Below are 112,959 nucleotides of genomic sequence, written 5' to 3' on the forward strand. Positions count from 1 at the left end.
ATTAATAAAGTAAATATCTATCTATCTATCTAGACTGATTACAGATCTTTCCTGCAATGCTGAGTTTTCTTAACCCTCGGATGCTCCTTCAATTTGTACCATATCCATGACCCCTGGACAAAATTTAGACATCAGTTAGGCCAACTCCCAAAATATGTGTGATACATATCGGGCTGGGTCTTGACTAAACATGACAATCACTTTTGACATGAGTTTCAAAATATTTAACCCCTTCCTGGCCAGTTGTTTTTGCTGCAAAAACACATGATGTCTATGGGGCTCTATGGGGTTTATGGCTGGTGGTGACAGTATTTTAGTGATAAAAAAGAGATATCCAAAATCCCCTCGGTGAAAACTTCTGACTCTAATATGTCAACAAAATAAAACAAGAATTTTGAACGGGGCTTTATCCATTGTTCAGATTTCGGTTCTGGAAATTAGCATTAGCATATTTCATTAGATATTGCCTCATTTACATATTTAAACATAAAATTTGACAAAACTTGTAATACGAAAAATATTTGTCTTAATGTGAGTGATAAACTTAGGAAGTTTCATGATGATATCTGTTAGTTAAAATTTTTACTTTAAAATACATTAAAAAACCCATAGGCGGAGGTGGACATTTTTGAAGGGTCATGGGTGTGGTTAAAAATGCATTACGCGTCCAAAATTTGGACTTTCATTCTGAAATTTGGGACATCCAGAGTTTACCCAAAGATACACCTCCTCACCAAAAACCAGGCCCCAGTGACCTTTCATTTGACCTGGGGAGTTGGGAAAGTGTGAGAAGTGGACAAAAAGGGTAAAACCTTTGATGCACAATGGCGAGGTCGAATAAAAGGGGAAATATCACCGGCATGAGGAAGCTTTAGCCACCTCCCCCCTCGCTAACTTCCACCAGCGTTGGTCTGAGTGAAGTCGGGGAAGAGGACGTACAGTACGAGTCACACACACAGGACCACTGACAGTCTTCGGCCACAACCTCAAACTGAAGCTGAATTAGTTATTTGTTCCATAGTGTGAACTCCCTTCCTCCCTCTCTCCGTCCTCAGACAGTGACTGTATCTTTATGTTCACGGCACCGTCGTCGAGCCCCCGTCGGCCTGTTGCCATGCCACTCTTTCCTAGATATCACTTCTTTTTTTCTTGTCTTTCCTGACTTGTCTGTCCTATCCACACTGCAAAAACTCAAAATCTGTCCAAGAATATTTGTCTTATTTCTTGTCCAAATGTCTCATTTCTAGTCAAAACTAAACTCTTTTCACTTAAAATAAGACTCATCACGTTAAAAATTTACTTGTTTTTAGATAATTTTCACTTGTTTCAAACAAATTTTCACTTGAAATAAGTAGAAAAATCTGCCAGTGAAAGTGAAAGATTTTTGTGCTTGTAATAAGAAAAACTTGCTCCACTATCAGATTTTTCTACTTATTTCAAGTTAAAATCTGCTTGAAATAAGTAAAAAGTGTCTAAAAACAAGCTGCTTTTTAATGTGATGAGTCTTATTTTAAGTAGAATGAGACATTTTGACGAGAAATAAGACAAATATTCTTGATTAGATTTTGAGTTTTTGCAGTGTAGTGTGAACTCCCCACCCTACCCTCCTCCTCCTTCTCTCCGTCCTCAGACAGTGACTGTATCTTTATGTTCACGGCACCGTCGGCCTGTTGCCTCTTCTGCTGCCGTGCCACTCTTTCCTATATCACTTCTTTTTTTCTTGTCTTTCCTGACTTGTCTGTCCTCTCCACCCTCTTTCTCTCTTTCTCTCTCTCTCTCTCTCGGTCAGATCAGACTGTCCTGCATTCCTCACATTCCTGCTGCATTTGTTAGAAATTCCATCCGGCTGCTGTGGGCTCGCATGCATGGTCTCTCTCTTCCACTCCTTCTTTTCCATCCCTCTATCCTTCACCCATCCCCTCTTCTCTCTCCTTCTCTCCTTCTCTCTACGTACTCATCTACATCTGGTCTGCACCACCAGACGAGGCGGACGTGGCTCCACCGGCCACCACCACCGTCCGTCAGGTTCACCCACACCACACCTCTGCACCCTATGCTATGCCTTTTTATTAAAGGGATAGTTCACCCAAAATTTAAATTTCATTGCACTGATTATCTACTCTCTACCCTCATGTGGACTAAGGGCTGGGAGAAGTTTCAGAGTCCTCCGTGGCTTCTCTGAGTTACAGGGGGTCTCGGCGTAGCAGTGCATGTCCATATAACGGTTGCAAATGGATACCAACTGTCTTCGTAACAAACAGACACACCAAAAAACATCCAAATACCTCCATGCTGCTCGTATGTAATGTCCGAACCGGGAAGAGGAGCTTCGAGAAGCTTCTGCTACAAAACAAGCTTGAAATACAGACTTATTTCATTTTTTTCGGGACAATTTCGCATTTCGGGGCTTCAATACAAGACATACATTACATACGAGCAGCATGGAGGTATTTGGATGTTTTTTGGTGTGTCTTTTTGTTACGAAGACAGTTGGTATCCATTTGCAACCGTCATATAGACATGCACTGCTACGCCGAGACCCCCTGTAACTCAGAGAAGCCACGGAGGACTCTGAAACTTCTCCCAGCCCTTAGTCCACATGAGAGGGAGTAGATAATTTCAATTTTGGGTGAACTATCCCTTTAACCTTTTTTTCATTGAGGCCACATGGCAGCCCAGTGTCCACGGCCTTGAGACAGCCTTTTTTTTTTCTCCCTTCATTTCATTTTTTGAGAAAGAGATAACACACAACACAAGTCTAATACACAAAAGGCCGCCGAGCTTATCTGGCGCTGTGTGGACGGACGTGCACTCTCTGCCATGGCAAAGGGGGATAAGAAAGAGTGAACAGGCAACGCCGGAGTTGAGCAGGCAGGATGTGCGTGTCAGGGAGCAATAGGAATGACGGTGTGCAAACAGGAGGGTGTGAATGAAACCGTGCACAAAGCAAAGAGGAATTACTGACATTTTAACTCTTTAGCAGGTTAGGTTAGCTTAGCTTATCACACTGCAAAAACGCAAATATCTTACCAAGAATATTTGTCTTATTTCTAGTCAAAATGTCATTTCTATAGTAGAAACTAATCTCATTATACTTAAAATAAGACTCATCACATGAAAAGTAGCTTGTTTTTAGACACTTTTCAATTCTTTCAAGCAGATTTTCACTTGAAATAAGTAGAAAAATCTGATAGTGGAGCAAGTTTTTCTTTCTTATTACAAGCACAAAAAAAATGTTCTACTTATTTCAAGTGAAAATTTGTTTCAAACAAGTGACAATGATCTAAAAACAAGTTAATTTTTTAGGTGATGAGTCTTATTTCAAGTGGAAAGAGATGAGTTTGGACTAGAAATGAGACATTTTGACAAGAAATAAGACAAATAGCATATTCTTGGAAATATTTTGAGTTTTTGCAGTGCATCAGGGGGCTTGAGTTCATTCATTCATTCATTCATGCATCCATCCAGGGAATTTGAAATCGTGTCCCAGGTTTAAAAAAAAAAAAGCAGCACATTTCTGAAAAGGGTGGAGAACTAGAGCAAAAAAGGGTCAGATACTGTAGCTTCATCGAGACATGCAGGCCTCATTTTGCTCATCAATTCATTCAGGTAAGCTACATTACATTACATTCCTCCGCTGTGGGTGGGTGGGTGGGTGTGGCCCAGTTGGAGAGTCAGTTAAAGTGTTTACTGCCCCAGATTGTCTACTCTGTAATATAGAGAGATCATTTTAGACTGGGAATAGGGACAAAGACGGTGAAAGGGCGGTGGCTTTGGCAACACTCTGATGTCTGTGTTGCAGGAGGGAGTCTCCTCTTATGTGCTGCTGCTGCTGCTGCTGCTGCTGCTGCTGCTGCTGCATGGCCGACTCAGTCTAAAGGCCAAACCACTTTAACCCCTGACTTCACCTCCGATAAGTTGCGTATTAAAGATATATTTCATTTGCAGAGAGAGGAATGAGAATAGCTGAATGCCGTTGTGAATCCATGACATGCTGCAGGGGGAGGGTAGATAGATGTGCTGCACGTTGTCGAGGCCTCGGGCACTCTCAGTCTCTGCCATTTTGTTTCAAAAAAAAAAAAAAAAAAGTAAAAAAAAAATTGGATTGTCTTTTTTTTTTCTCTCTCTCTCTCCTTTCCCTAAATGAACGTACATAACACCATAACACATCCCTTCTTGCCCCATCCTCCCCTTGACAAGGCACGCAATAGGAATGAAGGGTGTAACCCAAGTTGAGCAAGATGGCTTCACTTCTGCAAAAGCAAAAAGGCAATAAAACAGTTTTATTGTTGTTTTTGCTAAGGATAAACGCACTTTTAGTGGATGAGCTGAGTTTCTTCTCCCAGCTGACACCCTGCTCTGCTATTTGCATGTGATCCTCATCGACATGGTGGCTTATGTCACACTCCTGGGTCGCAATGGCAGAAATGCAGCTCGTGACACACACGCCTATTGCGCATTCCTACCAGCACGCTGAACTCTGGCTGTAGCTACAATTATGTAAGACAGAGATGCATTATATACTACAGTGGGTGAACTCCCCTCCACCTCATCCTCTAAACCATTTATCCCACAGATAGGCTACTTCTACTTCTACATCATTGCACTTTGCTTTTTTTTTAAAGATGTTTTATAAAAGTTTTCTAAGAGGCGTATGAGTTGAGGAGACCCGAGAGGCCGGAGCAGCAGAGAGAGACAGAGAGAGAGAGAGAGGCCTAAATTCTTTTGTTACGTCACCTCTGTTAATAATGTTGTTACTGAATCTCACAAACACGGTGTTTACAAACTTGTCTTTCCCTGGAAGAAGGAGGAGAAGGAGAAGAAGGAGGAGAAGAAGCCACATGCCTTCTGCTGCTGCTGCTGGTGGTGTCACCGACTGCGCAGCATTTTTCCGAGGAATGACTCGGGCCTTGCAGGCAGTTATCTTCCTGGTTTTCACCTATCCCCTACTTCAGCTCAGGCTTATTCCTTGGCCTGTAATGAACTCAGCAAAATTTTTAAGAGGCTTTTTGAACGCTGACACTTTTTGACAGGTTTTGGGTTACATAAACACGTACGGACCTCAACTTGCAACTGCACGCAACATCTTTCCTGTATGGTCGACTCTACAGTATAATAAATCCAACATTAGACAGTCAACTGCTCACAAACTGGTGCTGTGTGGCAGCCATGACACATTACATAGAATATAATGCAGAAAGAAACCTGTAAATCTTTTAAAAACACGCTGCTGCCTGACTGTGCATCTCTCCCGGCTCTTCTGTATTTATTTAGACGTAATCCTTTAGACATTTTTAGCCAGTACATTAGTACATTCATCAGCTCCTCTGCTTGATTTCAGCCCCTTGCATGTGCATGCATGTGCAAATATAGGCTAGGTACTTCCATGCAAATTTTCCTCCACCGGCGTGCAGCACTTTAAAACAAAAGCCTGTGTTGCCCACAATCCCACTGTGTCAATCATCTAAAATGGTGATTAAACTCCTGCAGAGGCTGAAAAAAGGTTGAGGTGAGGTGGGGTAGTGGCCAGATGTCAGATTTCTGCCCATAAATCCCCCACTCACCCACCCCACCTACCCCCACCTCTGTGTGAGTCTGTGTCAGTGTGGTGTGGTGTGGGCCTGCCTGGCTGCCTGCACGATATGATCTGTGACACTCAGACTCACACACACACACACACACACACACACACACACACACACACACACACAGGCCTTCAGCCAGAACTCAGACTCCTACTATCACATCCAACCTCTAGAATAAAATCACCTCGAATAGAATTAGACGACGACGACAAACTGAACTGTGCACACAAACCGCGTCACTTTCACACTATGGGAGCAGATAGATAGATAGATAGATAGATAGATAAATAGATAGATAGATAGATAGGCTATCAAACCTGGAGAGGTGAATCTAGCCTATCTGACTTTTCTTTTTTTATTATTTCTTTTTCTTTTTTCTCTTTTTTTAACCCCAGCTGCCGTTTTTCTCTACGCAAACTGGGTCATGAAGCCGCCACAGGCTAAAAAATGAGGCGGACAGGAGCGAGAGAGCATTTATTTAGCCGGCAGAAACACACACAGACACACACACACATACAGAGAAACACACACAGTCACACACACATAAAGCAGCAGCAGCAGCAGCAGCAGAAGACAAGACAGTCAAGTCATTTGCGCCCCACCTTGACCACCGATCGTCCTGTTCTGGGGAGTTGAGGCCTGGAGCTTCCAGCTGGGTGTGTCGGTGTGTCGCTGTCTCGTTGGGTTGATCCACGGGAGGAAATCAGTGTGGCAGTGGAATCAGCAGCGTCTCTCTGTGTCTCTCTGTCTCTCTGTGTCTCTCTGTCTTTCTCTCTGGTGAGTCGAGACTTTTCAGCGCAGCGGCGGAAGCATCGCAGGACTTCAGCCCCTTTTACACAACTCCTCTCTCTCTCTCTCTCTCTCTCTCTCTCTCTCTCCCTCTCTCTTTTTCTCTCTCTCTCTCTCTCACACACACACACACACACACACACACACACACACACACACACACACACACCCAAGTCAGAGAGACACACTCCCGGCTTCCCACTCCACCAGTCCGATCAGCTGGCAGCGTGATGACGTAGGCGGCCACGAGAGCCGCGCGTCAGAGCGATAGAGTCGGGTATGGATTTGACGTGCGCACGCAGAGTATGAGGATGAGTATGAGGCAGCAGATTGACCCGTTTATTATAATAATTATAATATTTAATAATAATGAATAGCAGCTGTGAGATTTTCCTACTAAGTTTTGAAATCGTTTTTTTTAAATTATATATTATTATTCTGGGAAACAGAAACATGTGTGTTGGAGTAGTAGTCTATATATAACAAACATAGGCTATTTAACATCTTATATTTTACTATTTTAGTTTATATTCTTATTATACTATATTATACACTATCTATCTATCTATCTATCTATCTATCTATCTATCTATCTATCTATCTATCTATCTATCTATCTATCTATCTATCTATCTATCTATCCATCCATCCATCCATCCATCCATCCATCCATCCATCCATCCATCCATCCATCCATCTATCCATCTATCTGTCTATCTATCTATCTATCTATCTATCTATCTATCTATCTATTTCATAAAAATATAAAATGTTCTGTAGCTACATTTTCTTTCTTTCCTCTCCATCAGATAAAAAGGTAAAACAAAGGTCAGGCAGACTAATGATAACAACAGCAACAACAATTATGAATACAACAATTATGAAAAATATATATACTGTAACAAACATATTTCATAAAAATATAAAATTTGTAGCTACATTTTCTTTCTTTCCTCTCAATCAGATAAAAAGGTAAAACAAAGAACAAGCAGACTAATGCAGCAACAACAATAATGATTATAAAATAAATAAAATGTAGTAGCCTAAATTCAAAAATGTAATATAGGCCTATGAGTAATAATCTGCTTTGCTTCAAAACAGGTTAATTACAGAAAATAGCTCGGTAGCTTGAAACTGTTAGTAGAAAATCTTATAGTTTATGTCATTTATAGGCTATCAAGACACATGTGGTGCACATTAATCACAATTTCAACCAGCCTAATGGTGATATAATCCAGCGAGGGGACGTTTTATAATGGGAATAATGAAAAAACAAAATATGTATTTACTAGACTAGTTGTGTGACATCTGACTTTTCAAAAGCTACAGTAGCTATAGGCCTCGAAACTCTGTGTGAAGGTCACTGAACCCTGTCTGGCAGCCATCTCAAAAGGTGCAACACAAGTCTCTGATAATAATGCACAACTTTACATCCGCTTTTCATCCGTTTGACCATAACCACCGTCTGTCTGTCTGTCTGACACTTACACTCAGCAGTGGTGGTTAACACTTTAAGCCTAGTCGTCGTCGCTCAGTCGTAGCTTGCAGCTTCTGCGACTGTTAAAGGGCGGCGATGATGGTTGTAGCTAAATGTGGGTTTTAAGCATTTCTTTGAATAAAAAGATGAGTTAAATGAGCAGCAGCAGCAGCACAAGGTCCATGAACCCTGCAGCGGCCTAGTAAAACTGGTATCTACAGTAAACGGTTAGCGATCAGCTGACATCCACTGACACAGTCTAGAGGCGACTGAGATAACTTATAAGACAAGATAACACAGACTAAATTTATAACCAATAAAACACGCTGTTGTCCTTTAGGTGTTGCAGCCTTACTCGTCCAGGTTTGACTGTAGCTTATTCTGGCTTTAAAGGGATAGTAGCATTTTTTTTAAAGTGGGGTTGTATGATCTACAAATAGCCCCTAAGTACTTTAATTGCAGTAGAAGACTCTCTGCACTCCTCCCGTTAGCAACGCCAGCCCATAATAGCCCTGCCCAGAGATTTACAACAGTGTTGTGAACAGACCCAAAGAAACGGCCTATTTTCACGGCCTAAAAGAGGTTTTACCTGAAGAAAATCACACAGTTCCATTGTTCACTATAATATAATTTTTTTCAGCCCCTCAAAGTTCAGGAAAAACACAGTTTTTATTTGGACCGAACCAACTGCTGATCGGCGGGCGCTAACCCTGGGCGGAGGGATACGTGAGTTGGTTAGGTCCAAATAAAAACTGGGTTTTTCCTGCACTTTGAAGGGCTGGAAAAAATTATATTATATTATATTTTTCAGGTAAAACCTCTTTTAGGCTGCGAAAATAGGCCGTTTCTTTGGGTCTGTTCACAACACTGTATGTTGTAAATCTCTGGGCAGGGCTATTATGGGCTGGCGTTGCTAACGGGAGGAGTGCAGAGAGTCTTCTACTGCAATTAAAGTACTTAGGGGCTATTTGGAGATCATACAACCCCACTTTTAAAAAAAATGCTACTATCCCTTTAATGTTCCTTATTTTAACATGTCACAATTAACATTTCTGCTCTATTATTGAAAAGTTTACAACCCAACATGCTAATATAACAGGAATAATGTTAGAAAACTCACTGAGAAACAGCAGTAACAGTCACACCAGACCAAGCAACAGACAGAGGCTCTTATTGTGCTTTTATAACACATGCTACAGCTCATGTGTTATTTCTTAGCCTCACTTTAGGGTGTGCTGCGTTTCATTATCTCTGTTCTCCCTTGTTCTACATTCATAAATTCATATGTAGGCTGTAATTATTTTTGGATTGATCATCTAACCACGGTCAGAAATGAAATCTGAGTGTCACAGACAGATGCAGCACATGTGTGCAGCCTCAACGCAACACAACACAACGCTGACTAACTGACTGACGGCTGTTGAAAGTCTCAGGGAGAAAAAAGGGAAAAAAATCACAAACTGTCAGCATTTACAGTGAAATGTTCAGGATGAGCGTGCATGCTGACGAAGCAGCTCTCAAGGTTTCAGTTTTAAACCTGCATCTAATTGCACAAAAGTTTAGCCGCTGCATGTGTTAAAGGCAAGAAGACACAAGACACAAGACTCTGCAAATGGCCGCCAGAGACACCGGCAGCAGCAGCAGCAGCAGGTCGAAATGAATGTGTTATTACATCGACACTGACACACACACACAGACAGACACACACTCACTCACGCAGCAAAGACTGTGAGGCCTATGTCTGTGTCTCTCTCTGGGCTTGTCACTCTGCAGCTTTAAGGTTGCTGCAGTTAGAGAAGCTGCGTCCTCGCTGTCACCTGACACAGCGAGCACAGCACACACAGCAAATCCACACGAGACCAAATCCGCTGTCTCATCCCCGTGTCTTCTCTTCTCCGCCTTCCTCTCTCTGTTTTAAAACCACCAACCCCCACCTACAGTAGCTACACCCAACCAATAGAAACACTACAGTAAAGCTATAGATTCCCTGTGTGACCTCTCAGATTTTGAATAAGAATTAGTTAAAAATCACATTATTATAGTCTGTTTTTGACCTTGGTTGCGAGTTACTTCTTGCTCTTTTTTTCCTCCCATGCAGGGCCGTTGTATAGGGGAGAAAGGTGATGATAATTCTAGGGGCCCAGCGCCCAGTGGGGCCCATAAAAAACCCCAGTAGTCTAATCTTTGTATGACTGATTTATTCTGCGTAAGACCCTGACTAATACTCATACTACACTGCAAAAACTCAAAATCTTTCCAAGTATATTTGTCTTATTTCTTGTCCAAATGTCTCATTTCTAGTCAAAACTAATCTCTTTCCACTTAAAATAAGACTCATAACCTAAAAATTAACTTGTTTTTAGATCATTTTCACTTGTTTCAAACTAATTTTCACTTGAAATAAGTAGAAAAATCTGCCAGTGAAAACATGTTTTTTGTGCTTGTAGCTAATAAGGAAGAAAAACTTGTTCCACTATCAGATTTTTTCTACTTATTTCAAGTGAAAATATGCTTGGATGGAGTAAAAAGTGTCTAAAAACAAGCTACTTTTAATATGATGTGTCTTATTTTAAGTATAATGCTATTTGTTTTGACTAGAAATTACATTTTGACTAGAAATAAGATAAATATTCTTGGTCAGATACTTGAGTTTTTGCAGTGTAATGCTGCATTAGCATCAAAACAAAGTAGGCTAGGTTCAATAAAAAATGATAATACATACGTAGTCTAAGAAAACAAAATGGAAAAGTTGGGGGGAGGGGCCCACTTTAGTATTCTTTAAGGGGGCCCAGAATTCCTAGCAACGGCCCTGCTCCCATGAGGCGTTTGTTAGTTAGTGACCTCCGACCGACCACACGGATACGATGCTGCGTCTGTGGAAATGCTAATCAGTCCAAAGTTGCTCATTGTTACAGGTGGCTCATTGCCTCACAGTCATGTGGCCTTCCTCTCCAAGGCTGCTGCTGTGTACATGTTTGGGAATCCTTTGTCAGGAGCGCACCACTCTTTAATAGTTATAGTGGCTGTGTTCAGTAAAGTTAACTGTCTGTGGTGCAAAGTTAACGGTCATACATCGACTATTAGATCATCGCCCACACTGCAAAAACTCACAATCTTAGCAAGAATATTTGTCTTATTTCTAGTCAAAATGTCATTTCTAGTCAAAACAAATCTCATTATACTTCAAATAAGACTCATCACATAAAAAGCAGCTTGTTTTTAGACACTTTTTACTTCTTTCAAGCATATTTTCATTTGAAATAAGTAGAAAAATCTGACAGTGGAGCAAGTTTTCCTTCCTTATTGCAAGCACAAAAAACTTGCTTTAACTGGCAGATTTTTCTACTTATTTCAAGTGAAAATTAGTTTGAAACAGGTGAAAATGATCTAAAAACAAGTCAATTTTTAGGTGATGAGTCTTATTTTAAGTGAAAAGAGATTAGTTTTGACTAGAAATTAGACATTTTGACAAGAAATAAGACAAATATTCTTGGAAAGATTTTGAGTTTTTGCAGTGCACATTGTAATTATGAACAAACACCGTCTATTCTAACTGTATCACAGGAATATTATTGTTTTACATCTGTATTGGGGGAAAAAAAACAACAAAATAAACATTCACAGAGTAAAAAGTATGAATCCTTCAGCTAATAACCTCAATAAAAGCTGACCGGGGTCAGGAGTTATCAAAACCCGATTAGGTTGGAGCTATAAAACACAAATATTTTGATTTTGTTGTTGGCTCTGCTGATGTGAAGCATGACTTGCAAGAAAGAGATCTTGTTACTGTTGATGTGCATCAAGCTGAAATGTTTGCAGAGTCTTAAAAGGGAGAGAGGGAGAGAGTTTAGATATTCATCATCGGTTCTCTTAATGTGTATAAATGGAGATGATTTAGTTCTAGTTTAGAGTGGAGCTTGGCGTCCTGCAATCGACGCCAAGGAGGAAGTTACATTGTCAATTAATTTGATCAATATTTTATTTGAAACATTGGATAAATCATGTCTAAGAATTTTTTGGGATGTTATTTTTCAACAAATGTGTGTCCCTGTCCCTATATATCTATCTTGTTCCCTCAGCTTGGCCCCTGACGGCGAAGCAGCAGCAGGACAATGACCCCGAACTTCAAAGTAAATCTACTACAGAATGACTTCAAACAAAGAAAATCCACCATTTGCAGTGGCTCAGCCTGAGCTCAGACTATAATCTGTAGGAAGAGGTGGTCAGAAAAATACTCCCTGAACCCCCAAGAAGCTCTGGTTGGAAGGTTATAGTAGTTGCCAAATGAGGTTTAACCTGTTATAAAATCCAGAGGTTCAGATGCAGTTATAGACTCTTTAAACCAGCACTGCATGTGAAAGTTTATGGCTGTGTTACACAAAAGATAAGTTACACTGCAAAAACTCAAAATCTTGCTAAGAATATTTGTCTTATTTCTAGTCAAAAATGTCATTTCTAGTCAAAACAAGTCTCATTCTACTTAAATTAAGACTCATCACGTGAAAACTAGCTTGTTTTTAGACACTTTTAACTTCTTTCAAGCATATTTTCGCTTGAAATAAGTAGAAAAATCTGCTAGTTTTTCTTTTTTTATTACAAGCACAAAAAACCTGCTTTCACTGGCAGATTTTTCTACTTATTTCAAGTGAAAATTAGTTTGAAACAAGTGAAAATGATCTAAAAACAAGTTGATTTTTAGGTGATGAGTCCTATTTTAAGTGGAAAGAGGTTAATTTTGACCAGAAATAAGACATTTTGACAAGAAATAAGACAAATATTCTTGGACAGATTTTGAGTTTTTGCAGTGTAGAGACACTTTTTGTCAACATTTGTAACTTACATTTTACATTTTTGTAACTCCTCCTTCTAATTCCTAGAAGTTCGACATGTCTACCATCAAATAACCTACTGTAATGTAATATAGTGCAGCTGCTCTGTGTGCAGTGCACGACTAACTGTTGTCAATGGTAAATAAGTGTGGTGTGAATTTCCTGTTGGGCTCTCATGTACAAGTCCCTGTCAAACAATATGTAATTTATGCATGTACGCAAAAGCTGTTGCACTTATTGCACCTGGAGATCTGCTTGTAACGAAGTCTGTGCGCCAGATGGAGAAGTGCAGTGTGCACGCCACATCTCTCTCCTCCTCCTCCTCCTCTTCCTCCTCTCACCGTTCGTGACTCGCATTAAGCTCATCAGAACAAAATGTGAGATGATTCATGAAAATGCAACCACCAGTCACATGACCAAAGCAAATTCTATAGGTTAAGGTTGTGAAATAAGTGTTGTTTTTTGTGCTTTGTAGGTCTATAGCCTGAACTATGAGTTTAAAGTGCATGGATTATGTTATTGTGGTATCCTGACTGTAAGAAGAGGCCTTTAAACAAACCACCTGTATCAGGTCTGCATCTCACTCTGACCTTTGTCACTCCTGCGTGGAGAAATGTGACGTGTCTTCTCTGACTCAGCATCGTGACTTAGCCTCCTTTTTTTTCTTCCCCTCTGTAGTTCCTGGACTGGAGGAGCTCAGATAGCCTGTGAGAGGGGGGAGAGGGGAGGAAATGCAGAAGCAAGACAGACTTGTTTGAGCTCAGAGACTATTCTTAGCTCTGATTTAACAGCAGACGCAACGTAGCATCCAGGATTCCAGTTTAGTTAAACAGTATTAGAACGATTTCAATGTGTGTAATGCAACGTCAGTGCTTCAAAGAGCTGTACTTTAAAAAAAATCTGTTGTGTATGTGTGTGTGTGTGTGTGTGTGTGTGTGTGTGTGTATAGGCCTATATGTAATGTGTTTACGACTGAGGAACCCGTGGGGGGCTGGATTCTGTGAGACAGGAATAGGAAACTCCCAGGGAAATACCACACTGTGTGTTGCTGTGGATGTTGTCAGAGGCAACATAAAAAGAAAAAAAAATCCCCATAATAATAAGACACATGTCTGATTTTTCACATCACTTACATGAATATGTAGCTGTCTTTTTCCTCTAAATAAAAATAGCCTATAGTCGACAACCGTATAAGATTAAGTAGCCTAACAATATTGTTTTAAATGCATTGAAACAATATATGCTGTATCCAAGATCATACTGTATGTTGTTGTATGTGTAGCCTAATAAAGATTATGTTTTTATTTTTCTCAGGAACCATTTTGTCAGCTTTTTTTTCAATAGGCCTACAGTTGATTTGCAGTATTATAATGTTACTAGTAACTGTTCTTCTAGTCCCACTACAAAGTAAATCAGGAAGGAGGAAATTAGCTGAAGAAAACAGAACTGTTTATTTGTATCAGGCTGTAAACTGTGTGTTTATTTCTGCTGATTGTCTCCAAAAATAATCTGTATCTAAACAAACTGTATAAAGTCATGTCCAGGGCAGGTTAGTTTACATTTTCAAAGATTGTCAACTCCCACCCCAAATGTTTGTTGTTGCTTTGTTTTATTTTGTTATTTTATATTATATTATATTTATATAGCTACTGAACCCGCTCAAGCGATTCCCAGACAAATTTCAGATTCTGTAGCCTAAATCTTCTTTTAGTTTCTCTAAAAATCAATAAAGTTGTAACCTTAAGAAAAATACCAGTTCTTTTAATTGCAGCTGTTTTTAATGATGATTGTAGGATGTTGTAGCCTACTTGTATGTGTCTTCCAACTCTGCTCTGTGTTCTGCTTTTCTTTCTTTTTTCTAACCCTTCTCTTGACATAATTTGACATAGGCATAAAGGTTTACTATCAATAGCTTTTTAAATAAAGGTTAAATGAAAATGAAAAATGAAAAAATATATATATTTGGCCTACTCGTCCTCTGGCTTATTCAGTGATTATTAGGAGGGTTTATTAGATAGATAGATAGATAGATAGATAGATAGATAGATAGATAGATAGATAGATAGATAGATAGATAGATAGATAGATAGCTCATATAAAAAACACTAAGAAACAAATAAACATTGAAAACAAAAATGTTGTGCAATCATTAAGCAAATTTGTTAGATAAAGAGAAATAAAACAAAATGAAAATCTTATTTCTGCTGTAAAGTTTAAACACTTTCACATTTTGTAACATGGGAGTCAGTCTAGTCCAGGCGGATTGATTTGATTTGTTTTGCTTTTGGAGCCGAGCCCGCCTCTAGCGGCCATTTTGAATAACTGCAGCACTTCCGTGTTGCCCTTCTTCTAGCAACGAGGCGTGGCGTCGAGTCCTGCTGCCATGGAGACGCGTCTCTGGGCAACGCGGCGAAGCGAGTGAGGAAGTAACTGTTAGGTTGTTATCAAAAGGAGCCAAGTAGCAGCATCCAGTGACTTTCTGCTTCATCTTTCTGCTGTTTTGTGGTTTGTACAAACATTTTTCCTAAACGAACTAGTCGATCTCTGTCGTACGTTTCTCTTTCTTTTCTTTTCTTTTCTTTTCTTTCTTTCTCCCTTCCAGTTTTTGTTGCGAGCTGTTGTTGTAACGTTAAATCCTTCCGGTTAACTAACAGTTAGTGTTGTTTTTTAATCCTGCAGCTTCATCTGCACCGTGTGTCAGCCAGAGGACTAAACTAAACTACATCATCATCATGCCAGAAAACAACAACAAGGCTTGTCCTCTGCTGCAGCCGCTCAGGACAAACGATAAGAAGAAGAAAAAGAAGACAAGAAAGAAAAACACCGCTTCTGCAACACCTTCAGAAAATACACGTAAGTAGCTACTGCACTTTTCACTTTTACTAAAACATGTCGCAGAACCACGTTGTAAAGAGGTTGTAAAATTATGATGTTTCTGTTCTGTTGTATTTGGGTGGAGTGTTATTCAGTTTAATAGGTAACAGAGATGTTCAATTTGATAGTTTCATAACTCATACCATTAAATAAGTGAAGTATAAAACATAATGATTGCACCTGGAGCAGAAATTGTGCCTGAAAATGATTCTTAACTAAGATAAATCCAGTTTTTATCGCACAGTATAGATTAATATTTTACTAAACGTAGGCTACAGTATGTGGAATTGTGAAAATGGCTACTGAAATTAATGGAAAACTATACAACTTTAAGCTGATGTTTCATTGAGCAAACACAGTCAAAGTGGTTAAAGTTTACTCTTTAAATTATGAAAATAAAAAATAATAATTTGAATTTGAATCCATGTTATTTCGATACAGTAGTTAACCAACTTTTATTATTATCCTGCAGAGGTATAAACACATACAGCAACAGTTTGATCAAGTCATCACACAATGTGTTGTGGACATATAGTTCATTAGATTGTTTAGTTTCCAGTATTTTTTGTCTTGACTTGAAAGACAAAATGACAATATAGGGCACCCCTGGATTTAAAATGAGTGCATTGGTCTTCAAATACACAGAATAGCTGCTGGAAAGCTCAAATTTTATTTATTAGGCCCTATATTATTATTAAATTGATCACATATCAAGCCTTCACAGGCCTTGAAAGACAAAACCCATCTTGGATCTTTTAAAAACTAATTTCTCATGCAGTCAATCACCCCACAGAAATAGAGGACTGAAAAATAGACTACTTTGGGATTTGTTACAGTATGGGAAATGAACTTATTGCACTTTTATTTTATCTTTTTGATAGTAGATCCTCCAGAAGCAGACAATAATGACATGCAAATTGTTGACGTTTCTTCATTGTCCCTTAACAACAAATTAAACATACACAGCATGATGTAATAAATGTTGCCAAGGAATACTGAAAGTATGGAGTTGCAGCACAGAGTGAACAAAGGAATATGAACTCACCCTATTGTTTTTTATTATTTTTTATTATCACATCTGTAGTTTAAATGCAGATGAGTGTAAATGTACATGATTGTAAACAGTAGTTCATGTAGCTCATGTGATGTTGGTGGAAGCAGATTCTATGCAGAGTTGAATAGGATAATAGAGATAACAGGTCTGCATGGTGTTGTTCCCCTCACCGGCCTTTTACAGCTCATTACTGCAAACCAAGCCATTAGCCCTTCAGCTCCACAGGGAGTCATTAGTAATCTATACCCTCCGTTTGGTCTGCTGTTGTGCGATGTGCATGCACCTACTGTACATGTTTATGTTTCCTTCCTATAACAGAGAAACCTCAGATCGTTGCTGTATCTCTGCATCCTGAGAACATTCAAGTGTCATTCCTAGGGGTTCGACACGTCTAACACCAAATAACCTGCTGTAATGTAATATAGTGCAGCTGCTCTGTGTGCAGTGCACGACTAAAACTGTTGTGAATTTCCTATGTACAAGTCCCTGTCAAACAATATGTAATTTATGCATGTACGCAAAAGCTGTTGCACTTATTGCACCTGGAGATCTGCTTGTAACCAAGTCTGTGCGTCAGATGGAGAAGTGTGTGCACGCCACATCTCTCTCCTTCTCCTCCTCCTCCTCTTCCTCTTCTTCCTCCTCTCACCGTTCGTGACTCGCAAGCTCATCAGAACAAAATGTGAGATGATTCATGAAAATGCAACCACCAGTCACATGACCAAAGCAAATTCTATAGGTTAAGGTTGTGAAATAAGTGTAGTTTTTTTGTGCTTTGTAGGTCTATAGCCTGAACTATGAGTTTAAAGTGCATGGATTTTGTTCACTCCAAAAACTCAAAATCTTACCAAGAATATTTGTCTTATTTCTAGTCAAAATGTCATTTCTAGTCAAAACAAATCTCATTATACTTAAAATAAGACTCATCAATTAAAAAGTAGCTTGTTTTTAAGACAGTTTCTTTTATTTCTTTCAAGTCTATTTTCATTTGAAATAAGTAGAAAAATCTGACAGTGGAGCAAATTTTTCTTCCTTACTACAAGCACAATAAACCTGCTTTCACTGGCAAGATTTTTCTACTTATTTCAAGTGAAAATTTGTTTGAAACAAGTGAAAATGATCTAAAAACAAGTTAATTTTTAGGTGATGAGTCTTATTTTAAGTGGAAAGAGATTAGTTTTGACTAAAATTTAGACATTTTGACAAGAAATAAGACAAATATTCTTGGAAAGATTTTGAGTTTTTGCAGTGTTATTGTGGTATCCTGACACACTGTAAGAAGAGGCCTTTAAACAAACCACCTGTATCAGGTCTGCAGCATCTCACTGTGACTCCTGCGTGGAGAAATGTGACGTCTCTTCTCTTCTCTGACTCTTTTTCTTTTTTCTTCCTATACAGAGAAACCTCAGACTGTTGCTGTATCTTTGCATCCTGAGAACATCCAAGTGTCGCCTCATCATCAGAGTCCTGCTGGTGGTGGTCAAGGTCAACCCGAGGGTCATCATCATCAGCTGCTGCAGCTTCCCCGGCTCAGGACAGCTGCTGGGAAGAAGAGCGGAGAACGCCTCGCTGTCGGCAGCAGCAGCAGCAGCAGCCGGAGGAGGAGGAGGAGGAAAAATAAACAGCCAAAGGATTCACAAACCCGACTGACAACAGCAGCAGCAGCAGCAGCAGGAAACAACACCCCCGGCAGCGGCTGTGGAGCTGAGTCGCAGCCCAGCAGAGAGAGTCTGAGGTGGGACGGAGCGCTGGACGACCCCGAGGCCGAGGAGAAGAGGCTGCAGCTGTACCGAGCCGACCGGCGGCGGCGCTACATCGCACACAGAGACGCTCTGCTGAAAGAAACATCGAGACAGAGTCAGACTGAACCGGACCGAGAGGAGAACACGTCGTCGCCAGTGGTGGACAGTAACAGTTGCTTGATGCCAGTATTTTGATTTCTGAAACGGATTAACATCTTCTCCACGACCACAGGAAGTGTCTTCTGACATGGTTGTTTAATAAGAAATGAGACGGCATCGGTTAGGGTTAAATAAGTTGTTACCAGCTGAAACATCATCATCTATTCTATGCAGTAATGATCCAATGGGAGGCTCTGACCGATTAGCTTAGTTAAATCCAAGTGGGACGGGCAGCGTATATAGACTAATGGCTTTAATTCAGACACAATCATTCCTATGTGTCTGAATTAAAGCCATTAGTCAACCATGCTAACAGTGCAGTGTCAATGCAACAAGTTCTTGATGCATCAAAACACATAAAAAGGGTTAAAAAGTGCATCTCCACACAGGTACGCAAAAAGTGGTGTATTAGATTTCTTTGGTACTTATTACTCTGACTTGAATACATTTCCAAGACACATTTTTTTTTACTTTTACTCGAGTTAATTTCTAGGAAGGCTGAAAAGTACTTGTTACTTTCAGGTCTGCTCTTTTTTTTCCTTTTTTTTCTAAAATCCTATTGGACACAAGCTGTGTTTGTCAAAGAAGGAAACCCTAACCCCTAAAAGCAGCACATCAGTGCAGCTGCTTTCAAAGAGTTCATTCTCACAAACAAGAGTTAAAAGCTCCTTAAATTCATTTAGAAAAAATTATAGTCATTCATTGATGTGAAAAATAAGAAATTTACTCTTACTCTTATTTTTACTTAAAGTAAATTTAAAAGCATGTACTTTTGGATACTTAACTACCTTTAGAAGCAAGTACTTCTTTATTCTTACAGGGTACCCCCAGAATTTTGCAACTCAAATTTAAGACTTTTTAAGACCTTTTTAAGACCACATCTAATGAAATTTAAGACCAACCTCGCAACAGTCATTTTACAACGCAGCATTCCATGATTTTTTGCAAGTAGATACAGTTATGTTGTTGCAATGTATCATGCAGATATTAAAAAATAAGACCTTTGAGAATGAAATTTAACCATCACTGTCACTGTCACTGTACCTGAGCACAGACTTGAATTTAATAAGCAAATGAGATCTGTACAGTATGCTGTTAGTCATCATCATCACAGGCTTTATTTGTTCACAGTTTAAAATAGATTTATTTAGTCACCAGGAGCGGAGCGGAGCGAAGGTCCTTGGGCGCCGTTAAGACACTGGACTGATATGAAGAAGACACACGGAGCTCGATCGATCGTTGCCAATACAGAAATCCTTTTAAAGCAGCAGACAGACAGAGATGCTTTTTTTTTTTTCTCTGGCAGGTATAAACTGCAGCGCTATGATGAGTCGACTATCCGACCGTGGATGAGGAGGACAGGACATGCTCATGCTGATAATAAGCCTGTTAAAAACTTAATAGAGGATTTGCAGGAGTTTTATCTTGTGCTTCTGAATTATGTAACAACTCCAGAGAAGACCCAAAGTACTGAAACCCAATCAGGATAATACCACCACCACCACGTCCTTTAAATCTGCCTGTCCACAAGTGGTGACAAAGAGGAATGGAGATCATATGAATTGTATTGTATCTCCTTTTGTCTTATTTACAAAAACTTCAAAAAAAATAAAAAATAAAAAATACACACAACCAGAGTGGAAGTGGCACAAAATATGGGTTTAAAAGCTCAAATTGTTGTATATTACCTGACTTATTTCCTGTATATTGAGGCAATTAAAAGAGCTTCAGAAAGCCAGGATGCATTCGGAACTAATTGAATGGCGGATGGCAGTGATATTATTAATAATATTTTCATTATAAAGTTTCAAAATTTCAGTGCTGCAATGGTATTACTATAGAATTAACCTCCTGCAAGTTTAGTAACATATAAAAAGTGTTTCTGTTCTTCAGAGAGAGACAGTAATTCGTGGCAGAAAAGTCTTCTTGTGTTCCCTGAGTGAATCAGAGGCTCCGACACAACAACAACGGATGCAAAAGAGACGGTTTAGTGTTGTGACTTGAGATGTTTGTTTTATGCTTGAACAAAGTCGAACACATGCAGGACAAAAAAAAAAAAAAAAAAAGTTGAAATGACAAGTTACATCCCTGTTTGTTCTCAAAACTGATGGTTCCCTATGCGTAGGAATTCATAATAGTACGCTCAGTTGCTCGCTGTAACAGTGTGTCTGGGTGCAGATAAAAGTTTAGATAAATAAGATATACAGTATGTATATAAATTAAAATAAGATGTTACTTGACATCATGATGCTGTATAATTCATCCTCAAACAGTTGTGAGGTTGCAGGATTAGCACCGTTGCTTTCTACCAGTAAAATGAGCAGAAACGTGAAAATTAATTTTCCAATTTGCTTTAAGAGTGAAAGACAAAATCGTTAGCCTAATAGCATAATTGCCTAAGTCATATTTGAACATTTTCGGGAAAAAAAGAAAAAACACAATTTCTAGCAAGCAAAGTCAAAAAGATGACTTACGCAGATAGTGATTTTGGACTCTAAAAAGTGTTCTGATTGGTTGAGGACATAGCCAATAAGGCAAGGTGATGCAGCAGTGGTAGAAGAGGAAAGTTAAGGCAGATATCTCAATTTGGCCAAAAAATGACATAGGCAATTATGCTATGAGGCTAACGAAATGTGTAGTTTCAAAAATGTTTCAAAAATCCTTAATGATCTGTAATTTGAACCCTGATGCCAAGTATTTAATATTTTCTTTTAGCCAAATACATGTTTTTTTTTTGTTTTTTTTCCTCTTAATTGACCAATAATCCTAAAAAATATATTGTTTATCACAAGCTACATACTGTTAAACCCGGCCTGTGCATAGAAAGATTATGAAAAAAAAAGAGAGAAAAGTTCAACATCTTTTACATAAAACATCACAGAGTATGATGATGAGCCATGAGTGTTACAACACTGCAAAAACTCAAAATCTTACCAAGAATATTCGTCTTATTTCTAGTCAAAATGTCATTTCTATAGTCAAAACAAATCTCATTATACTTGAAATAAGACTCATCACATAAAAAGTAGCTTGTTTTTAGACACTTTTTACTTCTTTCAAGCAGATTTTCATTTGAAATAAGTAGAAAAATCTGATAGTGGAACAAGTTTTTCTTCCTTATTACAAGCACAAAAAACTTGCTTTCACTGGCAGATTTTTCTACTTATTTCAAGTGAAAATGAGTTTGAAACAAGTGAAAATGATCTAAAAACAAGTTCATTTTTAGGTGATGAGTCTTATTTTAAGTGAAAAGAGATTAGTTTTGACTAGAAATGAGACATTTTGACAAGAAACAAGACAAATATTCTTGGAAAGATTTCGAGTTTTTGCAGTGAACCTGTCGCGGCCGGCTGGTGATAGTCGACACGGTGAACGACGTGAGGCCGAGAGAGCGTGAAGCTAAAAGTAAAAAGTTGAGGTGTGAAGTAAAGACAGTGACGAACCAGCAGAGAGATAGAGAGATAGAGACAGAGAGAGGGGGGGAAAGAGAGAAAAACACAGCACTTCTTTTGTCACGCTGCCTTTTGTGCGCTGTTTGGGCCAAAGGCTCATTGTGCCTATTGGTTTGTGTTTTTGTTACCGTTGCCTGTTTCAGCATCTCTGCTTCAAAGAGATGAACACCCCACTCCTCTGTTTTCCTAATCCCCCTCTCCCCCCACCACCACCACCACCACCACCACCACCACCTCTCCGACTCACCGACCAGAGACCAGTAACTGTACGACTACGTACATGTGGGGGCTGCAGTGGCCATCAAGGTCACTTTTGGTGTTTTTCCATCAGCCCCGTCTAAAAAAAGTAAAAATGGGCGCTAACAAACTAACTGCCTTTGTGATATGAACAGCAGAGAACATACTGAGGCATCTTAAAAGGATATAGTTCACCCAAAATTGAAATTTCACTCATTACACTGCAAAAACTCAAAATCTGTCCAAGAATATTTGTCTTATTTCTTGTCAAAATGGTTAATTTCTAGTCAAAACTAATCTCTTTTCACTTAAAATAAGACTCTTTCAAACACATTTTCAATTGAAATAAGTAGAAAAATCTGCCAGTGAAAGCAAGTTTTTTGAGCTTGTAATAAGAAAGAAAAACTTGCTCCACTATCAGATTTTTCTACTTATTTCAAGTGGAAATCAGCTTGAAAGAAGTAAAAAGTGTCTAAAAACAAGCTACTTTTTATGTAGAATGAGATTTGTTTTGACTAGAAATAAGACACTTTGACTAGAAATAAGACAAATATTCTTGATTAGATTTTGAGTTTTTGCAGTGTATCTCCTCCCCCTCATGTGGACTAAGGGCTGGGAGAAGTTTCAGAGTCCTCCGTGGCTTCTCTGAGTTACAGGGGGTCTCGGCGTAGCAGTGCATGTCCATATAACGGTTGCAAATGGATACCAACTGTCTTCGTAACAAAAAGACACACCAAAAAACATCCAAATACCTCCATGCTGCTCGTCTGTAATGTCCCTCTTGTATTGAAACCCCAACATGAGAAATTGTTCCGAAAAAAATTAAATAAGTCTATATTTCAAGCTTGTTTTGTTGCGGAAGCTTCTCAAAGCTCCTCTTCCCGGTTCGTCCAAATTGGATGAACCAGGAAGAGAAGCTTCCGCTACAAACAAGCTTAAAATATAGACTTATTTAATTTTTTTCGGAACAATTTCTCATGTTGGGGTTTCAATACAAGACGGACATTACATACGAGCAGCATGGAGGTATTTGGATGTTTTTTGGTGGGTCTTTTTGTTACGAAGACAGTTGGTATCCATTTGCAACCGTTATATGGACATGCACTGCTACGCCGAGACCCCCTGTAACTCAGAGAAGCCACGGAGGACTCTGAAATTTCTCCCAGCCCTTAGTCCACATGAGGGGGAGGAGATAATGAGTTAAATTTGAATTTTGGGTGAACTATCCCTTTAATGTGACATCTCTGGACTGTTACTGAATGAAATACTGAAATACCTCTGGAGACACGAAGATGAATGAAATAATACAAAATATTTAAAAAGAAAAAAAAAGAAGAAGTTGTTCCAAAAGCTGCATCCGTCTGAGGTATTTGTTGTTTGTATGGTGGAGCCCCCCCCTGCCTCCCTTTACGTCATATACAGCTTAAAGGGATAGTTCAACATTTTGGCAAATTGGCCCATTGCCATAATCCCTATAGTTTTAGAAGTAGGTTTGTTACCTTAAGGCTATTTTTTGAGGTAAATACAGAGACTGCTTGCCGGAAAACCAGCAGCGGTTTTGCATGAATTTCCCTCTAAAACAACTCTGTGTGGTAACGTTGTGTTATTATCTCATAGCGTGGTGAATGTGCAGGTCGCAACTTGTCCACCAGAGCGTTGTGGAGTTGTTGGATTGTGTATTTGATGAGTTTTAATGAGGGAAACCAAGAAATCCCATCATGAGCCTCCGTAGCGTAGCTCTTAGCAGCTCGCGGCTCTGCTCCGCCGTTCTAAAAATAGCTTGCACTGACAATTAAAGGTAACGAACCTACTGCTATGACTATAGGGATTATGGCAATGGGCCAATTTGCCAAAAATGTTGAACTATCCCTTTAAATCCACACATCCTGCTTCGAAACACTTCAGAACTGTGAATATAAACTTCAACGTGGCTGCTGCTTCTCTTTCTGTCTCTGAACGGATCGTTTTCCTCGGCGTCTTCGGACCCGTTTGTCCTCGGTGAGAGAGCGTTGTCGTCGACGAGGAGGAGGAGGAGGAGAGACGTTGACGCCACACAGCCGACGTGTTGAGCAGATGAGTGGAGAGGAAAAGCGTCGATCAGGACAACTGCAGCCAGTTGATATCATCTGACCTGTCAGAGGGGGGAAGAGAGCGATTTTATCATTTCATATCTTGAGTTTTGCAGTGTTTTAAAAACGCAGGAAGTCATTTTTGAATTAAACATCTGATCCTGTTGGCCACTTGGGGTCAGTGAAAACTACTTAACTTGTTAGCGAACCATCAGCAGTCGACTTAGGACCAGTATTTTAACTCCTTTTAGCTCAGGTTTTGGTCTCTACCGACTCCTGGAGGGTAAATATCTGCTAAATATCTGTTAGCTAATTGCTAACTACGATGTATATTTACTGTCCGGTGTTTTTTTTTTTACAGTCTCTTCTCAAAGAATTGACCTGTATTTTTCTATTTCCCAACACCTTGTACTGTAGTGTGTCATCTCTTGTTTATAAAACAGAAAGGTGAAATCCAGCGATCTGATTGGTTGTTAACCGTGGTATAATGAGCATATACTGTATCACGGCTACTATTCTAAAACCTTATCACAGCGTAGGCTATCACTCCGCCTCAGGCACGTAGTATGACTGGTATGAATGGAAGTTGTTGTCATGTATCCATGACAACGGACTGTTGCAGTCGGTAGCAAATGACAGTCGATGTTTTTACGATGTTAAAAAATGGACTAAAGTAGTTGAATTGACATGTTTAAGGTGAACTTTCACCTCCAGAGGGTTAACAATGGTAGAGGGGACTGAGCAGTGACAGAGGAAAAGACGAGATGCAGAGCTACTTGGAGCTAACATCTGGAGAGGTGGGACTAGTTTTTCACAGTGAGGCTGTTTTATTGGATAATATGTATTTCTGGTTGAATAAAACTACATGAAATTGATTGCGTATTCCTCTTTCATATTGTCATGATTGGTAACTGCTTCGCGTCGGGCCGAAAAACGCCCCTTAGCCGTGGTATAATGAGCATATACCATGGCCTGTCGTGATATATTGCTTACGTATACAGCAGTTCCCATACAGCAAACAGAAAGAAAGAAAGAAAGAAAGAAAGAAAAACTGAATGTTCATACTGAGCCTCTGTCTTCGTGATGACTTTTCCTGCTGCAAATCTCTCAGCTACTGCAGACGCAGCTGGGTCGTAGTTCAGGCTCGCTGCCGCTATGACTTCATCGTTCCTATGCAAAACAGGTAGATAAATTAAAATAAAATAAAAAACACACATATTTGCATTTGTATTTCAAATTAAAAGGCGTTTAGCGGTTAGTTTTTTTCCTCTTGCTTACTTGATGTACAGTGCCAGGAACTTCCTGTCTTCAAACTTTCCTTTCATCACAATCTCAGTGTATCCCTCCCCGTAGCCTGCACACAACCATGAAATATGTTTAATATAGTTAAACATATTTAGTAGAGAGTAGTTTAGAGAGTTTAGAGTTAGACATTAGGTCCATATCATTCATTCCTACATTTTATTCTCTGTACCTGCACATTAGAGGTAGTTGTTTGTGTCCAATCATGCTGCAACAACCTCAGTCATGTGACTATAAAAGCCTCTAACTGGGGCTGCACTCAGCATTATGGGTTTTGTGTCATATTGAACAATTGCAATGATATGCACAAACGTGTGTGTGTGTGTGTGTGTGTGTGTGTGTGTGTGTGTGTGTGTGTGTGTGTGTGTGTGTGTGTGTGCCCACCTGCATATCGGATGGTTTTACCCACTAGGACGGTCCAATAGAAAGGAACTGTGTTGAGTTCAGTCGGTTTATTCAGCATGTTTAGAGCTGCTATCCTGCCTGAAAAAAAGAAAACAAGATGTTGTCGAGACAGATATGAAACAAATTAACAAATGAAATATAATAATTACACATAACAGGTGGGGTTTAGCATTGTATTTGTCAGTAATCTGTATCTACAGCTGCTAGAGCTAAACATGTAACATGGCTGCTTTGTTTTTATATTAAATATGAATATTTTTTTAATTAAATGAAACTGTATAAGGGTTTGTATCTTTCTACCTGATAAACATATACAGTACAGCTCTGGAAAAAAATGAAGAGACCACTTCAAAATGATCAGTTCCTCTGGTTTTACTATTCATAGCTATGTGTTTGGGAGAAATTTTGTCAGTACAAAAGTGTTCATTTTACTCAAATTGGAAATAAAAATATTGTCATTTAGAGCATTTATTTATTTGCAGAAAATGGCAACATCTTGTGTTTTCAGACCTTGTATAATGCAAAGAAAACAAGTTCATATTCATTTTAAAACAACACAACACTACTTTTTAAACTTAGGAAGAGTTTAGAAATCAAAGTTGGTGGAATAAACTGTTATTTCTTTTATTTATTTATAATCTTTCTTCCTCATTAAATATGATTTGGTTCAGGTGATCAGCTAAGTAGAGTGAGGTGCTTGTGTTGGAGTTCAATAGACACTGGAATCGATGGCTGCCACACATGTAGAGATAAGACTGATTTATTAAAGGGATAGTTCACCCAAAATTCAAATTTCACTCATTATCTCCTCCCCCTCATGTGGACTAAGGGCTGGGAGAAGTTTCAGAGTCCTCCGTGGCTTCTCTGAGTTACAGCGGGGCTCCATGCAGCACTGCATGTCCATAAAATGGTTGTGAATGGTGCTCACTTTGCTTCGTCCAAAAAGACACACCAAAAAACATCCAAATACCTCCATAGTGCTCGTCCGTAATGTCCCTCTTGTATTGAAGCCCCGACATGAGAAATTGTTCCGAAAAAAATTAAATAAGTCTATATTTTAAGCTTGTTTGTAGCGGAAGCTTCCAGTGTCTCAGTTCACTGCTCTGCCTGTGTCAGTGCAAATCCCGGCCGAACGATTTCTCATGTCGGGGCTTCAATACAAGAGGGACATTACAGACGAGCAGCATGGAGGTATTTGGATATTTTTTGGTGTGTCTTTTTGTTACGAAGAAAAGTGAGCACCATTCACAACCATTATATGGACAAATACTGTTACGCCGAGACCCCCTGTAACTCAGAGAAGCCACGGAGGACTCTGAAACTTCTCCCAGCCCCTAGTCCACATGAGGGTGAGTAGATGATGAGAATTTGAATTTTGGGTGAACTATCCCTTTAAGAACATTTTGGAGTGGTCTCTTTATTTTTTCCAGAGCTATATATATTATATCATAATAAATCAGGTGGGTTTGTGTATCTCAGTGCAGCATCCAGCAGCTGTGTGGTCACATTTACATTGTTACTACATTACATTACATTACGTTACCATGTGCTTGTGCCATCTGCCAGTGGCCGATGTTGACCAGCCGGTCGTTGGCCATGGCCAGGGGGAAGGTGGCCAGGTCGCCGCCGCAGAACACATCAGGGACGTTGGTGCGCATGAACTGCAGGAGGGAAACACACACACACACAGACACACACACACACACACACACAGACACAGAACTGACAGTCAAACCAAAACCCTAACCCCCTGAAACACGAGCCACACCGCAGTCTCACATAACATACAGTACAGTCTGTATTGGATTCTTCGTCCATATTTACATAATGTGATGTTATTTTAAGATTTTGTTACCAGTAATAAATATGCTGCAAAAAATAAATAATAAAGGAAGAATGTGAGACAATATTTAATTAATATTATTATTATTACATAGAGGAGAGCAAATGTGAGGGTTAAAGGGATAGTTCACCCAAAATGATCTACTCACCCTCATGTGGACTAAGGGCTGTGAGAAGTTTCAGAGTCCTCCGTGGCTTCTCTGAGTTACAGGGGGTCTCGGCGTAGCAGTGCATGTCCATATAACGGTTGCAAATGGATACAAACTGTCTTCGTAACAAAAAGACACACCAAAAAACATCCAAATACCTCCATGCTGCTCGTATGTAATGTCCGTCTTGTATTGAAGCCCCGAAATGTGAAATTGTCCTGGAAAAAATTAAATAAGTCTATTTTTCAAGCTTGTTTGTCGCAGAAACTCCTCTTCCCGGTTCATCCAAATTTGACGAACCGGGAAGAGGAGCTTCGAGAAGCTTTCGCTACAAAACAAGCTTGAAATATAGACTTATTTAATTTTTTTCAGGACAATTTCTCATTTCGGGGCTTCAATACAAGACGGACATTGCATACGAGCAGCATGGAGGTATTTGGATGTTTTTTGGTGTGTCTTTTTGTTACGAAGACAGTTGGTATCCATTTGCAACCGTTATATGGACATGCACTGCTACGCCGAGACCCCCTGTAACTCAGAGAAGCCACGGAGGACTCTGAAATTTCAATTTTGGGTGAACTATCCCTTTAAGACTGAAGACAGAGAACGAGCTCAAGAGAAGAGCAGGTTATTGGCTGACCTTGTCGACGAGCACAAAGTTTTTTTTATCCATCTTTATCTTCGTGTCCTTCAGGAACTCTGAGTTTGGCATGATCCCTGGAGGACAGAGACAGAGGACAAACATGACTGAGTAGTTTGACTGCATCTCATTAATAATAAACAGAATACAGTGGGGGAAAAAAAGGTTTAAAGCAAAAATCTGGGGGAATAGTATACATCTTCATCTTCAAAATGTCTGCATTGCACTTACCAATACCAACGATCAAGACGTCAGCTGGGATGACTTTTCCACTTTTCAGCACAACCTCCTTAACCTTTATTGAATAAGAGGACAGAATTCATTACCAATTCATTACCAATCCACCTTAGAAACTGCACAAGCATAAATTCATTTAAGAAACAAATAATTCACTTTCTATTGGCCCAATTGAGCAATGCATAATCCACATTTTGTTTTTACATCACCTTAGATTTTCTCTCTCTCTTTACTAATTGTTTTATGTTGTTCTTCACATTACTGTAAATTAAATTTATGTTGAATGTTTGTCTTTAGGAGGACCACTTGACAAGCCCTTAGGTGTTTTGGTTTCTCCTGCACATTTGCCTTATCTACTGTATACTTTGTATGTTTTTTGTTGTGGTTGTTCCACTTTTTAATATGCTGTTTTATATATATTTTATGTGCTAATAAAATACAATACAAGACAATACAATTTGGGCTGTGAGTGACGAAAACAAACCGAAGGCCATCTTTTTCCCACCGTACCTTTCCTTCCACACCTTTGACCTCGGTCACGTTGTCGTTCATGTAGAATCGGATGTTTTGCTCCTTCAGTATCTGCAGCGACAGCAGAGTTTCAAATATATAATCAGCTGAACATGTAGAGAAGTCATGTGAGGACTCTCTCTTTTCTTTTTCTTTTTCTTTCTGTTTCTCTGTTTTGTTTTTACCGTCATGGTGAGTTTGCCGATTTCAGGGCCCAGCGTGTTCTGGTACGGCAGCTCACTGCTGCCAATCACTGTGATACTGGAGGCTTTGTCTATCAAATAAGATGCAACTTCCATACCTGAAAAAACACAATAACATGATATTCAAGTAAAAAATTAAACAAGTATGGAGTCCCAAAGGTGACAAAAAAAGTCTACACATCAATAACTAATACAATTCTTTAGTTCATTACACAGAATTATAGTTTTCATCCAATGACTGCCCTGGATGAACAATTTAATGGATGTCTATTCCACTATCCCACCACTATTTACAATGAAAATGGGAAATGTTGCATGAAAAATAAATAAATAAATGTTTATAATACACTATATTTGATTGATTTCTCTAAGAGTGTTATGTATTGATGCAGTTTGGTTGAATTTTCATATTATTTATTTGATTATCCATCACTACGTTTATTTGGTTTAGGCCTGGGGTGTAACCAATAACCGGCCCATCAGAGGGTCCAATCCAGCCCTTGGGATGAATTTGCCAAGTGTGAAAATTACAAAGAAGACAGGAGAGGCATAATATTGTTGAAATTTCAGGTTGTTCGTAATGTTTTGTGAAGGGATTATTCATTAAATGTAAACATCTTAATAATGTACTTGTACTTCTTTGCACTAAAACAAAGGGAAAAGTTTAGAGTTCTCGTTATCTAAAGGTCATTATGCTGTTATGTTATTGGCCCAGCCAACTCAAATTGTGCTGTGTGTATCAAACCATCACGTTATATCTGATGTTATGTCGTTTCGGCGTCACATTACCAACAAACGAGGTTCCCACGAGGACGACGTTGCAGCCCAGACAGGCTGCGTGGATTTGCCGGGCGTCTTCTGGCGTCTCCAGCATCTTCACGTTGTCCAGCTTCATGCCCTGCATGTCCAGACCCTTCGCTCTGAAGGACAGGCAATGACTCTGTTCATCAGCAACGTAATGCAACAGTGAACACTTAACCTACTTACTGTTTACGGTTTTACAAATTCCCAGTATCAGGACAGAATTGGGGAAGACTGCCTTTCAGTTTTATGCCCCCAAAAGTGGAATAACCTACAAAACTGTCTGAAACTGGATCATCTTATTTCCTTAGATAGTTTTAAAAACGTATTGTCAAATGTTTTACAACCTGTATGTAATTGTGGATCATGACCTTGATGAATTTGTATATTGTATAATTGTGTTTTTGTAATCAGGGCGTCATTGAAAAAGAGAGCTTGCTCTCAATTGACCTTCCCTGAATAAATAAAGGAGAAATGAAATGAAAATGGAAAAAAAAAAAAAAAACATAGGACACAGTAAAGACACCTGCTGCTGCTGTTGGTCACAGTCCAAAAGTATTACAATGAATGAGTTTATACTTTAAAAGCAGTGTTCATGATGAAATCTAAGTTTACACTTGATGAACTCATATAGTTTTGGTTCTTTCTGCAGGTTTTTTTGAGGTTCTCAAGTGCAGAGGGTTGGTTCATCTACCATCATTTCTTTAACATTTAGAAAATGGATTTTACAGTTAGTGTTGGGGAAACAACTATGAAACAGGGCTCTAATGAGAAATCGATAAGTACAACAGAGTTGTCCTGAGCTGTTTGGAGCCTCCAGACAAACTGAATGCATTTCCTGATTTCCCTGAGGACATAACATATTTTTTGGAGAACATGACCATTTTTGTACTTCTTCTTTTTTTACTTTAATGTCACTTTGCCAAACAAGTATTTTTCCATAAGTGTTTTTGGTTATTTATTTTTGATTTGTCCTGAATCCCATTTCACTGTCAGTTTCAGATACAAAACAATATAAATGAGGACTAACCAGTAAAAAAAAACCCAGAACAGCTTTTGTCCAAAAGCAACCACTGCACTGAATAATGTGATGCAATTAGGCAGTTTTCTTTTTTCAGCAGGGAGATGTGCAAGAGGTAGAATCAAATTTTATTATTTTATCTTATTTATCTGTCTTTATATCTTTTCTCTGTCTTTATATCTGCTTTTATTTTTCTGCACTCGCTGCAGAGGATGCACCTCAATTTCATTGTTGTGGAAATGGCAATGACAATGAAGTATGGAAAAAAATATATATATTGATGTGCACATTTGTCCTGCAAGCGCACACACAAACACACACAGAGTATCAGTGTGTGTTTTTTTCTGTTTTAGCGATGTCACAATAATAGATTTTTTTGGTACGATTATTGTCAGAGAAATAATCACGATATTACGATTATCATGATTATTATGCATTAATTAATTTCACAACACTATTAATGTGTAAAATCAAATATAGTTAAATGTTTACTTTAATTTTAATCTTTTTTTTTTAATTACAAATCACACTCTAGCATTTAAATTCCTACCAATTCAATGCTACGTTACTGTAGGTAAATGGACCAGTATCTGTGCATTTACCTTTACTTTGGCGTCACATCTGCCGACACGGTTCATACATAATCTCTTTTTGGAAAGTGACGGTATTTAGGAATCCTTGCGATCAATTAATTGTGGCGTTTAATACCACGATTAATTGTGAAAACAAGTAATTGTGACATGACATCCCTAAGTCTGTATACCTGCAGCCTGTTGAGATGAGCAGCTGGTCGTAGCTCTGCACCGATCCATCATCGAAGGTGACGGTCTTCTTGTCCGTGTCCACCGACAGCGCCTGGAGGCAGAGCCACAGAAACACACAGAGTTTCACTTCACATTGTCCACATTGTGACCGAGACAGAGATTCAATTTAAATACAATCACAAGGATCAAGTCTTTTTTTTTTTTCTTTTTTTTTTATGGGAACAGGCATATACAATGTATAAACCGACAATAAACTGACCAATAAACAAACAGACAGAAGACAAAAGACAGAGCAGACTCAACAACATAACAAAGACATGACCAAAACAGGACAGAACAATAAAAAAAAAAAAAAAATACACGCACAAGAAAATAAAACTAAACTAAACTAAAAAACAAAACTACAACAAAAAAAAGGATGTGAAACTACTAAAATTAAATTAACAGTAACTACTTAGTATACCTTCACTCAAAAGTAAGTTTTTCCCATTTTTTATTATGCATTTCTATCTCGTCTTGATTGGATGCGATCATTTTTTCCAAAATAAATTGGCGTCGCACTTTATTTCTAAAAAAAACCAAATTCAAAAGTGTTTTTGTTTGGGTTTTAAAAATAAATATTTTCCCCAAAAGGATGATCGTGTTCACAATCTGTGAGCAGTTTATCTCCAGTACTCCCAACAAAATATTTAATGGTGTAAATTCGAAGTGAATATTTTTGGGTCTTTGGGCCACTTTTGAATGTCTAACCAAAATCTGACTACATGTGTACAATAAAAGAATAAATGTAACTGATCCTCCACTTCTTCATTGCAACATTTACATAATGGAGAGTGGTTAATGTTAAAAAATATTTAATTGTTTATTTGTGGTGGTAATTCTATAGAAAATCTTAATTTGAAAAATTCTAGAATATGAATCAATTGTTCTTGTATAAATGGACCTAAAATAATCTTTCAATCAAGGATCAAGGATCGAGTCTTGGTTGTGTCACACAGCAGCAGAGTGGGAAGGAAACAAACTCACCTCTTTCCTGAGCCACACCTCGATGTCGGCTCTATGGAAGAACTCCATCCTCCTCAGCACGATGCTGTCGCTCTCCACATTCATCACCTGCAACATGATGCATGTGTGTGTGCATGTGTTTGAGTAACGGTTACCAAAATCTACCACACATTCACCATTACAATTCCGGGCAAATTCAACTCGGGGCTGTATTTTCCTGAAGATTTTCAGTTTTTTTTTTGTTTTTTTTGATTGATTGATTTATTCAGATCCCCATTAGCTATGGCAGTGCCAAAGCTATTCTTCCTGGGGTCCATACAACATCTTTACAATGTATCAATGCAATTTATGTCTCACACAATATAATCCATGTTCAAATAAAACATCAAACACAAAAAATAAAGTAAAATAAAATAAAAAATACAAACAGATACACCACACAACAGTACACAGACAATACAAGACAGCTCCCTAGGTCAGTAGTGGTACGCAGAATTTACTTACATATCATAATGTCAGTACATGTCTACATATATTATATTTATATTATATATAGTTTAATTGCTGCTGCTTAGGCTGTTTCCATCCCTCAAAGCCACAGACAGCGTCAGGTGGCGACTCAAACATGCAGCCAGAAGTTTATTTACTTGAAGCAAAGTCAAGAGTTGATATTCCTGTGTTTATGACACCAACGGGAGCTTCCCATTGCACCTGAACACACCGCGCGTCAACTTGGGTCTCGACTCCGCCAGACTTTGAATTAGATCTAGTTTTACAAACATGTCGGCTTGTTGAAGTAAATAAACTTCTGGCTGCATGTTTGAGTCTCCATCTGACGCTGTCTGTGGCTTTGAGGGATGGAAACAGCCTAAACAGCAGAACTTCAATCCGCTCCCATTCATCGCTGCTCAGATTCCTTCTTTTAGACCTAAAATGTTAGGAAAATACAGCCCCGAGTTGAATTTGCACGGAATTATCCTTTAAGTTAAGTTAAGTTTATTGTTGTCATTGCATAAAAAACATACACAACGAAATCCTATAGCAGCAAAGAGCTAAGTGTCAATAAATAATTAAGTGTTAGCACACATATAAAGTGCAAAGTGCCAGTGTGTGTATGTGTGTGTGTGTGTGTGTGTGTGTGTGTGTGTGTGTGTGTGTGTGTGTGTGTGTGTGTGTGTGTGTGTGTGTGTGTGTGTGTTGTGTTGTGTCTGTGTGTGTGTGTGTGTTGTGTTGTGTTGTGTTGTGTTGTGTTGTGTTGTGTACCCTGCAGCACCTTGCTGAGTCGGGTTTTGTCGTAAGGTAAAAGCTCGTCTCTGGACACCATGATGATTCTGCCTCCAAAGTTTTCCTGCCGAAGAGTCTCGGCGCAGATCAGTGACGCTGCTCCTGCGCTTACACACACACGCACACGCACACACACGCACACATACACACATGAGGAAACATATTAGGACAAACACCTGACATACGGTCTATAACAGTCATTACTATCCATGATTTACCTACGATCTATTTGACCTGCCATCACTATGATATTGCAACTGTAGCTGTTGATTATACTGTATACTTGCACATACATTAAGTTTATAAGCAAACACACACACACACACACACACACACACACACACACACACACACACACACACTGGTCCACACTCACCTCCTCCCAGCAGCAGAACAGTGTGAGTAACTCCTGGTACTGCAGCTCCCATACTCTTTAATCTTTTTTCCTGCCTGAGAGTCTGAATCACAAGTAAAACATGACGTCACATGAGGATTAAAATAAATATTGACTAATAATAATGGTCGAGAATTAAAAGAAAAAGAAGGGAAGACATGATAGAAACACTGTTACTCAAACAACCATACTGTATAACATTCAGCTGTTTTAGATGCTAAACTACCTCTACTGCAAAGTGTGTAGCTCATTAATTGAATAATGTACAAGTATTGTTCACAAAGATCAATAGGAGTCATTGTATTAGTTTAAAAAAATGATAATGATATCCGACAGTTGTTGGAGATCATTGAAAATTACGAATTGAGTAACAAAAAACCCATAATTTTTGTTGGTGATTTAGAAAAAGGCTTTGATTTAAAAAAAAAAAAAAAAAGATGAATTGGGATTTTATTTTGAAAAGCTTAGAAAGCTTTAATTTTGGAAATCCTTCATTAAATTTTCATATGGACCGAAAGGAGAAGAGTTAACGGTTACTCAAACAAGCAGTGTGACCTTATTTTCCACATTGACCAAAGCAAAGCGACTGAAAATGAAAATGAATTGATTTACTGACCTTTTTGTTTATGGACACGTACACTTTGCTGTTTTGAATTTTGACCTTGAAAAGAGGATAAAGACAAATTAAAATGACAGAAAACCTCCTCCTGAGGTAAACATCTCTCTGGTCTGTACCTTGTGGCAGGGCAGACAGTCAATGCCAGGGTATTCCTCCAGATCTCCTGTGAGGACGTTGAAGCAGGAACCGTGCCACGGGCAGCGCACGCGGTTCCCTGAAATAAAACCTGCAGATAAAGAAAGTAAAATGTAGGAGTATCATTTCCATAAACCAGACATACTGTATTGCTTTTAATACTTAAATGTTGTCTGTTTTATTCATGCCCCTAATGTTTTAATGCTTTTCTGTGCTTCTTGTGTAATTTTTAGTTTTTTTTATTCCCTGTACAGTGTCTTTGAGTTCTTGAAAAGCGCTTTATAGATAAAATGTATTATTATGATTATTATTATTATATTAGGGGCCCAAGAAGCCATGGGGCTCCTGGGCTAGAGCTTGTCTCACAATATTTTTTTGTTCAAGACATCAATACAGTTTCATTGCAGTAATGCAAAGAATTATAAAATGACAACAAAGAAACACAAAATAAGCGAAAGGAAAGACAAGCAAAAGAAAACAAAGAGTCCAAAAACAAACCTTAAAGCGGAACAAAATGACAAAAAAGACGCACACACAGCAAAAAAAAAAAAGAGTGCTTTGACATGTTTGCACCCAGGGCGCAATTATCTCATTGTGCACTGCAAAAACTCAAAATCTTACCAAGAATATTTGTCTTATTTCTAGTCAAAATGTCACTTCTAGTCAAAACAAATCAAATTATACTCAAAATAAGACTCATCACGTAAAAAGCAGCTTGTTTTTAGACACTTTTTACTTCTTTCAAGCAGATTTTCACTTGAAATAAGTAGAAAAATCTGACAGTGGATCGAGTTTTTCTTTCTTATTACAAGCACAAAAAACTTGCTTTCACTGGCAGATTTTTCTACTTATTCCAAGTGAAAATTTGTCTGAAACAAGTGAAAATGATCTAAATACAAGTTAATTTTTAGGTGATGAGTCTTATTTTAAGTGGAAAGAGATTAGTTTTGACTAGAAATTAGACATTTTGACAAGAAATAAGACAAATATTCTTGGAAAGATTTTGACTTTTTGCAGTGTGAGTTCATGATCATTTGAAGACAAACTATTATAAATGAAAATGGACGACCAAGGTAGAATAATTAAATATGCAATGTACGTATATTGATGAAACGTATCAATATACCTGATAAACTACCGGTATGTATATGTCACAACCTCCTGCTGTGTCCTTACCTTTGCTGAGAGGAGCCCCGTAGTGTGTACACTGGTTGCCAAGGGCGCTGTATTTGCCATCGCTGCGTGTTAACAAGACACTGTGATGTTCCACTTCAACCTCCATCATCCTGAGATAACACACACACACACACACACACGGATGATGTAATAACTTACATATCAGTACACAGACACTCAATATATCACTTTCCTTCACTAAACTTTATAAGTCACTGTAATGTAGTTGGTTATAAGTTTAAGTTATAAGTCTGTGTGATAGTACAATACATTATACTTATAAAGCATGCATTAAATTAAATGTTATTCAAAAGGTGAACTCGTAACACTTTACAATAAGTACACAGCTTTAGTTAAGCCTTAATAAGAGTTAATTTGCAAAAGCAGATAACTTAGTTAAAAAAAATTCTATAATCTCCATTTTTTATTTTTTATTTACATAAGGTGATATCAGTCAAACCAATGTTGAGTGACTTTGAGATGTAACAAAACAGACATATCTCAAAAAAAAAAGTTTTATTGAAAACAACACTATGCAAAGAATAATTACAAAGCCTCAGCTCATTTTTTTTCAAAATGTCACTTATCTGCTTTTGCAAATGAACTCTTCAAATACTGGATTCTTCATTTATAATGCATGAGTTTGCAGTTTATAAACACAGTGCTCATCAAGGATGAGTAAAACATGTTTAACTGTGTTTATAAACTACATACTAATGAGTATTCATGTGTTATAAATGATGAATTCAGTATTTAATGCTTGAACTTGAAAGATTTTATACAAGTGTGATCTCTACTTTGTAAACCTGAAGGATCAATTAGCTTTATACTTGATACTAACTCTGTTGAAAGTTTGTCTCTATAGGAATGGACATATCTGTCGGTCGCTCCACCAATGAACTGTTTCAATAACTATCTGACAGATTAGCATGAAGCTTTTGTGCAGACATTCATGTTGAGGCCTCCATGAGGTTCACCTTTATGCGTTTAAATCAGATATCTTGACTTAATATAATTGCAATAAAATCTCTTTTAGTCATTTAGTGCCACCATCAGCTCAGAGTTTCAGTTTCTGCACCTGCTTTAACATACTATACGGTACTCAAAATCATTGTCATTCCAGTTGCGCTTCATATTTAGCACTTGTCAGCAAATGACAGCATGCTACAGTACATGTAATATGCTAAACTAGTTGCTGGCTATTATTTTTGATAAACAGCTGTTGAAAACCAGCATGCTAACTCAAGTCTAGGTGCAGCAATGAGCCTGACTGCAGACTTGTTTGTTCAATACTTCATAGGTCTATTAAAATCAATGGTTTATGGATAGAAATAGTTTTAAGGCCATGTGACACTGTGAATCATGGCTTCCTATACAGTGACAATCTGATTAATGCTGCCTTTAGAGGCTATACAGTGTATGTCTATTACTTTAGAGCCAGTACTATGAGTAAAAAAAAAAGTCCTAATTTGTGAATAAAGAAAAAGCAAAAATCTTCGCACATCTATTTCTCAGGCAGGTGCGTCGGAGGGCGACAAGCAAGTCCAAATTAGAAACAGAAGAGTTCCCGCACACATGGCCAACTTGCAGAATTTATTATGCAACGTTTCGGTACTAGACCTTTTTCAAGCAAAGGATGAATAATAATAATAAAAGCAGTTTTAGCCAGTTGCCAGATTGTGAACATCCCCCCTTCTCTCCTCCTTACTGTCCGTCCTGCAGGTCTGACTCCAGACACACCATGGCTGTCAGCTCCTCTGATGTGTCATCTGGGTCCGAGTCTGGAAACTCTTCTTGGCCTGAACACACACACACAAACACACACACACATACATACACGTTTCAAATGAAGCATACTTTTCTTAAACTTGTGGTGTTAAATAAGTGTATAAATGAACCAGAGTGTGTGACAGTGAACTCACGTGGCTTGGTCCCGGACATTTCTCTGGTTCAGTCGTTAACACCACACAGATGCACAAACCTCCTCACGACACATGAAAAAAGTCCGTCGGGAGAAGTTTTCTCTTGAACAGCCGTCTGTCCGCGCTCGCAGTTTGTCTCCTGCTCATCAGCTGAATGATGGGATAAGAGTCAGTTTCCACGGCAACCGGTCCATCCCCAACCCTCATCCCTTGTTCCCCCTGACAGGCCGTGAAAAAAGTGGACGATTTGGCTTTGGTGGTGGAAGAAAAAAAAACAAAAAAAAAAACGAAACAAAAAACACAAAAACACAAAAAAAAAACTACAAGCAAAATCAACCAAAAAGTGTTTTTTTTTGTTGTTTTTCTCCGGACTCGGGTGAATGAGGAGTCTCAGTGATGTCCCTGGTCATGTTCAGCCCTGTTATTTGTCCCAGAGAAAAGCCACCGCGGCCTTTTGTGTTTCACAAACGGCAGCATAGAGCAAAATGCTGACGAGGCAGCAGCCGCTGACACTGAAAGGACACAACTCAACTTCACCTCACAGCCGGAGGTGAAGCCTACATCATACATGCATCGTTTCAGGTTTCAAGATCCATCAGGGAAAAGCGTCAAGAGTTTAAAAAAAAAAAAACCCGCTATTTGTATTATGGCGTTATAATGTTGCAGCACTTAACACACAGTTTTAGATTAAAACTCATGATCATGTGGAGAAAAAAAGAAGCAGTCTACTTGGTAGGGCCCCATGTCACATGTTTAACTTCTGGTGTGGTTTCATTACAACTAATTATTCAACACAGAGAAAAATCACAGATGAGAGATTCATTCATTCAAAGCCTGAAGACAAACTTTGTGTCTCAGAAATGTGTTTTTTCCACTGATGAATGATGATAAAATGGACATTTACTTCAGTGTCGCTGATGACTACTCTGTTTTCACAGCATCGTATTGAATGGACACCCACAGATTTTTTTTTGTACTTATTACTCTTACTTGAATACATTTCCAAGACAAATATTTTTACTTTTACTCGATTATTTCTAGGAAGGCTGAAAAGTACTGGTTACTTTCAGGTCTGCTCTTTTTATTTTTTATTTTTTTCTAAAATCCTATTGGACACAAGCTGTGTTTGTCAAAGAAGGAAACCCTAACCCCTAAAAGCAGCACATCAGTGCAGCTGCTTTCAAAGAGTTCATTCTCACTAACAAGAGTTAAAATGTCCTTAAATTCATTTAGAAAAAATTATAGTAATTCATTGATGTGAAAAATAAGAAATTTACTCTTACTTTTACTTAAAAAAAGCATGTTCTTTTGGATACTTACGTAGGCTACCTTTAGAAGCAAGTACTTCTTTACTCTTCCTCGAGTAACATGTCGACTGAGCTACTTTTACTTGTAACGGAGTAAATTTTGACCAGTAGTATTTGTACTCTTACTCAAGTACTGGGGTTGAGTACTCTGTCCATCTCTGCATTCAGTTAAAGAGAGAAAAACTCACAACTGTCACTGAAATAACTTGAAACTGACAAAATCAGACATTGCTTTTGAATTGTGGTTCAACGGAATTATTTTTTAAAACAAACTAATGAAACTGGCCTGGATAAACTAAAATGATGGTACCTTTAACTTTGACCTTTTTGAGGTAATAATCGCTGCAGTCAGGTGGTTTCTGTAACTCTCAATGAAGCTTCTGCACCTGTCCTTCTCCAGACTGCATGTGCCAGCTCCTTCCACAGATGTTCAATAGGATTTATGGTCGGGGGGGTTACAGGGTCGGGGTGTTTGTTAGCTGTGTGTGACCTGTTGGAGGACCCCTGACCTACGACTTAGTCAGCCCAGGCTTTCTGACACTGGGCAGCACATTTCACACCAGAATGCCTTGTATTGATAGTCTTGAGGTTTCATTGAACCGTGCACAGATTGAAGATGCCCTGAGCCTGATCCATGTTTCACAGTAGGTACAGTGCTGTTTTCTACATTTTTTGCATCCGTTAACAATGAGCTGATGTGACTTGAAGCCAAAAAGATTCAGTTTTTTGTCTCATCTGTCCACAAAGCTTCTGGGAGAACATCCTTATGGTCCTTTACTGTTGTCAGATTCAAGTTATTTCAGTGACAATTGTGGGTTTTTCTGTCTTTAACAGAAGGGTACCAACCAAATGTGCCCACATCTGTATTTCTTGTACGAGTAAATGAATAAAAATGCTAAATTTCTCACTTGTAGAGGTCAGTCTTCAGTAAGATTTCAGGGGGAACCAAATGACTCCTTCCTGTAACTGTATCTCCTTATATTAGGCTACAAATTACAGAAGATGCCTGAAAAAGCACTAAATTGCTGCTCTGTAAACTGTTTTGTATTGTTGCCCAGGTCATATTTGTTTGAAACTTGTTTTAATGCAGTGGCCAAATCGCTCCTCCTCCATAGCAACCCAGGTTATCTATTAGGCTAATGTTAAGGCGGTGGTATTAACCTTTGCTTTAAAAAAAAAAATCATTAAAATTATTCACAATCAGTGAGATGACCTACAGTAGGTATCCGATAGGTTAACAGGGAAATTACCGTCCTTGTTGCTGCTCTGTCTGGTAGAGTCGTTGATGTTTTACCCTCCATCTGCGCTGGTCACGGAACTGAAAACTATGAATTATCTTTCTGACTTCTTCTGTCTGATATCTCCGAATTTTTTTTTCCAGAAATGTGCTGATATTTCCTTTGAAACCGATGCTAATATTGCTGAAAACTGCACATTTCTTATATGCTAGCAGCATGATGGCTGGGGCCGGGAGCGAAAGCTAGCTTAACGTCGTGACATAGCAACAGTAACCAAGGGGGCAGTGGCTGGCTTGGTTACTGTTGCTATGCCCAGTCCAGTGTTGGACCCAGATAGTTACTCTCGCCAAAAAGTGACTGAGTTACTACACTATAAAGTAATTGATTACAAGGAAAGTAACTATTGTATTACTCTTTTAATAAAAATGCTCAAATATTCCCTCCCTAACCCCGTTTATCTACTGTAACTACTGCACTACTGACCAACTCACGCAGTATCCGCGTATCACTCCGCCAATCAGCTGTGTAGATCAGCGGCGTGTGGTAGAGGCGGATTGATACAGCGGTTAAAACAAACAAAAAAAGTTTATTATCGTCTATGATTATCGTCCTACGTAGAGAGTCTAGTGAAAAAACAGTCTAGTGTTTTATTTACTGATGGGATTTCTTGAGCCAGGTAACGAACGACGTATTTTACTGTCAGTAAGTAACGGTAGAAGCATTGTAAGGGGGGAAACAGTAGCTAACTTTTTTGATTACTCCACTGAAAAAAGTAGCGCCGTTAGTAACGCCTTTATCACTGGCTCTGCACTGGCTATGTCACACACACACACACACACACACACACACACACACACACACACACACACACACACACACACACACACACACACACACACACACACACACACACACACACACACACACACACACACACACACACACAGGCTACACACTTTTAAATGGGTATTCAATATTTTGTATTGGCAATATTGCTTGGATATTTATTAAGTGAGGCTTCAAATAAGCCCTTTAGGTTTTTGGCTTCTCCTTGAACTGATTATTGCTTGTCATTTTTGTCATATTTCTGTATATTTTTAAACTATGAACTAATTAACTAAACTAAACTAAAGCTGTGTGAAATTGACTATTTTTCAGGCCATCATCATCATACAACCAGGACCCTTCACCTGTTATCACCACTGATCAGTTTATCGCTCCACGTGAGTGAGTAATGGGTGTGTCTTAGAGGTCAGAGGTCACTTATAATATAGGTTGTGCTTTACAGACTGTTAAGCAATGTGTTTTTCTTTCTCCCTCTCCTCAGGGGACACTCTCCCACCTGAGATGTGCACAGAGACCAGTGGTGAACTCAGGGCACTGGGCTCTGGGGCTTATAGCTGTAGCCTGTAGAGGTATAGCTGTAGCCTATAGTTATGGATCTGAGGTCAGCGCTCCTGGTCGTTGGAGGATCCGCCTGCTCCTTCAAACTGCTGAACACGATTGTCTTCAGACTTCTGCCAACGCCCGAGCCAGCGCGCCAGAAATCCTGGAGGTGGAGGAACATCAGCACTTCTCTGGCTCACAGCTCGCTGACAGGAGCATGGGCGGTGTGGTGGTAGGTGAAGACCAATCATCAGTCCCATCACGTTTATTCACTTCTCAGGTGATGATCCTCACTTCCCCTCCTGTGCTCTGTCTCTTTCTTTCTCTCTCTTGTTCTACAGTTTCTACCGTCATCCTCAGATGCTGAAGGACCTGATCTCGTCTCACAGCGTGCTCTCCCACAGTCTTGTAGCCGTGTCCACAGGTGACACTCAGAAGAACTGCATCAGATTATCAATAAGTGATCCAAATTGATATCGATCCACCCTCCTCAGCAGCATTCGCGATCATTTCTATAAAGTCTGGATCTATTTACGTCTATTTGCAACTTCCTAAATGTTAAATGTGAATTCTACAAGATTGAATATTGGTGGGAATTACTAACAAAAAGCTCTTGAGTTTTGATCACTGTAAAAACTCAAAATCTTTCCAAGAATATTTGTCTTATTTCTGGTCAAAATGTCTCAATTCTAGTCAAAACTAATCCCTTTCCACTTAAAATATAAGATAAAAGACTCATCACCTAAAAATGAACTTGTTTTTAGATCATTTTCACTTGTTTCAAACAAATTTTCACTTGAAATAAGTAGAAAAATCTGCCAGTGAAAGCAAGTTTTTTGTGCTTGTAATAAGGAAGAAAAACTTGCTCCACTATCAGATTTTTCTACTTATTTCAAGTGAAAATATGCTTGAAAGAAGTAAAAAGTGTCTAAAAACAAGCTACTTTTTATGTGATGAGTCTTATTTTTGGTATTAGATTTATTTTTGACTAGAAATGACATTTTAACTAGAAATAAGACAAACATTCTTGGTAAGGTTTTGAGTTTTTGCAGTGATATTATACATTTCCAGGTGTTCTGTGCACACACATGTGTACATTTTATATTTTATGCATAATTTTCATACAAACCAAACATGCTCTTTCTTCTGTCTCTAGGTTATTTTATCCATGACTTCTTGGACCTGGCCTTGAACCAGTCATTCAAACAGTCCTGGGAGCTTCTCCTCCATCACTCTGTGGTAATAAACTTTAACACCCTACGGCGTGTGTGAAGAGAAAACTCACACACACACACACTGCACCTTAAGAAAACACACATAATACATGCACTTGTCACTTTTACGATACCACAATTAAGATTATCTTCTAGGGTTGTCCATTGATTAAAATAGCTACTTATTTGTTTGTTATGTGTTCAAAATGCACCTTAAAGGGATGTTTTTCAAGTTTTTAATAATGCACAAATATGCTTAGTTTATGCAAATTAAGATTTATTATACATGAACCCAAAAACAACGACAAATATTTTCCAGAAACACTCAAAGATGCTCAAATAACAACATGATGTCGTAACTGTTCACTTGAGTTCGGCTAAAGGCCAATGCAACAGAATGTGTGTTAATTGTGCATCGAAAAAAAACAAACTGTGGCACTAAAAGGAATTTGCATTAACACATAATTATCTCATTAACTTTGATGACAGCCCTAATTAAAGGGACAACGAGGAGTTTCTATTCGGTTATAAAAAAGTCTCACGTTAATGTGGATGAATCTCCGCTACCCACACTTGTTAATGGGCCCATTTTCGATAAATATATCGTTCTGTCTCTATCGTTATTTTGTTATTATTAGTGGTGGCGGAAGTGCTGGTCGAGCCGACCAGCGTTTCCTTCGTTGCGAATCATGAGAATAACGCAGCCGCATCGTCGTTTATGGTCGGAACTACGGTGGTATGTGAACCTCTTTGAACCTCTGACTTTAATTATTGATGAATGAAAACATGAGTCCGTCTTGCGCCCGGTCAAAGAAATGTACGGTGCGCGCGGAGGCTCATAAATGTAGCGTGAAAACGCTTCGCTTTTCCAAAACTCCTCGTTGTCCCTTTAATACTATAACACCTGCAGTGGGCCAACACATCACTGCCTCAGTGTGTGTGTGTGTGTGTGTGTTTGCTTAAAGCTGAACTGATGCTTAGTTAGTTGCTCATTTAACAGAGGAGGTTGTAAAATCTTTATCTTTACGTTTAACCTTGAACACAACCGTTTGATCATAGTCCAAAGTCTGCTGTATGTTTAGAGTGCAGTATGGGGAGTTTTACAATGTATTAGCAGGCCTACGACAACTTTCTAATAATGCATTTTTAATTTGGGTTGGCGTTATAATAATTTTGGGTTGCCAGGTTGTTAATGATGACACATTACAGCAACACTCCCCCTGAATTAAAGATATGCAACAAGTTGATTAGTTATTTTAACATTAATTAATCAAATAGTCCCTCGTATAGAAAGTGGTGCCTCATACAGAAGATGTGTCCCTATGTTGCCATGTTTGTCACTTATATTATCATCACATATAAACATCCACTGCATATACTATGATGACATATTTAAAGATAAACATACAATACAATAAAATGTGCACATTTACTGTACATACTTTTGAAAATGCGTATATGTTGTGATTTTCTTGGCGTCAGATGATTTATTTGCTTATTTATGTTTCCTCTCATTGATTTTAAACGTATCTATTTGTTATTTTATTCTGACAACGTGGTCTCAGACTTTTAGATTCCACTTTATCGACTACAATATATTGACAGGATTAGGGATGAACACACATCAATATATGACACTGTTTCAATTAGGGATGTCACGATTACTTGTTTTCACAATTTATCGCGGTATTAAACTCCACAGTTAATTAATCGTAAAGATTCCTAAATACCGTTACTTTCCCAAAAAGATTATGTTGGAACCATATCGGCAGATGTGCAGCAAAAATAAAGGTAAATGCCGAGATACTGGTTCATTTAACTAACGTAACATTGAATTGGTAGGAATTTAAATGTTAGCGTGTCATTTTTAATAAAAAAAAAAAAGCAAAATAAAACAAAAAACGATTAAAATAAACACAAACATTTGGTATAGATGACAATTTATGACCTGAATATTTCAAACATTTCCCCTGGGGGTTAAGAATTGGTCATATATTAATAGATACTTGAAATATTTTGACTATATTTGATTTTACACATTCATAGTGTTGTGAAATTAATTAATGCATAATAATCTTGATAATCGTAGTACCGTGATTATTTCTCTGACAATAATCTTACCAAGAAAATGTGTAATCGTGACATCCCTAGTTTCAATTTCATTTGTTATTTTTACTTTAATTATATGCCTTCGTCTTGGAAAGTCTTGACATTTTGCTGCATGTTTCCGTGTGTGTTTGTGTGTTTAAATCTTTGACTGGTTTTGACTCGGACTCTTTTTCTTTCCTTTAGGTGGTCTCCTGCTTTAGTTTGGCTGTAACAAGCCGTCTCTACCTGGGCTTCGCTGTGGTGTCGCTGCTGGTTGAGATCAATTCGATTTTCCTGCATGTGAGACAGCTCCTCCTCCTGTCGGGACGGAGGAACAGGCCCGGGACCGAGTCTGCAGCCCCTCGGCCCTCTGCGACCTACAGAGCGACCAGCTGGCTCAATATGGGAACGTACGTAGGTGCCTCAGCGATTCGACTGCTGGAGCTTTTTACAGTACATGTGAAAAAGATTGTTTTCACATATGAAGATGTGAAAGTTCCTACAATAGGCATGTTTTATGTTCATCCAAGGAGTTAAATGGCTTGACCTGCCTCAATATGCTGCAAGCTCATCCATACAAAGTGCATCATAATGTTTTTTTTAGGAAATACACCTTAAGGTTTAATTTCCGGATGATTTGGTGACACCTGTGGTTGCCGCAAGCTTGAAAAAGCTCTTTGGATCACAGCACTATGCTGTGTAGGCCTATATTCACTGCAAAAACTCAAAATCTTTCCTTCCTTTCCTTATTCCTTGTCAAAATGTCTCATTTCTGGTCAAAACTAATCTCTTTCCACTTAAAATAAGACTCATCGCCTAAAAAATTAGCTTGTTTTTAGATAATTTCACTTGTTTCAGACTAATTTTCACTTAAAATAAGTAGAAAAATCTGCCGGTGAAGTTTTTTGTGCTTGTATAAGAAAGAAAAACTTGCCCCACTATCAGATTTTTCTACTTATTTTAAGTAAAAGTATGCTTGAAAGAATTAAAAAAGTGTCTAAAAACAAGCTACCTTTAATGTGATGAGTCTTATTTTAAGTAGAATGAGATTTGTTTTGACTAGAAATGACATTTTGACTAGAAATAAGACAAATACTGTAGTCTTGGTAAGATTTTGAGTTTTTGCAGTGTAGTGATGCACCTGATGCATTCACTGTCCTATTTTCCTCAGGATTTCTGATGTTCACACAGGCTCCTTCCTCACTGATATATAAATATATATTTTTGTGTCATTGTGTCGTGCAGGTTTCTGGTGTTTCGTGTGTGCACTCTGGGCTGGATGAGCCGCTGGCTGGCCGGTCACAGCGAGCTCGTACCTCGCTACGTCCTGTTGACGGGGGCGACGGGCCTGAGCCTCGTCTCCGTCATGAACGTTGTGTTGTTTTACCGACTGCTCAGAGCGGACTTCCTCCTCACCGACACACAAAGCACCGGCAAGAGCCACTAGAGGGAGACAGCGCCGTGTTTCTCCTTGTCACAACTCACTGACCCAGCAGTTTTCTACCTCTAATATGTGATTAAATGAACTTATAGCGTTTTAACTTGTAATGTTTGCCTTTATAATAAAAAGAAAAGAGTAGGTTAAAAAGCCGTTGCTGTTTATTCGTAGCATGAGGTTAAAACATCACACAAACGCAGCTTTCAAACACTCATCACTAGTTATTACTAGTTTTTTTCTAACCCTGTTATTTGGATCATTTCCCTATAGATACAATTATTATTACTGTGTAATTGACTTGAATTTGACTGATTTTTCCATGTTTTATTTAACATAAGCTGTTTGTTGAAACGACAATGTAACATATTATGACATTATTAAATTATTTTTGCTGTGCATTGCACCAGACCAGTGTTGTTTGAGATTTGTTCTTAATTTTAAAAACTATAGTATACAAAACTGTGACAGGTTTTTATTTGCCTTCACATAAAGCTGGAATGATTACCATTAGACTAGATACATCTACATACATCTAAATCTACTTGTCATTATCACAGTAGAAAATTCTGAAAACAATTTGCAGTTAGTTACTCGATTGATTGATAAGTTGAATACTATAATAATTTAAAGGGATATGCCAACATTTTTTTTTCGTGTCTTGCCTCACTCCCGAGTCCATGACCAGCAGATAGACACCATCCTTTCCACTGTGCGTGCAGTAACAAGGGAGATAGAGCCGTATCGCCCGTAATTAGCTTAGCTCAAACACTGGAAGTGTATGGGTAGTGTTAGCCTGCCTCCTACCCGAGCCGAAATCAGCAGTCAGAAGCTGGTTTCATTTTAGCTCTAAACTCTGTAAATATATCACTTTATCCACATTTCAAACATTTTTAGGTGAGAAAGTAGCCGTTTAGATCAGCAGTGTGTTGTTCATTTGTCTAAATACCAGCTGTTTACAATTTTGTTCGGACGAATTCGACGCTACTCAAGCTAGCCGTTGTGACCAACGCATTTCCGGTTACTTTCACAAAATAAAACACCCGTTGCCCTTTACATACAGAAAACCATGACGATAGAATTTGTGCTTTTACTTTGAAATAGGAAGCTAACCTACCCTCGATGTAGCTAGCTTGAACCAAAATAAACCGTCTTTGCTTGAACCCTCCGTTTTGACCGATCTCGTCCTGTTACCAGCATTTGACCGCTCAAGATGCCTTACCGGAGAGTTTTGTCAGCTCTGAGACGAAGATCGGCCCGCCGGTTTCCGTTTAGAGTTGCTGAAGAGTTTCTCTGATGACTTTAGGTGGAGGCAGGCTAACACTACCTATACACTTCCAGCGTTTGAGCTAAGCTAATTAGCGACTTTAGGCGGAGGCAGGCTAACACTACCTATACACTTCCAGTGTTTGAGCTAAGCTAATTAGCGACTTTAGGTGGAGGCAGGCTAACACTACCCATACACTTCCAGTGTTTGAGCTAAGCTAATTACGGGCGATACGGCTCTATCTCCCTTGTTATTGCACGCACAGTCGAAAGGATGGTGTCTATCTGCTGGTCATGGACTCGGGAGTGAGGCAAGACACGAAAAAAAAAGGGAAAGAGAAGAAGAGGACCATGCATTAGACACATTAGAGCATCACATTCACACACGTCGTTGCTCTCTACATCATGATCCTCTGCTTCTGGAACAAACTGACCAGAGTGGGTCCTTTGCAGCTGCTGCTGCTGCTGCTGGTTTGAACCTGTTTCTGGATGCGCGGCAGCTGAATCTTCTCCGACCGGGACTCCCTCTCGTAGTGCGGACAAACCTTCAGGTGCTCCGAGATCGACGGCGCGTCTCGGAAACACCAGGAGTCCACGGGAGAGAACAAGGTGCTGAACTCCCAAACCTGAAGTCACATGGAGACAGAGGATGTTGTCTGTACTGGATATACACAAACAGGCCTCTACACTGCAAAAACTCAAAATCTTACCAAGAATATTTGTCTTATTTCTAGTCAAAACAAATCTAATTCTACTTAGAATAAGACTCATCACATTTAAAAGTAGCTTGTTTTTAGACACGTTTTACTTCTTTCAAGCATATTTACACTTGAAATAAGTAGAAAAATCTGATAGTGGAGTAAGTTTCTTATTACAAGCACAAAAAACTTGCTTTCACTGGCAGAAATTAAACTTAATTTAGATGCCTTCATTTGATTTTATTCAATTTTGTTGTGTTTAATTTAACTTTTTAGATGTCTTAGTTAGATTTTATTTCTATTTATTTTTGCGTATGTGGAGCCAGTGGCGATGAAATTTCATTCCACTACCTGTGGGGTATAATGTGAAATGACAATAAAGAATCTTGCACTTGAAACCCATAGTTCTTTAGGATGAAGCCTACGTGCTCTAACTGAGTCAATTAATTGCTAATTTCATTAATGTAACTCCGTTGGATTACACTGAGTCACTGTAAGGTCATTATTGGCCGGTGGCTTACCCTGTGTTTCACCCCCCACTTGGCTCCTCCGTGTGAGTACGTCTTCCTCTCCCAGCGCAGCGTGACCATCCCTCGGTCCTGCAGCAGCGAGGAGCTCACCTGCCTCAGGTAGTGGGACACTAGAGCTAACTGAGACAGGGACAGACTGTCCAGGAAGCTGGCCATGTGGCAGAGCACCTCGTAGGGCAGCGAGCTCAGAGAGTCCTCCCCTCCTCCTCCTCCTCCTCCTCCTCCTCCTCCTCTCCTCCTCCGAGCCGTGGACGAGTCCGCCGAGCTGCCGGCCGCCGGCTGCTGCTGGCCGTCGCCCAGAGAGACAGGAAGTGACGGGTGCAGACTGAAGCAGCCCAGATCCTCACTGGAAGAGACGTTCAAGCTGCTTCAAAGGTGCATTTAATGTCTATGCATTTATTATGGAGGTAAATTTGTGTCTTTATTATTCAATCAAAAGAAAAATTGATTTAAACTATATTTGAGACCGAAAAAATTGCATTTGAACCCTTTTTTCTTTGATTGAAAAGGTTTTTTTTTGATTGAAGTGAGTTATTATTTGATTGAAAATATCTTTTTTGTTTAATCAACTTTTTTTGATTGAATAATAAAGACACAAATGTACCTCCATATGCATTCATATAGACCAGGCCTATTCAAATGGTGCACTTTGAGGTGCAAGTTAATGCCAATAATGGACACTTTTTGTTATTTTTTCATGCACTTTGTGCCTGGGTTTAGATATGATCAAGATGTTTTGTATTTTCTTCAAAAGTGGAGTTTCTTTATTTTATACACTTTTTGATGAGCCTGTGTCAAATGTGACCAATATTTAAAGGGACAACGAGGAATTTTGGAAAGCAAAGTGTTTTCACACTACATTTCCCATGAGCCTTTGGACCCATTAACAAGTATGGGTAACGTAGATTCATCCACATTAATATGAGACTTTTTTATAACCAAATACAAATTCCTCATTGTCGCTTTAAAGGGAAACAATGATTAAACATTACTTGTATTTCTGATATACATAATTAGTGTTAGTTTAAACCCAAACGCTGCTGAAAATGTCTGATCCAGATAAATATCTTTGTTTGAAAATCTGGCGCAACTGAATTTGTAATTGAATAGCCTTGACATAGATTGTACAGGCCTCACAATACTATGAATATAGCAACCAGAGATATCTTTGTTTTGTTTTTTTGACATCTTTTTCCATTTCAGCTTGGTGCCTACATTACCCACAGTGCAACTCAACCACTGATGTTTCAGTCTCCAGTGTGCTTTGCTAATGTCATAACCCTACGTTTCATTCGTATTTTCTTCACATAGAATTTTAAGAGACAGTATGATAAAAACAAAGTATTAGCTTCATCTCACTTGAAGGCGACGCTGGCCTCGTGGGTCGAGGGCCGAAACCTCCTCTGGCTGAAGGTGCAGCCCAGGTAGGCCAGGGGGCATCTCTGCTCAAACCAACCGTTCACACTCATCTGGATGTCGCTGTGGATGTTCCTGCATAAAAATGTAATAAAACAAACAAAAATGTATATTAAACCAGTTTTTTTTCCTTTTTCCTTAAAGGGATAGTTCAACATTTTGGCAAATTGGCCCATTGCCATAATCCCTATAGTTTTAGGAGTAGGTTTGTTACCTTTAATTGTCGGTGCAAGCTATTTTTAGAACGGTGGAGCAGAGCCGCGAGCTGCTCATGGGATTTCTTGGTTTCCCTCATCAAACTCATCAAATACACAATCCAACAACTCCACAACGCTCTGGTGGACAAGTTGTGAGCTGCACATTCACCACGCTATGAGTTAATAACACAACGTTACCAGACAGAGTTGTTTTAGAGGTAAATACAGAGACTGCTTGATGAAAAACTGTCCCTGAAGGCAACGTGCATCAGCGGTTTTGCATGAATTTCCCTCTAAACCCAAAATGACTTGCTGCTATTGTGCTTTTTATTTTTTGTAAATGTTTTTATTGCCTTAATGTGTTTTTATTGAGTGTATGTAAAGTGATGAGCCCTGTCAAAGACAAATTTCTGCTACCCTTTGGGGCAGACAATAAATCTATCTATCTATCTATCTATCTATCTATCTATCTATCTATCTATCTATCTATCTATCTATCTATCTATCTATCTATCTATCTATCTATCTATCTATCTATCAATCTATCTATCTATCTAAAACAACTCTGTGTGGTAACGTTGTGTTATTATCTCATAGCGTGGTGAATGTGCAGGTCACAACTTGTCCACCAGAGCGTTGTGGAGTTGTTGGATTGTGTATTTGATGAGTTTGATGAGTTTGAAACCAAGAAATCCCATGAGCCTCCGTAGCGTAGCTCTGAGCAGCTCACGGCTCTGCTCCGCCGTTCTAAAAATAGCTTGCACCGACAATTAAAGGTAACAAACCTACTGCTATGACTATAGGGATTATGGCAATGGGCCAATTTGCCAAAATGTTGAACTATCTATCCCTTTAGATTTTTATTTTTTTATAAAAGAACAAAAATAAATACTTGTAATGTTTGCCGTATTCTCTGCGGTGGAAGCTGTGGCCACAGAGGAAGGTGAAGGCGGAGCTGGCCTTGTGGTGTCGGCTGGTGACGCTCTCCACCTGCAGCTGGAGGTGAAGCTCCAGCGGCTTTGCGGCCGTCAGATCGGACAGCGACATGTCGCTGCGGAACGGCGCGGACAGGAAGCTGTAGGTCTGCGTGCCCTCGTCCTGCAGCAGGCCGTCGTTGCACACGCTCTCAGCGATCAGGTGACCCCGCTGCTCCTTCTCCAGGGAGCAGAGCAGAGAGGCCTGACGGGCAGAGGGAGGAGAAGACAGAGTTACAACAGCCATGATGGCAGCGAAGAACATTTTGATTAGAAATAAGACAAATATTCTTGGTAAGATTTTGAGTTTTTGCAGTGCAGGGAGGATTTATACTGCAAAAACTCAAAATCTTACCAAGAATATTTGTCTTATTTCTAGTCAAAATGTCATTTCTAGTCAAAACAAATCTCATTATACTTAAAATAGGACTCATCATATAAAAAGTAGCTTGTTTTTAGACACTTTTTACTTCTTTCAAACTAATTTTCACTTGAAATAAGTAGAAAAATCTGACAGTGGAGCAAGTTTTTCTTCCTTATTACAAGCACAAAAAACATGTTTTCACTGGCAGATTTTTCTACTTATTTCAAGTGAAAATTAGTTTGTTACAAGTGAAAATTATCTAAAAACAAGTAAATTTTTAGGTAATGAGTCTTATTTTAAGTGGAAAATAGATTCGTTTTGACTAGAAATGAGACATTTGGACAAAAAATAGACAAATATTCTTGGAAAGATGTTGAGTTTTTACAGTGTATTAGACAGGGTCTTACACAGAATAAATCAGTCATACAAAGATTAGACTACTGGGTTTTTTATGGGCCCCACTGGGCGCTGGGCCCCTAGAATTATCATCACCTTTCTCCCCTATACAACGGCCCTGACTGTTTGTACGGATTTGCTGGGGTATTTATCTATTTATTAATTTATGTGTCTCATTTCTTGTCTTGTCTTGTATTTTTTTGTCTTGTAGCCTATACATGGTTGCCCATAAAGTTTGGATAATTTTGTTTTCAGACACATTACACTTTTTATTCCTGTTATAAAGGTTAATTGTGGTTTAATTCTCACAGTGATATGTTTGGAAGAGAGTTTTGAGAAATATATACACCTTATCTATCACATTGTCACAAACATTTCATGAGGAGTCACAAAATTAGAAATTGATTGCAATATATAAGCTGCGTGTTAGGCTTGTTTGTAGTAAATACATTCAATAAAGCACAATGAAGTGTCGCAGGAGCATTTGCGGTAGCGACGAGGGCTCTACTATAACATTTTTCCCAAGGAGCGCGCCTAAAGTGAACTATTTGGGGGCACAAAAAGAAACTGGGGAGCGAAATTAAAAATGTTTATGGAACATATTATTTATTTAATCCACTGGCAACCACCAGGCAGATGGCTTTAAGCCTTGAATAATGTTAAGGGTCAAACGTGACCAGTAAAAACACCAACACTTCACCTTTGGCCTGAAATGTGATGACTAACTAACTAATGTGACCCAGAATAGACAAACATGGAAACATTTCACCTTCTTTAATCAACAGACACGAGCCACAACCTGTTCTGTATTATGACCAACACAATATTTGACACATGAAGTAAATAAATTGGCCTTTGGTCACCCCTATATATTATGGTATTAAACTACATCTTTTTATTTAACTAGGCTAGTTAAATCACAGTAGTATATACTGATTTGTTGAACTTACAGGCTTGGAAAGTCGGAAACTCAGCTGTTCTCTCCACCGCGACGTGCGCCTGGCGATTTCTTTTTTCTTTTTCTTTTTTCCATATCAAGCTCCGGTAGCGACCCAGGTAAAATACGGGAGGACACCGCGCTGAGGCACCGGCCGGTCTGAGCTGCGTTCATGTTCCTACTTTAAAACGCTCCAGTCAGTGACCTGGTGGCGGCTGTTTTGGACGTCGGCATTTCAGCCACGCAGCGACCGTCCACGGCTTAGTGGTGTTTTATTCTAGGGGTCGGTGGTGTTTTATTCTAGGGGTCGGTGGTGGCTGTGAGACAGCAGCGGCTCCACGGTGAGGGGGTGAGGGGGGGCAGCTTCTGCTCACCTGACTCTGTGCAGCTTCTTCATTAAATCCAAACAGTCCGACACAGCGACGCACTGCTCCTCTTTGACTCTAAAGTCTCTGTAGCTCATCAGCCGTCGTGGACCAGAAGCGACGGCGGCGTTTGGCCTCAGAGTCTCGGACTTCCAGAGCAGCTACAGCAGCGTTGTGACCTCAACCATGGTGGATGAGAGCAGAAATGTTGTTGTAGTGGGGGCGGTGCGTGGCGCGGCGCAGTGGTTAAGGCGGCTGCCCCATGTAGAGGCTACAGTCCTCAGGCGTCCCCGGTTCGAATCCCGTGTCAGGCAGACCTTTCCTGCATGTCACTCCCCCTCTCTCTGCCTCCCCCTTTCCTGTCTATCTCACTATGTGCTGTCAAGTAGGCTAAAGGCAAAAACGCCAAAAATATACTTAAAAAAAAAAAAAAAAAAAAATGTTGTTGTAGTGACACGGGCTCGTGAATTTTTTCGACACGAGTCAGAACGAGCGATAAATCGCATTTCTCTCGTATCTCGCGTTTGGTCGCGCGTAAAAACTCGAGCGAAAAAAAAGCGTTCCTCGTGTTTGGATGAAACAGTCGAAGACGCGAAGGTCCCGTCGCCATAAAAGAATCGCGTGTATTGCGTCGCAAAAAAAAAAAGTCGCGTATACCGCGTCTCGCGCCTAATCGCGTCTCGCGCCTAATCGCGTCTTTGCGTCACGGCCTTTTACACCGCGTAACGACGTAACGAATAAACGGTTACGTGTGAACGAACAACATAGAACAGGACCAGACGTGGCGTTGTTTCCTCTTGCACCGACAGCTCCACTCTCCCTTACTTACACAACTACTGTTATTGTTGAGGCCAGAGCATTGTGGGATTTGTAGTTTTTTTGACCAATCGCAGGTTGTGCTCTTTCTTTTTTGTGATTTTCCTCCCACACATGTCTTTTTTTTTAGGGGCAAATGCGAGTGAAATGCTCGCCCATGGTGGGCATAAGAAAATGTAAGACCTGTCTAAAATTATTTAAGACTTGAACACAATAATTCAACAAATTTAAGACATTTTAAGGCCTAAAATTTTCAAATTTTAGACTTTTTAAGACCCCGCGGATACCCTCTCTCTCTCTCTCTCTCTCTCTCTCTCTCTCTCTCTCTCTCTCTCTCTCTCTCACACACACACACACACACTGACACACACACACACCCCTAGTTCCTACGTCTATGCCTGAATATGTTGAGTTTGACCTGAATTTGAGGAAATTGTGCCTGGAAATTCCTGGAAAAGTCTTTGATAGATGGGAGCCCTGAATACGATGTTTTACTAGGCCTATAAGAAAGTGACAATTAAGTTGATATAGGCTGGTTGATAGTAAGTGGAATTTTTGTGTTAATATAAGTCTTAAATAGTTATATCTTCCGACAGCAATCACTTATACAGACAGTGTTTGGTCTGAAACACGGGTCTGTCAGTCACTCTGCTCTGCTGTAAGCTGTTAACAGATGAATTGTGTGTAAGAGCTGCTTGTCTGTGAAAACTGACTGGACACAATTATAAAAAGTGTTTTCCAGTATCTTCTGTAGATCTTCAAGGCAACTGTTTGCTACCATATTTCTAACCCTAATAATATGTCTGTGTTTGTTTACATCTTGTTACTGCTGTTAAAGTGCAAAGGGTCAAAGGGACCACACACTGCAAAAACTCAAAATATTTCCAAGAATTGTTGTCGTATTTCTTGTCAAAATGTCTAATTTCTAGTCAAAACTAATCTCTTTCCACTTAAAATAAGACTCATCACCTTTTTCAGATACTTTTCACTTGTTTCAAACAAATTTTCAATTGAAATAAGTAGAAAAATCTGGCAGTGAAAGAAAGAAACTTGCTCCACTATCAGATTTTTCTACTTATTTCAAGTGAAAATATGCTTGAACGGAGTAAAACGTGTCTGAAAAACAAGCTACTTCTTAATGTGATGAGTCTTATTCTAAGTACAGGGTTCCTACGCAAGTATGGAAAAGTATGGAATTTGATTTTATACATTTCCAGGTCTGGAAAAGTATGGAAAATGGAAACTATTGTATGGAAATATATAATACTTATCTGGGTTTGGTCTCATCTGAAGTTATTTGGGTTAATTATTTTGTATGCGCTATTGTACCTAGCTACAATCTCCAGGAAATTATTTGGTTACATAATGGCATACACATTCATAATAATGAAAACAAATCATAAATTGCATGCTTTTTAAAAAAATATATTATGCACATCTATTTACTCAAATATCACAAATAATTAGATTTTTTTTTTTTATCGAGGAGTCTGGAAATTAGGGTCTGGAAAAAGTATGGAATTTGGAAATTTCAAATGTGTAGGAACCCTGTAAGTAGAATTAGATTAGTTATTAGACTAGAAATAAGACACATATTCTTGGTAAGATTTTGAGTTTTTGCAGTGCAGGGATCCCTGAACTGCAAAAACTCAAATTCTTGCTAAGAATATGTGTCTTATTTCTAGTCAAAACAAATCTCATTATACTTAAAATAAGACTCATCACATTAAAAAGTAGCTTGTTTTAAGACACTTTTTACTTCTTTCAAGTAGAAAAATCTGATGGTTTTTCTTTCTTATTACAATCACAAAAAAACTTGCTTTCACTGGAAGATTTTTCTACTTATTAGGGCCCGAGCGGCGACTGCAAGTCGCCCAGCGAAAGCCCTATTGTAATTAGGGCCCGAGCCAGTGACAACGTCACAGGGAGGACCCTATTGTAATTCGACATGCACATTAGTCAACGTGCCAGCCGACGAGTAACAACAAGTAAGCAAGCAAGTAACCAAGTACTGCATAGACCTGGCGCAAAATATCCCAGATATTGTAATGTTTATTATTATTAGGGCCCGAGCGGCGACTGCAAGTCGCCTGGCGAAAGCCCTATTGAAATTCGTTCATGCCCCAACGTGCAAGTGACCCCAAAGTGCAAGTGACCCCAAGTAATCATGTGGTATGGAAGACCCCCGGGGAAAAATGCTATATTGAAACTGTAAAGTTTATTATTATTATTATTAGGGCCCGAGCGGCGACTGCAAGTCGCAGAGCGAAAGCCCTATTGTAATTCGTTCATGCCCCAACGTGCAAGTGACAACGTGCAAGTGACCCCAAAGTAATCAAGTAGTGAAGTAATCATGTGGTATGGAAGACCCCCGGGGAAAAATGCTATATTGAAATTGTAATGTTTATTAGGCCCGAGCGGCGAGTAGCACTCGCCCGGCGAAGGCCTATTGAAATCGCGCTGTTTTTTATTCTTATTATTCCGTCACCTAAATGCCCCAATTTGGCCCCTTTCCCGACTTCGAAAATGCGTGAACTTTTGCCCGGACGTCCGGCCTGATCCGAAATTCGATATATGTGGTGGTCGCACATGTCCGACGCGACATGGCGAAATAGCGCCCCCTACAAATTTTAAAAAGTCCCATAGACAATTTTGCTTACTTTGGCGTAGACCAACAAAATTCGGTACACATATGTACCATACCCAGATATACAAAAAAGCCTCTTAATGTCATGGTGAAATGTCAACAGGAAGTCGGCCATTTTGGTTTTGATTTTTCCCGCCTAAAACGAACTCCTCCCACAGCGTTCGCCCGATCAAGTTGAAATTAGGTACACAACATCGTCAGACCTAGCTGAGCTTATCTTGTGCTCCGTGAGTCCGTAGGTCAAAGGGCGTGGCTGCCAACGCTCAATTAACTTTGGCGTGCTCGCCATGTAATACGATTGGCTCTCACGCCCACATACTTCATCCAATCAACTTCAAACTTGCTGGACATGATGATGGCTCCGCCCTGAACGTCCCGATATATTAACTTCCCACGTAACTCATAGCGCCCCCCGGTGGTAACAGGAAGTGAACTAAAATTCATTAAAAATACATAGTTGACCCCATCAACTTCATTCCACTTCTAAAACATGCAGAACCAGTTGGTGAAGCTACATTATGAAGACTGTGAAGCTACGAGTAATGGCGTCCCTGTGGGGGCGTGGCTACCATCAATTCCTCGCCATGAAAATACGTTTGGCTTTTTGATGGCTTTAATGAACTCGTATCATCATGAAAATTGATACACAGGTCCAGGATGGAGACCTCTTCCATCTGATAGGGGTGTCGCTCATGTGGCCCCCTAGTGGAAACCGGAAGTGCCATTTTTTGCATCAACATTGTCCGATTTCCACGAAACTTCACATGTGTGATGAGGGGCTGACCCTGAACACACCTGCACGCATCCCATTACTGCCCCCTAGTGGACGGACCTTTAACTGCTCATAACTCCCTCATGCTTTGTCCGATTTCCAAGAAACTTCACATGTGTGATGAGGGGCTGACCCTGAACACACCTGCACGCATCCCATTACTGCCCCCTAGTGGACGAACCTTTAACTGCTCATAACTCCCTCATGCTTTGTCCGATTTCCAAGAAACTTCACATGTGTGATGAGGGGCTGACCCTGAACACACCTGCATGCATCCCATTACTGCCCCCTAGTGGACGAACCGCACGTTGCGTTTTTCCGCTCCCGCAGCGCTTTTTCGCCATTCTCGCTTCGCGCCACGACCCCCGCACGCCTCAGGCCCCCGCGGTCGCATGGGTCGAGCGAGGGCCGATCATCGCCGCTTGCGGCTTTAATTAGGGCCCGAGCCTGTGACAACGTCCCAGGGAGGACCCTATTGTAATTCGACATGCACATTAGTCAACGTGCCAGCCGACGAGTAACAACAAGTAAGCAAGCAAGTAACCAAGTACTGCATAGACCTGGCAGCGAAAACCCCAGATATTGTAGTGTTTCTTTTTATTATTATTATTAGGGCCCGAGCCTGTGACAACGTCCCAGGGAGGACCCTATTGTAATTCGACATGCACATAAATCAACGTGCCAGCCGACGAGTAACAACAAGTAAGCAAGCAAGTAACCAAGTACTGCATAGACCTGGCGCAAAATATCCCAGATATTGTAATGTTTATTATTATTCTTATTATTCTCCCGAACATATAATCGCCAATTTGACCCCCTTAACATGCGCGAAAACTCACCAAACTATGTAGCCTCGTGGGGCTTCGCGAAAAATTTGATAATTTGCCAGCGTTGTATTTGGCCGGGGCCAAATGGCTAAATAGCGCCCCCTACAATTTTGCCAAAAACCCATAGGGAAAAAAATGACGTTAATGAAAGCGGACCAAAATCGCCACACTTATTTATCAATGGAATATGAACAAAAAATCCTCCTATAGCGAAGCCCAAAACCCAACAGGAAGTCGGCCATTTTGCTTCAAAGTTTGTTTACGCAAAACGAACTCCTCCGAGGGGTTACGCCCGATCGGCTCCAAATTGGGTAGAGAACATCGTTAGACCTAGCTGACCTTAACTTGTGCTCCCCAGGTCTGTAGCTCAAAGCGCTTGGCCTCTGGCGTACCCCGAAGTTTGGCGACTGTTTCGGTGCTCGCCATGTAAATACGATTGGCTCTCATGCCCTCATACTTGATCGTAGACGCTTCAAACTTGGTGCAAAAATCTATGGCGAGACCCTGAACGATCCGACATATTATTTGCCTACATCGCTCATAGCGCCCCCCGGTGGTAACAGGAAACGTACAAAAATTCGTTAAAAATCCATAGTTGACCAAATCGACTTCGTTCCACTTCTAATACATGCAAACCCGGATGGTGAAGCTACATCATGAACGCTTTGACCCTACGAGCAACGGCGTCCGTGTGCCGCCGCGGCGAATGTGTATCTTCCCAATTTAAATTACGTTTGCCTTTCACGCGCACATACTTCGTCGTAGCCACTTGAAATTCAAAGGACATGACGTTGGCTCCTTTCTGAACGTTTTGATGTATCGACTTCCTGCCTGGCTCATAGCGCCCCCCGGTGGTAACAGGAAGTACGCAAAAATTAATTAAAAATCCATACTTCACCCGATCAACTTCATTCCACTTCTAATACATGCACAACCAGTTGCTGAAGCTACATTATGAACGCTGTGAAGATACGACGAAGGGCGTCCGTGTGCCGCCGCGGCGACTGACGATTTTTTATCGTACAATTACGTTTGCCTTTTTCGTGGCTTTAACGAAGTCGTGTCCTCACGAAATTTCATCCACAGGTCAAGAATGGCAAGCTCTTTCAGCGGATAGAGTCGTTTCCCATGGGCGTGGCTAAATGCCTCAATAGCGCCCCCTTGAAGTTTTTCCGAAATTCTCCATAGACAAATTTCGCTTACTTTGTCGTACACATACGAAACTCGACACACACCTGTATCATACCCAAACATACAAAAAATTGAATTGGAGCCACGCCCTAAACCCAACAGGAAGTCGGCCATTTTGGTTAGCATTTCTTTGACGCAAAACGAACTCGTCCGAGGGAGTTCGCCCGATTGACTTCAAATTGGGTCGAGAACATCTCCAGACTAAGCTGATTAGGGCTTGTGCTCCGCAGGTGTGTAGGTCAAAGGGCGTGGCTGCTAGCGCACGGCCAAGTCCCACGAGTCAGCTAAAAAGGTTTAAATGCTAACACGCCCACAGATTTGATCGCAGCTGCTTCAAACTTGGTGCACATGATGAGGGCGTGACCCTGAACGATCCGACATATTATTTTTCTACGTCACTCATAGCGCCCCCCGGTGGTAACAGGAAGTGCGCTAAAATTCATTAAAAATACATCGTTGACCCCATCAACTTCATTCCACTTCTAAAACATGCCGAACAAGTTGGTGAAGCTATTTCATGAACGCTATGACGCTACGGCTAATGGCCCCCTTGTGGAGGCGACAGGAATAGCGCTCCATCGTGAACTGCCACCTCCCACGGATTTTGCCCGATTGACTTCATATTCGCTACAGATCATCAGGAGACCAAGCTGGTCAAACACTATTAAAAGCTTTTCTCTACGTCAAACGGCGTGGCTGCTAGGGGGCGACAAAGTTGGTCAACTGCTCGTTTAGTCGCCATGCTATTACGTTTGCCTTCCACGCCCACATACTTGGTCGTAGTCACTTCAAAATTTCAGTACATGATCAGAGGCCCGCCCTCTACGCCTCCATTTGATCGTACGCTAGCTCGCTCAAGACGCCCCCTTGTGGACACAGGAAATGTCGTGTTTTGCATCGACATTGTCCAATCAGCTCGAAACTTCACATGTGTGATGAGGTCACGACCCCAAACACAACGGCCCACATCCCGTTACCGCCCCCTGGTGGACGAACCGTAAACCTGCCGTAACTCCATCGTACGTTGTCCGATTTGCTCGAAACTTCACGTGTTCGACGAGGGGACCGCCCTCGACGCAGCCGCCCACGTCCGGTTGCGCACGGGGGTTTCGAAGAGCGGCCCGGGGGTAGCGGGGACGCCGAGTGGCGTGGAGCGAGGGCCCGTCATAGCCGCTTGCGGCTTTAATTAGGGCCCGAGCCTGTGTCAACGACCCAGGGAGGTCCCTATTGTAATTCGACATGCACATACATCAACGTGCCAGCCGACGAGTAACAACAAGTAAGCAAGCAAGTAACCAAGTACTGCATAGACCTGGCAGCAAAAACCCCAGATATTGTAATGTTTATTATTAGGGCCCGAGCCTGTGACAACGTCCCAGGGAGGACCCTATTGTAATTCGACATGCACATTAGTCAACGTGCCAGCCGACGAGTAACAACAAGTAAGCAAGCAAGTAACCAAGTACTGCATAGACCTGGCAGCGAAAACCCCAGATATTGTAGTGTTTCTTTTTATTATTATTATTATTATTATTATTATTATTATTATTCTTCCGACGATTCAATTGCCATTTTGACCCCTTTGCCAAGCCGAGAAACGAACGAAACTTTGTAGCCTCGTGGGGCTTCGCGAAAATTGACGTATGATGCCAGTGTCGCATTTGGGCGGGGCCAAATGGCTAAATAGCGCCCCCTACAATTTTCCCAAAAACCCATAGGGAAAAAAACGACGTTAACGAAAGCGGACCAAAATCGCCACACATGTTCATCAATGGAAGCTGAACACAAAATCCTCCTATAGCGAAGCCCGAAACCCAACAGGAAGTCGGCCATTTTACTTCAAAGTTTGTAAACGCAAAACGAACTCCTCCTAGGGGTTACGCCCGATCGGCTCCAAATTGGGAAGAGAACATCGTCAGACCTAGCTGAGCTTAACTTGTACTCCGCAGGTCTGTAGCTCAAAGGGGTTGGCCTCTGGCATGCCCCGAAGTTTGGCGACTGTTTCGGTGCTCGCCATGTAAATACGAACGGCTCTCATGCCCACATACTTGATCGTAGACGCTTCAAACTTGGTGAAAAAATCTATGGCGAGACCCTGAACGATCCGACATATTATTTGCCTACGTCGCTCATAGCGCCCCCCGGTGGTAACAGGAAACGTACAAAAATTTGTTAAAAATACGTAGTTGACCAAATCGACTTCGTTCCACTTCTAATACATGCAGACCCGGATGGTGAAGCTACATCATGAACACTTTGACCCTACGAGCAACGGCGTCCGTGTGCCGCCGCGGCGAATGTGTATCTTCCCAATTTAAATTACGTTTGCCAATTACGCGCACATACTTCGTCGTAGCCACTTGAAATTCAAAGGACATGACGATGCCTCCTCCCTGAACGTTTTGATGTATCGACTTCCTGCCTGGCTCATAGCGCCCCCCGGTGGTAACAGGAAGTACGCAAAAATTCATCAAAAATCCATACTTCACCCGATCAACTTCATTCCACTTCTAATACATGCAGAAGCAGTTGCTGAAGCTACATTATGAACGCTGTGAAGATATGACGAACGGCGTCCGTGTGCCGCCGCGGCGACTGACGATTTTTTATCGTACAATTACGTTTGCCTTTTTCGTGGTTTTAACGAAGTCGTGTCCTCACGAAATTTCATCCGCAGGTCAAGAATGGCGAGCTCTTTCAGCCGATAGAGTCGTTTCCCATGGGCGTGGCAAAATGCCTCTATAGCGCCCCCTTGAAGTTTTTCCGAAATTCTCCATAGACAAATTTCGCTTACTTTGCAGTACACATACGAAACTCGACACACACATGTATCATACCCAAACATACAACAAATTGAATTGGAGCCACGCCCTAAACCCAACAGGAAGTCGGCCATTTTGGTTAGCATTTCGTTGACGCAAAACGAACTCCTCCGAGGGAGTTCGCCCGATTCACTTCAAATTGGGTACAGAACATCTCCAGACCAAGCTGATTACGGCTTGTGCTCCGCAGGTGTGTAGGTCAAAGGGCGTGGCTGCTAGCGCACGGCCAAGTTGCCTAATTCAGCTAAGAAGTTTGCAATGCTATCACGCCCACAGATTTGATCGCAGCGGCTTCAAACTTGGTGCACATGATGAGGGCGTGACCCTGAACGATCCGACATATTATTTTCCTCCGTCACTCATAGCGCCCCCCGGTGGTAACAGGAAATGACATATTTTGCATCGATATTGTCCGATTTGCTCGAAACTTCACATGTATGATGAGGTAACGACCCCGAACGCAACGGCCCACATCCCGTTACTGCCCCCTGGTGGACGAACCGTAAACTTGCCGTAACTCCATCGTACATTGTCCGATTTGCTCGAAACTTCACGTGTTTGATGAGGTAACGACCCCGGACGCAACGGCCCACATCCCGTTACTGCCCCCTGGTGGACGAACCGTAAACTTGCCGTAACTCCATCGTACATTGTCCGATTTGCTCGAAACTTCACATGTGTGATGAGGTAACGACCCCGAACGCTACAGCCCACATTCCGTTACTGCCCCCTGGTGGACGAACAATAAACTTGCCGTAACTCCATCGTCCGTTGTCCGATTTGCTCGAAACATCACGTGTTCGATGAGGGTACCGCCCACGACGCAGCCGCCCGCGTCCGGTGGCGCGTGGGGGTTTCGAAGCGCGCCCCGGGGGAAGCGGGGAACGTGGGGGCGTGGGAGCGGGACGACGAGTGGCGTGGAGCGAGGGCCCGTCATAGCCGCTTGCGGCTTTAATTATTATTAGGGCCCGAGCCTGTGACAACGTCCCAGGGAGGACCCTATTGTAATTCGACATGCACATTAGTCAACGTGCCAGCCGACGAGTAACAACAAGTAAGCAAGCAAGTAACCAAGTACTGCATAGACCTGGCAGCAAAAACCCCAGATATTGTAATGTTTTTTTTTATTATTATTATTCTTTTTCCGCCGCTTTGAACGCGATTTCGACCCCTTTCCCAAGCCGAAAAACTCAGGAAACTTTACACGCACGTGGGGACTGTGGCAACTCGGCGTACTGTGGTGGTCTCGCATGTGGGCGTGGCCAAATGGCACCACAGCGCCCCCTAGACCGCGCATAGGGAATGAGGGTCTGCGACACCGATTTGTCCGAAACTTGGTAAACGTATTCATCAACCCGAGATCTTCAAAAAATTTCATAAAATGACATACTCTAAAACCAACAGGAAGTCGGCCATTTTGCTTCAAAGTTGGTTTACGCAAAACGAACTCCTCCGAGGGGTTACGCCCGATCGGCTCCAAATTGGGTAGAGAACATCGTCAGACCTAGCTGAGCTTAGCTTGTGCTCCGCAGGTCTGTAGCTCAAAGCGCTTGGCCTCTGGCGTGCCCCGAAGTTTGGCGACTGTTTCGGTGCTCGCCATGTAAATACGAACGGCTCTCATGCCCACATACTTGATCGTAGACTCTTCAAACTTGGTGCAAAAATCTATGGCGAGACCCTGAACGATCCGACATATTATTTGCCTAAGTCGCTCATAGCGCCCCCCGGTGGTAACAGGAAACGTACAAAAATTCGTTAAAAATACGTAGTTGACCAAATCGACTTCGTTCCACTTCTAATACATGCAGACCCGGATGGTGAAGCTACATCATGAACGTTTTGACCCTACGAGCAACGGCGTCCGTGTGCCGCCGCGGCGAATGTGTATCTTCCCAATTTAAATTACGTTTGCCAATTACGCGCACATACTTCGTCGTAGCCACTTGAAATTCAAAGGACATGACGATGGCTCCTCCCTGAACATTTTGATGTATCGACTTCCTGCCTGGCTCATAGCGCCCCCCGGTGGTAACAGGAAGTACGCAAAAATTCATTAAAAATCCATACTTCACCCGATCAACTTCATTCCACTTCTAATACATGCACAACCAGTTGCTGAAGCTACATTATGAACGCTGTGAAGATACGACGAACGGCGTCCGTGTGCCGCCGCGGCGACTGACGATTTTTTATCGTACAATTACGTTTGCCTTTTTCGTGGCTTCAACGAAGTCGTGTCCTCACGAAATTTCATCCACAGGTCAAGAATGGCGAGCTCTTTCAGCGGATAGAGTCGTTTCCCATGGGCGTGGCTAAATGCCTCAATAGCGCCCCCTTGAAGTTTTTCCCAAATTCTCCATAGACAAATTTCGCTTACTTTGTCGTACACATACGAAACTCGACACACACGTGTATCATACCCAAACATACACAAAATTGAATTGGAGCCACGCCCTAAACCCAACAGGAAGTCGGCCATTTTGGTTAGCATTTCTTTGACGCAAAACGAACTCCTCCGAGGGAGTTCGCCCGATTGACTTCAAATTGGGTCGAGAACATCTCCAGACCAAGCTGATTACGGCTTGTGCTCCGCAGGTCTTTAGGTCAAAGGGCGTGGCTGCTAGCGCACGGCCAAGTTGCCTAATTCAGCTAAAAAGGTTTAAATGCTATCGCGCCCACAGATTTGATCGCAGCGGCTTCAAACTTGGTCCACATGATGAGGGTGTGACCCTGAACGATCCGACATATTATTTTCCTACGTCACTCATAGCGCCCCCCGGTGGTAACAGGAAGTGCGCTAAAATTCATTAAAAATACATAGTTGACCCCATCAACTTCATTCCACTTCTAAAACATGCCGAACAAGTTGGTGAAGGTATTTCATGAACGCTATGACGCTACGGCTAATGGCCCCCTGGTGGAGGCGACAGGAATAGCGCTCCATCGTGAACTGCCACCTCCGACGGATTTTGCCCGATTGACTTCATATTCGCTACAGATCATCAGGAGACCAAGCTGGTCAAACACTATTAAAAGCTTTTCTCTACGTCAAATGGCGTGGCTGCTAGGGGGCGACAAATTTGGCCAACTGCTCGTTTAGTCGCCATGCTATTACGTTTGCCTTCCACGCCCACATACTTGATCGTAGTCACTTAAAAATTTCAGTACATGATCAGAGGCCCGCCCTCTAGGCCTCCATTTGATCGTGCGCCAGCTCGCTCAAGACGCCCCCTTGTGGACACAGGAAATGTCGTGTTTTGCATCGACATTGTCCGATCAGCTCGAAACTTCACATGTGTGATGAGGTCACGACCCCGAACACAACGGCCCACATCCCGTTACCGCCCCCTGGTGGACGAACCGTAAACCTGCCGTAACTCCATCGTACGTTGTCCGATTTGTTAAAAACTTCACGTGTTCGACGAGGGGACCGCCCTCGTCACAGCCGCCCACGTCCGGTTGCGTGCGGGGGTTTCGAAGAGCGGCCCGGGGATAGCGGGGACGCCGAGTGGCGTGGAACGAGGGCCCGTCATAGCCGCTTGCGGCTTTAATTATTATTATTATTATCAACTTCGAAGGCCATTTCGACCCCTTTCCCAAGCCGAGAAACGGAGGAAATTTTGTGCGCACGTGGGGCCTGTGGCAACTTAGCGTTGAGTGGTGGTCTCGCATGTGGGCGTGGCCAAATGGCAAAATAGCGCCCCCTACCAACTTGTCAAAAACCCATAGGGAAAAAAATGACGTTAATAAAAGCGCACCAAAGTCGGCACACATATTTATCAATGCAAGATGAACAAAAAATCCTTTTCTGGCGAAGCCCGAAACTCAACAGGAAGTCGGCCATTTTGCTTCAAATTTGGTTTACGCAAAACGAACTCCTCCGAGGGGTTACGCCCGATCGGCTCCAAATTGGGTAGAGAACATCGTCAGACCTAGCTGAGCTTATCTTGTGCTCCGCAGGTCTGTAGCTCAAAGCGCTTGGCCTCTGGCGTGCCCCGAAGTTTGGCGACTGTTTCGGTGCTCGCCATGTAAATACGAACGGCTCTCATGCCCACATACTTGATCGTAGACGCTTCAAACTTAGTGCAAAAATCTATGGCGAGACCCTGAACGATCCGACATATTATTTGCCTACGTCGCTCATAGCGCCCCCCGGTGGTAACAGGAAACGTACAAAAATTCGTTAAAAATCCATCGTTGACCAAATCGACTTCGTTCCACTTCTAATACATGCAGACCCGGATGGTGAAGCTACATCATGAACACTTTGACCCTACGAGCAACGGCGTCCGTGTGCCGCCGCGGCGAATGTGTATCTTCCCAATTTAAATTACGTTTGCCAAATACGCGCACATACTTCGTCGTAGCCACTTGAAATTCAAAGGACATGACGTTGGCTCCTTCCTGAACGTTTTGATGTATCGACTTCCTGCCTGGCTCATAGCGCCCCCCGGTGGTAACAGGAAGTACGCAAAAATTAATTAAAAATCCATACTTCACCCGATCAACTTCATTCCTCTTCTAATACATGCAGAACCAGTTGCTGAAGCTACATTATGAACGCTGTGAAGATACGACGAACGGCGTCCGTGTGCCGCCGCGGCGACTGGCGATTTTTTATCGTACAATTACGTTTGCCTTTTTCGTGGCTTTAACGAAGTCGTGTCCTCACGAAATTTCATCCACAGGTCAAGAATGGCGAGCTCTTTCAGCGGATACAGTCGTTTCCCATGGGCGTGGCTAAATGCCTCAATAGCGCCCCCTTGAAGTTTTTCCGAAATTCTCCATAGACAAATTTCGCTTACTTTGTCGTACACATACGAAACTCGACACACACCTGTATCATACCCAAACATACAAAAAATTGAATTGCAGCCACGCCCTAAACCCAATAGGAAGTCGGCCATTTTGGTTAGCATTTCTTTGACGCAAAACGAACTCGTCCGAGGGAGTTCGCCCGATTGACTTCAAATTGGGTCGAGAACATCTCCAGACTAAGCTGATTACGGCTTGTGCTCCGCAGGTCTGTAGGTCAAAGGGCGTGGCTGCTAGCGCACGGCCAAGTCCCACGAGTCAGCTAAAAAGGTTTAAATGCTAACACGCCCACAGATTTGATCGCAGCTGCTTCAAACTTGGTGCACATGATGAGGGCGTGACCCTGAACGATCCGACATATTATTTTCCTACGTCACTCATAGCGCCCCCCGGTGGTAACAGGAAGTGCGCTAAAATTCATTAAAAATACATCGTTGACCCCATCAACTTCATTCCACTTCTAAAACATGCCGAAGAAGTTGGTGAAAGTATTTCATGAACGCTATGACGCTATGGCTAATGGCCCCCTTGTGGAGGCGACAGGAATAGCGCTCCATCGTGAACTGCCACCTCCCACGGATTTTGCCCGATTGACTTCATATTCGCTACAGATCATCAGGAGACCAAGCTGGTCAAACACTATTAAAAGCTTTTCTCTACGTCAAACGGCGTGGCTGCTAGGGGGCGACAAAGTTGGCCAACTGCTCGTTTAGTCGCCATGCTATTACGTTTGCCTTCCACGCCCACATACTTGGTCGTAGTCACTTCAAAATTTCAGTACATGATCAGAGGCCCGCCCTCTACGCCTCCATTTGATCGTACGCTAGCTCGCTCAAGACGCCCCCTTGTGGACATAGGAAATGTCGTGTTTTGCATCGACATTGTCCGATCAGCTCGAAACTTCACATGTGTGATGAGGTCACGACCCCAAACACAACGGCCCACATCCCGTTGCCGCCCCCTGGTGGACGAACCGTAAACCTGCCGTAACTCCATCGTACGTTGTCCGATTTGCTCAAAACTTCACGTGTTCGACGAGGGGACCGCCCTCGACGCAGCCGCCCACGTCCGGTTGCGCGCGGGGGTTTCGAAGAGCGGCCCAGGGGTAGCGGGGACGCCGAGTGGCGTGGAACGAGGGCCCGTCATAGCCGCTTGCGGCTTTAATTATTATTATTATTATTATTATTATTCTTCCGACGATTCAATTGCCATTTTGACCCCTTTGCCAAGCCGAGAAACGAACGAAACTTTGTAGCCTCGTGGGGCTTCGCGAAAATTGACGTATGATGCCAGTGTCGCATTTGGGCGGGGCCAAATGGCTAAATAGCGCCCCCTACAATTTTCCCAAAAACCCATAGGGAAAAAAACGACGTTAACGAAAGCGGACCAAAATCGCCACACATGTTCATCAATGGAAGCTGAACACAAAATCCTCCTATAGCGAAGCCCAAAACCCAACAGGAAGTCGGCCATTTTACTTCAAAGTTTGTAAACGCAAAACGAACTCCTCCTAGGGGTTACGCCCGATCGGCTCCAAATTGGGAAGAGAACATCGTCAGACCTAGCTGAGCTTAACTTGTACTCCGCAGGTCTGTAGCTCAAAGGGGTTGGCCTCTGGCATGCCCCGAAGTTTGGCGACTGTTTCGGTGCTCGCCATGTAAATACGAACGGCTCTCATGCCCACATACTTGATCGTAGACGCTTCAAACTTGGTGAAAAAATCTATGGCGAGACCCTGAACGATCCGACATATTATTTGCCTACGTCGCTCATAGCGCCCCCCGGTGGTAACAGGAAACGTACAAAAATTCGTTAAAAATACGTAGTTGACCAAATCGACTTCGTTACACTTCTAATACATGCAGACCCGGATGGTGAAGCTACATCATGAACACTTTGACCCTACGAGCAACGGCGTCCGTGTGCCGCCGCGGCGAATGTGTATCTTCCCAATTTAAATTACGTTTGCCTTTCACGCGCACATACTTCGTCGTAGCCACTTGAAATTCAAAGGACATGACGATGGCTCCTCCCTGAACGTTTTGATGTATTGACTTCCTGCCTGGCTCATAGCGCCCCCCGGTGGTAACAGGAAGTACGCAAAAATTCATCAAAAATCCATACTTCACCCGATCAACTTCATTCCACTTCTAATACATGCAGAAGCAGTTGCTGAAGCTACATTATGAACGCTGTGAAGATACGACGAACGGCGTCCGTGTGCCGCCGCGGCGACTGACGATTTTTTATCGTACAATTACGTTTGCCTTTTTCGTGGCTTTAACGAAGTCGTGTCCTCACGAAATTTCATCCGCAGGTCAAGAATGGCGAGCTCTTTCAGCCGATAGAGTCGTTTCCCATGGGCGTGGCAAAATGGCTCTATAGCGCCCCCTTGAAGTTTTTCCGAAATTCTCCATAGACAAATTTCGCTTACTTTGCAGTACACATACGAAACTCGACACACACATGTATCATACCCAAACATACAAAAAATTGAATAGGAGCCACGCCCTAAACCCAACAGGAAGTCGGCCATTTTGGTTAGCATTTCGTTGACGCAAAACGAACTCCTCCGAGGGAGTTCGCCCGATTCACTTCAAATTGGGTACAGAACATCTCCAGACCAAGCTGATTACGGCTTGTGCTCCGCAGGTCTGTAGGTCAAAGGGCGTGGCTGCTAGCGCACGGCCAAGTTCCGCGATTCAGCTAAAAAGGTTTAAATGCTATCGCGCCCACAGATTTGATCGCAGCGGCTTGAAACTTGGTGCACATGATGATGACGTGACCCTGAACGATCCGACATATTACTTTCATACGTCACTCATAGCGCCCCCCGGTGGTAACAGGAAATGACATATTTTGCATCGACATTGTCCGATTTGCTCGAATCTTCACATGTGTGATGAGGTAACGACCCCGAACGCAACGGCCCACATCCCGTTACTGCCCCCTGGTGGACGAACCGTAAACTTGCCGTAACTCCATCGTACATTGTCCGATTTGCTCGAAACTTCACATGTGTGATGAGGCAACGACCCCGAACGCAACGGCCCACATCCCGTTACTGCCCCCTGGTGGACGAACCGTAAACTTGCCGTAACTCCATCGTACATTGTCCGATTTGCTCGAAACTTCACGTGTTCGATGAGGGGACCGCCCTCGACGCAGCCGCCCACGTCCGGTGGCGCGCGGGGGTTTCGAAGAGCGATCCGGGGGAAGCGGGGACCGGGGGGTCGTGGGAGCGGGACGCCGAGTGGCGTGGAACGAGGGCCCGTCATAGCCGCTTGCGGCTTTAATTAGGGCCCGAGCCAGTGACAACGTCACAGGGAGGACCCTATTGTAATTCGACATGCACATTAGTCAACGTGCCAGCCGACGAGTAACAACAAGTAAGCAAGCAAGTAACCAAGTACTGCATAGACCTGGCAGCAAAAACACCAGATATTGTAATGTTTATTATTATTATTATTTTGGATCTCCGCGTTTGAACGCGATTTCGACCCCTTTGCCATGCTCGAAAACTCACCAAATTTTAAACGCAGAGGGGGAAGCCCGAAAATTGCGATTCAGTGGTGGTCTCGCATGTGGGCGTGGCCAAATGGCACCACAGCGCCCCCTAGACCGCGCATAGGGAATGAGGGTCTGCGACACCGATTTGTCCGAAACTTGGTAAACATATTCATCAACCCCAGATCTACAAAAAATCGCTTTACAGACATACCCGAAAACCAACAGGAAGTCGGCCATTTTGCTTCAAACTTTGTTTACGCAAAACGAACTCCTCCGAGGGGTTACGCCCGATCGCCTCCAAATTGGGTAGAGAACATCGTCAGACCTAGCTGAGCTTATCTTGTGCTCCGCAGGTCTGTAGCTCAAAGCGCTTGGCCTCTGGCGTGCCCCGAAGTTTGGCGACTGTTTCGGTGCTCGCCATGTAAATACGAACGGCTCTCATGCCCACATACTTGATCGTAGACGCTTCAAACTTGGTGCAAAAATCTATGGAGAGACCCTGAACGATCCGACATATTATTTGCCTACGTCGCTCATAGCGCCCCCCGGTGGTAACAGGAAACGTACAAAAATTCGTTAAAAATACGTAGTTGACCAAATCGACTTCGTTCCACTTCTAGTACATGCAGACCCGGATGGTGAAGTTACATCATGAACGCTTTGACCCTACGAGCAACGGCGTCCGTGTGCCGCCGCGGCGAATGTGTATCTTCCCAATTTAAATTACGTTTGCCAAATACGCGCACATACTTCGTCGTAGCCACTTGAAATTCAAAGGACATGACGTTGGCTCCTTCCTGAACGTTTTGATGTATCGACTTCCTGCCTGGCTCATAGCGCCCCCCGGTGGTAACAGGAAGTACGCAAAAATTAATTAAAAATCCATACTTCACCCGATCAACTTCATTCCACTTCTAATACATGCAGAACCAGTTGCTGAAGCTACATTATGAACGCTGTGAAGATACGACGAACGGCGTCCGTGTGCCGCCGCGGCGACTGGCGATTTTTTATCGTACAATTACGTTTGCCTTTTTCGTGGCTTTAACGAAGTCGTGTCCTCACGAAATTTCATCCACAGGTCAAGAATGGCGAGCTCTTTCAGCGCATACAGTCGTTTCCCATGGGCGTGGCTAAATGCCTCAATAGCGCCCCCTTGAAGTTTTTCCGAAATTCTCCATAGACAAATTTCGCTTACTTTGTCGTACACATACGAAACTCGACACACACCTGTATCATACCCAAACATACAAAAAATTGAATTGCAGCCACGCCCTAAACCCAACAGGAAGTCGGCCATTTTGGTTAGCATTTCTTTGACGCAAAACGAACTCGTCCGAGGGAGTTCGCCCGATTGACTTCAAATTGGGTAGAGAACATCTCCAGACCAAGCTGATTACGGCTTGTGCTCCGCAGGTGTGTAGCTCAAAGGGCGTGGCTGCTAGGGCACGGCCAAGTCCCACGAGTCAGCTAAAAAGGTTTAAATGCTAACACGCCCACAGATTTGATCGCAGCTGCTTCAAACTTGGTGCACATGATGAGGGCGTGACCCTGAACGATCCGACATATTATTTTCCTACGTCACTCATAGCGCCCCCCGGTGGCAACAGGAAGTGCGCTAAAATTCATTAAAAATACATCGTTGACCCCATCAACTTCATTCCACTTCTAAAACATGCCGAACAAGTTGGTGAAAGTATTTCATGAACGCTATGACGCTACGGCTAATGGCCCCCTTGTGGAGGCGACAGGAATACCACTCCATCGTGAACTGCCACCTCCCACGGATTTTGCCCGATTGACTTCATATTCGCTACAGATCATCAGGAGACCAAGTTGGTCAAACACTATTAAAAGCTTTTCTCTACGTCAAACGGCGTGGCTGCTAGGGGGCGACAAAGTTGGCCAACAGCTCGTTTAGTCGCCATGCTATTACGTTTGCCTTCCACGCCCACATACTTGATCGTAGTCACTTCAAAATGTCAGTACATGATCAGAGGCCCGCCCTCTACGCCTCCATTTGATCGTACGCTAGCTCGCTCAAGACGCCCCCTTGTGGACACAGGAAACGTCGTGTTTTGCATCGACATTGTCCGATCAGCTCGAAACTTCACATGTGTGATGAGGTCACGACCCCGTACACAACGGCCCACATCCCGTTACCGCCCCCTGGTGGACGAACCGTAAACCTGCCGTAACTCCATCGTACGTTGTCCGATTTGCTCGAAACTTCACGTGTTCGACGAGGGGACCGCCCTCGACGCAGCCGCCCACGTCCGGTTGCGCGCGGGGGTTTCGAACAGCGGCCCGGGGGTAGCGGGGACGCCGAGTGGCGTGGAACGAGGGCCCGTCATAGCCGCTTGCGGCTTTAATTAGGGCCCGAGCCAGTGACAACGTCACAGGGAGGACCCTATTGTAATTCGACATGCACATTAGTCAACGTGCCAGCCGACGAGTAACAACAAGTAAGCAAGCAAGTAACCAAGTACTGCATAGACCTGGCAGCAAAAACCCCAGATATTGTAATGTTTATTTTTCTTATTATTATTATTATTATTATGCCACTTCGAACGCCATTTTGACCCCTTTCCCAAGCCGAGAAACGGACGATATTTTGCACGCACGTGGGGCCTGTGGCAACTTAGCGTTGAGTGGTGGTCTCGCATGTGGGCGTGGCCAAATGGCAAAATAGCGCCCCCTACAAATTTGTCGAAAACCCATAGGGAAAAAAATGACGTTAATAAAAGTGGACCAAAGTCGGCAAACATATTTATCAATGCGAGATGAACACAAAATCCTCTTATAGCGAAGCCCGAAACCCAACAGGAAGTCAGCCATTTTGGTTCAAATTTCGTTTACGCAAAACGAACTCCTCCTAGGGGTTATGCCCGATCGGCTCCAAATTGGGTAGAGAACATCGTCAGACCTAGCTGAGCTTATCTTGTGCTCCGCAGGTCTGTAGCTCCAAGCGCTTGGCCTCTGGCGTGCCCCGAAGTTTGGCGACTGTTTCGGTGCTCGCCATTTAAATACGAACGGCTCTCATGCCCACATACTTGATCGTAGACGCTTCAAACTTGGTGCAAAAATCTATAGCGAGACCCTGAACGATCCGACATATTATTTGCCTACGTCGCTCATAGCGCCCCCCGGTGGTAACAGGAAACGTACAAAAATTCGTTAAAAATACGTAGTTGACCAAATCCACTTCGTTCCACTTCTAATACATGCAGACCCGGATGGTGAAGCTACATCATGAACGCTTTGACCCTACGAGCAACGGCGTCCGTGTGCCGCCGCGGCGAATGTGTATCTTCCCAATTTAAATTACGTTTGCCGTTCACGCGCACATACTTCGTCGTAGCCACTCGAAATTCAAAGGACATGACGTTGGCTCCTCCCTGAACGTTATGATATATCGACTTCCTGCTTGGCTCATAGCGCCCCCCGGTGGTAACAGGAAGTACGCAAAAATTCATTAAAAATCCATACTTCACCCGATCAACTTCATTCCACTTCTAATACATGCAGAACCAGTTGCTGAAGCTACATTATGAACGCTGTGAAGATACGACGAGCGGCGTCCGTGTGCCGCCGCGGCGACTGACGATTTTTTATCGTACAATTACGTTTGCCTTTTTCGTGGCTTTAACGAAGTCGTGTCCTCACGAAATTTCATCCACAGGTCAAGAATGGCGAGCTCTTTCAGCGGATAGAGTCGTTTCCCATGGGCGTGGCTAAATGCCTCAATAGCGCCCCCTTGAAGTTTTTCCGAAATTCTCCATAGACAAATTTCGCTTACTTTGACGTACACATACGAAACTCGACACACACCTGTATCATACCCAAACATACAAAAAATTGAATTGGAGCCACGCCCTAAACCCAACAGGAAGTCGGCCATTTTGGTTAGCATTTCTTTGACGCAAAACGAACTCCTCCGAGGGAGTTCGCCCGATTCACTTCAAATTGGGTACAGAACATCTCCAGACCAAGCTGATTACGGCTTGTGCTCCGCAGGTCTGTAGGTCAAAGGGCGTGGCTGCTAGCGCACGGCCAATTCCCACGAATCAGCTAAGAAGTTTGCAATGCTAACACGCCCACAGATTTGATCGCAGCTGCTTCAAACTTGGTGCACATGATGAGGGCGTGACCCTGAACGATCCGACATATTATTTTCCTACGTCACTCATAGCGCCCCCCGGTGGTAACAGGAAGTGCGCTAAAATTCATTAAAAATACATAGTTGACCCCATCAACTTCATTCCACTTCTAAAACATGCCGAACAAGTTGGTGAAAGTATTTCATGAACGCTATGACGCTACGGCTAATGGCGCCCTTGTGGAGGCGACAGGAATAGCGCTCCATCGTGAACTGCCACCTCCCACGGATTTTGCCCGATTGACTTCATATTCGCTACAGATCATCAGGGGACCAAGCTGGTCAAACACTATTAAAAGCTTTTCTCTACGTCAAACGGCGTGGCTGCTAGGGGGCGACACAGTTGGCCAACTGCTCGTTTAGTCGCCATGCTATTACGTTTGCCTTCCACGCCCACATACTTGGTCGTAGTCACTTCAAAATTTCAGTACATGATCAGAGGCCCGCCCTCTACGCCTCCATTTGATCGTACGCTAGCTCGCTCAAGACGCCCCCTTGTGGACACAGGAAATGTCGTGTTTTGCATCGACATTGTCCGATCAGCTCGAAACTTCACATGTGTGATGAGGTCACGACCCCAAACACAACGGCCCACATCCCGTTACCGCCCCCTGGTGGACGAACCGTAAACCTGCCGTAACTCCATCGTACGTTGTCCGATTTGCTCGAAACTTCACGTGTTCGACGATGGGACCGCCCTCGACGCAGCCGCCAACGTCCGGTTGCGCGCGGGGGTTTCGAAGAGCGGCCCGGGGGTAGCGGGGACGCCGAGTGGCGTGGAACGAGGGCCCGTCATAGCCGCTTGCGGCTTTAATTATTCTTATTATTATTCACGCGACTTTTCAAGCCCCAATTTCGCCCCTTTCCCCAACTGGAAAAGTTGTCTAACTTTGCATGTCCCTCCGGCCTCATCCGAAATTCGATATTTTTGGGTCGTCGCACATGGTCGACGCAAAATGGCGAAATAGCGCCCCCTACAAACTTTAAATTTGCCCTCGCCTATTCGGTTAGTTTGTCGTAGGCAGACGAAATTTGGTACACACATTCATCATCCCCAGACGCACAAAAAAGTCTCTTAACGTCATGGTAAATTTCAACAGGAAGTCGGCCATTTTGATTTTAATTTTCAATTTTTGCCATTTTTTGGCCATTTTTGGACATTTCCACTACTTACGTTTGATCTAACTCGTCCTAGGGATTTCACTCGATCGGCTTCAAATTTGTTTTCCAGCATCGAAACCCCATGATGACCTTATCTTGTGCTCCGCAGGTGTGTAGGTCATAGGGCGTGGCTGCTATGGCTCAATTCACATTGGCGCCTGTTTCGGTCCTCGCCATGTAAATACGAATAGCTCTCACGCCCACATACTTTATCGTAGCTACTTCAAACTTGCTGGACATGACGATGGCTCCGCCCTGAACGTCCCGATATATTAATTTCCTACGTCACTCATAGCGCCCCCCGGTGGTAACAGGAAGTGACCAGTTTTTACATTACGTGTACTGATTCCACATAGTTGACCCCATCAACTTCATTCCACTTCTAAAACATGCAGAACCAGTTGGTGAAGCTACATTATGAACGCTGTGAAGCTACGAGTAATGGCGACCGCGTGGCGTCATGGCAACTGATGATCCCTCGCCATGAAAATACGTTTGGCTTTTTGATGGCTTTAATGAACTCGTATCATCATGAAAATTGATAGACAGGTCCAGGGTGGAGACCTCTTCCATCTGATAGGGGTGTCGCTCATGTGGCCCCCTAGTGGAAACCGGAAGTGCCATTTTTTGCATCAACATTGTCCGATTTCCACGAAACTTCACATGTGTGATGAGGGGCTGACCCTGAACACACCTGCACGCATCTCATTACTGCCCCTAGTGGACGAACCTTTAACTGCTCATAACTCCCTCATGCTTTGTCCGATTTCCACGAAACTTCACATGTGTGATCAGGGGCTGACCCTGAACACACCTGCACGCATCTCATTACTGCCCCTAGTGGACGAACCTTTAACTGCTCATAACTCCCTCATGCTTTGTCCGATTTCCACGAAACTTCACATGTGTGATCAGGGGCTGACCCTGAACACACCTGCACGCATCTCATTACTGCCCCTAGTGGACGAACCTTTAACTGCTAATAACTCCCTCATGCTTTGTCCGATTTCCACGAAACTTCACATGTGTGATGAGGGACTGACCCTGAACACACCTGCACGCATCTCATTACTGCCCCTAGTGGACGAACCTTTAACTGCTAATAACTCCCTCATGCTTTGTCCGATTTCCACGAAACTTCACATGTGTGATCAGGGGCTGACCCTGAACACACCTGCACGCATCCCATTACTGCCCCCTAGTGGACGAACCTTTAACTGCTCATAACTCCCTCATGCTTTGTCCGATTCACTCCAAACTTCACACGAGTGATGAGGGGCCGCCCCTGAACGCACCACACCACATGCGGTGACCGCCCCCTGGTGGATGAACGAAACATTGCGTTTTTGGCCTCCTTCCGGGGTTTTTTCTCCATTTCTGCTCCGCGCCACGGCCCCGGCGTGCCTCAGGCCCCGCGGCGGCATGGGCGAGCGAGGGCCCGCCATCGCCGCTTGCGGCTTTAATTAGGGCCCGAGCGGCGACTGCTGTCGCCCAGCGAAAGCCCTATTGTTTCTGCTTTGTTTATTATTATTAGGGCCCGAGCGACGATGTCGGCGAAGGCCCTATTGTTTCTGCTATGTTTATTATTAGGGCCCGAGCGGCGACTGCAAGTCGCCTGGCGAAAGCCCTATTGAAATTCGTTCATGCCCCAACGTGCAAGTGACCCCAAAGTGCAAGTGACCCCAAGTAGTCATGTGGTATGGAAGACCCCCGGGGAAAAATGCTATATTGAAACTGTAATGTTTATTATTAGGGCCCGAGCGGCGACTGCAAGTCGCAGAGCGAAAGCCCTATTGTAATTCGTTCATGCCCCAACGTGCAAGTGACAACGTGCAAGTGACCCCAAAGTAATCAAGTAGTGAAGTAATCATGTGGTATGGAAGACCCCCGGGGAAAAATGCTATATTGAAATTGTAATGTTTATTATTCTTATTATTATTCACGCGACTTTTCAAGCCCCAATTTCGCCCCTTTCCCCAACTGGAAAAGTTGTCTAACTTTGCATGTCCCTCCGGCCTCATCCGAAATTCGATATTTTTGGGTCGTCGCACATGGTCGACGCAAAATGGCGAAATAGCGCCCCCTACAAACTTTAAATTTGCCCTCGCCTATTCGGTTAGTTTGTCGTAGGCAGACGAAATTTGGTACACACATTCATCATCCCCAGACGCACAAAAAAGTCTCTTAACGTCATGGTAAAATTTCAACAGGAAGTCGGCCATTTTGATTTTAATTTTCAATTTTTGCCATTTTCTGGCCATTTTTGGACATTTCCACTACTTACGTTTGATCTAACTCGTCCTAGGGATTTCACTCGATCGGCTTCAAATTTGTTTTCCAGCATCGAAACCCCATGATGACCTTATCTTGTGCTCCGCAGGTGTGTAGGTCATAGGGCGTGGCTGCTATGGCTAAATTCACATTGGCGCCTGTTTCGGTCCTCGCCATGTAAATACGAATGGCTCTCACGCCCACATACTTTATCGTAGCTACTTCAAACTTGCTGGACATGACGATGGCTCCGCCCTGAACGTCCCGATATATTAATTTCCTACGTCACTCATAGCGCCCCCCGGTGGTAACAGGAAGTGACCAGTTTTTACATTACGTGTACTGATTCCACATAGTTGACCCCATCAACTTCATTCCACTTCTAAAACATGCAGAACCAGTTGGTGAAGCTACATTATGAACGCTGTGAAGCTACGAGTAATGGCGACCGCGTGGCGTCATGGCAACTGATGATCCCTCGCCATGAAAATACGTTTGGCTTTTTGATGGCTTTAATGAACTCGTATCATCATGAAAATTGATAGACAGGTCCAGGGTGGAGACCTCTTCCATCTGATAGGGGTGTCGCTCATGTGGCCCCCTAGTGGAAACCGGAAGTGCCATTTTTTGCATCAACATTGTCCGATTTCCACGAAACTTCACATGTGTGATCAGGGGCTGACCCTGAACACACCTGCACGCATCTCATTACTGCCCCTAGTGGACGAACCTTTAACTGCTCATAACTCCCTCATGCTTTGTTCGATTTCCACGAAACTTCACATGTGTGATCAGGGGCTGACCCTGAACACACCTGCACGCATCTCATTACTGCCCCTAGTGGACGAACCTTTAACTGCTCATAACTCCCTCATGCTTTGTCCGATTTCCACGAAACTTCACATGTGTGATCAGGGGCTGACCCTGAACACACCTGCACGCATCTCATTACTGCCCCTAGTGGACGAACCTTTAACTGCTCATAACTCCCTCATGCTTTGTCCGATTCACTCCAAACTGCACACGAGTGATGAGGGGCCGCCCCTGAACGCACCACACCACATGCGGTGACTGCCCCCTGGTGGATGAACGAAACATTGCGTTTTTGGCCTCCTTCCGGAGTTTTTTCTCCATTTCTGCTCCGCGCCACGGCCCCGGCGTGCCTCAGGCCCCGCGGTGGCATGGGCGAGCGAGGGCCCGCCATCGCCGCTTGCGGCTTTAATTATTATTATTAGGGCCCGAGCCAGTGACAACGTCACAGGGAGGACCCTATTGTAATTCGACATGCACATTAGTCAACGTGCCAGCCGACGAGTAACAACAAGTAAGCAAGCAAGTAACCAAGTACTGCATAGACCTGGCGCAAAATATCCCAGATATTGTAATGTTTATTATTATTATTATTTTTATGGTTCTCCGCGTTTGAACGCGATTTCGACCCCTTTGCCAAGCCGAGAAACGGATGAAACTTTCGACGCAGGGGGGGAAGCCCGAAAATTGCGATTCAGTGGTGGTCTCGCATGTGGGCGTGGCCAAATGGCACCACAGCGCCCCCTAGACCGCGCATAGGGAATGAGGGTCTGCGACACCGATTTGTCCGAAACTTGGTAAACATATTCATCAACCACAGATCTACAAAAAATCGCTTTACAGACATACTCTAAAACCAACAGGAAGTCGGCCATTTTGCTTCAAAGTTGGTTTACGCAAAACGAACTCCTCCGAGGGGTTACGCCCGATCGGCTCCAAATTGGGTAGAGAACATCGTCAGACCTAGCTGAGCTTAGCTTGTGCTCCGCAGGTCTGTAGCTCAAAGGGGTTGGCCTCTGGCGTGCCTCGAAGTTTGGCGACTGTTTCGGTGCTCGCCATGTAAATACGAACGGCTCTCATGCCCACATACTTGATCGTAGACGCTTCAAACTTAGTGCAAAAATCTATGGCGAGACCCTGAACGATCCGACATATTATTTGCCTACGTCGCTCATAGCGCCCCCCGGTGGTAACAGGAAACGTACAAAAATTCGTTAAAAATACGTCGTTGACCAAATCGACTTCGTTCCACTTCTAATACATGCAGACCCGGATGGTGAAGCTACATCATGAACACTTTGACCCTACGAGCAACGGCGTCCGTGTGCCATCGCGGCGAAAGTGTATCTTCCCAATTTAAATTACGTTTGCCGTTCACGCGCACATACTTCGTCGTAGCCACTTAAAATTCAAAGGACATGACGTTGGCTCCTCCCTGAACGTTTTGATGTATCGACTTCCTGCCTGGCTCATAGCGCCCCCCGGTGGTAACAGGAAGTACGCAAAAATTCATTAAAAATCCATACTTCACCTGATCAACTTCATTCCACTTCTAATACATGCAGAACCAGTTGCTGAAGCTACATTATGAACGCTGTGAAGATACGACGAACGGCGTCCGTGTGCCGCCGCGGCGACTGGCGATTTTTTATCGTACAATTACGTTTGCCTTTTTCGTGGCTTTAACGAAGTCGTGTCCTCACGAAATTTCATCCACAGGTCAAGAATGGCGAGCTCTTTCAGCGGATAGAGTCGTTTCCCATGGGCGTGGCTAAATGCCTCAATAGCGCCCCCTTTAAGTTTTTCCCAAATTCTCCATAGACAAATTTCGCTTACTTTGTCGTACACATACGAAACTCGACACAGACGTGTATCATACCCAAACATACAAAAAATTGAATTGGAGCCACGCCCTAAACCCAACAGGAAGTCGGCCATTTTGGTTAGCATTTCTTTGACGCAAAACGAACTCGTCCGAGGGAGTTCGCCCGATTGACTTCAAATTGGGTAGAGAACATCTCCAGACCAAGCTGATTACGGCTTGTGCTCCGCAGGTCTGTAGGTCAAAGGGCGTGGCTGCTAGGGCACGGCCAATTTCCCGAATTCAGCTAAAAAGGTTTAAATGCTATCACGCCCACAGATTTGATCGCAGCTGCTTCAAACTTGGTGCACATGATGAGGGCGTGACCCTGAACGATCCGACATATTATTTTCCTACGTCACTCATAGCGCCCCCCGGTGGTAACAGGAAGTGCGCTAAAATTCATTAAAAATACATCGTTGACCCCATCAACTTCATTCCACTTCTAAAACATGCCGAACAAGTTGGTGAAAGTATTTCATGAACGCTATGACGCTACGGCTAATGGCCCCCATGTGGAGGCGACAGGAATAGCGCTCCATCGTGAACTGCCACCTCCCACGGATTTTGCCCGATTGACTTCATATTCGCTACAGATCATCAGGAGACCAAGCTGGTCACACACTATTAAAAGCTTTTCTCTACGTCAAACGGCGTGGCTGCTAGGGGGCGACAAAGTTGGCCAACAGCTCGTTTAGTCGCCATGCTATTACGTTTGCCTTCCACGCCCACATACTTGGTCGTAGTCACTTCAAAATTTCAGTACATGATCAGAGGCCCGCCCTCTACGCCTCCATTTGATCGTACGCTAGCTCGCTCAAGACGCCCCCTTGTGGACACAGGAAATGTCGTGTTTTGCATCGACATTGTCCGATCAGCTCGAAACTTCACATGTGTGATGAGGTCACGACCCCAAACACAACGGCCCACATCCCGTTACCACCCCCTGCTGGACGAACCGTAAACCTGCCGTAACTCCATCGTACGTTGTCCGATTTGCTCGAAACTTCACGTGTTCGACGAGGGGACCACCCTCGACGCAGCCGCCCACGTCCGGTTGCGCGCAGGGGTTTCGAAGAGCGGCCCGGGGGTAGCGGGGACGCCGAGTGGCGTGGAACGAGGGCCCGTCATAGCCGCTTGCGGCTTTAATTAGGCCCGAGCGGCGAGTAGCACTCGCCCGCGGAGGGCCTATTGAAATCGTGCTGTTTATTAGGGCCCGAGCCTGTGACAACGTCCCAGGGAGGACCCTATTGTAATTCGACATGCACATTAGTCAACGTGCCAGCCGACGAGTAACAACAAGTAAGCAAGCAAGTAACCAAGTACTGCATAGACCTGGCGCAAAATATCCCAGATATTGTAATGTTTATTATTAGGGCCCGAGCCTGTGACAACGTCCCAGGGAGGACCCTATTGTAATTCGACATGCACATTAGTCAACGTGCCAGCCGACGAGTAACAACAAGTAAGCAAGCAAGTAACCAAGTACTGCATAGACCTGGCAGCAAAAACCCCAGATATTGTAATGTTTATTATTATTTTTATTATTAGGGCCCGAGCCTGTGACAACGTCCCAGGGAGGACCCTATTGTAATTCGACATGCACATTAGTCAACGTGCCAGCCGACGAGTAACAACAAGTAAGCAAGCAAGTAATCAAGTACTCCACTGACCTGGCGCAAAATTCCCCGAAATGCAAATGTTTATTCTTATTATTATTATTATTATTATTCCCCGAGTTCGAACGCGATTTCGACCCCTTTCCCAAGCCGGGAAACGGAGGAAATTTAACACGCAGGGGGGGAAGCCCAAAAATTGCGATTCTGTGGTAGTCTCGCATGTGGGCGTGGCGAAATGGCACCACAGCGCCCCCTAGACCGCGCATAGGAAATGGCAGTCTGCGACACCGATTTGTCCGAAACTTGGTAAACATATTCATCAACCCAAGATCTTCAAAAAATCTCATTACGGACATACCCAACAACCAACAGGAAGTCGGCCATTTTGCTTCAAAGTTGGTTTACGCAAAACGAACTCCTCCGAGGGGTTACGCCCGATCGGCTCCAAATTGGGTAGAGAACATCGTCAGACCTAGCTGAGCTTATCTTGTGCTCCGCAGGTCTGTAGCTCAAAGCGCTTGGCCTCTGGCGTGCCCCGAAGTTTGGCGACTGTTTCGGTGCTCGCCATGTAAATACGAAAGGCTCTCATGCCCACATACTTGATCGTAGACGCTTCAAACTTGGTGCAAAAATCTATGGCGAGACCCTGAACGATCCGACATATTATTTGCCTACGTCGCTCATAGCGCCCCCCGGTGGTAACAGGAAACGTACAAAAATTCGGTAAAAATACGTAGTTGACCAAATCGACTTCGTTCCACTTCTAATACATGCAGACCCGGATGTTGAAGCTACATCATCAACGCTTTGACCCTACGAGCAACAACGTCCGTGTGCCGCCGCGGCGAATGTGTATCTTCCCAATTTAAATTACGTTTGCCAATTACGCGCACATACTTCGTCGTAGCCACTTGAAATTCAAAGGACATGACGTTGGCTCCTCCCTGAACGTTTTGATGTATCGACTTCCTGCCTGGCTCATAGCGCCCCCCGGTGGTAACAGGAAGTACGCAAAAATTCATAAAAAATCCATACTTCACCCGATCAACTTCATTCCACTTCTAATACATGCAGAACCAGTTGCTAAAGCTACATTATGAACGCTGTGAAGATACGACGGACGGCGTCCGTGTGCCGCCGCGGCGACTGACGATTTTTTATCGTACAATTACGTTTGCCTTTTTCGTGGCTTTAACGAAGTCGTGGCCTCACGAAATTTCATCCACAGGTCAAGAATGGCGAACTCTTTCAGCGGATACAGTCGTTTCCCATGGGCGTGGCTAAATGCCTCAATAGCGCCCCCTTGAAGTTTTTCCGAAATTCTCCATAGACAAATTTCGCTTACTTTGTCGTACACATACAAAACTCGACACACACGTGTATCATACCCAAACATACAAAAAATTGAATTAGAGCCACGCCCTAAACCCAACAGGAAGTCGGCCATTTTGGTTAGCATTTCTTTGACGCAAAACGAACTCGTCCGAGGGAGTTCGCCCGATTGACTTCAAATTGGGTACAGAACATCTCCAGACCAAGCTGATTACGGCTTGTGCTCCGCAGGTCTGTAGGTCAAAGGGCGTGGCTGCTAGGGCACGGCCAAGTCCCACGAGTCAGCTAAAAAGGTTTAAATGCTAACACGCCCACAGATTTGATCGCAGCGGCTTCAAACTTGGTGCACATGATGAGGGCGTGACCCTGAACGATCCGACATATTATTTTCCTACGTCACTCATAGCGCCCCCCGGTGGTAACAGGAAGTGCGCTAAAATTCATTAAAAATACATCGTTGACCCCATCAACTTCATTCCACTTCTAAAACATGCCGAACAAGTTGGTGAAAGTATTTCATGAACGCTATGACGCTACGGCTAATGGCCCCCTTGTGGAGGCGACAGGAATAGCGCTCCATCGTGAACTGCCACCTCCCACGGATTTTGCCCGATTGACTTCATATTCGCTACAGATCATCAGGAGACCAAGCTGGTCAAACACTATTAAAAGCTTTTCTCTACGTCAAACGGCGTGGCTGCTAGGGGGCGACAAATTTGGTCAACTGCTCGTTTAGTCGCCATGCTATTACGTTTGCCTTCCACGCCCACATACTTGATCGTAGTCACTTCAAAATTTCAGTACATGATCAGAGGCCCGCCCTCTACGCCTCCATTTGATCGTACGCTAGCTCGCTCAAGACGCCCCCTTGTGGACACAGGAAATGTCGTGTTTTGCATCGACATTGTCCGATCAGCTCGAAACTTCACATGTGTGGTGAGGTCACGACCCCGAACACAACGGCCCACATCCCGTTGCCGCCCCCTGGTGGACGAACCGTAAACCTGCCGTAACTCCATCGTACGTTATCCGATTTGCTCAAAACTTCACGTGTTCGACGAGGGGACCGCCCTCGACGCAGCCGCCCACGTCCGGTTGCGCGCGGGGGTTTCGAAGAGCGGCCCGGGGGTAGCGGGGACGCCGAGTGGCGTGGAACGAGGGCCCGTCATAGCCGCTTGCGGCTTTAATTATTATTATTTTTATGGTTCTCCGCGTTTGAACGCGATTTCGACCCCTTTGCCAAGCCGAGAAACGGATGAAACTTTCGACGCAGGGGGGGAAGCCCGAAAATTGCGATTCAGTGGTGGTCTCGCATGTGGGCGTGGCCAAATGGCACCACAGCGCCCCCTAGACCGCGCATAGGGAATGAGGGTCTGCGACACCGATTTGTCCGAAACTTGGTAAACATATTCATCAACCACAGGTCTACAAAAAATCGCTTTACAGACATACCCGAAAACCAACAGGAAGTCGGCCATTTTGCTTCAAACTTTGTTTACGCAAAACGAACTCCTCCGAGGGGTTACGCCCGATCGGCTCCAAATTGGGTAGAGAACATCGTCAGACCTAGCTGAGCTTATCTTGTGCTCCGCAGGTCTGTAACTCAAAGCGCTTGGCCTCTGGCGTGCCCCGAAGTTTGGCGACTGTTTCGGTGCTCGCCATGTAAATACGAACGGCTCTCATGCCCACATACTTCATCGTAGACGCTTCAAACTTGGTGCAAAAATCTATGGAGAGACCCTGAACGATCCGACATATTATTTGCCTACGTCGCTTATAGCGCCCCCCGGTGGTAACAGGAAACGTACAAAAATTCGTTAAAAATACATAGTTGACCAAATCGACTTCGTTCCACTTCTAATACATGCAGACCCGGATGGTGAAGCTACATCATGAACGCTTTGACCCTACGAGCAACGGCGTCCGTGTGCCGCCACGGCGACTGTGTATCTTCCCAATTTAAATTACGTTTGCCTTTCACGCGCACATACTTCGTCGTAGCCACTTGAAATTCAAAGGACATGACGTTGGCTCCGCCCTGAACGTTTTGATGTATTGACTTCCTGCCTGGCTCATAGCGCCCCCCAGTGGTAACAGGAAGTACACAAAAATTCATTAAAAATCCATACTTCACCCGATCAACTTCATTCCACTTCTAATACATGCAGAACCAGTTGCTGAAGCTACATTATGAACGCTGTGAAGATACGACGAACGGCGTCCATGTGCCGCCGCGGCGACTGACGATTTTTTATCGTACAATTACGTTTGCCTTTTTCGTGGCTTTAACGAAGTCGTGTCCTCACGAAATTTCATCCACAGGTCAAGAATGGCGAGCTCTTTCAGCGGATAGAGTCGTTTCCCATGGGCGTGGCAAAATGCCTCTATAGCGCCCCCTTGAAGTTTTTCCGAAATTCTCCATAGACAATTTTCACTTACTTTGTCGTAAACATACGAAACTCGACACACACCTGTATCATACCCAAACATACAAAAAGTTGAATTGGAGCCACGCCCTAAACCCAACAGGAAGTCGGCCATTTTGGTTAGCATTTTTTTGACGTAAAACGAACTCCTCCGATGGAGTTCGTCCGATCGACTTCAAATTGGGTACAGAACATCTCTAGGCTAAGCTGATTACGGCTTGTGCTCCGCAGGTGTGTAGGTCAAAGGGCGTGGCTGCTAGGGCATAGCCAAGTTCCCGAATTCAGCTAAAAAGGTTTAAATGCTATCGCGCCCACAGATTTGATCGCAGCATCTTCAAAATTGCTGGATATGATAATGGCGTGACCCTGAACGATTTGACATATTAATTTAATTCGTCACTCATAACGCCCCCTGGTGGTAACAGGAAATGCCATATTTTGCATCGACATTGTCCGATCAGCTCGAAACTTCACATGTGTGATGAGGTAACGACCCCGAACGCAACGGCCCACATCCCGTTACCGCCCCCTGGTGGACAAACCGTAAACTTACCGTAACTCCATCGTACATTGTCCGATTTGCTCGAAACTTCACGTGTTCGACGAGGGGACCGCCCTCGACGCAGCCGCCCGCGTCCGGTGGCGCACGGGGGTTTCGAAGAGCGGCACGGGGATAGCGAGACGCCGAGTGGCGTGGAACGAGGGCCCGTCACAGCCGCTTGCGGCTTTAATTATTATTATTATTATTCTTCCGACATTTCGTGCCCCAATTTCGCCCCTTTCCCAAATGCGAAAATGCGTCTACTTTTGCACGGACGTCCGGCCTTCTCCGAAATTCGATATTTTGGGGTGGTCGCACATGGTCGACGCAGAATGGCGGAATAGCGCCCCCTACAAAGTCAAAAATGCACATAGAGAATTTTGCTATCTAACTTTGTCCTATGCTCACAAAATTCGGTACACATATGTATTATACCCAGATATGCAAAAAAGCCTCTTGACCTCATGACCTCAACCCAACAGGAAGTCGGCCATTTTGGTTTTGATTTTTCCCGCCTAAAATTAACTCCTCCCAGAGCGTTCGCCCGATCAAGTTGAAATTAGGTACACCACATCTCCAGACCTCGCTGAGCTTATCTTGTGCTCCGTGAGACCGTAGGTCAAAGGGCGTGGCTGCCAGCGCTCATCAGACTTTGGCGTTCTCGCCATGTCCATACGTGTGGCTCTCACGCCCACATACTTCATCCAATCAACTTCAAACTTGCTGGACATGATGATGGCTCCGCCCTGAACGTCCCGATATATTAACTTCCCACGTAACTCATAGCGCCCCCCGGTGGTAACAGGAAGTGTACTAAATTTGGAAAATGTACATACTTTGCCCCATCAACTTCATTCCACTTCTAAAACATGCAGAACCAGTTGGTGAAGCTACATTATGAAGACTGTGAAGCTACGAGTAATGGCGTCCCTGTGGGGGCGTGGCTACCATCAATTCCTCGCCATGAAAATACGTTTGGCTTTTTGATGGCTTTAATGAACTCGTATCATCATGAAAATTGATACACAGGTCCAGGGTGGAGACCTCTTCCATCTGATAGGGGTGTCGCTCATGTGGCCCCCTAGTGGAAACCGGAAGTGCCATTTTTTACATCAACATTGTCCGATTTCCACGAAACTTCACATGTGTGATGAGGGGCTGACCCTGAACACACCTGCACGCATCCCATTACTGCCCCCTAGTGGACGAACCTTTAACTGCTCATAACTCCCTCATGCTTTGTCCGATTTCCACGAAACTTCACATGTGTGATGAGGAGCTGACCCTGAACACACCTGCACGCATCCCATTACTGCCCCCTAGTGGACGAACCTTTAACTGCTCATAACTCCCTCATGCTTTGTCCGATTCACTCCAAACTTCACACGAGTGATGAGGGGCCGCCCCTGAACGCACCACACCACATGCGGTGACTGCCCCCTGGTGGATGAACGAAACATTGCATTTTTGGCCTCCTTCCGGGGTTTTTTCTCCATTTCTGCTCCGCGCCACGGCCCCGGCGTGCCTCAGGCCCCGCGGTGGCATGGGCGAGCGAGGGCCCGCCATCGCCGCTTGCGGCTTTAATTATTATTATTATTATATTCTCCCTAAAATCGCATTTTTGGGGGCTTCAACATGCCCCAAAACGCGTAAATTTTGGCATGCACATCAGGACTGGCGAAAAATTTGATATTTTAAAGTCGTTGGAAATGGGCGTGGCCAAATGGCTAAATAGCGCCCCCTAGAAAATTTCAAAACATCAGCCCCGCCTTTGTGTGTCACCTAGACGCATGAAATTTGGTGGGCTTATAGAACATGGCAAGACACACAAAAAAGCCTCTTATGTCATGGTGAAATCACAACCGGAAGTCGGCCATTTTGATTTGAATTTTTGACCTGTTTGATCTATCTTCTCCTAGGGATTTTGTCCGATTGACTTCAAATTGGCTGGAGACCACCGAGATGCCACTCTGATCAAAAGTTGTGCTCCGCAGGTCTCTAGGTCAAAGGGCGTGGCTTCTGGGGCCTTGAGGATTTTGGCGACTTTTCGTTTGCTCGCCATTTCACCTTCGAACAGCTCTAACGCCCACATACTTTATCCGATCAGCTTCAAACTTGCTAGACATGATGTTGGCTCCGCCCTGAACGCCCCGATATATTAATTTCCTACGTCACTCATAGCGCCCCCCGGTGGTAACAGGAAGTGGCCAGGTTTTACCTTAACGTGTACAGATGGCACATAGTTCACCCCATCAACTTCATTCCACTTCTAAAACATGCAGACTAAGGTGGTGAAGCTACATCATGAACGCTGTGAAGCTACGTGTAATGGCGTCCCTGTGGGGGCGTGGCTATCATTCCTCGCCATGACAATACGTTTGCCCTTTGGATGGCTTTATTGAACTCGTATCAACATGAAAATTGGTACACAGGTCCAGGGTCACGACCTCAACGTTTCTATGTGCTCATAGACGATCTCACTCATTCGCCCCCTAGTGGAAACCGGAAGTGCCATTTTTTGCATCAACATTGTCCGATTTCCACGAAACTTCACATGTGTGATGAGGGGCTGACCCTGAACACACCTGCACGCATCTCATTACTGCCCCCTAGTGGACGAACCTTTAACTGCTCATAACTCCCTCATGCTTTGTCCGATTTCCACGAAACTTCACATGTGTGATGAGGGACTGACCCTGAACACACCTGCACGCATCCCATTACTGCCCCCTAGTGGACGAACCTTTAACTGCTCATAACTCCCTCATGCTTTGTCCGATTTCCACGAAACTTCACATGTGTGATGAGGGACTGACCCTGAACACACCTGCACGCATCCCATTACTGCCCCCTAGTGGACGAACCTTTAACTGCTCATAACTCCCTCATGCTTTGTCCGATTTCCACGAAACTTCACATGTGTGATGAGGGGCTGACCCTGAACACACCTGCACGCATCCCATTACTGCCCCTAGTGGACGAACCTTTAACAGCTCATAACTCCCTCATGCTTTGTCCGATTCCCACGAAACTTCACATGTGTGATGAGGGGCTGACCCTGAACACACCTGCACGCATCTCATTACTGCCCCCTAGTGGACGAACCTTTAACTGCTCATAACTCCCTCATGCTTTGTCCGATTTCCACGAAACTTCACATGTGTGATGAGGGACTGACCCTGAACACACCTGCACGCATCCCATTACTGCCCCCTAGTGGACGAACCTTTAACTGCTCATAACTCCCTCATGCTTTGTCCGATTTCCACGAAACTTCACATGTGTGATGAGGGGCTGACCCTGAACACACCTGCACGCATCCCATTACTGCCCCTAGTGGACGAACCTTTAACAGCTCATAACTCCCTCATGCTTTGTCCGATTTCCAAGAAACTTCACATGTGTGATGAGGGACTGACCCTGAACGCACCTGCACGCATCCCGTTACTGCCCCCTGGTGGACGAACCTTTAACTGCTCATAACTCCCTCATGCTTTGTCCGATTCACTCCAAACTTCACGCGAGTGATGAGGGGCGGCCCCTGAACGCACCACACCACATGCGGTGACTGCCCCCTGGTGGATGAACGAAACATTGCGTTTTTGGCCTCCTTCCGGGTTTTTTCTCCATTTCTGCTCCGCGCCACGGCCCCGGCGTGCCTCAGGCCCCGCGGCGGCATGGGCGAGCGAGGGCCCGCCATCGCCGCTTGCGGCTTTAATTATTATTATTATTATTAGGGCCCGAGCCTGTGACAACGTCCCAGGGAGGACCCTATTGTAATTCGACATGCACATTAGTCAACGTGCCAGCCGACGAGTAACAACAAGTAAGCAAGCAAGTAACCAAGTACTGCATAGACCTGGCGCAAAATATCCCAGATATTGTAATGTTTATTATTATTATTATTATTATTATTATTCCCCCTCTTTAAACCCCAATTTGACCCCTTTGCCAAGCCGAGAAACGGACGAAACTTGGGACACACGTCGGGTCTTGCGAAAATTGACGTCTGATGCTATCGCCGTTTGTGGGCGGGGCAAATTGACACAACAGCGCCCCCTAGAACTTTTGACCCCCGGCCATAGGGATCAAAATTTTTTTTCCCGCAGGCTGCCCAAACTTGGTACACATATGTATCATACCCAGACATGAAAAAAATTTGTTTCGTGCGAAGCCCAAAAACCAACAGGAAGTCGGCCATTTTGGTTAGCATTTATTTTACGCAAAACGAACTCCTCCGAGGGATTACGCCCGATCGGCTCCAAATTGGGTCCAGAACATCGTCAGACCTAGCTGAGCTTAACTTGTACTCCGCAGGTCTGTAGCTCAAAGGGCTTGGCCTCTGGCGTGCCCCGAAGTTTGGCGACTGTTTCGGTGCTCGCCATGTAAATACGAAAGGCTCTCATGCCCACATACTTGATCGTAGACGCTTCAAACTTGGTCCAAACATCTATGGCGAGACCCTGAACGATCCGACATATTATTTGCCTACGTCGCTCATAGCGCCCCCCGGTGGTAACAGGAAACGTACAAAAATTCGTTAAAAATACGTAGTTGACCAAATCGACTTCGTTCCACTTCTAGTACATGCAGACCCGGATGGTGAAGCTACATCATGAACGCTTTGACCCTACGAGCAACGGCGTCCATGTGCCGCCGCGGCGAATGTGTATCTTCCCAATTTAAATTACGTTTGCCAATTACGCGCACATACTTCGTCGTAGCCACTTGAAATTCAAAGGACATGACGTTGGCTCCTCCCTGAACGTTTTGATGTATCGACTTCCTGGCTGGCTCATAGCGCCCCCCGGTGGTAACAGGAAGTACGCAAAAAATCATTAAAAATCCATACTTCACCCAATCAACTTCATTCCACTTCTAATACATGCACAACCAGTTGCTGAAGCTACATTATGAACGCTGTGAAGATACGACGAACGGCGTCCGTGTGCCGCCGCGGCGACTGACGATTTTTTATCGTACAATTACGTTTGCCTTTTTCGTGGCTTTAACGAAGTCGTGTCCTCACGAAATTTCATCCAGAGGTCAAGAATGGCGAGCTCTTTCAGCGGATAGAGTCGTTTCCCATGGGCGTGGCTAAATGCCTCAATAGCGCCCCCTTGAAGTTTTTCCGAAATTCTCCATAGACAAATTTCGCTTACTTTGTCGTACACATACGAAACTCGACACACACCTGTATCATACCCAAACATACAAAAAATTGAATTGGAGCCACGCCCTCAACCCAACAGGAAGTCGGCCATTTTGGTTAGCATTTCTTTGACGCAAAACGAACTCCTCCGAGGGAGTTCGCCCGATTGACTTCAAATTGGGGCGAGAACATCTCCAGACTAAGCTGATTACGGCTTGTGCTCCGCAGGTGTGTAGGTCAAAGGGCGTGGCTGCTAGCGCACGGCCAAGTTGCCGAATTCAGCTAAGAAGTTTGCAATGCTATCACGCCCACAGATTTGATCGCAGCGGCTTCAAACTTGGTGCACATGATGAGGGCGTGACCCTGAACGATCCGACATATTATTTTCCTACGTCACTCATAGCGCCCCCCGGTGGTAACAGGAAATGACATATTTTGCATCGATATTGTCCGATTTGCTCGAAACTTCACATGTATGATGAGGTAACGACCCCGAACGCAACGGCACACATCCCGTTACTGCCCCCTGGTGGACGAACCGTAAACTTGCCGTAACTCCATCGTACATTGTCCGATTTGCTCGAAACTTCACGTGTTTGATGAGGTAACGACCCCGGACGCAACGGCCCACATCCCGTTACTGCCCCCTGGTGGACGAACCGTAAACTTGCCGTAACTCCATCGTACATTGTCCGATTTGCTCGAAACTTCACATGTGTGATGAGGTAACGACCCCGAACGCTACGGCCCACATTCCGTTACTGCCCCCTGGTGGACGAACGATAAACTTGCCGTAACTCCATCGTCCGTTGTCCGATTTGCTCGAAAAATCACGTGTTCGATGAGGGGACCGCCCACGACGCAGCCGCCCGCGTCCGGTGGCGCGTGGGGGTTTCGAAGAGCGCCCCGGGGGAAGCGGGGACCGGGGGGGCGTGGGAGCGGGACGCCGAGTGGCGTGGAGCGAGGGCCCGTCATAGCCGCTTGCGGCTTTAATTAGGGCCCGAGCGGCGACTGCTGTCGCCCAGCGAAAGCCCTATTGTTTCTGCTATGTTTATTATTATTCTTTCTTTCTTTCTTTCTTTCATTCTTTTTCTCTCAAAAGGATCGCATTTTTGGAGGCTTCAACATGCCCCAAAACGCGTAAATTTTGGCATGCACATCAGGACTGGCGAAAAATTTGATATTTTAAAGTCGTTGGAAATGGGCGTGGCCAAATGGCTAAATAGCGCCCCCTAGAAAATTTCAAAACATCAGCCCCGCCTTTGTGTGTCACCTAGACGCATGAAATTTGGTGGGCTTATAGAACATGGCAAGACACACAAAAAAGCCTCTTAATGTCATGGTGAAATCACAACAGGAAGTCGGCCATTTTGATTTGAACTTTTGACCTGTTTGATCTAACTTCTCCTACAGATTTTGTCCGATTGACTTCAAATTGGCTAGAGACCATCGAATTGCCACTCTGATCAAAAGTTGTGCTCCGCAGGTCTCTAGGTCAAAGGGCGTGGCTTCTGGGGCCTTGAGGATTTTGGCGACTTTTCGTTTGCTCGCCATTTCACCTTCCAACAGCTCTAACGCCCACATACTTTATCCGATCAGCTTCAAACTTGCTGGACATGATGATGGCTCCGCCCTGAACGTCCCGATATATTAATTTCCTACGTCACTCATAGCGCCCCCCGGTGGTAACAGGAAGTGGCCAGGTTTTACCTTAACGTGTACTGATGCCACATAGTTAACCCCATCAACTCCATTCCACTTCTTAAACATGCAGACTAAGGTGGTGAAGCTACATCATGAACGCTGTGAAGCTACGAGTAATGGCGTCCGTGTGGCGACGCGGCCACCATTCCTCGCCATTAAAATACGTTTGGCTTCATGATGGCTTTAATGAACTCGTATCAACATGAAAATTGGTACACAGGTCCAGGGTCACGACCTCAACGTCTCCATATGCTCATAGGCGATCTCACTCATGTTGCCCCCTAGTGGAAACAGGAAGTGGCATATTTTACATCAACATTGTCCGATTTCCACGAAACTTCACATGTGTGATGAGGGACTGACCCTGAACACACCTGCACGCATCCCATTACTGCCCCCTAGTGGACGAACCTTTAACTGCTCATAACTCCCTCATGCTTTGTCCGATTCACTCCAAACTTCACATGTGTGATGAGGGACTGACCCTGAACACACCTGCATGCATCCCATTACTGCCCCCTAGTGGATGAACCATTAACTGCTCATAACTCCCTCATGCTTTGTCCGATTCACTCCAAACTTCACATGTGTGATGAGGGGCTGACCCTGAACACACCTGCACGCATCCCATTACTGCCCCCTGGTGGATGAACCATCAACTCATCATAACTCCTTCATGCTTTTTCCGATTTGCTCGAAACTTCACGTGTGTGATGAAGGTCCGCCCCTGAGCTCATCTGCCTACATCTGGTTACCGCCCCCTGGTGGATGAATGAAATATTGCGTTTTTTTGCTCCTGCCTGGGTTTTTCTCCCTTCTCACCACAGCCCCCGCGTGCCTCAGGCCCCACGGTGGCGTGGAGTCGCGAGGGCCCGATCATCGCCGCTTGCGGCTTTAATTAGGCCCGAGCGGCGAGTAGCACTCGCCGGAGGGACTATTGAAATCGCGTTGTTTTTTATTATTATTCTTATTATTCCGTCACCTAAATGCCCCAATTTGGCCCCTTTCCCGACTTCGAAAATGCGTGAACTTTTGCCCGGACGTCCGGCCTGATCCGAAATTCGATATATGTGGTGGTCGCACATGTCCGACGCGACATGGCGAAATAGCGCCCCCTACAAATTTTAAAAAGTCCCATAGACAATTTTGCTTACTTTGGCGTAGACCAACAAAATTCGGTACACATATGTACCATACCCAGATATACAAAAAAGCCTCTTAATGTCATGGTGAAATGTCAACAGGAAGTCGGCCATTTTGGTTTTGATTTTTCCCGCCTAAAACTAACTCCTCCCACAGCGTTCGCCCGATCAAGTTGAAATTAGGTACACAACATCGTCAGACCTAGCTGAGCTTATCTTGTGCTCCGTGAGTCCGTAGGTCAAAGGGCGTGGCTTCCAGCGCTCAATTAACTTTGGCGTGCTCGCCATGTAATACGATTGGCTCTCACGCCCACATACTTCATCCAATCAACTTCAAACTTGCTGGACATGATGATGGCTTCGCCCTGAACGTCCCGATATATTAACTTCCCACGTAACTCATAGCGCCCCCCGGTGGTAACAGGAAGTGAACTAAAATTCATTAAAAATACATAGTTGACCCCATCAACTTCATTCCACTTCTAAAACATGCAGAACCAGTTGGTGAAGCTACATTATGAAGACTGTGAAGCTACGAGTAATGGCGTCCCTGTGGGGGCGTGGCTACCATCAATTCCTCGCCATGAAAATACGTTTGGCTTTTTGATGGCTTTAATGAACTCGTATCATCATGAAAATTGATACACAGGTCCAGGGTGGAGACCTCTTCCATCTGATAGGGGTGTCGCTCATGTAGCCCCCTAGTGGAAACCGGAAGTGCCATTTTTTGCATCAACATTGTCCGATTTCCACGAAACTTCACATGTGTGATGAGGGGCTGACCCTGAACACACCTGCACGCATCCCATTACTGCCCCCTAGTGGACGGACCTTTAACTGCTCATAACTCCCTCATGCTTTGTCCGATTTCCACGAAACTTCACATGTGTGATGAGGGGCTGACCCTGAACACACCTGCACGCATCCCATTACTGCCCCCTAGTGGACGAACCTTTAACAGCTCATAACTCCCTCATGCTTTGTCCGATTCACTCCAAACTTCACACGTGTGATGAGGGGCTGACCCTGAACACACCTGCACGCATCCCATTACTGCCCCCTAGTGGACGAACCTTTAACAGCTCATAACTCCCTCATGCTTTGTCCGATTCACTCCAAACTTCACACGAGTGATGAGGGGCGGCCCCTGAACGCACCAGACCACATGCGGTGACTGCCCCCTGGTGGATGAACGAAACATTGCATTTTTGGCCTCCTTCCAGGTTTTTTCTCCATTTCTGCTCCGCGCCACAGCGTGCCTCAGGCCCCGCGGTGGCATGGGCAGCGAGGGCCGCCATCGCCGCTTGCGGCTTTAATTATTATTATTATTATTATATTCTCCCTAAAATCGCATTTTTGGGGGCTTCAACATGCCCCAAAACGCGTATATTTTGGCATGCACATCAGGACTCGCGAAAAATTTGATATTTTAAAGTCGTTGGAAATGGGCGTGGCCAAATGCCTCTATAGCGCCCCCTACAAAATTTCAAAACATCAGCCCCTCCTTTGCGTTTCACCTACATGCATGAAATTTGGTGGGCTTATAGAACATGGCAAGACACACAAAAAAGCCTCTTAATGTCATGGTGAAATCACAACAGGAAGTCGGCCATTTTGATTTGAACTTTTGACCTGTTTGATCTAACTTCTCCTACAGATTTTGTCCGATTGACTTCAAATTGGCTAGAGACCATCGAATTGCCACTCTGATCAAAAGTTGTGCTCCGCAGGTCTCTAGGTCAAAGGGCGTGGCTTCTGGGGCCTTGAGGATTTTGGCGACTTTTCGTTTGCTCGCCATTTCACCTTCGAACAGCTCTCACACCCACATACTTTATCCGATCAACTTCAAACTTGCTGGACATGATGTTGGCTCCGCCCTGAACGCCCCGATATATTAATTTCCTACGTCACTCATAGCGCCCCCCGGTGGTAACAGGAAGTGGCCAGGTTTTACCTTAACGTGTACTGATGCCACATAGTTGACCCCATCAACTTCATTCCACTTCTAAAACATGCAGACTAAGGTGGTGAAGCTACATCATGAACGCTGTGAAGCTACGAGTAATGGCGACCGTGTGGCGATGCGGTGACCATTCCTCGCCATTAAAATACGTTTGGCTTTATGATGCCTTTAATGAACTCGTATCAACATGAAAATTGGTACACAGGTCCAGGGTCACGACCTCAACGTCTCCATATGCTCATAGGCGATCTCACTCATGTTGCCCCCTAGTGGAAACAGGAAGTGGCATATTTTACATCAACATTGTCCGATTTCCACGAAACTTCACATGTGTGATGAGGGACTGACCCTGAACACACCTGCACGCATCCCATTACTGCCCCCTAGTGGATGAACCATTAACTGCTCATAACTCCCTCATGCTTTGTCCGATTCACTCCAAACTTCACATGTGTGATGAGGGACTGACCCTGAACACACCTGCACGCATCCCATTACTGCCCCCTAGTGGATGAACCATCAACTCATCATAACTCCTTCATGCTTTTTCCGATTTGCTCGAAACTTCACGTGTGTGATGAAGGTCCGCCCCTGAGCTCATCTGCCTACATCTGGTTACCGCCCCCTGGTGGATGAACGAAATATTGCGTTTTTTTGCTCCTGCCAGGGTTTTTCTCCCTTCTCACCACAGCCCCCGCGTGCCTCAGGCCCCGCGGTGGCGCGGAGTCGGAGGCTGGGCGACTAGCAGTCGCCGCTCGGGCCCGACCATCGCCGCTTGCGGCTTTAATTAGGGCCCGAGCGACGATGTCGGCGAAGGCCCTATTGTTTCTGCTATGTTTATTATTATTATTATTATTATATTCTCCCTAAAATCGCATTTTTGGGGGCTTCAACATGCCCCAAAACGCGTATATTTTGGCATGCACATCAGGACTCGCGAAAAATTTGATATTTTAAAGTCGTTGGAAATGGGCGTGGCCAAATGCCTCTATAGCGCCCCCTACAAAATTTCAAAACATCAGCCCCTCCTTTGCGTTTCACCTACATGCATGAAATTTGGTGGGCTTATAGAACATGGCAAGACACACAAAAAAGCCTCTTAATGTCATGGTGAAATCACAACAGGAAGTCGGCCATTTTGATTTGAACTTTTGACCTGTTTGATCTAACTTCTCCTACAGATTTTGTCCGATTGACTTCAAATTGGCTAGAGACCATCGAAATGCCACTCTGATCAAAAGTTGTGCTCCGCAGGTCTCTAGGTCAAAGGGCGTGGCTTCTGGGGCCTTGAGGATTTTGGCGACTTTTCGTTTGCTCGCCATTTCACCTTCGAACAGCTCTCACGCCCACATACTTTATCCGATCAGCTTCAAACTTGCTGGACATGATGTTGGCTCCGCCCTGAACGTCCCGATATATTAATTTCCTACGTCACTCATAGCGCCCCCCGGTGGTAACAGGAAGTGGCCAGGTTTTACCTTAACGTGTACTGATGCCACATAGTTGACCCCATCAACTTCATTCCACTTCTAAAACATGCAGACTAAGGTTGTGAAGCTACATCATGAACGCTGTGAAGCTACGAGTAATGGCGACCGTGTGGCGATGCGGTGACCATTCCTCGCCATTAAAATACGTTTGGCTTTATGATGCCTTTAATGAACTCGTATCAACATGAAAATTGGTACACAGGTCCAGGGTCACGACCTCAACGTCTCCATATGCTCATAGGCGATCTCACTCATGTTGCCCCCTAGTGGAAACAGGAAGTGGCATATTTTACATCAACATTGTCCGATTTCCACGAAACTTCACATGTGTGATGAGGGGCTGACCCTGAACACACCTGCACGCATCTCATTACTGCCCCCTAGTGGACGAACCTTTAACTGCTCATAACTCCCTCATGCTTTGTCCGATTTCCACGAAACTTCACATGTGTGATGAGGGACTGACCCTGAACACACCTGCACGCATCCCATTACTGCCCCCTGGTGGACGAACCTTTAACTGCTCATAACTCCCTCATGCTTTGTCCGATTCACTCCAAACTTCACACGAGCGATGAGGGGCGGCCCCTGAACGCACCAGACCACATGCGGTGACTGCCCCCTGGTGGATGAACGAAACATTGCATTTTTTGCCTCCTTCCGGGTTTTTTTCTGCATTTCTGCTCCGCGCCACGGCCCCGGCGTGCCTCAGGCCCCGCGGTGGCATGGGCGAGCGAGGGCCCGCCATCGCCGCTTGCGGCTTTAATTAGGCCCGAGCGGCGAGTAGCACTCGCCGGAGGGACTATTGAAATCGCGCTGTTTATTATTATTATTATTATTATTCTTCCGCGACAACATGCCCCAATTTCGCCCCTTTCCCCAACTCGAAAATGCGTGAACGTTTTGCCGGACGTCCGTCCGGATCCGACATTCGATATTTTGTGCTGCTCGCGCATGTCCGACGCGAAATGGCGAAATAGCGCCCCCTACAAAGTTCAAAAAAGCCCATAGGGAATTCGGGTCACTTTAGCGTAGACGGACGAAATTCGGTACACATATGTACCATACCCAGATATACAAAAAAGCCTCTTAATGTCATGGTGAAATGTCAACAGGAAGTCGGCCATTTTGAATTGGTCGTTTTTGGCGCCAAATTAACTCGTCCAAAACGATTCGCCCGACACGCTCCAAATTTGATAGACAACATCGTCAGACCTAGCTGAGCTTATCTTGTGCTCCGCAGGTCTGTAGCTCAAAGGGGTTGGCCTCTGGCGTGCCCCGAAGTTTGGCGACTGTTTCGGTGCTCGCCATGTAAATACGATTGGCTCTCATGCCCACATACTTGATCGTAGACGCTTCAAACTTGGTGCAAAAATCTATGGCGAGACCCTGAACGATCCGACATATTATTTGCCTACGTCGCTCATAGCGCCCCCCGGTGGTAACAGGAAGTGAACTAAAATTCATTAAAAATACATAGTTGACCCCATCAACTTCATTCCACTTCTAAAACATGCAGAACCAGTTGGTGAAGCTACATTATGAAGACTGTGAAGCTACGAGTAATGGCGTCCCTTGTGGGGGCGTGGCTACCATCAATTCCTCGCCATGAAAATACGTTTGGCTTTTTGATGGCTTTAATGAACTCGTATCATCATGAAAATTGGTACACAGGTCCAGGGTCATGACCTCTTCCATCTGATAGGGGTGTCGCTCATGTGGCCCCCTAGTGGAAACCGGAAGTGCCATTTTTTGCTTCAACATTGTCCGATTTCCACGAAACTTCACATGTGTGATGAGGGGCTGACCCTGAACGCACCTGCACGCATCCCATTACTGCCCCCTAGTGGACGGACCTTTAACTGCTCATAACTCCCTCATGCTTTGTCCGATTTCCACGAAACTTCACATGTGTGATGAGGGGCTGACCCTGAACACACCTGCACGCATCTCATTACTGCCCCCTAGTGGACGAACCTTTAACTGCTCATAACTCCCTCATGCTTTGTCCGATTTCCACGAAACTTCACATGTGTGATGAGGGGCTGACCCTGAACACACCTGCACGCATCCCATTACTGCCCCCTGGTGGACGAACCTTTAACTGCTCATAACTCCCTCATGCTTTGTCCGATTCACTCCAAACTTCACACGAGTGATGAGGGGCGGCCCCTGAACGCACCAGACCACATGCGGTGACCGCCCCCTGGTGGATGAACGAAACATTGCATTTTTGGCCTCCTTCCGGGTTTTTTTCTCCATTTCTGCTCCGCGCCACGGCCCCGGCGTGCCTCAGGCCCCGCGGTGGCATGGGCGAGCGAGGGCCGTCCATCGCCGCTTGCGGCTTTAATTAGGGCCCGAGCGGCGACTGCAGTCGCCCAGCGAAAGCCCTATTGAAATCGCGCTGTTTATTATTATTCTTTATTCTTGCGTTCTTAAAACCCCAATTTCGCCCCTTTCCCAAAGGCGAAAATGCGTCTTCTTTTGCATGGGCGTCCGGCCGGATCCGAAAAGCGATATTTTTGAGTGGTCGCACACGGTCGACGCAAAATGGCGGAATAGCGCCCCCTACAAAGTCCAAAAATGCCCATAGGGAATTTTGCTAACTTTGTCCTACGCTCACAAAATTTGGTACACATATGTATTATACCCAGATATGCAAAAAAGCCTCTTGACCTCATGACCTCAACCCAACAGGAAGTCGGCCATTTTGGTTTTGATTTTTCCCGCCTAAAATTAACTCCTCCCAGAGCGTTCGCCCGATCAAGTTCAAATTAGGTATACCACATCTCCAGACCTCGCTGAGCTTATCTTGTGCTCCGTGAGTCCGTAGGTCAAAGGGCGTGGCTGCCAGCGCTCATCAGACTTTGGCGTTCTCGCCATGTCCATACGTGTGGCTCTCACGCCCACATACTTCATCCAATCAACTTCAAACTTGCTGGACATGATGATGGCTTCGCCCTGAACGTCCCGATATATTCACTTCCCACGTAACTCATAGCGCCCCCCGGTGGTAACAGGAAGTGTACTAAAATTTTGAAAATGTACATACTTTGCCCCATCAACTTCATTCCACTTCTACAACATGCAGAACCAGTTGGTGAAGCTACATTATGAACGCTGTGAAGCTACGAGTAATGGCGTCCCTGTGGGGGCGTGGCTATGATTCCTCGCCATGACAATACGTTTGCCCTTTAGATGGCTTTATTGAACTCGTATCAACATGAAAATTGGTACACAGGTCCAGGGTCACGACCTCAACGTTTCTATGTGCTCATAGACGATCTCACTCATTCGCCCCCTAGTGGAAACAGGAAGTGCCATTTTGCATCAACATTGTCCGATTTCCATGAAACTTCACATGTGTGATGAGGGACTGACCCTGAACACACCTGCACGCATCCCATTACTGCCCCCTAGTGGACGAACCTTTAACTGCTCATAACTCCCTTATGCTTTCTCCGATTTACACAAAACTTCACATGTGTGATGAGGGGCTGACCCTGAACACACCTCCACGCATCTCATTACTGCCCCCTAGTGGACGAACCTTTAACTGCTCATAACTCCCTCATGCTTTGTCCGATTTCCACGAAACTTCACATGTGTGATGAGGGGCTGACCCTGAACACACCTGCACGCATCCCATTACTGCCCCCTAGTGGACGAACCTTTAACTGCTCATAACTCCCTCATGCTTTGTCCGATTCACTCCAAACTTCACACGAGTGATGAGGGGCGGCCCCTGAACGCACCACACCACATGCGGTGACTGCCCCCTGGTGGATGAACGAAACATTGCGTTTTTGGCCTCCTTCCGGGGTTTTTTCTCCATTTCTGCTCCGCGCCACGGCCCCGGCGTGCCTCAGGCCCCGCGGCGGCATGGGCGAGCGAGGGCCCGCCATCGCCGCTTGCGGCTTTAATTATTAGGGCCCGAGCGGCGACTGCAAGTCGCCCAGCGAAAGCCCTATTGTAATTGCTATGTTTATTATTATATTCTCCCTAAAATCGCATTTTTGGGGGCCTCAACATGCCCCAAAACGCGTGAATTTTGGCATGCACATCAGGCCTCGCGAAAAATTTGATATTTTAAAGTCGTTGGAAATGGGCGTGGCCAAATGGCTGAATAGCGCCCCCTACAAACACATGTCAATGGCATCGCCATCGTCTTACTTTGTCATACACACACAAAATTCGGTACACATATGTATTATACCCAGATATAGAAAAAATCCTCTTGACCTCATGACCTCAACCCAACAGGAAGTCGGCCATTTTGGTTTTGATTTTTCCCGCCTAAAATTAACTCCTCCCAGAGCGTTCGCCCGATCAAGTTCAAATTAGGTACACCACATCTCCAGACCTAGCTGAGCTTATCTTGTGCTCCGTGCGTCCGTAGGTCAAAGGGCGTGGCTGCCAGCGCTCAATACACTATGGCGTGCTCGCCATGCACATACGAGTGGCTCTCACGCCCACATACTTCATCCAATCAACTTCAAACTTGCTGGACATGACGAAGGCTCCGCCCTGAAGGTCCCGATATATTAACTTCCCACGTAACTCATAGCGCCCCCCGGTGGTAACAGGAAGTGTACTAAAATTTGGAAAATGTACATACTTTGCCCCATCAACTTCATTCCACTTCTAAAACATGCAGAACCAGTTGGTGAAGTTACATTATGAACGCTGTGAAGCTACGAGTAATGGCGTCCCTGTGGGGCCGTGGCTAACATTCCTCGCTATGACAATACGTTTGCCCTTTGGATGGCTTTAATGAACTCCTATCAACATGAAAATTGGTACACAGGTCCAGGGTCACGACCTCAACGTTTCTATGTACTCATAGGCGATCTCACTCATTCGCCCCCTAGTGGAAACAGGAAGTACCATATTTTACATCAACATTGTCCGATTTCCACGAAACTTCACATGTGTGATGAGGGACTGACCCTGAACACACCTGCACGCATCCCATTACTGCCCCCTGGTGGACGAACCTTTAACTGCTCATAACTCCCTCATGCTTTGTCCGATTCACTCCAAACTTCACATGAGTGATGAGGGGCCGCCCCTGAACGCACCCACCCACAACTGCTTAGCGCCACCTGGTGGATGAACGAAGCATTGCAGCCCCGACATGCCTCAGGCCCCGCGGTGGCATGGGTGAGCGAGGGCCCGTCATCGCCGCTTGCGGCTTTAATTATTATTATTATTCTTCCGACATTTCGTGCCCCAATTTCGCCCCTTTCCCAAATGCGAAAATGCGTCTACTTTTGCACGGACGTCCGGCCTTCTCCGAAATTCGATATTTTTGGGTGGTCGCACATGGTCGACGCAGAATGGCGGAATAGCGCCCCCTACAAAGTCAAAAATGCACATAGAGAATTTTGCTATCTAACTTTGTCCTATGCTCACAAAATTCGGTACACATATGTATTATACCCAGATATGCAAAAAAGCCTCTTGACCTCATGACCTCAACCCAACAGGAAGTCGGCCATTTTGGTTTTGATTTTTCCCGCCTAAAATTAACTCCTCCCAGAGCGTTCGCCCGATCAAGTTGAAATTAGGTACACCACATCTCCAGACCTCGCTGAGCTTATCTTGTGCTCCGTGAGACCGTAGGTCAAAGGGCGTGGCTGCCAGCGCTCATCAGACTTTGGCGTTCTCGCCATGTCCATACGTGTGGCTCTCACGCCCACATACTTCATCCAATCAACTTCAATCTTGCTGGACATGATGATGGCTCCGCCCTGAACGTCCCGATATATTAACTTCCCACGTAACTCATAGCGCCCCCCGGTGGTAACAGGAAGTATATTAAAATTTGAAAATGTACATACTTTGCCCCATCAACTTCATTCCACTTCTAAAACATGCAGAACCAGTTGGTGAAGCTACATTATGAAGACTGTGAAGCTACGAGTAATGGCGTCCCTGTGGGGGCGTGGCTACCATCAATTCCTCGCCATGAAAATACGTTTGGCTTTTTGATGGCTTTAATGAACTCGTATCATCATGAAAATTGATACACAGGTCCAGGGTGGAGACCTCTTCCATTTGATAGGGGTGTCGCTCATGTGGCCCCCTAGTGGAAACCGGAAGTGCCATTTTTTGCATTAACATTGTCCGATTTCCACGAAACTTCACATGTGTGATGAGGGACTGACCCTGAACGCACCTGCACGCATCCCATTACTGCCCCCTGGTGGACGAACCTTTAACTGCTCATAACTCCCTCATGCTTTGTCCGATTCACTCCAAACTTCACAGGAGTGATGAGGGGCGGCCCCTGAACGCACCAGACCGCAGGCGGTGACTGCCCCCTGGTGGATGAACGAAACATTGCGTTTTTGGCCTCCTTCCGGGTTTTTTCTCCGTTTCTGCTCCGCGCCACGGCCCCGGCGTGCCTCAGGCCCCGCGGTGGCATGGGCGAGCGAGGGCCCGCCATCGCCGCTTGCGGCTTTAATTGCTATGTTTATTATTATATTCTCCCTAAAATCGCATTTTTGGGGGCCTCAACATGCCCCAAAACGCGTGAATTTTGGCATGCACATCAGGCCTCGCGAAAAATTTGATATTTTAAAGTCGTTGGAAATGGGCGTGGCCAAATGGCTGAATAGCGCCCCCTACAAACACGTGTCAATGGCATCGCCATCGTCTTACTTTGTCATACACACACAAAATTCGGTACACATATGTATTATACCCAGATATACAAAAAATCCTCTTGACCTCATGACCTCAACACAACAGGAAGTCGGCCATTTTGGTTTTGATTTTTCCCGCCTAAAATTAACTCCTCCCACAGCGTTCGCCCGATCAAGTTGAAATTAGGTACACCACATCTCCAGACCTAGCTGAGCTTATCTTGTGCTCCGTGAGTCCGTAGGTCAAAGGGCGTGGCTTCCAGCGCTCAATTCACTTTGGCGTTCTCGCCATGTCCATACGAGTGGCTCTCATGCCCACATACTTCATCCAATCAACTTCAAACTTGCTGGACATGATGATGGCTCCGCCCTGAACGTCCCCATATATTAACTTCCCACGTAACTCATAGCGCCCCCCGGTGGTAACAGGAAGTGTACTAAAATTTGGAAAATGTACATACTTTGCCCCATCAACTTCATTCCACTTCTAAAACATGCAGAACCAGTTGGTGAAGCTACATTCTGAAGACTGTGAAGCTACGAGTAATGGCGTCCGTGTGGCGACGCGGCGACCATTCCTCGCCATGACAATACGTTTGCCCTTTGGATGGCTTTAATGAACTCGTATCATCATGAAAATTGGTACACAGGTCCAGGGTCACGACCTCAACGTTTCTATGTACTCATAGGCGATCTCACTCATTTGCCCCCTAGTGGAAACAGGAAGTGGCATATTTTACATCAACATTGTCCGATTTCCACGAAACTTCACATGTGTGATGAGGGACTGACCCTGAACACACCTGCACGCATCCCATTACTGCCCCCTGGTGGACGAACCTTTAACTGCTCATAATTCCTTCATGCTTTGTCCGATTCACTCCAAACTTCACATGAGTGATGAGGGGCCGCCCCTGAACGCACCCACCCACAACTGCTTAGCGCCACCTGGTGGATGAACGAAGCATTGCAGCCCCGACATGCCTCAGGCCCCGCGGTGGCATGGGCGAGCGAGGGCCCGTCATCGCCGCTTGCGGCTTTAATTTCAAGTGAAAATTAGTTTGAAACAAATGAAAGTTATCTAAAAAGAAGTTAATTTTAGGTGATGAGTCCTATTTTAAGTAGAATGAGATTTGTTTTGACTAGAAATGACATTTTGACTAGAAATAAGACAAATATTCTTGGACAGATTTTGAGTTTTTTGCAGTGCAGGGAGGATTTATTATTATTTTCTCTCTCTGGCACCTGGACTTCGTCCCACACGGCCATCTCGCCCGGTGCCACGCCCAGATCGCTGGTGTCCACCGCCACGTGCACTCTCTTGTAGTACAAAGGGTTGCGGATGCGGGTCTGCCTGGCCACGAAGCTGGTCGGGATTTTAAAAGTACGCACGACGGTGATCTTCATCGGCTCCACAGAGGCATACACAAACCTCTTCTTCACTTTAGCAGAGGAGGAAGAGGAAGCTGAAGCTGTGCATGTGTTGCTCAGCTTGTCACATGTGTTTGATGCTGATGCTGATGATGCTGATGCTGTGTCTTCTTCCTCTGCCAGAGTTCCCAGAGTTCCCTTCCTCGCCCCTCCAGCTTCCCTGCAGCCGCCCCTCTCCATACTGAACATGTGCTCGTAGGCGGAGAAGTTTTCCAACAGTTCGACGTCCAGCGAAGCCCTGGCCAGAGCCTCCCTCTCCTCCTGAGTGAGCTCCGGCTCCTCTTCATACTCCACTTCAACCTCATCCTCGTCCTCATCCTCATCCTCGTCCTCATCAACATCCTCGTCCTCGTCTTCTTTTGCATCAGACATGTTGAGCTTATGCAGGTTGAAAGGCGTCCAGGTGTGAGAGTCTTGGGCCTCCTTCTGCTTTCTCTTCATCTCCTTCTTCCTCCTTTCCTCCTTTCTCTCTTCCTCCTTCTCCTTCTTCACGCTCTGCATGAGCTCGGGGAACAGATTCCTCATCGCCAGGGAGTGAAACAGGCGGTCCTGGTCTTTCAAAGCCATCGCCACATCCAGACATCTTCCTCTTCCTCTTCCTCCCTCCTCCTCCTCCTCCTCTCTCTCTCTGATCAGGTTTTCATACAGCTCGGTGTTCGGGTAAGAGTGGGCGTCGTTGGCCGGCCACCGGTTCCACTCCATGGAGCAGCACACCTATGGAGAGAGGTACATTAGTGTCTTTTTACACTGCAAAAACTCAAATATCTTACCAAGAATATTTGTCTTATTTCTACTCAAAATGTCATTTCTAGTCAAAACAAATCTCATTTTACTTAAAATAAGACTCATCACATTAAACAAGTAGCTTGTTTTTAGACACTTTTTACTTCTTTCAAGCATATTTTCACTTGAAATAAGTAGAAAAATCTGACAGTGGAGCAAGTTTTTCTTCCTTATTACAAGCACAAAAAACTTGCTTTCACTGGCAGATTTTTCTACTTATTTCAAGTGAAAATTTGTTTCAAACAAGTGAAAATGATCTAAAAACAAGTGAATTTTTAGGTGATGAGTCTTATTTTAAGTGAAAAGAGTTTAGTTTTGACTAGAAATTAGACATTTTGACAAGAAATAAGACAAATATTCTTGGAAAGATTTTGAGTTTTTGCAGTGTATTATTCAAACCCCCCCCCCCCCCCCCCCCCCCCCCAAAAAAAAAAAAAAAAAAAGTTGATTTAAACAAAAAAGCTATTTTCCATCAAAACAAACTTCACTTCAATCAAAAGCAAAACATTTCAATCAAAGAAAAAAAGGGTTTGAATGCAAAAAATATATATTTGAGACCCAAAAAATTGCATTTGAGTTTTTTTTGAGTGAGTTATTATTTGATTAAAAATATTTTGGGGGGGATTTTTTGTATTCAGGCCATATTATGGGTAGGATATTTGTGTCTTTATTATTAAATCAAAAAAAGTTGATTAAACAAAAAAGCTATTTTCAATCAGAAAATAACTCACTTCAATCAAAAAAAAACTTTTCAATCAAAGAAAAAAAGGGTTTGAATGCAATTTTGTGGGTCTCAAATATGTTTTTGCATTCAAATCCTTTTTTTTATTATTGAAAATGTTTTTCTGATTGAAATGAAGTTTGTTTTGATTGAAAATATCTTTATTGTTTAAAGGGATACGCCAACATTTTTTTGTGTGTGTCTTGCCTCACTCTCGAGTCCATGACCAGCAGATAGACACCATCCTTTCGACTGTGTGTGCAGTAACAAGGGAGATAGAGCCGTATCGCCGTAATTAGCTTAGCTCAAACACTGGAAGTGTATGGGTAGTGTTAGCCTGCCTCCACCTAAAGTCATCAGAGAAACTCTTCAGCAACTCTAAACGGAAACCGGCGGGCCAATCTTCGTCTCAGAGCTGACAAAACTCTCCGGTAAGGCATCTTGAGCGGTCAGATGCCGCTAACGGGACCAGATCGGTCAAAACGGAGGGTTCAAGCAAAGACGCTTTATTTTGGTTCAAGCTAGCTACATCGAGGGTAGGTTAGCTTCCTATTTCAAAGTAAAAGCACAAATTCTATCGTCATGGTTTTCTGTATGTAAAGGGCAACGGGTGTTTTATTTTGTGAAAGTAACCGGAAGTGCGTTGGTCACAACGGCTAGCTTGAGTAGCGCCGAATTCGTCCGAACAAAATTGTAAACAGCTGGTATTTAGACAAATTAATGACACACTGCTGATCTAAACGGCTACTTTCTCACCTAAACATGTTTGAAATGTGGATAAAGTGATATATTTACAGAGTTTAGAGCTAAAATAAAATCAGCTTCCGACTGCTGATTTCGGCTCGGGTAGGAGGCAGGCTAACACTACCCATACACTTCCAGTGTTTGAGCTAAGCTAATTACGGCGATACGGCTCTATCTCCATGGTTACTGCACGCACAGTCTAAAGGATGGTGTCTATCTGCTGGTCATGGACTCGGGAGTGAGGCAAGACACGAAAAATCAACTTTTCTTTTGATTGAATAATAAAGACGCAAATGTAGCTCCATACTGTAGGCTACTCACCACGCTGGCCGGACACGCCTGTAGGTGTGCGGCCTGCGAGGAGCGCGGCAGCTGGACGGGGCAGCCGTAGGCGGCGTTGAGGCACGGCACCTTCACGTTGGGGCAGAGCAGCAGGTGTTCCTCCTCTTTGCACAGGTGGAAGAGAGCGCCGCAGAGCAGGCGGCAGGGGGCGAGCGCGCACGACACAGACACGTCGATGCGCTTCCTGCAGCGCCGGCTGTAGCAGGAGTCGCAGTGGGCGTGGCCATGCTGCCGCGCCTTGGAGGATCGAGACCGATGACTCTGAAGGAGCAGAAAGAAGGAAAAAGTGTCTAAAAACAAGCTACTTTTTTAATGTGACGAGTCTTATTTTAAGTATAATGAGATTTGTTTTTACTAGAAATTATATTATGACTAGAAATAAGACAAATATTCTTGGTAAGATTTTGAGTTTTTTGCAGTGTATGTTTACTAACAGATATATACTAACCTAGTTATTGTGCTGCACTGTAAAAACTCAAAATCTTACCAAGAATATTTGTCTTATTTCTAGTCAAACCAATCTCATTATACCTAAAATAAGACTCATCACATTAAAAAGTAGCTTGTTTTTAGATAGTTTTGACTTCTTTCAAGCCTATTTTCACTTGAAATAAGTAGAAAAATCTGACAGTGGATCAAGTTTCTTATTACAAGCACAAAAAACTTGCTTTCACTGGCAGATTTTTCTACTTATTTCAAGTGAAAATAGGCTTGAAAGAAGTCAAAACTATCTAAAAACAAGTTAATTTTTAGGTAATGAGTCTTATTTTAAGGGGAAAGAGATTAGTTTTGACTAGAAATGAGACATTTTGACAAGAAATAAGACAAATGTTCTTGGAAAGAATTTGAGTTTTTGCAGTTCAATACCTAAAATACATAGACACAACCCCCAACCCTCAGAACTTGGTATAAAGACAGAGTAAATATGTTAGCTACGAGTGCATGGACAAGGTCAAAAGTGCATGTAAAAAAAGAAGAGAAGTTAAAAGTGCGAGTACAGGGTTCATATGAATTCGGTCAGAGGGAAACACATTATATAGCTGTATGGCAGTGGAGTGAGATAATTAACCCTAAAAACTACTTGTGGGGAAAAAAAATAAAGGTTTCAAAACAAAAACATACCATCGTTCAGATCCTCTTGCACCTGTTTGTTTATTATTATTATTTTTTTTAACTCTGTAGTTGTCTGTCTGTCCTGCAAACAGATGGGAAAGGATAACACACCAGGCTTGAAAAACAATACACAACACACGACAAGAGGCATCAGAGTCAAAGAATCACAGACTTGGACGTACCGGTGTAGAAGCTGGAAGGAGAAAAAAGCTGCTTCGTCTTCTGTCTTGACCCTGAAAGACCAACTGTCTGTGCTGTGTGTGTGTGTGTGTGTGTGTGTGTGTGTGTGTGTGTGTGTGTGTGTGTGTGTGTGTGTGTGTGTGTGTGTGTGTGTGTGTGTGTTATAAATAGAGCTTAGTACTGACCCAGAATGTCACACATGTGGTCTGCATGATGGTTTGGTTACCAGTCTGCTTAGTTCATCATCAGCAGAAGACGTTCACCTCCTTCTCTGTGATTCATATTGTTGCTGCTCCTCCTGCTGCTGCTAATTGATTTCACTGATTTGCAAAAAACGTGTCTGATTAAGTCTCCAAAACAACAGTGTCCTCTGGTGGAGAGTTGACAAGTTTATTTTAAAGGCATAGTTCAACATTTTGGCAAATTGGCCCATTGCCATAATCCCTATATCTTTAGTAGTAGGCCGAGCAGAGCCGTGAGCTCCTCAGAGCTACGCTACGGAGGCTCATGGGATTTCTTGGTTTCCCTCATCAAATACACAATCCAACAACTCCACAACGCTCTGGCGGACAAGTTGTGACCTGCACATTCACCACGCTATGAGATAATAACACAACGTTACCACACAGAGTTGTTTTAGAGGGAAATTCATGCAAAACCGCTGATGCACGTTGCCTTCAGGGACAGTTTTTCATCATCAGTCTCTGTATTTCCCTCTAAAACAACTCTGTGTGGTAACGTTGTGTTATTATCTCATAGCGTGGTGAATGTGCAGCTCACAACTTGTCCACCAGAGCGTTGTGGAGTTGTTGAATTGTGTATTTGATGAGTTTGATAAGGAAAACCAAGAAATCCCATAATGAGCCTCTGTAGCGTAGCTCTGAGCAGCTCACGGCTCTGCTCCGCCATTCTAAAAATAGCTTGCACCAACAACTAAAGGTAACAAACCTACTGCTATGACTATAGGGATTATGGCAATGGGCCAGTTTGCCAAAATGTTGAACTATCCCTTTAACTGCAGTGATAAATATACACAGGGACAGAGGTAATTATTATATTATAGGACAGTATCTGATACCGTTTCTGAATGAATCCACTGAGAGGGGAGTTGTTACTTCTCCTGCTCAACCTGCTCGGCTAATTTTAACCTGCAGGTTCAAAGAGCACAGACTGAAAGTAACACAACGAAACCGAAGAGAGGAAGAAGACGTCTGCCTGTGGTGACACTTCTTTGGTAACACCTCTGTTTTTAGATGAAGTACCTCGACAACATCTGTTTTGGTTTCTCTAAACTTATTGTCCTGCAGTAAAAACATCTCTGACAACAAGTAACAATTGAATATTTCAGTTGTTTGACTCCTTGAAAAACCACAGGACAAATCACTGAGCAACACTACATTGTAATAATATTACAATGTAGTGTTGCTCAGTGATTTGTCTTGTGATATTTGGTCATGAACCAAAACTACACAGTGTA

The 112,959-nt window shown here is 43.7% G+C and overlaps 3 protein-coding genes across 4 annotated transcripts; 1 reads left to right on the forward strand and 2 right to left on the reverse strand.

Moving 5' to 3' along the window:
• Nucleotides 1-24,187: 24,187 nt before the first annotated feature.
• Nucleotides 24,188-38,695, reverse strand: LOC310997218 (apoptosis-inducing factor 3-like; the record flags this gene model as incomplete). The annotated part of the gene is made up of 19 exons (XM_083986895.1): nucleotides 24,188-24,329; nucleotides 25,333-25,437; nucleotides 25,546-25,621; nucleotides 25,954-26,052; nucleotides 27,518-27,635; nucleotides 28,606-28,682; nucleotides 28,837-28,900; nucleotides 29,353-29,424; nucleotides 29,538-29,653; nucleotides 30,345-30,475; nucleotides 32,141-32,232; nucleotides 33,168-33,254; nucleotides 34,420-34,532; nucleotides 34,807-34,888; nucleotides 35,441-35,485; nucleotides 35,560-35,669; nucleotides 36,755-36,864; nucleotides 38,463-38,553; nucleotides 38,677-38,695. The coding sequence occupies 19 exons, from the start codon at nucleotides 38,693-38,695 to the stop codon at nucleotides 24,296-24,298; spliced, it is 1,641 nt and encodes a 546-aa protein (XP_083843021.1). The 3' UTR covers nucleotides 24,188-24,295.
• A 3,962-nt stretch (nucleotides 38,696-42,657) lies between these two features.
• On the forward strand, nucleotides 42,658-48,015 carry LOC310996926 (TLC domain-containing protein 2-like; the record flags this gene model as incomplete). The annotated part of the gene is made up of 5 exons (XM_083986463.1): nucleotides 42,658-42,839; nucleotides 42,949-43,031; nucleotides 43,764-43,846; nucleotides 46,114-46,319; nucleotides 47,155-48,015. The coding sequence occupies 5 exons, from the start codon at nucleotides 42,658-42,660 to the stop codon at nucleotides 47,354-47,356; spliced, it is 756 nt and encodes a 251-aa protein (XP_083842589.1). The 3' UTR covers nucleotides 47,357-48,015.
• A 931-nt stretch (nucleotides 48,016-48,946) lies between these two features.
• On the reverse strand, nucleotides 48,947-111,595 carry LOC310996908 (F-box only protein 40-like). Of its 2 annotated transcripts, XM_083986433.1 has the most exons (8): nucleotides 111,485-111,595; nucleotides 111,312-111,384; nucleotides 110,169-110,450; nucleotides 107,414-108,313; nucleotides 52,344-52,630; nucleotides 51,198-51,329; nucleotides 49,830-50,184; nucleotides 48,947-49,236 (listed from the first exon to the last, which is right to left on the reverse strand). In XM_083986433.1, the coding sequence occupies exons 2-8, from the start codon at nucleotides 111,312-111,314 to the stop codon at nucleotides 49,009-49,011; spliced, it is 2,187 nt and encodes a 728-aa protein (XP_083842559.1). In that variant the 5' UTR covers nucleotides 111,315-111,384; nucleotides 111,485-111,595; the 3' UTR covers nucleotides 48,947-49,008. The 2 variants fall into 2 exon arrangements, with proteins under 2 accessions (XP_083842559.1, XP_083842558.1); XM_083986432.1 differs by lacking the exon at nucleotides 111,485-111,595 and having other exon boundaries at nucleotides 111,312-111,395.
• Between the last annotated feature and the right edge of the window lie 1,364 nt (nucleotides 111,596-112,959).

The sequence above is a fragment of the Trachurus trachurus genome (genome assembly GCF_905171665.1).
Source record: "Trachurus trachurus genome assembly, chromosome: 14".
NCBI classification, from domain to species: Eukaryota; Metazoa; Chordata; class Actinopteri; order Carangiformes; family Carangidae; genus Trachurus; species Trachurus trachurus.

Coding starts and splice junctions, on each gene's coding strand:
- LOC310996908 (XM_083986433.1), bottom strand. Junction 51,330..52,343: donor GAATACGGCAAACATTACAA/GTATTTATTTTT, acceptor ATTTTTATGCAG/GAACATCCACAGCGACATCC. Junction 49,237..49,829: donor AGTGGGGGGTGAAACACAGG/GTAAGCCACCGG, acceptor ATGTGACTTCAG/GTTTGGGAGTTCAGCACCTT.